The sequence below is a fragment of the Argentina silus genome, assembly GCF_951799395.1.
Source record: "Argentina silus genome assembly, chromosome: 1".
Taxonomy (NCBI): Eukaryota; Metazoa; Chordata; class Actinopteri; order Argentiniformes; family Argentinidae; genus Argentina; species Argentina silus.
Window position 1 is genome coordinate 10,644,092 of NC_139655.1, and position 144,179 is coordinate 10,788,270.

Here is a 144,179-nt window from a genome sequence, read left to right on the forward strand (position 1 = left end):
CAAACACAGTGTTTCCAAAGGAACATCTCCAACGGTCCAGATACTATATGCTGCACTTTAAAGGGGCAACCTGAGATTGGTACACTTCTAAATGCCTCATGAGCTTAGTTCAATTGTGTTACCCCATCAGAACCCAAAATATAAGCTTGTTTCATACCATTGTTTGTAAATAATGCAATTGTAGCTTAAAAACAATGTTAAAACTATCATTCTAATATCATGGATGGTCAGTACTTGCATTGATAGCTCCGTATATGAAGTTGAGAGTGGTTATATCTCTCCAGCCCCATCCCTCAGCTGTTTACCAAAAGAAGTGGCAGGCAGACCACTTTGTTGTTGTTTGACTCGCAAATTGCCCCTTTAATTGTAGCTCCAGGACATTGATAAAGCAGGTCAAGAAGAACAGTATTTATTAATATTTGGTTATGTTATGCTTTGTCTAAAAATCATTCATCAGTCATCAAAATATGAATACCAATTTCCACCACTAGTTACATCACTGTCCTCTATTATCAGGCTTTCATAGAGAAGAAACTCACTCTGAACCTTACACTATCTTTTTACAGAATAACACAAGACTGACATATCACACAAGGTTGTCAGAGACAGTGACAGTGTCTGAGGTGATAGTGATAGGAACGGCAACGCCTGCAAAGATGAAAAACAACAACAATCATGAGCCTCTGGCCCCTGTTTTTCGTCCCACATACAGTAGCACCCCATAACTCACAAGGTCTGACTTGAAAACCTACTTTGCAAGTCAACAAGACGGTAATTGTGTGCGCTAGGCAGGGGTCAGGACAGGGAAATCATTCTGTGGCTATTTGACTCTACGTATTGCTCAGGGGAGGTGTGTGCCACAGAATGCGGAGCGGCCTCTTTTGTTGAGCAGTGAGCGGGGTGAGATGGTAACAGATGCCTGACCTCCCAGAAAGGTTCACATCTAATTTGCTTGGCTGTCTCATCCTCCCCTGGGACAATTTTAGGGCAGAGAAAGGGCTGATTTAATAAGAATCTTACTAAAAAAGATGTCTCTCTATCCTCCATTGGAACTGAATTACTGCTGTGCTCCAAAAATAGAGATGTGCTAGTCATCTCTCTCCCTTATCTGAATGATCTATGGCTGGCTTCGGATTTTGACCGAAAAGAATGGCACTGAAAGACAAAGGTACAAAAGCCCTCTGCACTGAGGAAAATATCCATTTCTGGTTTAAACTAATCTTTTATCTCAAGATTATAAGGAAATGTGCACACTTTTCTTGTGAATGAAGTTTAGTTCAGCCAAGTCAGTAATGCAGCCTATGAACAAGTGTGTGAAATACTAGATGGAAATATGGACATATTATTTCCATCATCATGTAAACTGTACCTCAGTTCCTTTACTAAGGTGTGTTGATGTTTAATCCTGGCAGGAGGAGGAAGTGGGGAACAGTGTTGGTTGTAGTTGAAACATTGGCTGAATCAAGGAAGAGAGCTTCTTTGTCTGTCTCTTCTAGGAGCTGACACACCTCAAATTGAGCCGATGAGTGATGATAAGCGGGAGCACATTCATTCACCTATAGTTATATATATATATAGAATACAGATGAGATTTCTGAGATTTCCAAAACAAAACCAGCTTGGGTTGGTCCTTTTTTACTCGTTGCTTTTGGAAGAAAGTGGGTATGTCTACAATAGTCCTAAGAATTAATGGGAGATGTGGGACAAGGTGACATGTCCACTCGGAGTAGGGCAGTGTATTGAGTATTGAAAAACAATGAGCACTATCCTGGTGTATCATGTACATTTAAGCTGGAGTGCTGTCTGTCCTTTGAGCTGAAAGATTAAATTCAGCTGTTTTGTATCCCTGTCATGCTCACACAAACAAAGTAACCAATACTTTGTGATCATGTTTTTCTACCATGGTATTCTTTATTTCTATGCAGAATCGCATTAAAACAAATATGGGTACATTTAACTGAAATGCCATATAAATTATATGAGATACGAAAGGCCTGCAAACCTTACTGCATTTCAGAGCATAGCACTTTGATGTCTTGTTTATTACAGGAAACCACCAGATTTGACCTTAATACCTAACTGGATGCCTAATTGCCTTCCTGCATGACAGTTTGAAAAAACAGGATCCATCAGAAGGGAGAATTGGCAGAGAAAGTTTGCTTGCCCAAGAAACAATGTCCTCAATTAATGGAGCAGCATCACAAATCCTACAAATCATGGACATGTACAATGACATGAACAGGCATAGGTATCCAATCACAGACGAAATTATAGTGACAGTGGCCATGCAAGAGATGAAGGGAAACTCTCATTATGGGATGGAAAATATGAATTCAATTGAAACACTAATTTATTTGGACAACATGTGCTTTCTTTTCATACATATTCTTTATGCATTTAGATTCATGGAAATACTCCCTTTGAAGTTGCACAGAGCTGGACTCATTTTCATAAATGGGTCCCATTATGGTTGTTCTACATCAGTGACAGAGGACCTGTGGTACAAGATGGGCCCGATACACCCCAGCCTCATTCCTCCATACCCACAGCTCCACACCTGGGGCTGGGAGACAAACCCAGTCTGCACAGAACATTAACCAGGCCTAATGCAGCATGGGCATCAAGCAGAAATAGCCCCATGCTGAACATGACCCATTTTGGAGTCAAGCAAAGCTCAAAATGGATACCCGGGGACTCTTGATGAAGGCTCCTCTCATACTGTAACATAACATGATAACATAAAAACTGTTGTGTTAATGTTTTAGACGATCAACCAGGTAAAGAGCCCCAGTGTAAAATGTAGGAACTGGTAGCCATAAAGTGGGACCACGTAACACAATGACACATACTGTACCTGTAAGTGAGGCAGCTAAAGAGTGTTTTTTTTTCTCCATGGCAAATTGTTCTCAAGTGCTTTCAAATATAGAGGAGATCCGACAGTTTTTCACAGCGATTACTTTAATGTGTCGCTCATTGGATTCTCCAAAGGGAATTGTCCTACACCTCAGCTCTGATGAGATGCACTAATTACCGTGGTAAAAGCTTAATCTCTAGGGATGTCTCTCCTTAAATATTCAGATTTTCCCATCAAGTGGAAAAAGGCACCAGAAATCATATCTTCAACAACGGCAAAAGTGGAGAGAAAATAGAAACTTGAATATTTATAACAAATGGAGGCGGTTTAAATTTGCAGCAAATGTTCTAGAGGGAGTGATAGCTATGAGATTGCATCAGAAAATCTGTAATTATGGTGGCCATCAGGCGGAAACCCTGGGTTTATCTTCATTCCCTGAGACACAGCACCTGTGCCACCTATACCGTGTCAGATTAATCACAGCAGTCTGCCACCCGGACCTGCTCTTTTTCTCTCTCTCTCTCACACTCACACACTCACTCGCACTCGCACTCGCACTCACAGAGGTATGCATGTGCTCACACACACATCTATACATGCTGTTACACAGGCACAGATAGCATATATAATGCATGAAAACACAGCACACCTGAGGTTCCATTTGGAGAGACAGACCTGCTGAGAAGCCCTTCAATATGCAACAGTGAAAAGGTTGTTGTGGTGATGTCATACAGTATTTCTATGAAGTACATTGGTATCGTTGGGTTTATAGGTCACAGCCTATAATGTATAAGGTATTTCAGTAAGTCCCTGTTGTAGAGGTATGTCAGAGAGAAAGCATATCAACTTCATCAAGCTACAGTATAGACATCTTGAGTTGCTCTGGTGAAGTCTTTGACCAAGTCCATGTCATTAATGCAGTAATGCACAATCATCAATATCCATTGAGTGCTTGACATGTTACACCCAGCCTCTTCAAGGAGCAAATCTACCTCTTGGAGTTTTCTGCTGGCCCTGAGGCAGGACCCCATCTATCTATGCCAGTCTCATTAGTGCTCTGGAACACCGCCTCTTCCCCTCTGTCTCTTAAATAATACACAGAGAACAGACACGGCTTGTCACTTTTAGATCAGCTGTGAATCTTCAGCTGCCCTCTCTTTGCCTCTCTGGCCATGAGAGAGGAGTGAGGAGTCCTCCTGGTTGGTGTTAGTTCCTCTCAGACCTCAGCAGCTCAAGTCAAACTCACATACTGTAGTTGAACCCACAGGGATTCAGGTTGACTTCTCATGAAAAAAATACTCCTCATATGCTTGATATGTGTCGTACACATTTAATTTTGTTCAGATAATTAAGTCCAAGTATACTGTATAGTCTTAGATAAGGTGAAAGCATCTCACCCTGAGTTGTCCTCATAGGCCAGTAGTGAAAGTGTCTCCAGTAATATGTTCGCTACCAGCACAGGCTAACAGTTAGCAGCGACCTCTACAATAGACTGGATCCCAATGGACCTTAACATGACAGCATCTGAATTACATTCATCATAGCTGTTGAATTTCATCATAGCTGTTGAAGTTATTCAATGCATTGACTCAACTGTGAATACATAGGTAAATAGGAGATTGAATTGAACTGAAAGAAATGGTATGGTTCTAAATTACAGAGAGGTTGCACAAAGACAGACTCCAGTATTGTGTGTTCCTTTTAAACACAACAGACTAAAAGGCACAATTACGTTGGGTGTAAAGATATCTCGTCAAGTTGCCTTCTAGTGAGGAAAGAAGAAAAGCTGTCTTTTGGAGGGGGTATAATTCCATGGATGATTCACATCTCATTTCTACTCTGTTTATGTGTCCGGATATATTGGGAGGAAACATCAATATTTTACACATTTTTCAAACAAATAGAAGATTCATCGTGTCCAAATGACTGTCCCAGTTGAATTATTCATTCTCTTTGCTTTTGAAACAAAGACACTGCAATTATTAATTTGTCCAGATAATTACTTGAAGAAAACTTTACAACTAACTTTTTTTTCTTTCATGTGATCTCTCTGGATAAGAAACAACATTGTGCAGCCGTTTATATTGCCCTTCTATTACAGAGGTTATCTGCCATTGGTTTGGATCAGTTGGCCTGTAATTGGTTTCAAAATGACCTGCAGGATGGGACTCAATGTCTTTTAGTGGATGGAGTTCAGTGTAGTTTTCTCAAGCAGGCTATACTTGACCTTCAGCAAGGTTTCGATTCTATTCAAAAATCACTTATTGATCTCAAGGTGGTGCTCAATGTTTTTCTATAGATCCCGTAATATTGATTACAATGATCTGCCTATTTGTACCCTGAAAGGAGCCCAAATTTCACAAATCCCACGTTATAAGTACCTGAGCATTTGCATAGGTGATAAATTGTCTTTTAACACATGTTGAATAACTGAATAACTAAGAGTTTGAGTTAAGTTAAATTTGTTTTTTTTCTACATAAATAGGTCCTGTGTGACCTTTGATAATAGGAGGAAGATTTTCCAGGTGATGCTCCTCCCTGTTCTCGATTATGGTGACACAATTTGCATGCATGTGGCGCTCTCAGTTCTCAAACCGTTAGACTTGGTTTATCACTCTGTGGTTCATCTCCATGTACAGTTTCCATCCACCTTTGTATTTTATATTAGTCTTTGGGTTGGGAATCTTTGACTTCAAGAAGGGCTTATCATTGTTTTTTATTTGTATATAAAGCAGTTCTTTTAAAACTCCCATTTTACCTCACATTACTGCTTTTATGACAGACATGCTCTCCAGACCAGGTCCCAAACCAGGTCCCAATCTTGGCTAAACCTCAAAGTTCCACGTGTTTCATCTGAACTAAGTAAATCAGCCTTTATTTTCTGTGCCCAGAGGGCTTGGAACGACCTTCAAAACATACTCAAATTACATTTTCTTGTATCTATCGGTCGATTTAGGACCTTGATAAATGATCTGTCATCTGAGGAATGTACATGTTTTAATTGATTATATTGTGTAAATTGTTGTGGTAATTGTTCGTAATTTTAAATGTACGTTTTTATTGTTCATTTTGTAAGCAGGGCTCCCCTGAAAAAGAGACCTTAGTCTCAGTGGGACACTCTGCATGAACAAAGGATTAATAATATGAATGTTCACAAACAGCTGCTTGGCAGTTATTCCTCTGCTATCCTTTGATAGGTTACTACAATGAAAACAAGATGTTAACCTCAGAGTACCAAGGTTATAGACAAATACAGTCAATGACGTTCTATAACATGTTGATACTGACCTTGAGAGCGGTGAGCACATTCACTAAACTCTCCACTGTAATTGTGTTTGACTTGTTTATCTGAGCTAACACTTCACTCTGGATGAGTCAGATATGTAATGTGACAGATGGGTAACATAGATGAGAGTTGACCGGTGCAGTGACACCCAAACCCTCTTGGCTACAGGTGATTCACAGTGAGCTATGAGATATGAGTGGACAGCAATGGGGTCAAGCCAACGCTTTGGGGTAAAGAACAACAAAGGCAACATGGCTGAAAGCATGCAATATTTCTCATAGTAAGCTTCAATATTGTAATCATATAGTCACAGGGTAGTATTGTAGTCACAGTATAGGATCCACAGTCTCCCTTTCCCATTTACTTAAATGGCCATACTATATAAAGTATTGACACAACATAAACATACTCTTCACTCACACATACTCTTCTATAATACAACACAGGGCAACATTGATAGTGAGAGATTCCCCCTTTTTTCTAGGACAGAAGCCTCTATAAAGTCATTGTGCAATCAGAGGGGGAGACGAGGAGAGCCAGATGTATTACAGATAAGAGGATTACAGCCAGAGCTTCTTCTTACTCCTCATTTGAGATTTCAAAGCTCCTGCAATCCTACCGGGGAGCAGCCGTACCCTGGGTGTTAATCTGGCCCACCAAAGTCAAAGAGCCTGTTTCAAAGGGTTTGCTGCCTTGCCTGGCCCTCTGCCGTCATCATTACCAGGGCTACAGATGGTCCCAGTTTTGCATGGCTACCACAAGGCAGGGGGTTACAAGTGCCGATGGAAGGGAACAGTTGGTTTCAGTGAGAGTGAATGAGGTGAGGGAGAAAGCATGAAAGAAATTAAATGTTCTGCGCCTGGAAAGCTTTTGACCCGCTAGTGTGCATATACCTCTCAGCACTTGTAGAGATGTGGACTCCTAAGGGGTTCCTATGTGGTTCTGATATTGTGGGTCCATGTTTAACATATACAGTACTATCTATACGATCATTTGTTTGTTTTTCTTTAATTTTGTAACTGAGTACTATGTAAAGATTACATTATATCAATACAGTGATGAGTCCACATTGCAGTGTGTTAACTCTATAGACTGTGCATTAGGAATGATATTCAAGAGGACCACTGAACATGAGTAAACATCTTAGCCTTGACTGGGGACCTTCTACAACAGCAAAACAATAAAGCATGGCAAGTATATTCTCTCTAATCTCTGATGATACGATGGCAGTATGTTTTGATGAAAGCCCCTGAGCACGTTCATCAGGGGCAATGAGGTTGCCATGGTGAGCAGTGCGGACACATTAATGGGCTGTGTATCAGCCGATGAACAGACGAGCATCAAGGCCGTCGCCGCTGTCCACGGAGGAGTGATGGCAGTTTTGTTCTGGAGAGATTAGTGCTAAAGCCTGGTGAAAAATGACACACACACAGAAGACATTGTAATTACTCTTTGACAGAAAACGTAATAACCTCAAAGAGTCTCTAAGCTCTTCCAGTCAGCCACCGGATGGCAGGAAAGCAGCCACTAGCTTTCTGAAAAGGAGAGAGAGAGAGAGAGAGAGAGAGAGAGATAGTGTGTGTGTGTGTGTCGGAGGGGGGGGGGTGCGGATGTCACCCACAGCAATCGGTTTCCTGAAAAGCCTTGGACAAAGTAAACAACTTTCAACTCCAGCAGTTCTCTGAATAAGGGTAAGAGTCACAGGCCTAGAACAGACAAAGAAGCAGGAGATAACATTTACAGACTGTTTAGTGCAATTATCTGCAACCTTGTCAAGCGGATATGACATGTAGCCTACTGGAGAAATCTAAAATGTCCCTTTTCATTTTTTTGAAATGTCCCCAACATGTTGAAATATAAAATGGAATGTCCCCAACTTAGAAAAATGTGTCTCTGTGATTTAAATTTACTGTGTATGTCTAGACTACAACTTTGCCAAACACTTTGATGTCTCTAAAGTTGACTCACCATAGCTGGTTAGCTATTTGTATTGCATGAACTTAAGTTGCATGTTTTGAATAAAACATCATATTCCTCAGTAAAGGAAATGGGTCTAACCACAGTAAATATGTGAGCAGGCTCTTAACAATGAACCTGAGTTGAGGAGCATCACTCTACATCATCATCCAGTAGTACAGGCCACTCAGACAGCATGGGCAGAAATACAGTGGTTCTGTCCCAAACTACAGTCTGCAGCCCAGAGCCAAGGCAACTAAGGAAATAGAGTTCTCTTAAAATTGTGATCCTCCAGGTTTCCCAAGGAGGCTTCATATCTCACTGGAATCAAGATATTTATTTTAAGCAAAGGCTTTATAAGCAGGGGGCAAAGGATCATTTTACCCACAGAGAAACACTCACCCCGCAGGGATCAATGGAGTGTGTCGTTGGGATTATTTTTTCGGGGCAGTTGGAAAGAGTCATCACTCATGATTTTAATGTCTCCTCAGGCCAGACAACCCAGTCACTGTGTGAGCGCCTGATTACATGATTAACATTCAGGAACTGAGCAAGTCATCTCCTTTCTTTTAAAGAATGAGTTAGAGAATATGCCACAATTCACTGGGTCCAGTCCCGAGCGATCCGCTCAACGTGCCTCTATCCAACTTTAATATTCAGTTTTATTCCTGACCAGGTCTTTTTGCACCACTTGTCTCTCCATTTTATACTCAGAATTCAGAGAATGTTTTGACCCAAACCTTTTCTTGGTCAAAACCTCTGAATTCGTACTGGTAACCAGCCATCAATTTTGAGCTAGATATTCATGCTTGTCACTGTTATTGGGTCAAATCACTAGGGAATGCCTGCTTAAGATTCTCATTGCAGTCTAATATTCCTCTGGTCCCGTAGGATCCTCCCTCTTATGCATTACAAATATAATACAAAATAAATATTCACATCAGACATCGTGACTTTCAATTCACCAGACACTGAACTGGCAGCATATATTTGCTGTGCAAACACACCATGTCCATTTGCAGGAGTATTTGCATAGCATGCATCATCTGCGTTCATTTCGGAAGTGACAGGGATTCAATGATGGGCTCAATTACCCCTAATCTGGTGCTGTTGCTGTGTACAAATGGAAACGTGCCAGCAATTTGGTCTGTAGATTTTGGTGGCATTAGACACAACTGTAGTGAGAACATTAAGGTAATTTGAGAGAACGCCGCAATTCTTTCATCCAGCTCAACTCCTGATTTCACCCTTATCCCCACCTTCATCGTTCCCTTCTGAGTACCATGTCCACAGTCCTCATATTCCGCCTCCAGAGAGCACAAACAACGCCCCCTCCACACTGCCAGAGGTCCCCAAAATAACTCAGTCAAACAGGATTAGAGTTAAATATAAGGCGAAGATGGAGTTTTTTGGGTGCAGAGAAACATCCAGGGGTTGTTGACAATTTATGTCCAGAGAAGTAGATGCAGCTTGGGTTGATGCTCTGGCTGTGGTGCCACAGAAAATTGTGGTGAATTTGAGGTGGTGATTCATTGCAATCTGCCATAGTAGTGTACTGTTCATGCCCAAGATGAAATATCATCCCAAGTTCCGCCTTGATGAAGCCAATTGGCGGTGGGCCTTATTACTCACTACCCAAATGCCAGGAAACATCTCATATCCCACAGGGGGAATACACCACCTTTTAATTGAGTTGCTATGAATATACAGTCATGTGGCAGGCTTTTTTGATCAACTTCAAGGGGAGATGGCATTTCCAACAAACATTAACCATTCTAATCGACAGTTAGGTGAATCTACAATACATGATAAGCTATTTATTAATGTAAAGGTCAGTGAACATTGTATTCAAAGAGTGAAAATGTGCGCTGTTTGATGGAAGTCGTAATTTTGATGCATATAATGCATTTCTGAGTTCTTCCTATCAATTGTCCAACAATCACCTGAAAAAGTTATCAATTGCCCCCATCCTGCAATTACAGTAATTTTCCTAGAAAGCTTTCAGTTGAGAAGAAGAAAACAAGAGGTCTGTAATCATCTCTACTGTGAATTCAGGAAGGACAACCCTACTTTTGCGATCTGAAATGCTAACAGCACAGTTAACACAACAGATGCATGCAGAGCCAACACCTGGCATTGCTCAAGCATGTAATAGGGAGAATGCCCAACAGTGCCCTTATTGTGGAGGACTGGAAGTGTTTTCAAAGTTGGGAGAAATGACATGTCAGGTGAAGCAGCTATATTATTTTGATGTTCTAGAAACCAAAACAGCGTAACTAAATTGCAATGAATAGATAATGCATATTTAACCTATTGTAGTATAGGTTTAAAATGAATGGAATGATAACATCAATAAGTAATGCTATTTTCAATTAAAATGAACCATTACCTGTGTAAGCCTACTCTAAGTCACTGCGCACATTTGGTTCTGTTTCCTTGACAACCAAGGATGTTCAAAATGATGTGTTTGGGTTGGGGCTAGCACAGTAATTGATGCCAAGAAGTCAATCTAGCATTTTCCAAAAAATCCTGTTGATTACGCCTGTCCTCCATCCATGAAAACTGGTGCCCCAGGTAACAAAGGCAACCCAGGAAAGGACTGAAGTGACAGAAAAGAGAGACTGTGATTATTTTTTGCCTCATCGCCCTCTTTCTCCTCCAGACAGGAACGGCAGGTTTCAGGCAACACTAGCCCAGGAACACCATCGGATTGGAAAGCAATCTGGATCCCAATGAAGTGTGTCCCTGGTTTCTGCTGTAAACGGGGGGAATCGTAAAAAAGGCTTTTGTTGGCGGTAAAACCCTGTGACAGATCAAGGATGAAAGCCTCCTACATGACTGGAACAACAAATCAAGTCCCAGTCGCTTTGTGTTTGCTCAGAGAGTGGACACACTTTATTACAATATTATTCACTATGAGCCAAATGCAGGGGCAGGACCATCTTCCTGGTGCGTGCCATTTGAAATCATGGCTATGCTGTGACGGAAGCGGGAGATTGGGGAGGGTGGTAGATAAACAAACCAAGCCTATCAGAGTCTGACTTCATTGCTCTGGGCGAGATTGAACCTATCTCCCCCACCACCCTATTCTAACCCGCCAGCCACGGGAAGCCAATGGAGGTGATACGCTGTCTCCTGTCAATCACCAGTCAAAAGGCTAATTCACAGTGCCATTCTTAGGCCATATCTGGAAACAAAGCATATGTTTACTCTAGCACAGACTACTGGGAAATGCTAATCATGATAACTGCGTGTTGTGTATTGTATGATTTGCGGGGGAGTCTGAGTCCTGATGCTCGTCTTTGAGGATAATGCAGAAAGACATGACTGTGGGTGGAAGCCATGTTATGCACCCTGCCAATCCTCTTACTCACCATATTCCCTATCTCGTCTGGGTTTTGAGATGGCCGAGTTTAATTATACAACACCGGTGGGAATTCTGCTCTTAACATCAAGTGAGATTCCGAGCAGTAGCTTCAGTGTAGAAATAGTTGCTGTGCAACCTCTGGGTCTGTAACTAATCCTATCAAATGAGGGAAGCAGGATAAATAGAGCTCAATCCCATGTCAAACACAACCAATTAGGCAGCTGATACAGATTCCTCACCTTACCGTAACAGTAGCCGCACGGCGGAGCTGATCTAGATGATAAGGCTTACTGTGTCGGCTGGGGACTGACTGTACTCAGCTCTGTCCTAACAACAATTGTCTCCTCAGGCCTTTCCATTTAATATGCACCATCAATCAATGCGATATGATATCTGGCGGAGGAGATGCTGCATTTAAAGCATATTAAAGAAAAGATGAGGCGTATACGCAAAAGGGAAAAAGTCTTTTCTATCTCCATTTGTGTTAAAGGGACACTTCACCTATTTTTAACATCACATTCATTATCTCCAGCACCATACCAGTGTATACATATGTGAAAATAGCAATTTCTATGTTCTGTAGTAAAACAAAATAAAAACGGCCACAAACACACTGAGAACTCATTGTTTCTGAAAATAACTGATTTAAATATTTTTTTTAGGGATCTTAGAACCTTCTCCCATACAGTATCTCTTAGACTACAGAACATAGAAAAACACATATGTAGACACTGGTATGGTGCCAGATATAATGATTGTGATGTTAACAATGGGTGAAGTATCACTTTAAGATACCATTTTGAAAATAACGCTACTTGCTTTTTATCCACATATATGTATTCACATATATACTCAAGGTCTATGAAGCACATTAATGTACTGTATCTACTGATGAAAGTGATTTGAAAACCACAGAATATTTGTAAATTACAGAATCATAATCATTGATCAAGAAAGCATGACAACTACCTCTGTAACAGGGAATATATCCCACACTTATTGATGATTGTATAGAGTCCAGAGTGTCTCCCTCTTGTGTTATGAGTTAGAGGCACACTCACCCTGATAAGACAAGGGATGAAGTTTGTAAAATAATGCTATCTGCCACGGCCTCTCAAAAAGTACTACCTAAGACCACAAATATTATTGTTCTAACAAATCATTGAAGAGGCCTGTGTGTGCTCAGTCTCTAAAGCTGCCAAGTCAGGCCACTATCTCCGTGGCAACGCTGTATATCTGCACAGGGTGCAGTCATAACAGCGCAGGTCTCTGTCCACAGCACTCTCCGAGTAGTTCATCACCCTGGTCCAGGTTGTAGCCACTGTCTGCTCTGGGCTGTACGCTGCAGTAGGGGACAGATATGACTCCACACCACTATATCAGGCCAGAGATGAAGGAATGGAAGGGTGGACATGCAGGGGACCAAAGAAGGAAATGGACTCTGGACTCCAGTCATGGTCCAATGATAGAGTGCTTTGGTGGGATCTGGGTAGTGACATTCAACTCACCTGTGGTATATGTTGGTTGGACACAAATTAACCCAGTCCTTCACGCCGCATTCAGTACAGTAGAGGACAAACTTTACTTAGACAAACAATGGCAGCTTTAGGAGAGGGCTGGTTTATATAGAGATGCATAGTTGGTATTAGGGGTGCATGAGCTTATACATCTAGGGAAGGGCAAGAAGAATGATGATAGACTGGTACACCTACAGTAGGGACAACAAGAGTGATATGTCATGTAGCGTAGATTGAGAGTCTCTGGGTTTTGAGAGATATGATAAGGTACCCCTTGAAGCAGCCTATGAAACCAGTTTTGTGAGTTTTGCAGATTAAGCCAGGTGGCCTTATGTGAACTCAGGACTGAGGCCTCCATAAGGGAGGCCTACCAAGTGGACTAGGAAGAGCAACAGTCCTCCACCTACCATCCCATAATTACCCTTAATAACAGCCTGTTTATTAGTCAAGTTGTATTGCAATTACCACTTTAATTGCTCCATTACCAACATCAGCATCAGCCCACACAAAAGCCAGTGCTATCATTATGCAAAGTTATCTCAGTAATTAATGACTTCACATCGTTTGGAAAATCGGTTTTAATTATCAAGATGTGTAAATGTCTTATTTCTGGTATAATGATAATGAGACGTCAGAGTGTTGTGTCTTCACCATCATCACTCTTGGTTGAGGGTTAATATCATCTGGGTCCATTACGCCCCTTCTGCCCATTAGACAGTGTGCTTGTACTTTATGGGTATGTTTCAAACTGAACGCCTACAGTAGCTAACTGGAGCTGTGTGCACTGATAGTGCCGTAAAAGCCATCGTGATGGCCGACGCTGTTTTCCTGTTCAATTTCCTGTCCGTATAGGGAGATAATGAGGAGGAGGTTTGATTCATTAGCCTGTAGGAATAAGCGTACCTTTCTCCCAAAGCGGGCGGCCCCACCACTTCAAAGGAAGCATGGGCTCTTTGATCCAGGACTGGGAGTGGGAGGTTGGGAGCGCTAGAGAACATCTGTGATTACGGCTCACTTCACAGCTTCGCCTCTGCCTCTGGACCAGCTCCGGAAGATGGATGGCGATCGTCAGGCACTTTGGAGTGATAATTTGATCCGATTCCGAGAGAATTCGTCCCACAAACCTACTCGACCCCTTCCGTCCAGACTAACTCTTTTGTGGCATATTCAGTGATGTCCAACTGAAGTTTATTACCTATCTCTCTACATCCCCCCCCCCTCTCTCTCTTTCTCTCTCTCTTTCTCTCTCTTTCCACTATCTTTTCTCTTATTTCACAGGGGCACTACTGTATGGTCTGTTTTACAGCTGACTGACCTTGATACTTGTACAGTGTCTTTGTTTAGCCATTGTCTTCCACGCACACAAGCATGCATGCATGCACACACGCAAGCACGCACACACTGATCCCTCTGAAATTCAGGTGTTGGAGGCTGCAGTTCATCTAAGGCACTAATTCTCTTTGATTCAATTACTACACTACCAGTGCTTTGAGGCAAAACAGTAGTACAAGGCCAGTAAAGATCTTCTCAAAGTCTGTTTTTCATCCATTCCATTTAAAATTAGATACTTTTTTTCAGGTGTCCTCTAACATCCACAGAGATGGATGTGCTACTTTGGGTCACAGAGGATCCCAATTAATTTAGAGGTCATTTGTTAAGTCCTCCCCTTCGAATCAATTTTATGCAGGAAGGGGGAAAAATCATTATACAGCTTAAAAGAAACTTAAGTGAATTACTGTAATTATTTAATGCTTGGTCTTGATCAGGCTAAGTGTCTACAGGCCCTTATTTATTTCCTTAATAGCCCCTTCATCTCCCAAGGTCCCTCCGTTTGCACTGATAACAGTATCACTCATGACCAGCGATGGTGGGAGATTAGGCCAGCGGAGAAGAGCAAGTGAGGACTCAGCATTCACACTGTTATACTGTTGTCAGAGGAAGCTGCAGGCCTTGTACCAATAGTATCAAATAATTTTCCTCCCTCATCGACTTTTCTTTGTGACCAATGATCTAAAAAGTACTTGATGGGTGAAAGCTAAATGGTGCAATGCTTCCCTCAGTTGTCCTTTCAGCTATTTGTGGTCATGAAGGAAAGGAGACAAGGAAGGGAAGCTATTAATTCGGATACAGTCGGCTTTAGAACTGTCTGCCACAGCAGCCATGGGTACCGTTGGCACTGCAGGGGTCTGTGGGGAGAATGGGCGGCCAGATAGCAGTCCTGGACTACGGACAGCATTGGGCACACTCTCAAACGAGGCAAAACACAGTGTCTCTGCTTCTTACCACCACCACTGCATACTCTACTTTTGCCTAGTCATGTTGGACACATTTTGATATCTTTCACTGAAGGATATCAGTTCATTTGGTAACAATTAATAATAAGGTGCCTTTATACCTGTGTAGTAAAGCTGTAATTACTCTAATAGCCACAATATAATAACCTGTTTTCACATGTAATTAGGTAATTGCTTGGTCGATTGAGTTGAGCAGTGCTCACATTCAGTCCTTATGGAAAATGTTGTGATGCAACAACAAGTGATTTACTTCTGTAACCACAAGAGAGGTCTGTCCTTCGGTTGTCCTAGAGGAGAGAAAAACTGTGTGTGTGTGTGTGTGTGTGTGTGTGTGTGTGTGTGTGTGTGTGTGTGTGTGTGTGTGTGTGTGTGTGTGTGCGCGGATGCGTGTGTTCAAGCTCAGAAAGGGAGTAAGGGGAGGAGTATGTTACAGTGCAGGAGAAAAACAGACAGAGGGAAATTAAGCTCTTGATCTAAAAATAAAAAGAGGGAAGCTGGGGTAAGTCCAACCACACCATTAATTACACAATTAAACCACACCTTAAATTTGAGTGAAAATCAAAGTGAAAATCGCATTCTGCCATCAGCAGTTCCTTTCGAAACATAGAGGGTTTTTTTGTTTGTATTCCCAGTAGTGCAGGAGTCAAAAGTGGATTGAGGGTACGCTAGAAACCATTCACATTCAGAGGACAAGTAGTTCCGGGAAAGAGCAGAAAATAACTATGGCACCGACCAAACACAAAGGACTGCAACTGTTGTTCTGAACCATGACCTCAATGAGAAGTTAAATTCCTCTAAAATGGTTCTGTTGCTGCCAGAGGGATGTTCGGGAGACTCTGGGGTCTAGGGTTGCTGCAGAGAGCCCAGAATGGGAGGTAAACAGTTCAATCTCAATAATGAAGATGAATCTAGCACTGTAATTGGCTGACCAATTGGAGCTGAACGAAATGCACCTGCTAATTTGTGCCGTTGCACATTCATTCATAGTTGCAGTTAAGGGAACAATTTGTGAGGCGACTAACTTGTTTACAAGTTAAACAATTCCCAATTGAAATCATGTGTTGCAATATATTAAAATATCAATACAGACTGAAAACTGAAGAAAGAAGCATGCTGCTAAATGGTGCATGAGTTTTCATTTTGTCTGGACCCACTAAATTGTGGCTAGTAGAAATTGGACCGATAGAAAGAAACCTATGGGTGTCAATGTGTGATAGCTCATTTCAGAATCTTGCCGTTTTAAGAGGGAATTGTGGATATGCAATATGGCAAACAAGAGGATAAAACCCTGCTCAAACTTTTCCTCTACTGTAATCTCCATTTCACTCTCCTCAGAGGTCACTGTATCTCTGTCTGCCTCCGCTCTGGGAAGGTAAACTTAATTTAATGCTACAGTATATCTCTCTCCGTTAGTGAGATGCACATCCAATACCAAATACCTCCTAAACATAATCAATTATCTGAGCTCAAATGGTGGAGAAAGCGGAATGCTGATAAGGCCTTGTAGACTTTTTTTCTAATGAAGAAAGAAAAGAAGATTTGGTTCAATACCCCTGGGGAGTTTTTTTTTTTCCTGAGAAACGAAAAGAAAATTATTCACTGCTTCCTCTGAGGGAAAAGTCAATTGCTCCCAACTATGTCACCCACCCTCCCTGGTTCTCTTATGCTGAGGACGTTGGTAATGCGGTAAAATCTTGAGTGTTATGTGATGTTATACATATGTATATGTATATGTATATGTATATGTATATGTATATGTATATGTATATGTATATGTATACGTTATATGTTATGTGTGTTATGTGATGTTATACGTATGCGCTTTGCTTGTGTGTTGGCTAACTGAGGAGGGTGTGACTTTGACTAGTTCTGTATTGTACATCACAGGCCTCTGATGTTCATCAGAGTTTATCTTGACGCGGCAGGGCTGTTATATCGGAGACACTGACTCGGCAATGGCCCTAAATCAGCACGGCAACCACTCCTGGCTCACCTCATGCTATCGCCACCCCTCATCCCACAACGTATTTACTCTGGCATCCTGGAAAGTGACCTTGGACAACTTTGCCCTGCTAAAGCAAACTGCACATACTGTACCCTGTACCCTATCCATGTATGCCAACTGTGTGAGTCCCACTGTGATGATCTAGTGTGTGACATCACCCATCATACAGTATGTTAATTTCAGATGTAACCTGTGAATAAACCAGTCAGACAGCTCTATGTTGGGATGTTTCTGTTTTATTTAACCTTGGCAACAAGCATATTTCACTCCAAAGACTGACAGGGTAAAGTTTATGGGATCTGTGCCCCTTAATGCAGTCCATTGATCAATTTTGTTTGATTTGCCTCTTAAATTATGGTGCATAGGGACTGATGAAGAATACGTCTACCCTAAAGCTCAGAGCCATTGATTGTTGGCTGTTTTTTTCTACCCCAATGTGATGACAACCCCAGGCCTGGGGAGATAAATGCTCCACACAAGGCTATGCAAACAAATGGAAACAATGGATTATGCCAAAGCACTGATCACTGTGTTGCTACCATTAAATAAGAGTTATGCCACACTTCCCATTTAATCACTGGCTTTTCAGGGGTCCTACAGCCTCTGCCAGTGAGTCACTGCTTGAGACAATTTGACAGATTACACCTGCAGTTGCACTTATAGATAATGCCATGAGACGCTTAGCAGCTAGAGGAGGAGCAGCTAACAATTCCATTAACTGTTTTTAATGTAACCTTCATCGCAAAGATTTGACATAATCAGCATACTGGTTAGTGCTCATGGGAGCTATTGAATGCAAACTAATGCTTAGATCAAAAGCAGTTATAGGCCAACTGTAGTTATAAATATGTGCTTTAGGTATTATTTTTTTTATTATACACTGTCACACATTTACAGCTGTGAGTTTCCATATGGATAGAACCATATACTGAGGGAAAATAGTTTCATGGTCCACAGGCCTCTGTGTGTGCTGCTCTGCTGGCCAGAATGGATCTGGATTAATCAGGAGAGGAGAGTGACAGAGTGTGGAGCTGATACCTGTTTAACACTTCATCATCAATGTCTGAGACATGGAGAAAGAGCTGCCCACACAGAAAAAAAAAGAGAGGGGCCTGGCAAGGTTGATCACATCTGTGAAATTAGAAATACTATAGGCCTAAATGGCCACAAAGTAGGTTTGCCTTTGTACTTATGTGCAGCTCCACTCCCTGTCTCTATTTCTCTCTTATGGCCCAACTGCAATGGGAGCATAATGCAATATAGATGCACACACATTGCATACATACTGCCTGAAATTCTCAAAGTAAAATTGAATTTTCGGGCCGAATCTCACATCAATGCTTAGTCTAGCAAACTCTATTTCATGCTCGGCTGGACTCAAGGGCATTTTGTGCAATCCTGTTAGATATAGCTTAAACCCAAATTAGGTTAGGTTGCGCTACACAAAACATGGGGTGTGATAATGGCGGTTATCTGGTTTTATCATACTCTCGCACAGCTCCACTGGTTTGATGATGTTGCCGTATGATAAACTGAGGAGCAATAAGAACATCCTCAGTGTCCTCTAACTTGAAGACTTTCCAAGAATCCCTGTCTTTTCATCCTGGTTTGGTTAGAAACTCTGATAAAGGTTTACACCTGTAGATTTATACAGGTGGGGTGAATACATGAGAATTGTATGCTTTTGTGTGCTATATTGTTACACACAAAATGTCCTAGCGCCATACTCTGTTATTTTGTTTGATTAATTATTGGATTTGGATTAACAATTGAATGAGGAAAGGTTTTTTTTAACGAACACCACACAATATCCTTTCCTCTTTCTCTCTGTGCGAAATCCTAACTGGCCCCTGCTTAAGTGAAGCTCATTACGCACAGTTTATTCACATTTTAGTTGTCCGTATCCTAACTCTGACTATACGCAAGTAAATGGGAGTTACCGGCAAAATATCCACATCGTTCCTGGTTTGAAAGGCCAACAACAATGTCTTGTTTTTTGTCAAGCAGATTTTCATGTCTAAAGGGTCAGCTTCGTCTTAAAACCACATGCACCTTTAATTCAACATAGACCTACTCGGCACAATTTATGATGAGAATCAACTGCAGTGACATTCAGCGAAACTGAACTCCAGTAATGGGAGTAATAATTGTCTAGCCCAGTTACAAATTACAACTGTTTGTCAGTTTATATACAAGCCACTTCTTTTTTTTTTTTTTTTTTTTTAATAAACGAGACGTTAGATATTCGGGGAAACATCACATTATGGTTCTTTTTCTTTTTGCAACTGAACACCTTATTGACTGTACGGCGAAACACAAGGTGCTGTCCGTGAGATTGGTGCTGATGATGCAGACAAACCGGCGCTGGAACGTCTGCACGTACCTCGAGCTGCACGAGCCTCATCAATACAATGTCACAATATTCGCAGAGCCTATATTCGAGAGGGTAAAGTGATACAATGTTCCCCGCCTTTCCCTTAACTTTTCTATTCTGGACTTCAATCGCATTATATTTTGGCCAACAAAAAAGGTAGGCTGATATTTATGAACTTTTGCTAATCACAACTGAGCGTTTCTTCTCCCTTTCCCCATTGCAAAAGACGTGTGCAGAAGGCCAACTGTAAAATAAACACAGTTCAGCTTGAATGGTATTGATCATTTATGGGTAATGGAAAGACACATGCCTACTTTCCTCAAGATTATTGTAGGAAGTTAGTTTTCAGGTTACAAATCACAACATTTGGATTTTTCATGTTGCTTTTTCGTGGTGAACGTTGATTACATTACATTACTCAGGCCTATTTACACGAGAAAGGACTGGGAAAATATCGATTTCTGTATAAATTGAAATACATCTATGTTATTATAGCTATGTAGCTGCTTTGCCATGCATTACCTGTAGGGTTGCTAGACATATTCCCAGGGGATATGGCAGACACGCGGCAAAACCTAGTGGCAACTCGTGGTACCGTAATTTTCACTTGTAGTTCTGCCCAAAAAGACAATTCCCAATGCAATTCCAATGGAGGAGTCGGTATTGTTCCTGGCCAAATTATTCCAGGGTGATATATTATATATATAACACTGATTTAAATTAACAGATAGATTGGAGTATTATAGATAACGTTGATTCAAAAGAAAATATTGCAATAGCTTTGTATGGTTTTCACTCAGGTAGGATAATAGGCAATCTGCCATCGGCTATCTGGGTCTAATGTAGAAGGATGAGGGGTTTTGTGTATGAAACGTTGAGAATTTGTGCATCAATTTCTTTCAGTAGTTCAAACTGATCAGTTGTCTGTTAGAATGCCATCTTGTTGTGTTTATAATTGTACTAATCCTACTGGTGTAGGGGGCCCAATTTATTTTCTTCATGAAATATGGGACAAACTAAGCAACACAGCCTATTTATGTATGGCCTGGCTACTTCCACTCACCGAACACTTTATTAGGAACACCTGTACACCTTCTCATGGTGGAGGTGGTGGAATGGTGTGGGGAATGTTTTCTTGGCACACTTTGGGCCCATTAACACCAATCAATCATCGCTTGAATGCCACAGCCTATTTGAGTATTGTTGCTGACCATGTGCATCCCTTTATGGCCACAATTTACCCATCTTCTAATAGCTATGTAGCCCTATGGAAAATTAGGCCTAACTATTAAAAGTTCATTGATTAATAAATAGAAGTATAAATAGAGTAAGTTCATTAATAGAATACATAGGACTTAAAAAGGGTAAAACTATTACTATGTTTGATATTAAATAGAGTTTCATGGGTTAAGTTCAGGTATTGAATTATTTACATGATGTAAAATGTATTTTGTTTTCTGAAATACTATGTTCACAATGCTGGCAAAATTGTAAAGGAATTTACTTTTGATTTCTGTGAGGAAAGATTCAAATGTAAAGTTTGTGCATTTTGTTTATTTTCATGAGCCAATGAAAAAGTGAGTTGAAGGTGAGGTGTCAGGTGGATGAGAAGGGGACGTTAGATTCGGGATGGCGAACGAAGAAAACGCATGGAATGTGCTGCTGTGCTGTCGAGTAAGGTTAATAGTGTGGAAATAGGTAGCCCACTTATTTCTGTGTTTAGAACAAGGTAATAATGCGAGTGCACAACCCGTGAACTTTATAAGTTATTACGTTCGGCGTATGAACTGTTTTGGAACAATTGCTCTGCAGAGGAGTAACCGTTCAGACGTTCAGCCACCTTGCTTAGCCTAGCCTAGCCTAGCTCAACAGTGAGATAGCTAGCTTTTTTCGGAGTGCTTATGGACTGTGTGATCGACCAACACGGGAGCTCAAGACGTCAATAGCAACCGGGAGAGACAGTAGCACACAAGATTCCTGCCGTTCGAGAAAACTGCACCGGTCGCCGAGAGAGGAGCTTCGCGAGGCTGCCTGCTCAAGGAACTGGGAGTTTGGTTTTGTCGTCTAGCTCGTGAGAGTGAAGGAGCCGCCATTTTAGGTGAGCTACAACGCACGCAGGCTACACGCGCCAGGCCCGCAACGCACTGGACTTTGGTATAGTTATCATAGTTATCATTGCCGGCTTTAGAATAGGTTTTATTTCATTTCATTGAGGTTTACAGTGTTTACCATTTGAATTTGGATATTTGAATGTGCCCTTTAAGTGGTATTGTATTTTCATTTCATGCAAGCTATTTTGGGGATTGAAGATCAGTGAAAGAAGACTGATTTGAATACATTTACATAAGACATGGAATTGGAGGGACTGTACTTTATAAAAGTATTGCAACATAGTTATTACTGATACCTGTAGTGAACAGACAAAGTAAGCATACAATAATAGTTAGAGATAACATTTTATTTAAAGAATTCAGGTTAGCCACCCCTATTAATTGCCCAGAACAGCAAAGGGGCGCTACAGCTAATTGCAGCATGAGAATGCACCATGTCACAAAGCAAAAGTCGTCTCAAACTGGTTTCATGAACATGACAATGAGTTCAGTGTCCTTCTCAGTGGCCTTCCCAGTCACCGGATCTGAATCCAGTAGAACACCTTTGGGATGTGGTAGAACGGAGATTCACAGCTTGAAAGTGCACCTGAAAAATATGCAATTGTCATCATGGACCAGAATCTCAAAGGAATGTTTTCAACATCTTGTGGAATCAATGCCACAAAGAATTTAGGGTGTTTTGAGAGCAAAGGGAGGCCCTACCCAGTATTATTATAGTGTTTCTAAAAGTGTTCGGTGAGTGTATAATGCCCATGTAATTCAGCGCGTCATTTTCATGTTGAGGAGCTGTGCTAGCATTAGATAACGTGAGTATTTGTCGTCTTGCATTTCAAATTGTAGGCATAGGCATATTTACTGTACATTAGCCTACACATCGTTGAGTACACCGTAGTTGACGTGAAGATGGGATTGACAATAAATTGGTTGATGCTGAAATAACATGAAATATCGTGGCCATATTGAAACTAATCGCATGGTTTATTTTGAACACCTAGGCAGATTAGGAGCTTTTCAGAAATAATAAAAAAATGTATTTGCACAGAATCGGAATAAATTACACTTCGGCTATCCTTATTTTACAGCGTTCACGCGTGGTTCTCGTATTGGTAACTCAGTGTGCATGCTAGATCGGCAGAGGCCTGCACGTGACTGCACAGGGGTCGCTTTTTGCTCACATTGTTTTCACGTTGTTCTAGACAAGAGCGAATACTGAACATGTTCAGTGGGCGGACAGACCAGAATGACGAGGAAGTACGAATTTCGTTGGTGGATTAGCGACGCGCGCTACTATTATTGAAATTAATTGGGGTGGATTAATAAAGGTGACGTCATACTTCAATGTGTCCATTCATTTACATTCATTGCATATTCCACCTTCTCACATTAACACGTTTGGCGGGAGAAAAGGTGTGAGTTAGGATGCGCTAAAACCAGAGTTAGGATGCCCTGTTTTTGTGCAACTCCACCCCAACCACGCTTCTGACCCAAATTGAATTAAGCACCTGAAGTGAGGAGCATTTGGAGAGAGAAGTGAAGTTAGGATCACTTGGAGAGTGTTGTGCACACATCATGAGATAATGAAGTTGGAATGTTGTATTTCTGCCCCCCTGAGACACATGCACACATGAGAACAGGGCTCCTTAGATATGCCAGCAACCCTCCACTCACCAGCTCACATCTGGCTCCCTCCTGGGGTGGGAATCGAACCAGCAATCTACCAATTGCTGGCTGGCCTCTCCCTCCCTCCCTCCCTTCTCAATTCGGTAGCACTTAAACTTTTTTCATGTGTGAGGAAGGAATTTTTCAGCTCTTGTTTTGGATAGTAAGTGGATTCCATGCATTCGATGCCCTTCCTGGTTTCACTCTCCTATTCAAGGTCAAGGCCCAGACGGAGAGCTGAGTGTTCCATTTAGAGATGGGAATTGGATATTGAATGCATATCTCCTGGCTGTGGGCTTGAGAAGGGAGGAGGGAAGGGAGATAGAGTGAGAGAGGAAAGGGGGAAGAGGGGAAGTGAAGGGGACCCAACAAGCCCTGGCCATGGAGGGATGAGCAGGGGAGGAAAGGGGGGGGGGGAGGGGGGAGGGGATACTTCCTCTGTTAGGGCCACATGGGGTGAGGGATAAAGAATAGCTTTGTGGAACTCTCCCGATAACTGCACAGCCAAGCTTATAGTCTAAAAAAGCATAGTGATCATTTTTAGTCTTTGCTGTGAAGTCTTTATTTCAGCTCACTTTCAAAGAATGGACTGTGGGAATGGTTGAGCCTTGACACCCCCCATGAAATGACTGTGACATACAATATATTTTCCAATTCTCTAGCAGGGCCTCATTGTATCTATGTGCAAATTGACACATTGTGTCTGTCTGCAAATGTTGGTTTGAAGTTTAAGTGTAGCTACTCAGGTCAACAATGTTCCTACACAATAGAAAGATAGCCTTGGGAAATCAATTTGGTTTCAAACACATTTGACACATTTAACTGTCTCTTAATGGAGGTTGCATTTAGGTTTCTACAGTATTCACTACTTGTGTGTGTGTGTGTGTGTGTGTGTGTGTGTGTGTGTGTGTGTGTGTGTACGTGCATTTCAAACAGGGAGGCAGAACCGAGGGCATTATTGAACATTTACCAATTAGAATTCTCTAAGCGCTTCTTAAAGACGATGCTCGATATGGGAAAACAAAATAAATTACTTTTGTGAGATTCCATAGTGTGTTAGTGCACATGGCAGGTTTTGCTTAGTGATTAGGGATCTTGAAAATATTTAGGAAGCCCCTGCTAAATATACAGCCCTGGAGACATTCTCATACCCTACCTAACCAAGTGTGAAATAGCTTTGGCTAAGTTAGGGGGACAACCATTAATATTGATAAAAAAAAGGGGCTAGGTGCTCTCAAGGTGGAATGTGAGTTCTCACTAAGAAAGTGATTTATGTCACCTTCAGCAGAGGTTAAAGAAAAACATTTCTTAGGACCCTCAAAGAGATGGCGACACACACACACACACACATATACACACACATATACACACACACACACACACACACACACACACACACACACACACACACACACACACACACACAAACTGATGTCCAATAAAGCACCTCAAGATGTCATTCCTTTGAGAGTCTCTAATTCTGCTTTAAAGCCAACATTTTAATGCTGTCAGTTGCTGGTTTGTAGGATTTCCCAACTGATCAATTTCCAACTAACCTTCCTGAAGAGCTTTAATGAAACTTTTATTGCATCCAATTTACCATCCAATGCACCAACATACGCCCTAGAGAGAAGGTCATTTAACATTTTAAATGGACATGGCTCATTGTAAACCAATATTGAAATGTATTTATTTGATTTAGGATTACAATTAACAGTTACAGCAACAATTTAAAATACCTCTATGTGTAGGCTATGTAGCAGGTAATGTGGCCCTGATACTATTCAAGCCCCAGAGGAAAAAAAAACATTTCCAAGGTTTGGAAGAGAACATCTGTTTTGCTCTAAGTGCTCAACTGCATGTAACCTTCTCATGGACAGCATAATAAAAATATCAGCAAACTCTTGTAAATGTCTGATTACTCTTTTACAGCATGCAACACATGTCAAATGATGTTCTTCTGGAGCGGAATGGTACAGTATGATATATTTAGTACTGTGTTAATGAGTTGGATTTTTAATCCAAGATTAATGATTACAGGTGCCATGTGCAAAGATTCAACATTGGTTGACCCTAAATGTCAGTCTTTAGTTCAGCAGTCCACTGTAGTCCAGCAATATTCACTTGTGCTTATCAGCCCCCTTATTATTCTGTTTGCAACCACTGTGATCTTCGATGGTTGAGAGCGTCTACTAAAAACATTCAGCGTCTACTGACATCACTGTAAATTATAGTTTGTTCTCACACTTTGACCGACCACTCCTAACCTTTGAACCAGCACATTTTCCGAGACCTACCAAGGAGGGGTCAATAACTAAGCCAGGTATGTCAACAACACATTTAAAGACCAAAGGATAATGGTGTGATACAACACGCAGCTCATTTCTATATGGTATATTCAATGCATTGCTCAGAGGCAAATATTAAGTCTATGCAATTAATGTAGCTGAATAGGGTTGACAGATATTCAATTCTCAGTCAATACAATTGACCTATAGCTGAGTTGTGTTTAAAGCATGCAAAACATAGATTCAATTCCCTAATGAGTATAGAGATAAGCATCATCTTCTACTTGCTTTGTTTCTGCCTGGTCTTCTGTTTGCTTGGCCTCTGCTAGTATGTCTGGTCACTTACTCACTTACTATCCAGCCTAAACAGCCTATGGATCTATACATACATCTAGAGTTTGTCATTTCTGAAGAGAGTCCAGTCACTTCAAGTGACCACATCCCCCATATGAAATACACATGTTTGATACCATTCCCTATTCCATTCTATTTATTACAATGAGCCTATCCTCCAATTTCTACCTCCACCAGCCTTCACTGCCGCCATACAGTATATCTCCAAATAGAAATTATTAATATTTTAGAGCATCAGTCTGCTCCAAATTAAGAAGGGTATGAGTAGAAGGAATTACCTTCAAAAAGGTGGTGCCCTCTTGTGGTAATCAGCAGGTCCTGAGTTTCTGTTAGCATAATAGTTGTATTTGCAGAACACCGACTGTATGGTAAGTCAAAAATGATGGAGAAGTTCAATGTGCGGCAATGTTGCAAGTCCAGAGAGAGAGAGAGAGAGAGAGAGAGAGAGAGAGAGAGAGAGAGAGAGAGAGAGAGAGAGAGAGAGACGTGTGTTCAGGCAGATAAGGCACATCAGAAAGTTGCTCCGCAGTGCTGCACTATGCTAATATGGAGGACATAAATGAATGCACCTGCAGTATGTGCGGTAAGAATGCAGCCTGTACTCAAAGTTATTTACATCCAAAACAATAGACTAGTACGGTACTATATTACACTGTGTTCTCTCCTATCTGTTTTTTCCAGTTCAGTTGGTAGCCTACTCCCCAGCATCATTATCAGAACATGAAGTTTCTGTGGGCCTGCATCGAGGACACGTCCTGCGTTTGTCACCTTCCTAATTGGCTAAATTAACTTGCGGTACATGCCTGTGGATGTGCTTTATTAGCCTAATCAGGTCTCCAGTGGGTAGGCCAAGCATAGGAAGCTTCTCACACAGTTAATAAGGTCCACAGCTGCATTCAGACTGCATGATGCCATAGCAGCAGGCAGGCTATTAGGAATGGGGATGGTTGTGGGTGTATTTGTTATGATGTTTTGTATGTGTGAGTTTGTGTATGTGTGTATTTGAGTGAGAAAGTGAGCGAAGATGGGTAGTGTGTGTGTGTCCTTGTGCATGCACTTCTGTGCTTATGTTTGTATTTAAGTGTGTGGGTGGTATGTGTGGAGTGTTTGGAAATGGATTACACACTGCCAAAGCATTTTGTGTTGCAGGCTGAGCCGAGGTATTGAAGCGCACCATTGTGTGAGGGCTGTCTACTCTACTCAAGGCTGCCCAGACCCTGGACAATAGCCACAGAACAAAGGCCTCCATGATCCACAACCAGGCCAGCACATTTTGTCACAATGTGATTTATGCCTTCACATGTCAGAGCACAAGCAGGCAAGCCGTCCCCTTCCCCCAGGGGAGTAATTTCAGCTAAACCTAGGGTATGGCAAAGGAGGGTCTGGGGGTCCTCTCCAAGGAACATTTGCTGTTCTGTAAGCACATTTTATCCAATTCTACATCGTTTCATTTTCAACAACATTTCTAAGCAACAGTTTGCTTGCTACTGAGCCACAACACTTAAAAAAAACAAAAAACAGCTACTGCATATTTTACTTTGAGAGAGAGAGTCGCTGCAAGTATTGAATTGTTTCAATATGCCTCATTGAGCAAGCATATAGGCACTGTTGCGCACATGAAATGAACGTTGATGTTTTTAGAAGGTATCTTTATTTTCATTCTTTTGCTTTGGCTAACCCAAATTGTTCCAGTGAAGGCTGCATAGGCTATTCCATGCAATATATTATTATAAAAGAAGTAGGCCCCCTAATGGGCCACAGAACCGAGATAAAAAAATGTTTTATCCCTTACACAGTTAGGGTGAATCTAGGCCTATTTTAACCACAGCACACCGATAATCATGCCATGGAAATGTTTTAATTACTTTTAGAATTCTCTACAATCCTTGATCCTGCCATATCTATTTACAGATATAGTAGCCTAAAAGTAGCCTTTAGCAGCGCTGCATGCTGGTAAACTTCACCAGTTGTTAACCATTGCCGCTTAGTGCATGGCATCCCAAATGCAACTATTGCGCTGATTCACTGTGGAGATGCAGACTGCCTGATACACAGATACCTTTGTACATATGTTGAGGTCCTTATTGAGAAAGACCCTCCTACTGAGCCTTCCAAAGGAGGCAGAGGCTTGTTTGATCTGCTTATGAATTTAATTTTGATACTGCAGTAATCCGAGTGGAAGCTGCCCAGGTATTTGAAAGTTGGAACTGTTGTTGATGGTGAAGAGGACGGGTCAGTTGGAGGAGCGGACGTCTATTGACATATCACCTTGGTCTTTATGACGTTCACAGAGAGTCCCATTTCACTATAAACCCATGCTCCGATGTTGTTTTGGTGGCTGCCTGGACCCTCCTGATATTAAAGAGGTTTCCATCCAGTCTAAAATCCACTCTCACACCGTTGCTTTTCTCGATTTCCCTGTGAAGTAGCACTTTGTCGCATAGGAGGAAGATGTTAAAGAGCACTGAAGCGAGAACACACCCGTGTCTCACTCCAGTGCATACTCTAAAAGGCTTCAACTCCTGCCTATTGCACTCGCACCATCATGCCCTCATAAAACTGCTGCAGGATGCTGATAAACTTCCTTGGACAGCCAACGTTGAGGAAGACATCCCAAAGGTGATCTCTGTTGAATCTATCAAAGGCCTTGGATAGATCAACAAAAGCCATGGTATTGGTGTTGTTCCCGGCACTTCTCTTGTAGCTGCTGCACAGTGAACACCATGTCTGCAGTGCTCCTGTCCTTCCTGATGCCACACTGCGACTCAGGCAGCAGGTCTTCAGTGATGTTCTGAACCAGTGTAAGGAGCATCACCCTTGGCCAAGTCTTTGCCAGCAACAGCCAGTAGTGATATGCCACGACTGTTGCTGCAGATGGATTTGTCACCCTTGCCTTTAAACATGGTAACTATATTGGTGTCCCTCGACTGCTGGGGGACAGTTTCATGCTCCCACACCTCCCTGACAACAGATGCAATGCTCTGGTGCAGAGGTAGTATCCCTTCAGCAGGGATGCCATCAGGGCAAAGAGTCTTGTTGTTTTTTAAGGATCTGATTGCAGATTGGTCATCCAGGAAGGTTGGTTCCTGGGACCAAAGATGATTTTCACTTCACATCATAGAAGTGGTGCATATAATTTTTATTGGCATATGATTGTATTTCATGTGCCTTTGCTATCCACCACACATTCTGCAGGGTTTATAAGGTGAACTGTACTTCTTACTTAATGTTCTCCATTTCTTCCTGAGGGTTTCAGATGTGGGATGGTTAAGTATAGCTCTGTGTGCCTTATGCATGTTCTTCAGAAAGGCGGAGATTGAGTTTTCGTCAAACCAGTCCTGGTGCTTCCTGCCTCTTTGTATTTATTTTTCTGCTGAAAGGGGGTGTAGTCAGGTCATGCTCAGCACAAAGACTCAACAATCTAATGCCGTTGGCATTGACCTTTCCGATGCCATGTCCACCTATCAGTCCACTCCACACCTGGTTGTTCTTTCCCACTATAGCATTCTTATAGTCACCTAGCACATGGCAGACATGGCAGAGGGCCTCATCTAGCTCTGATAGAAGCAGTCCTTTGCCTCATTCTCAGATAGAAGTGTAGGTGCATGGGCACTGAGAAGAGTGGCATAACGCATTCTGCCTAGCGAGATGCGGAGAGAAATTAGCATTTTGCTTATGCCAATGGGTGTTTCAGTGAGGTTGATGTAGCCCTATGGAAATTAGGCCTAACTATTAAAAGTTCATTAATAGAATACATAGGACTACAAAGGGTAAAACTATTACTATGTTTGGTATTGGATATTGTGCAAAATGAATAGAGTTTCATGGGTTAAGTTCATGTGTTGAATTATTTACATGATGTGAAATGTATTTTGTTTTATTCTATACTATGTTCACAATGCTGGCAATATTGTAAAAGAATTTACTTTTGATTTCTGTGAGAAAATATTCAAATATAACGTTTGTGCATTTTGTTTATTTTCATAAGCCAATGAAAGGGTGAGTTGAAGGTGAGGTGTCAGGTGGAGGAGAAGGAGACGTTAGTTGGGAGAAGGCGAAGAAAGAGAACGGAGGTAATATACTGCTGGCTGTGAAATCTAATAGTGTGGAAATAGGTAGCCCACTTATTTCTTGTCTAGAACAAGGTAATGCGAGTACACAACCCGTGAACTCTACAAGTTACTACGTTCGGCGTATGACCTGTTTAGGAACACTTTCTCTGTAGAGGAGTAACCGTTCCGACGGTCAACCAACTGGATTAGCCTAGCCTAGCTCAGAAGTGAGATAGCTAGTTTTTCCTTCGGAGGCTTATGGGCTGTGTGTTCGACCAACCAGGGAGTTCCAAATGTCGATAGCCACCGGGAGAGACAGTAGTACCAAAGAGTCCTGCCGTTGGAGAGAACTACCCAGGTTGCCGAGAGAGGAGCTTCGCGAGGCTGCCGGCTTACGGAACTGGGAGTTTGGTGTGTCGTCTAGCTCGTGGGAGTGAAGGAGCCGCCATTTTAGGGTGAGCTACTACGCACTCAAGCTACACGCGCCAGGCCTGCAACGCACTGGACTTGGTATTGTGTCGTAGTTATCTTTGCCGGCTTTAGTATAGGTTTTATTTATTTTAATTGAGGTGTACAGTCTTTACCATTTACATTTTGATATTTGTATGTGTATGTTAAGTGTTGTTGTATTTCATTTCGTGTACTCTATTTTGGGGATTTAATATCAGTAAAAGAGATCTGATTTGAATAAAATAACAAAAGACAAGTTATTGGTGGGACTGTGTTAATATATAATAGACAAAGTAAACACATAATAATAGGTAGAGATACCATTCTATTTAAAGAATTCAGGTTAGCCACCCCTATTAATTGCTCAGACCAGCAAAGGGGCGCTACATTAGTTAGAAGGCTGTTTTTTATTGCAATGTTGTCCTTCTGAGGGGTATTCCTTCCATAATAAGGTTTGGTCTCCGCAGAGCAGCAATGTCAATATTGTGGCATTTCAGTTCAGCTGCAGTGAGTGCAGTCCTTCATTGGGGCCTGTCTGTATCACAGTTTGCATCAAGAACTGTTCTAATGTTCCATGTAGCCAATTGAGGGGGATTATTTTGTTCTTTATTTTTCGACCGCTGAGTGGAGCTCCCCATAGGTACGGTAACCTACCCAGAAAGGGGTTGAGTGGGCAATTTAGGCCACCTTTTCTAGGCCTCTCCCCAGCTGGGGTGAGCAGTGTGACTCCTAAATAGGGCTGCTCAGTCACACAGGGGTTTGCAGAGAGCAGTTATCACTCAAGTCCCAACTGCTGGCAACCATAATAGTCCTGTGCCACTGGCGTGCAGGGGTCTGACTAAGAGCTTCTAGTGTATTCACATCTGCCCCTGTCACTGACGCCCCAACGCGACCAGGCTTTTAGTCTGTGTTCCAGTTGATGGCTTCACCGAGGTCAGAGGTGGATACCTGCCCAAGGAGGTTATTTAGAGTACATTTGGGGCTGCTCCGAGATCCCCTGCTAGTTTGGCCTGGGGTCGCAAGACACCCAGTAACCGTGCGTTGCCGGCATAGTAGGAGTCTTGATGCAGGTGAGGCTCTGTACTGGCAAGGGGAGACTTAATATTGGCAGTATCTGAAAGGCAGATGAAGCATGCAGGCAAGCAGGCAGGCTCCTCAGCTCAATTCACAGCAGTGTACTAGACGCATCCCTGGAGGCAAGCACCCTGACACACACACACACACACACACACACACACACACACACACACACACACACACACACAAACATCCAATCTTGCTCCTGATTCTCATGAAAGCCTGAGCCTGGTCCTTTGATGAATGCCCTCAGAGCCAACAAAATGATTTGAGGTTATTAGCAATCATGCAGGACCCATACTCTCATGACAGTGAACAGCCATATTACAAACATGTCTCCAGGAAGTGCCAAGATAAATACAAAAGGCAGAAGGAACAGCCTCCCAGCTCTTAGTTGAGCTGGCTCTTTTGACATTAAAGTATACAAGGCTAAATATTTATCTAATGGTCGGAGGTGTTCTGTCTCAATGGTGGCTGGATAGTGGATCGAAAGGACGGCGAGGTGCGTTGCTCATGGAGGTGTTAATTGACAGTTTTGTTTAACCGGCATCCCAGTCTCTCTCTCTCTCTGTCTCTCTCCCCCTCTCTCTCTCTATCTCTGTCTCTCTCTCTCTCCCCCCCCCACTCTCTCTCTCTCTCTCTCTGTCTCTCTCCCCCTCTCTCTCTCTATCTCTGTCTCTGTCTCTCTGTCTCTCTCCCCCTCTCTCTCTCTATCTCTGTCTCTGTCTCTCTGTCTCTCTCCCCCCCCTCTCTCTCTCTCTCTCTCTGTCTCTCTGTCTCTCTCCCCCTCCCCCCCCCCCTATCAGGAGATATTTCCCATTTGCTCGTTTTCATTTTCTCACTTCACTGTCTCATATTGATAGAGTGCAATGGAAACTGACACATATCAATATTCCTCACCCCAGTAACGAAGCAGGGAAATGAGCAGCTCTGAGCCAAGGGAAGATACTGCTAAGAGTATCCCGAAAAAAAGGAGCGAAAGGAAAATAATTCTCTTGGTCATTGCAGTATGGATACTCATTGTCTATCATTCATAGTACTGTACAGTAGGTTGCGTCATCAACCTTGTATCTATGGGGATAATGATGAAATACATTCAGTTTTTTCAGATCTCATTGTGCTAGTCAATACACATGCCATCCATCAAATTAATGCAGTCCTGTACTAAGTCCCGCCCTGCTTTATGTCAATCATTAGCCAGCAGAGAGAGAGGGGGGGGGGGGGGGGTAGACACTCTTTTGTGAGGCTCCAGACAACATCCAATTCAAACCATGCTGTTGTGGTCTCTGCTTGCATAAGGTGGAAGTAATATCGACATTCTCTAATTAGAATATCCTCATAATTCAAGCGACACGTCCACAAGGCCAATATACAGCCAATGATGTGGGCTGAGGCACTAACTTATTCGTGCCTCAAGTGTAATTGAATTTAGATTGCAGTCCTTTTGTGTAGAATGAGTCAATATTTCAAGCTATACTCACGCTTCAATAACAGTCATGTTACAGCTGCAAAATTACAGAGCAATCTTAAAGACATATAAACTTGGCAATGTAGAAAGCAATGTAGCATTGTTATCCATGTGATGGGTATTGAGTCATGGTGTGCTGATCGATGGCAGCTGACATAATAAAATAATTTAGCTTGGAGGTGATTACTGTCAAGAAGAGAGCAATCATATCAAAATGTCAGCAATTCCACTGGGATCATTCTCACATGCAATTCAATTTTTGATCACAGAAATCAATCATCTAATGGTGTGACATGGCGGATTGGCAGGCTGTTAGGGTCGATGAGAGCATGAAAGGCATGGAATCCTCTGTGAGCAACTTACCCCTTTTCTGTTTGACTTTTTTCACAAAATGCATTATTTTTCTTCAATAGAAGAAAATAGAAGTTTTATCTATATCTTCTCATGTGTGAGATACCTCATTATTAAAGGCACTATGTAGTAACCAACTTACAAAAATGACAATAAATGTATTGATCTATTATAATCTATTAGTAAAGCATTAATAGGCAGCCAACTGCAGAAATACCACTTTCTGTATTGTAAGAAAGACAACATTGACATAATTGCCCAGTACATCTATAGACTATGATTGCATCATACCAAGCATTTTCCAGAAATGTTTTTTCCAAGCCATACTCTTCATCAGCCGATGACGTGCCATCATGAATGTATTAGATAAAGCCCTCCACAATAATGATGATTGCTTCAGAGAAGCACTACCACCACCAAACACTGCACCCGCAGGAGCCCCAGTGCACTGTGGCAGTAATCAACCTGGCAGTGGGTCAGATAGACAGCAATCAGCCCAGGCCTGTATGTCACCCAGCATGTATCCATTCATCAGAGAAGGCCAGTGTTACCTACAGAGTACCATCTGGTCTGCGTTTCATCTCGGTGCCATTACCTTCTCTGTCGGCTCAGAGGAGACTTAGGGGGATTTCTGGGAAAATAAGCACTGAGGGGTGGGGTGGTAGTTTTTGTTGAAGTGTGGTCTGATTTTGGCGTGAAGGAGCGTTTTCCTGGAAGAGATCATTTTGATAGTGGGTTGTGGTAGAATGGTGAAATACATGTGTCATTCCAAAGAAGGCTTCACATTGAGATATCCTGGAGACCTCCAGGTACTTGCATGGCTTTCAACGCCTTTGATAGGTGCCAAGATGACCTTCACAAAATGGCTGACTTTATGTAGTGTAGAAATTTCTTTCTTGTCAATGTTCTAAAACTGTTCTAAAACTATCGTAGATGGATACAAATCAATGGTGGTACCACCTATGTCACACATGTTGTAACGTCTTGTCCGGTTTCTTAGTTTATGTTTGTCTTTGTTTCATGTGATTCATTTTTTGTTTCCTGTTTGTTTTGTGTTCTTCACCTTGTCTCTCGTTTCAGACACTTCACCACCTGCTCTTGTGTGTTTCCCGCCTGTCTGATTGTCGACCCCGCCCTTCCCTGTGTATTTAGTCTGTGTGTTCCCCTGTCTCTGTGCCAGTTTGTCTTTGTACCTTGTGTCAAGCGTTCCAGCGATTTTTCCTAGTGATAAGTATTCCTGTTTTTTGTATTTTTTTTGTATTGTTTTTGACTTTGCCTTTTTGCCTAGCCCTTTTCGGATTATCTGCCTGCCTTTTTTAACTGCCTGCCTGTGTAACAAACCCTGCTTTGCCTAACCCCCTTCCTGTATTATTCTGCCGCCTACCCATTGACTGCCTACCTGTGTACCGAACCTTTCTGAAAGTAAAGACTTTTCTATTGGATTTAAGTTTTTGTCTCTGAGTTGTGCGTTTGAGTCCTTTGTCTGAGTACTATGGTCGTTACAGTACAAACTGGCCACACTATGGATTCAGCCGACTCAGACTCTGTGCGTGCTGCACTTCAAGCCCAGGGGATTTGGATTTGTCACCATGACAAGCAACTCACCTCAATGTGCCTGGGGGTGAGTGGGCTGTCAGAGTGACATGAGGGCTTCCAAGCTTCCATCAGCGGCCAGGTTTGCCAGCTGGCTGACTAGATCCATCAGCTGATGGTGCGCCTCGATACTCTCGTCTCTTTTTCTCCTGTCCCGACACCAGTCCCGACCCGTGATCCAGTTCCTGTCTCCGCTCTTGATCCAGCCCCAGTTCCTGCTCCCATGCTCACACCGCCAGCACCGACTCCGCACCTCTCCAGACCCGAGCGGTTTTCCGGGGACTCCGGTAACTGTCGGTCATTCCTGGTTCAGTGTGGGCTGCACTTCGAGCTACAGGCGTCTTCATTCCAGACGGAATGTTCCAAGGTGGCCTACGTCATCATTCACCTTACTGGCAGAGCCAAAGCCTGGGCTATGGCCGAGTGGGCCAGGGATTCTCCAGTCTGCAATTCCATGGAGCTTTTCACTGACACTCTCCGCAAGATTTTTGACCATGCAACCCTTGGTCAAGAGGCAGCAAGGCTCATGGGTCTGCGCCAGAGCAAGAGGCAGGTTTCCGACTACGCCATCGAGTTCTGCACCCTGGCAGCAGACAGCGGCTGGAAGTCCCCCTCCCTGTTTGACGCTTTCCTCTATAGGCTTTCCGACCCCATCAAGGACTAGTTGGCTCCTCTAGAGCTTCCCCCTGACCTGGATTCTCTTTTCGCATTGGCCATAAAGATTGACAATCGTCTCCAGGAGAGAGCAAGAGAGATCCAGGGCTGCTGTTACTCCGCCCATCCTGAGGGGACTGTCCACTGCCAATCGCTCCTCTTAGTGGCGTCCTCCCCAACAGCTCTTCCTGGCGGCTGCTTCGAAGGAGCCCATGCAGTTGGGGCGAGCCAGGCTCACTCCCGAAGAGCGCCAGCTCCGTCTACAGGAGGGCAGATGCATCTACTGTTCTCAGCTGGGTCATTTCATGTCTGTCCTGTAAGACCAGGCCCATCAGTGAAGAAGAGGGTGTTGGTGAGCCAAACCATTTCTTCTACCGGTACCTCTCGAATTCTCACTCCTGCACGGCTAATTACTCCATCCCAGACTCTCAATCACCCTGTGCTTCTGGACTCTGGAGCTGATAAGAGTTTTATTGATTGGAGGTTAGCCAAAAGACTTGAACTTAACGTTGTTCCCCTGCCCAAACCATTAGAAGCCAACACTTTAGATGGTTGCCTGTTGTGCAGAGTCACTCACCGTACTCAACCCATTCAACAAATCATCACCAATAACCACACTGAATTCCTGAGCTTTTATCTTTTCAACTCCTCTTTACATCCCCTCATCCTGGGTTATCCCAGGCTCTCCAGACATAACCCCCACATAAACTGGTCCACTGGGGAGGTTACGGGTGTTACGTTCCCACTCCTGCATGTGCGTGTGTCTTTGTTGTGTTTTGTGTTTCCTTCTGTTTCTGTCTATTTGTTATTTGTACGCCATAGGGGTAAGGTGAATAGGTAAGAGACCCATGGGTTTACATTTCCATCATGTAGGTTTACCTCTGTTACAATTCACCAGGTTAGGAGTGGGTGCCTCCCTCTATATGTAGTAGTCTAGTGTAGCATAGCATTTTAGCATAGCCTTGATAGTATAGCCTACTATTGCACTAGTTTAAGAGATCACTTTTGTTTATGATTTATTTGCTTTGGCACCGCTCATAGTTCCCTTTTCCCCTTGGCGTGTGTCTTGTGTTTGTTTGCCCTGAGCAAATAAATACCTGAATATTAGTTGGATTGTGGCCTGTTTAATTCCTACAAGAAGTTCGGTGTACTCCCTTTTGTTGTGACTCCTCTACAGCCCCTAGACGTAGACAAGTTTTCATCTAGAGTCGTAACAACGGGTTCGGGCGACGGATAATCAAATTCTTCAGTCAGTTCCTGCTCCGGTGTCTACTCGACCTCTGGACTCTGCATCTCCTGTGTCTCCTGAGTCTCCAGTGCCTCCTAAGTCTCCTGTCTCCTCACACTTCTAGCTTCGTCGTTTGGCGGTCCGGATGTATTCCAAGTTTTTATGGTCCGTCCAAACCAGGAAAGGGTGCTCCGCTCACTCCAAACAGTGGTGCCACTCCTCCAGGGCCACCTTGATGGCTAACAGCTTTCTGTTTCCCACATAATAATTCCTCTCGGCAGGAGAGCATTTCCAGGAAAGGAAGGTGCAGGGATGGAGCTTGTTGGCCCCTTGAGACCATTGGGAGAGGACAGCCCCAATGCCCACGTCAGAGGTATCCACTTCCACAATAAACTGCTGATGAGAATCCGGGAGATTGAGGACGGGTGCCGAGGTGAAGCTCTCTCTCAACCTCTGGAAAGCCTGATCCGCCTGGGGAGACCACTGAAACTTGATATTAGAGGAGGTGAGGACATGCAGTGGGGAGGCAACAGTGCTAAATTTTCTGATAAAATGTCTGTAGAAGTTTGCAAACCTCAGAAAACACTGAACTAGTTTATGACTAGTAGGCGTGGGCCACTCAGCAACTGCACTGACCATTGCAGGATCCATTTGGATGTTGTCCTAAGAGACTGTGGAGGCATGGAACTCGCATTTCTCCACTTTAATGAAGATTTGGTTATCGAGGAGGCGCTGAAGAACTTGGTGGACATGCTGGACGTGAAACTTCTCATCAGGGGAGAAGATGAGGATATCATCCAGGTAGTCGAAAACAAACCGATTCAGCATGTCTAGGGGAACGTCATTCACCAGAGCCTGGAACACAGCTGGAGCATTGGTAAGACCAAAAGGCATTACGAGATAATCGTAGTGACCACTAGGAGTGTTGAAGGCTGTTTTCCACTCATCCCCCTCCCTTATCCTTACCAAATGATAAGCATTTCTAAGATCTAGTTTGGTAAAGATCTTAACCCCTTGCAAAAGTTCAAATGCTGACGAGATAAGAGGGAGGGGGTACCTGATCTTGATGGTGATGTCATTCAAGCCTCAGTACTTGATGCAGGGACGAAGCATCTTATCTTTCTTGTCGACGAAAAAGAAACCAACCCCAGCAGGAGAAGAGGATGGGCGATTGATACCGGCAGCAAAGGAAGAGTCAATGTACTTCTTCATAGCATCCCTCTCAGGGGCCGACAAGGAATATAGGTGCCCACTGGGAGGTGAAGTTCCTGAGAGCAAGTCTATAGAGCAGTCGTAGGGCCAATGAGGATGCAGATTTAAGTTTTTGTCTCTGAGTCGTGCGTTTGAGTCCTTTGCCTGAGTACTCCAGTCATTACACGTCACAAATGTTCAACGTAAGAACTGAAGGAAGGCAATGATTATCGTGTCAATGAATACCTCAATTTCCCTCAAAATCTCGTAAGAAGAGAAAATATGTAGACATGAAGTTACACATCATTAAAAAATGTACATTTACTTTCCCTGTAAGGTGTTATCTAGCTGGGACATTCTGTTGCCAACAAATTGATTGAATCTGCAACAGCATAACGTTGATGTCATTAACCGTATTTACCCTTTGAAATTTCAAACGACAATCCTGTTCCTTTCATATTCCCCCTCTGAATCCTCACATTAAAGGTATCAAACCAAAGGGAGTTATCCAGCACTAACTTAAAAGGAGGCATCTGCTGACTTTTTTACACAGGAAAAAGTGTCAGTAAAGCACACACGTCACTCGCTCTGTGGGGTGTAAAGGGTTTGGACCCAGAATCACAGTTAATGATCACGTTTACCGATAGAGCACAGACATGGGTGCTCACTCATTAAGGTGTTGCAAATGACCTTTCATGTACATCATGGGTCTTCAGATGTGGTTGCAAAAAATGTATGATGTGAACTACTGGTCATAGTCACAAGCTCAAAACCCTTTGAGCATGATTCTACAGCGTCGATATTCAGAGTAAGAGTTCATTTCAGCAATACTGCTATGTTGATGATAGTACTACAGTACTATAGTACTACAGGTCACGACTACAGTATATTGTTCTCTTACTCATTCACATAGCTGACACAACGGGAAACAACTTTGAAGCATTCGCTAATGATTCCAATCAGTGAATACTGCAACAACTGTGAAATTGGGCATCAAGTACTGTATCAATCCCTCTGTGGTACAGATATTATCCCCTCCACACGTACCTTATACAGTACAGTAGAACGACACACAACAGATGAAGCAGTAACTCAGAGTCAGGTGCTGGCCCTGACACGGGCCCTCTGAGAGTCCTCATGCCATATCTTTACCTTAGGGTGCTACGTTACATTTTAGGGTCTGCTCTGGGGTGAAGATAAATGCTGTAAAACATTCCTTTATGAATGAATAAATTCCCTCCCCCCCCCTGTGCAGACACTGCACCGTGGCCCGCCGTTAATAAACTGATTCATGGCGTAATCCACTCTCTCAAGCGCACACAGCCCTTTTTATGCTTCCTATTTATGTTTGCTGTTATTTCAAAGAGTCAGCTGAAAGGAAACACCGGAGGAAGAAGATAAATCACATTTCCCCGCTTTAATTTATGGAGGTGAGCTAGCGTTACATGAGCAATTTCTATTCCGCCTAACGCAACTGGTGAAGAGCAGCGAAGGGGGACCTAAAAAGAGAACTGCTAGTCAGGCAGAGCATCCTTCTCAATAACCTGGAAGTGGAAAAGTGAGTGAGTACATTACAATCCTCATTGTCCCTAACCATGACAGAAGTGGAAAGTTAGCCCAAAAGCTGAGAATAGATTGCACTCTTGGCCCCTGCAGCAGAATGTCCTCCATCATACTTAAACGCAGCCACAATAAATTATGGCCCTTCCTTTTTTTGTAATTTTTTTGCAAAAATGCTGATACTGTAGAAGCATCACAGTTTTGAGAACCAGCTCCTAAGGAATATTTACAATCGTCCAGAAACATATTCCTCTGTAACAGATTGGTTTTTTTCTTATACCCATAGGGAACGGCTAAAAAGCATGAATGTGACAAGCATGCTTTATCATGAGCGCACAGTACATGCAGGTTGTGCATGTGTTTGCTTATGCGAGTTCCCCAGTAATAGTGTAGATTTGATGCAAAAGACAATGGTGCATTTTGCGTAAAACATCTAGTGTGTAAAAATATCTATCTGGTCAAGTTGAGTGTACATAATAAATACCATAGTAAATACTCTTCACCACACACACACACACGCACAAATACGCGCACACACACACACACACACACACACACACACACACACACACACACACACACTACACAGTCCCCACTCTCCACAGCATCTCATAGATGAGTGATTATGAGGAGAGGCCAGTGCAAAAGTTTTCTGCTCAGAGAGTGATTTCATATGCAAATGTTGGTGACCTGCAGTCCAGGGCTGAGAGAGTGACCATCTGTTAGTTAGCCATGCTATCCTCAGAAGAGCTGGCAGAGAGAGGCCTCCAACAGCAGTCGCCCTGCCACCCGACCCTTCTTTCTCTTCTACCACACGTGTTATTCCTTCACCTCCATATGCTCCTCTCATTGACCAGATACTGGAGGTGAGAATAGAATAGTAATACTGCAATTTTACAAACCAAGACAACCATTTGATCATTGTAAATTACCAGATGGTGGCAAATATAACATATATAACATATAACATTATTTGAGAGAAAGTATAACAAGGAGATGATTACCCCAAGGGGACAAGAATTGTGCTTGTGATGTCTTAAAGCAGGCAGCAGTCTGGAAGAATTAAATCACACATGCAAACTCTTAGGAGTTAACTCTGATGGAAGCTGATGGGGACAGAGACTGGTGGTCATGCTGGGACCACAGCTGAGGACTACAGTAGCAATGGAGTATATCTTGCATTTTAGGGTAGTATGGTCAAAAGGCTAACATTGACACATATTCAGAGCATGTCAAATAGGCCATTGAAGGGAGCAGGACTGTCTGTTGGTGAAGGCAATTGATTGATGTATTTTCACTAAAATGCAAACAGCAGCCTCCACAATTAACTGGCATTGCCTCAATATCAATTAGAAAATATGAAGTTGAAGATGTCAATATTTAATCTACTGCTGTTCTACAGCTGCCTACGGCTGAGATCAGAGCAACATTAAAAATGCAAAAGCATTCAAAGTGAGGCCAGAGTCTTCTGTGCTCTGGGCGAGACAATCCCATACTCTCTTCACTATAGTAAGCTGCCTTATGTAGAAAACAATCAATATTTCAGAGCTTCAGCTATACTGTGGTACTACTGTAACTATCTGAAGCTACACTGGAACGTTGGAATCATATTCATTTCAAAGTCGTAGCTGTGTTTTTCAGTGAAAATGAATTGAGAGACTGGAGAGTTCAGATTATTGAATCTTTTCCATAATTGGGGTCATGTGGGATGTGGTCAAGGATGTGGTTCACTTTTCAAGATGTCAACACAGAAGGATCATCTCAGGGACATTCGCAATGGAGGAAATTATGTTCACGCTAACGCTGTAGCCACAACCGCTCAAAGGTGCTCAACCACTTTACATTACAAAGGAGGGAAACTGCGACAGAAGAATTGGTATTTACCACTCCGCCAGACAATCTAACATAGCAGGTTGTTTTCGTAATTTCTGTCTCTATATTTGATAAGGTACCAAGCACAGTGCTGACTTTTAATAAGGCACGACGCCACTGCTTCTCTGCTCCCCGGGAATCGAGATTGCACTGGAGAGAGAGGGAGAAAAACGCATACCAAATAGGAAATCATTATTTCTGCCCTTCACAACTCAAAAAATAAGGGGCATAAGGTTTTCTTTGCTCATAGGAGAGAGAGATCACATTTGGCTTTATGTTACCTTGTTTTAAAACTCAGAGCTCCCATATCAAGTCGTTATGTCAGACAGCACATCTGCTAGAGTGGGTACAGTCAGAGATAACGTCAAATTCCACTGTGTCTTCTGGAGGTAGACGTCCTATTCTGACCTCAGACTAACTGGAGAAATGACAGGAGTTTACATAAACATGCCATACTTTCCGTAGAAAACAGTGCTTTGAACAGTGCTGTATGAGCTTTACAAACACAAAGGCATTTATAATGGATGTCATTATAATGGCTATTTATAATGGGTTCCACCACATAGCTTACATAAACCCAGTCATGCCAGATCAGCGATAACCCCAAATAAGAGTGGAATGATAGGTTTTCAAAGTATTCAAACACAGCCTTACCCCATGGGCATTTTATACTGTGTCACAGTTCAAACAGTCAAAAACTAACCAAACTGATGTGGTACAACGGTTGTGAGAGTATTGTTTTTGAAAGCTTTTTAAATGTCAAAATGCAAACACTGAAGCTCTGTAGCTTTTGCAAGGTTGGATTGACATTATGTTTTGATGGTTGTTTGTTAGTCACATGTTGGTTTGAATTAATAGTTTATTAGATGTTATTATGTTGTATATTTTATATTTTACAATATTGACTTAAGGTTATCATTTCATGCTCATCATCTAACGTTACTACATGATTGCACATGGGTTGAAAATTAAAGTTTTCTTAACATTTGGCTGTCAGCATCAGACTCATCTCACAGTTTTTATATAGTTTTTTAAAATGTTGCCGATTTACATATATGCAACATTAACAGTCTAATATTGATGTATCCAAATGTATACTTAAGGCAAACAAAAGTTCATAAGTCATTGATATGATGGATCTTTTACAATCAGGAATACATTTTACATTGTATTTCACAGTGCTCACTTGTTGATTCTCACTTGGGATTCAAACATATAACCACTTGTAAGACATTGCATTGCCTTATTTGTGTGCCACCAGGTCAGTGCAGATTGTAAACTACACCCTCATGACTACATTTCGGGAAGACCACACACCTGCACTTTGCTAAAAGTTGGCCTGAGCACTGTTACCTAGTGTTTCAGTTTTTCTATACTAACCATTGATTTAATTGAGTTCTAAAGTGTCAGTATTTTCTAAATAGGCGTCTAAAGTTGGTTAATGTAATTCTGTGCTATTACATACTGAGGATTTCTTAATATTGTAAGTGTTATAATAAAAACATATTATTGTACAATTTCAGAGTCCAGATTCATAGATTATACACCTCCATTAGGTTCATAAATGTTAAGAACATGAAAAAAAAAATGAACAAGATACATAGCCTATATCAAAAATGGGATAATATAACAATGCTAGATACTGCATGCACATGAGGTTAAAAACAGAACTACTGTAGAATGAAAACATAGAATGAGAATTAATATTTATTTCAAAAGAGATCGTAGTAAAAACTAGTCAAATGGAATAGTAAAAGAGGATAAAGTTCAGACCATGCTGAGAAGGCAATTACAACAAAAACTTTTCCTCTTAAGAATGTTTAACATATTTTTGCAACCTTAAAGAAAGTATTTCCCCAAGTTTCTAATTTCTCTGATGCACAATCTGAAACCCTTTATTGCTCTTGTGTTGCATCAGTGGAGCAGTGGCATTATGAACAGAACAATGTACTACAAACCAAAGGGTTGTGTGGTCAAATCCCCAAAAGGACATAAAGAACAGTGTTTATTCAAACCGTAGTGAGTACTCCTATAGCTTATGTTAAGTAAGGCATTCAAGTTCTTGTAACTTCCCATTGATTAGTAATCAATGGGCAATCTTGTTACAATGTTGGATCATGACTGTCAACTGCTGATTTTCAGAAAACCTGTATTTTCAGTCCATGATAAACAATGTAACCACGCTGGATTATGACCATGAAATGACAACCATAAACCAATATGGTATGATGGTGTTACCACATACTATAAATTAAATAAATAAAATGTTAGACATTTAGACATTGCTGCACCATACCGTTTTCCGTCATACCGTTGGATATACAATACAATGATACAACCAAAAAACAATGTTATTAACATAGTTTTTTTTTAAATGCCCATGGAATAGTGCATAGTAGAGGTGGTGTTGAACAGAAGCTCTTCCATATCCAGCCAGTACACTTCCTGTGCAGCTGTTCATATGGAGACAGCATTATCAGGATGGCTCTTCCTCTTGGTAGTATCTCTGATGGCTATGCTTTATTGATGTTTTATCATTGCAGTCCCTTCCGGGGTCTCTTTGTCATACAATAATACTCAAGGCAATTTAATATTTAATACTTTCTAGCCTCTTAGGTAGACTCTACTCTTACTGAATCTGCTCTCAGGGATGCATATGCATGCCTTCCTTTTTTAATAAAGACCACTAATCAAGTATATGTCCCGTTGTGTGCACTCACACATTTCCTCTCTATTTGCTGAATAATGTATGTACGTCTCATCGCGGCTAATTGAAAATCTCAATTACAACAATATCAACATAGGCTTCATATTGGCAATCTGCTCCCGCCACACCACAGCAGGTTTGTCATGGTGTTTGTATCCTTGACGTCTATGGAAACCCAGTAAATTGCACGGCACTGTCTTGTCATCTTGATAGCTTTTGTGCTTGTGCATTTCTCTTTTTCGCCTCCTCTGGCTGAGATTAATTGCTCCTGCGTCTGGCGCTGACAACAACGTTTACGAGAGGGAAGGCCAGGAAAGTGGAATGCCTGTATTTCAGGTACTAGTTCTACTCTCTCTTATTCTCCCCTGGCTGCACTGCTCTCTGCCTAGGAGACACAGAGGGAGGGCTCTGGTATATGGGGCGGAACACAATAGATAGGGAACTATCATATCCTATCAGCCTCTGTTTGCATGGTGAGATCCCACTGTTGGTGCTGTCAAGATGCGTCCACCTCCCTGTTTTACCAGTGGATGGAATCACGTCACATCATCCATAAATCACCCGGGTTTGTAAATGACGTCCCTTCAAGATTATCAAGCCTTGCACACGCAATATTTTTATGTGCCTCTCCGTTTTTATTTGATTAATCTAGGGCCAGGAGTTTTTCCTGATCATATGACAACCGGCTCTGGTGATCTTGTTTTTGGGCCGCATAAGTGCTGCAAACCCCCACAGGTGGAGAGACAGTAGATTGGTTCTCCTCCACCTCCTCCTTCCTCTCTGGCTAGTGGTAAGCATCAGGGTGCTTACCACTAAGGGTGTCCATATCAGCCCTCCCACATCTGTCAACCATAACCACTAATGAAATGAAGCCGTTATGGATAGACATTCAGGCCACAATCCAGATGTTCCCCAATCCCAGCCTACACAGTCCAGATGACAGGCTGTAACACTGACTGAATCCTGTCCTGAATCCTGTCCTGAATCCTCCAGCCTGCGTCTTTGACTTCACCTTTTAGACAGTGGGGACCTGGCTATCCACTTAGAATTCAGATGGGCACAGGCACAATGAGACCCTTGTGGAATTAGACTTTTTTTCAAGGTTATTCATTTATCACTCTCGCCCAGACTTGTGAGTCCATTCTTTCGAGAGGTAATTTTGAAGTGAAGTGACCAGGTTATTTTCCTTTCTCCCTGGGGATTGTGTAAGAACGAATGTAACTTAGAATGCAACTTTAACCCACACACTGGACGAAAAGTAACAAAGGCTCTAAGAAATCAGTGTGCTTTAACACAAAGGTATTGGCATGGCATCCTGACTCAATGTGTTGGTATTGAACAGCATGTCAACAGGTGTCTTGTTAATAGACAGGCCTTGACTCCAGTGACCAGTATTGACAGACAGCTATTGACAAACGTGTCAATACACTGTGTATTGTGTTTTTTAGGTTACTAGAGTTTATGCTCAGACTTGTATAACCATTATATGCGATCATATGTGTAGAGTGTTAGTGTATTACTGTACATGATTGTATGGCTTATTGAAGCTGAATCATTCGTAGATTTACAGTATGAATACTTTAATGTTATATTGATGAATCTCTAGCTGAGTCCCCTGGCGCCACAGGGCCTGATTAAGTGGCATGTTACTCTCTGTTGTATCTGTATTTTCTGTCTCATGCACAAATAAACACATAGTCATTGTATTACCTAACTGATTGTAGGGTTTAATAAGCTGCATCCGTTGGACAATTACTCTGCTCTGATGCTGGATATGGTTCCCTTGTTGCAACTTGATTGTAATAAACCTTTGGATTGATCATACTTACTGTACTGTTGCCCATTCATGCACCTGAGATTAAACGGTAACACACTGAATGACTGTATTCCTATAACTCACAACACTATTAACAAAGCAAAAACTATAAACACTATTAACAAAGCAAAAAAAATAATTCTTGAGAATTATATTTCTCCTTGTGTCCTTTAAATGGGCCAATTACACAATATGTATTGTATTGAGCCCGCCTGCTGTAGAGCATCATTCATACAGTATATTCCTGAAGTAAGAGAGTGGATTACCTGCCATATTTGAGTAGGGTGTTCATCTAAGAGGTACCACCATCTCCGACAAGCATATGATACAATAAACATGTGAGGGCAGTGGTTCCCTCCTACCGGATCATCAAACCATGAGACTAGATGATACTTGTATAGCTTATTGTGTGAATGTAAGAGATCCTGCCAGAGGCCCAGGTTGTCATCCACTATTCACTGACTGTACTCCTTGTATCAGGCACTGTAAGGACAGCTCGGGAGACACCGGAGGTCCCCAGGTCTCTGCATGCTGGGTCATTATGAACAACATGCCCGTAGTGCTGACATTTATCAGACACAAAGAGCGAGATGAGAGCCAATTCCAGGCCTTTGTAGCCGAATGCTGTCTCTCAGGGCTGTAATATTGAGAGATAAGTGTCCCAATCCTCCCAGTGGTATGGGGCCCACCTTGAGAAACATCCGTCACTTTCTATTATACATCCACCAGAGGACACCTATAGCTGTGGTTGACATGGACATCAATCATATCTCCCTGGACACAAAAATAGAGGAGATAAAGCCAGCCTTCACTACTATTATTAATCTAGTTTCCACTGGAGCAGTCACTTGTGATCTTCTATAAAGCAAAATAAATCTGATCCAGTTTCTCTTTGTCGACTTTCTTCAATTATCCTCTCTCTGTGTCACTGATTATTGCCACAAAACAGTTTGAAACATAAAAAACATATTTTACAAATGGAAGTTATTAAAAGCTCAGCAGATATGAATCAAATCGTTTTTCAAAAACAGTTTCAGTCGCATTTGCATTTGATTTTTCAGTCAAACAGATTAGTGTTTTCAACTACTAACAACAGCTCTCATCATGCTTGATAAGAAGATTTACTGACTGCAGATGAAGCCTATTTTGTGATTACAGATTCACAGTCCAATGTAGGAATTCTGGGGGCTGCCATATTAAACCAGTGAGCGCGCTTCTATTTATCTTCCCCCTGCTCGACCTGCTTTGAAGCCCCAGTGGCATTCTTCCACCCAGCTGATGAAAGAGATTGCTCGGGTCTTGCACTAATGAATTGCCATTATTATTAAATGATGTTTGTAAATTATGACCCAGTTTGGGCCCAATGGATGGTGCAGGAATACTAAATACACACAGTCAATTTCAGTTCCTGCTACAGAAGGCATTAGTTGTGGAGTTGTTTCACTGGGGTGTTAGGTGCCTAAGGAGGAGTGAGTTTGGGAAATTCCATGTGTGGCTCACTGATGCTGCCATGTGGTTTAGAAGAGAATTCTCATTTCTGTCAAGTTATATCGGCCCTCTCACCAACAGTATTTATTTTGCTATGTGATACAAACATAAGTTAATATAGACTGCATTTCTGGTGTGAAAGTGTGAGACAAAATGTAAACCTTTTGAAGTGCCAGTAAATCCATGAATGTGCAATAATATTTTAGATCCTACTACTACTGTTATGTGATACTAAATATAAAATGTTGGTAAATATTACAACCATCACAATGGCAGGGTTTGTGAAATATACACACATATAAACCATGTATTTGTAGATCAAAATACATGTCCTCTTTTCAGCCTTTAGACAATTTGTCTTTCACCTTCAGCCACCAGGAGGCAGAAAAGGAGTAATGATACTTACTGTACACTGTGCTTCTCATCCAAATAGAAAAGTATATATTTTTCCTTTGACAGAATTTGAAGACCTGATTTGATTTTCCTTTTTAATGACTTAAGGCATGGACACTTTTCATACAGCCTTCTTTGAAGAAACCTAAAAATAGAATTGAGTAAAACGTAGCATACCATTCAGTCAACAAATGGGTTGCAAACTTGTTTTTCAATAGTTTATTTTTCAACAATTACCTGTTTTTGTTATAACAGTTAATTTCTATGATTAGTTAGCAGTTGAGGCTTCTCTGTATCTGATTTGTACACACTCTATTTGTACTCTAGTAAGATGAAAGAGCCTGTTCATAAATATGCTGTTGATCTGTCTTCTCTTGAAGGTGTAAATCTGTCTGAAAGTCAAGCACAATTATCAACATGGTAACTTGTCTTTGTCAAATCTAAACTTGAAGAATAAAGCACACTGTCTCTTGTCCAGCAGATTTTCAAACAGCACCATTCTGTGGAGTTTAGCAATAGCATAAATTATGTCTTATCTTCTGAACAGTCTACACAGTGACAGCTTGTGTATGCAAGCCAGGGTGAGAGAGTAATGTGGTATGGCCGAACTCAAGATTACAGAAACACAAACAACCCCACATTGCAAAACGTTAAAGTTCATCCAAACCACTATGATAAATCACAATGAAACTCAATGAGATGAGAAAGATGAGATTGTTCTGTATTGTCTTTGTTTTGCATCACATACTGCATCTATGATCCTTCAATGTTATCAACTTCATGATTTGTCTTCATACAGAACTGAATTAAATCATACCATTTACACATACCATTTACACATACAGTGTAGTTTTGCTTTGAAACTATTACTCTTACATGGCGTCCACTCCTAATCTAACCTATCAAATCTAGTGACAATCCTTATCTCTGGACACTGAGGACTAAATGTTTGGAGGACCATGTAATTGAATGTCTGATGTATTACATGTAATTGGGACCAGATGTGCGTCCACTGTAGCAATGGTACAGGCTGGATGTTTTTCTATATAATGAATGACTGAATGGAGAAAAATGTCTGCCACACATCAGCACAAACTAACCATCAGGGATTATGTCAGCTATGAATCAGGACAAGAGTGCTATAGTGAGAACCCACAGGAAAGAATGGAATCCTCCCCTAGCCTCATCCACCTTATTTATATTCCACTGGTGGCTCTTCTTACTTTATCAATATCAGACTGTGTGTCAACAGCAACAGTTAGTGGATTTTAGTGTAGTTGAAAGCCACAGTAATGATTTTTAGCTGTCTACTGTAGAGACATAAAGGGAAAGAACATTGCATTTGCGAGTGAGCCTGCAATTTGGCAAGCTTGGATAGCAGCATATTACTATAAATAGCATTCAGTGAAATTGTGATGGACTACAGTATGGTAATTATAGATGTTTTACTTTGGTTCTTTACACTTGAAACACTTACAATGAGGAATATAATAATAATTTCTCCTCATCTATTGTTTCTGCCTGAGTTTTTTAAGTTAAATTAACATTCCATGAATGTTCCTTGGAGCCGCAGAAGTGTGATTCGCTGACAAACAGGGGTTTATGAACTCTTTCTATTTTGATTAATTTCACAGATTTCTTCCATCCACATGGCAACAGTGGGGGACATTCGAGTACCCCACTCAAGTCAAAAGGAAATGATGTCACCTTCCAGACTGCCATTACTCATCATTCTCAGGAGTTTCATTCAGGTTTTCCCGTCTACCGGTGGTTTTGTGTGTGATCCAGCACCAGGCATTGCCCTACATTTAAAATCTTGGCAGTTGGCAACGCTTTGGCATAACCATTATGGCTCTATGGGAAAAACTCCAATTTCTATTTCATGCATCAAAAACAGGCCTTTCCTCTGTTTCAGGCCCTTGCTGACCAGAGTGCAAACTGGCTTTCCTTCCTTTTGCCCTTTCGCAGTTTATGTTGAGAAACCCAAAGCTTTCACATAAAGGGCATTTTAAAGGACCTTGTAAAAGACACATGCCTATATTTTTGGTTCTTATGATATTTTACTGTCTGCAGCTGCAGAATATGGCACTATTTCGCTATTTCGACATTGGCATGAGGATAGTTCTGACAAGCTTGATGTTCGTCATCCTATATGCCTCACAAGATAGCAATTCCAGATCATTATTACTATTAGTGCTGGCGTTACCAACCCCCAGGGTCCATTTACATGGCTCACACTTCAGAGGGGTGGGCTGTGATATGAAGCATGAGTTTTATGCAGTTATTCCTGACTCCTTTCTCGTGATAACAACTAACGATCTCATTACTTTGGTGATACATTTCCCATACTGTAATTTGATTGGGCAGAAATAGAATTACCCGAAATTAGCCTTGGATTGAATAGTTGAAACATCTGAATGTCCGGCCTGGAAAGATCTCAGTTGAATTATTTGTATGATGTATTGGTTCGAAAAGCTTTAATGAAGGAGAGCTATAACCCAGCAAACACAATAGCCTACGTAACCGCATCCCTGAAGTTAGGCTGTGGTGAGGTTGGTGCCAACGTAACCTTATGACTACCCTTAACGTAACGTGTTGGTGGCCTAAAGGTTGGTGCCATCCTGCTGTCAACACAACAGCATTACAACATGTAATGCCAAATCACACACAAGCTGATACAATCACTCACTAACCAACTCTTGACCCGTCTGCTGTCCATAATTACAGACCGGTATCCCTTCTCTCCTTCTTATCTAAAACCCTTGAATGTGCTGTCTCTAACCAACTGTCTAAGACACTACCTCCTTCAGAACAACCTCCTTGACCCTCACCAATCCAGATTTAAGGCTGGACACTCTACTGAGACTACTCTCCTTGCTGTCACGGAGGCCCACCAATCTGCTCTAGCTTCCTCCCTCTCCTCTGTTCTCATTCTTCTGGACCTGTCCGCTGCATTCGACACAGTAAACCACCTGATCCTTCTCTCCATCCTCTCAGAATTGGGCATCTCTGACTCTGCACTCTCCTGGTTTGCAACCTACCTGGCCGATCGCTCTTACCTAGTGACATGGAGAGGATCGCTGTCCTCTCCACGAGCCCTCAACACTGGGGTCCCCCAGGGCTCTGTCCTAGGGCCCTTACTGTTCTCCCTCTATACCAAATCTCTTGGCTTGGTAATTTCCTCACATGGTTTCTCCTACCACAGCTACACAGATGACACTCTTTCTCTCTTTCCCCCCTTCTGACTCACAGGTGGCAACACATGTCTCTGCGTGTCTTGCAGACATTTCTGCTTCGATGTCAGCCTACCACCTCAAGCTCAACCTTAACAAGACTGAGCTGCTTTTCCTCCCAGGGAAAGCCTGCGCTCTCCAAGACTTCTCCATCACAGTAGAGAACTCTACTGTGACCTCCTCTCATACAGCCAAGAACCTTGGGGTGATCCTTGACACTTATCCTGTGTGGCGAACATTACAGCGACAGAATGCTCTTGTAGATTCTTCCTCTGCAACATCAGAAGGATACGTCCATTCCTCACCAGAGAAGCAGCACAACTTTTGGTCCAAACACTTGTGATCTCTTGCCTTGATTACTGCAACGCACTCTTGGCTGGTCTCCCCGCCTCCACCATCAGACCTCTGCAGCTCATCCAGAACGCTGCCGCCCGTCTGGTGTTCAATCTCCCCAAATTCTCCCATGTCACTCCCCTCCTCCGCATCCTTCACTGGCTCCCGGTAGCAGCTCACATCAGATTCAAGACCCTGGTGCTCGCCTACCGGGCGGCAAAGGGAACAGCCCCTCCCTACTTTCAAGCAATGGTCAGCCCCCAAATCCCTGCCCGATCACTCCGCTCTTCCACCTCGGCTGGCCGCCTGGCACCGCCGCCTCTATGTGGATGCAGCAGCTACTCAGTCACGGCTTTTCACTGTCCTGGCCCTGCTGGTGGAACGAGCTTCCCACTGCTGTCATGACTGCAGAGTCACTACCAATCTTCCACCGTAGATTGAAGACCCATCTCTTCAGGCAACATCTTAACGGTCCCTCCTAAAGACCTCTTCACCTCCACTACCCCCTGTACAAGTTTCTCTCTCTGTGTTAATTAAAAATAAATAAATAAATAAATAATCCTTCTTCTAGCATTGTGACTGCCTATGGCCCCTGGTCTGAGCATTGATTACTTTATATTATGATGACTGATGGATAGATGATTCACTTACTTAAACAAATGTATTTGTTGTAAGTTGCTTTGGATAAAGGCATCTGCTAAATGTAATAAATGTAAATGTAAAATGTTGTGACATGGTAGTCTCCCGAGTTGACTCACGTGGGGCAATTCATTGATGGGTGCAAGTGTCAGATCTCACATAGAATATGAGGGTGCAGGAAAAAGCAATGTAAAAGAACGGCCAGGTCCGAAAAAGCGAATATTTTTCAAATAAAAATGTCTTTTTTTCTTTTAATCTGTAAGGCCTACAAGCAAGTACATTTACCAACATTATATAGATGGCCACTATGCTTATAATAATTTATGTAACCTATTGGCTCTTCTGGGTTTGGTAGCTAAAGACTGCAATTCCCATCTCCATGGAAGCAACTGATCCTACAAACACATTACTATCTTTGGAAGTACATTGACTACCTAATGGCAACTTTGCCCATATCAGTGTGAGTGATTGATGCATATTGATTCAATGACAGACAAAGGTTTTGTGATATGAACCCAGCTCCATTTATGTTTTATATTTGGCTAGACCATTAAATATGTTCTCTTTATAGTCTGCTGTAATATGGCAATGTAGAAGGCAAAACATGCCTATACAAAACGCACATCAAACAATACAACAACAGAGCGTTTGCTACATTGGCTATAAAACAAGGAAGCTTTCTATATTTTTCGCTAACAAAAACCCTCACCATCACATCAAAATGGAACATTTATTTATTTTATTTTTTAAGCGTATTGCCTGCATTTCTACGCAAATTAACAATGGCACCTCTAGTAGGGCATTAAAAGGACAGCAAAACTATATAAAAATAGCATATTACAATAACATTGATAATAGATATGTCGAAAATGTAATAGAGTATTAGCTTTCAAAAGAATACATGCATTTTTAAATCCTAACTATAAAGCATGGTAAATATGGCCTGAGAATGTCCTCTGAAGGTCCCTAAGGTCATTCCATGTCAAATCGGACAAAAAAGGATTTTGACACCGACCATCTCAGTTTGTTCTGAAATGGATTGTACCCAAATTGGCCATCAATCAATCATTATCAGGTAGGGCTTTGGTCCAAATCAGACTTGGGGTTTGAATTCTATTGAATATTATATGAATCTAATTCTAATTCTAATTAGCTTGTTGTTTTGACATGGAATGACCCCCTAAAATGTTCTAAGAAATCTCTTAAAAGGTCCCCAAAATGTACCCATGACCATGTACTGTGTGTCCTTTGTCAAGGTATTGGAATCCTGTAATATTACATCAAACTAAATAATATTCATAGGAAACATACAGTATACGCCCCCAACTGGCGATGTCCAATTTTACAATACCTACAGTAGGCTAGTATGAATAACATGAGGCAGTAAATTCTTATTTTGGCCACCATGGAGATACATTTTGCCTCTACCAGTTGGTTCTGTAGGTCTGCTATTGGCTTTATTTCAGACGGTGTAATTTGCAAGGACAGTCAAGTCACGCACCCTATGCCCACTTATAGTCCTGCAGGATAGTGTAAAAAGTGATATTGCGATATCCCACACGATATCTTATCGATATTGAGTGATATAATAGTGAATTATCAATATTGGTGCCCACTACTAATGATAAGCCATGATTTGTGTGCGTGCATGTGTACTGTGTGCTTTTGACCTTCTGCACCAGACTGCGGCTTTGCTTTCCTGTGAGGCCTTGAGGCCCCTGTGTTTTCCAACTTTATACTGTTATTTTCCCTCTCATTTACTGTGTGTGTGCGTGTGCATATGCGTGTGTGTGTGTGTGTGTGATGACCACCGCTTACTTGAGTGCTCTGGGCTGTGTGCTTTCAAACCCAATCCTGACCTTCAGTGGCTAATTTGAATCTGGCGTCTTATGCTTTGCCTCTTCTGCTTCATGTCTTTTCTTCCATCAAACAACCTGCTGCTACACAAAGTGGTACCTGTCAGATGACTAAGCAATTCACTTCATCACCTGCCAGTAATAACAACATGGAAATAATTGTTTCCCATCAACTGAAATGCTATTTCCAGCTACCAACCATCTACAGTAAATTGATGCAGCAGATATACAAACCAAAAAAGCTTTTCTGAAACAATTTGTCGTAGAAATACAATGTGACTCATTAGCTAAGCTGTGTGGTAAACGCTGAGTTGGAAAGCACATTCTTCCTGAACACAGTAATGACTTAATGGAATGTGAAAGGTTGCCTTCTGATAAAGCACAAGAAGTACCAGGCTGCCAGGAATGCCCCTGCGACTTCACTCCTAAAAACACAGTCTTCTATGCATAGCTGGACCACTGTTGGCAGACACAGTCACTTTATTAGTGGCATCAGTTGAAGGGAAGTTCTGTCTGAAAACTACTGGCCAAAGAAGGAAAAAAAGGCTCTAGGTTTTAATAGCCCACAGCAATTTACAGCTATTTGCTGTTTCTTGTTCTTCTAACGGGGCTGAAGTAGAGGGATTGAAAACTCCTCATGGACTCAGCTCTCTGTCTGAGTCCCTGGCCATATGTCTTGGCTTCTCTGGGCACTGTTCTATCAGTGTTTAGCCTTTCTTCTCATTGTCCAGTGTCTTGTGGTTCCATTCCTGGAATCTCTCTCTCCGGTTGCCATTAGCTCTCCCACTCTGTTTACCAAGCCTGGAAAAAGCTGAGGACGTTCTCTGTGGATCCATCCCCAGCCTGTCTCCAATGGCTGGGGTAAAAATACCAGCTCTGAATGGCACTGAGAGAAGAATGGGGGAAAATACAGGAATAGTCTCGGGGAGAAAAGAAATTGAGCATGTGGTCATTGTCCATCATTAAATCTGACGTTAACAAAACAAGGCATGGCTATTTGCACTTCTCCCAGATTGTAAATTTCCATGCAAATGAACAGAGAGAGACAAAACAAAAAAGGGAGAGGCAGGGCGCCCAAAAGTAAACGACCAGAGCCACAAGACAGAGCCTCAGCTACTGGGTCCAGCATCCACAGTGGCAATATTCTCCGCAGACACGCAATAGAGGCCTTGGAGAAATGGAAAAAAATGACATTGCGGCTTGTCTTTTAATCTGCAGCCAGAGTGTATAGTGTAGAGAGATTAGGGTATGACCGCCAGAGGACACGGCTAGCTTTGTCTTGGGCTGCTGCGGTCACTGATGTGCTGGACCGCTGTTGGACCACTGTTGGACTGCCACTGGTTGCTCGTGGGGTAATTGAGGGCAACAGGTTCACATGGGCAGCCCCAAATATACACACCAGCGCGCCTCTGTGCATGCGATGGGGACTTGAAGAAGTGCTAAGTACAAATCCGACAAGAGCCACGCTACTGGAAGCTTGCAATTATCTCAACCCAAGGGAGGACATGCACTGGGAGAAGCCTCTCCATGGCATGAATGGAATATTCCCATGTCACTGGCCTGAACCCCCTCTGTTGAATCCCTGTCCTTTTCCACATCGGTCCTTTTTTTTTTCCTCTCCTTCTAAATGAATGGAGTTGAGGGAACAGTAACTACTGTCCTAGTTTTCTTCATAGATTATTTAATAGGTATACTAAATATAGCTTACACTTCTGTGATGGCAGGGTGGGTTGTCTGATGTTCTTGGAATACCTGTTTAAATGAGCAGCCTGAGGCACATTCAGACCTGCATGGGCTCTATCACGGTTTACCGTCACGTAATCTTTCATCATGGTATGGAAGAGTTCTACCACTCAGTGATGTTGCTATGTTACCATGTTGCTCACATTAAACAGTCAAATTCCATTGAAAATGCTCAGATACTATACAGTACGTACGCAGTTTTACCAACATACTGTATACCATGGATGCTCCTTGCAGCTAAAACAACCCACCCACACTGTCACTGTTTATGTTGTGGATGTCACACCGCTGTACATAGATATCTTGTATGCCTTGGAATGGTGTTTCTAAACAGCATTTCAACCATATGACCCCCAACGCCATGTTCTCATAAGTTGCAGTGAACCAAGGCAGTGGGTGGGTGGTCATGGCCATTTCTGTGTGTGGATAAACTGAGGCCAGAAGATGATACTGCGCTGTGCCAAACAACACAAACGACTGTGGATCAAAGAGCCTCGGACAGTGAGGGTCAATAAACATGACAGGGACTAAACAGACGGAAGCTAAAACCACTGTCAGTGTGATTTCTCTCCCATCAAATAGCCATCAGACAGACATATCCGTTCAATCTGTGTTTTAATGGACAGCATTTCCACCCTATGATGTGCAGACATTAGACTGGGGTCTTGTTTATGCGCCTGTATCTAACACATCTTGACTGTCTGTCACAGGGGACTTGATTAGGGAGCCTATTATTCACACGTGGCACTCATTCAAATGAGAGCAGATGGGATGATGGGTAATGGACGACCTGGATGTCTCACACAGCGTCCTCCAGCTTCATCCTCCTCCAGTAACATGGTGTTTGGAGTTTAGTCCAGTTGATGAGTTGTATTAGAACAGAGGACCATTGTCCCCCTGTGCTGTATTACAACACGGCTGGCTTGATAGCCTTTATTTATGTATGCTAACCTTCAACTGAAACAACATTGTTTTATTTGGGATATATTTGATGGTTCAGTACGGTTCCCATTATGTCAAAATGGACGTTTGTCCACATTTGTCTTATGAAACCACACAGGGTGTGTGTGTGTGTGTGTGTGTGTGTGTGTGTGTGTAATATATCGAGCAAGCAGACCCCCGTCTGACCATAGTGTGGGTTCCAGTGCTAGCCTCTAGAGCAGACTGTTTGACATATAAACATGGCACAGACATCTTGAACCCACACCGTGAGCCCCCGGGGACCCTCACAGAGGAATCCTGCTGCTCCTCTCATAGTACCCACCCTGGTGTGTGTCTCATGCCTTACTGATCACACACATACACCACATACCCCTATGCCCAGCCCAATGTCAACATCATAAACCACCCACTCTCAATCTCTCGCTCCCATGGTATGTGGGAAGTGCATGTACAGTTACCATTACCCATCATCCCATCTGCTCTCATTTGAATGAGTGCCACGTGTGACTAATAGTGAGGAACCATATTGAATAGTCTGAAAGAAGCAAATAGACCACTCCCTGTACTTTCACGAGCGCTGTGAACAGGGCCCACAATGGCTTTTAAAAGAACCTCATCCTCCTCCCTCTCTTCTCCCTCATTTTTTGTGTTTTCCATAAATCAATAATGTCTGTCTGGGAGTGTGGGGCTGCTGATTGTTTTTACAGAAGAGTTGCTGTGTAATTTGGCTAAATGGTGCTTTCACCAAGTTAACAGTGAGGTGGCACACAGACTTGCTGGTGGAAAAGAAGCGTGCTGATAAATAGGGCAACAAAGCGTACAATCAGCTATAATTGCTGTTTGGGGCTGTGGATACAGAACATTTCTAACCTGGAAAATAGTCATGAGGGTTTGTGATTATATGCATTATTGTCTTAAAGATATGGGACACATCTATGTTTAACTCATTCAGTGTCCAAATGCAGTTTGGCTCATTAACTGTGGCTGACCCATTATGGTTTGTCCACATAATGCAAAACGTGTCCATGTATCATTTTAGATAAAGAGCCGTTTCTACCAAGACTGCAATGTACACTGTAGATGTGTATGTACACCACAGCTCACTTTGCAGTTCCCTCTGCCAGACCACCCCATAAACCTAAATTAAAGTATTTTATGAGGTGTTAGCTTAGCTACTGTAACCCAGGTGTCACAACCTATTAAAACCAACAAAAGTCAAACACTCTATTTACCACACACCATATGTAGTGCTAAGACACTCCAGGGCACTCCACCATGTCAAAGGTCATCCGTCATATCTCTTACCTGAAAAGGTAAGGCACCGCAGTGCCTCATACCATAGCATCCTAGTCATTCTGAGAATGTGGGCTCTTAAGAACGAAGACAAAGGTCTCATAGATTCATACACTCGCAAGAGGTCTCCTCTTGAGTCAAACTTTCCTTAATTAAAATCTCAGCATCTCAAATCTCAGAGACTTACTGCAAGTGCCAAGTAAATTGAATTTAACTTATTCATATTCATGAAGAGCCTTTTTGAAGAGCCTTGATACTGCCTTCATGTCTCCACAGAAACATATTCACACATACAGTAAACACACACACACACACACACACACACACACACACACACACACACACACACACTGTACATGCACTTACACATAAAGTATATCATACAGTATATTCTTACATTAATTGAAGGACATACATTGAATGTCTCTTCAGTGTTCTTGTCCTCTTTCATTCACTCCAGTACTTTTCCACTGGCTAGAAAAAAGGGCTGATTCACTGACTCACTCTGCTAGAGCTATGAATATCTCCCCATCTGCCTGTGGTGAGCAACATTAACATTTCTCTATGATTTCTAATTAAAATGACTATTTCATTCACAAAAATCGAGGACAGTACAGCCCACACTAGAGTTCCATCTCAGAGATGTCACAAAAGGCCTGTTTACTGTACATGTAATCTCCTACATCTGACCTCACCATATCCACAGGGAAACATTACACACTACAAGATGGAATTCATCCGCTTTCCTTTCAATGATTTAAGTCAAACCAGACACAGTGAATGCCAAACCATCTCAATAAAATGTCTTCATTGCATCTGTAGAGAAGCATAGCAGGAACAATGGATATGCATGTATTTTGACATTCACAAAAACAACATTCAACAAAGAAATAGCATCTAAAACAAAAGGCACAAAATGAGTGAATGTCTGGTTGGTTAGTGAATGAATGTCTATGTACCCATCTTTGTTTATTTCTGGAAACAGGATGAGCACTGTCACAACCTCAGCGGTCTGTGTGCCCCATGTGTGTGCCAAGCTTGCGGCAGATGCCAGGTCAGAAGGCTGGCAGTCTGGCACCACGGATGTGCCCTCATTCCCTTTCATCCTCCCCAGTGGTAAACAGGAATACTGTGCCTCAGTGGCACAGTAAACAGGGTGGGCACCGCCCAATAGTGGGCGCCCCGCGCCCTGTCTCCTTCCACCTCTGGGCCCCACATGTGCCCACACTCTGTTGGTCTCAAGCCTCAGGCTTACATGGCGATGTAAACACCCAGGGGGCAGAGTCAATTGTGTGGTCGGGACAAGAGTGTATGCCACATTCAGTGTAATCACTATCTGTCACTGGGCACCCTGCACTTAGGGGTACACTTAGGTTTACTTAACCATGGGATTACGTTTCACATCTTTCTGCCTTGGCAACAACGCTTCCCAGCCTTTGACCCTAAATGTTACTACTTGGTGTGTTAAATGTACAAGGAGTTAGTGGCCTCCTGCTGTGTCCATCTTGAGCTCTACAAACCTGTAATTATGCACAGCATCCTCTTCTAATTTAAAGTGGAGAAAAAAATGATAGCTTAATGGCCAGATCTGAATTTATATGCCCAATTGTAGTGAACCTTCCCTAACTTATACAATAACAGAGCAAACTTGGAAATATATTTTTTCTTTCACTCTCCTTTTGATAAGTTGTCCTGTAAGAATCTGTGAGCTTATTAGGCATGCAGGTTTGCTGCGTTCCTGGCGAGGATCAATGTCACCTTTCAGAGGGTCCGGACCCTGGGCAGACCAGGGGAAAAGCCTCCCACAAAGGACTCTTTCACCAGGAGGGAGCTGCACACCCATGGCTGACCTAAATCCCCCCTTCTCTGCCGCTTCACAGCGCCTCCTCAAACATTCAGCCTCTACAGGAAGCAGGGACAACGTGAGCCCAGTCAGGGACTCCTTCTCTCCAGCCCACTGGAGAGAGAACATGTGCCCCAGAGGCAGAACACAGGTCTCCAGAGGCAGAACACAGGTCTCCAGCCCACTGGAGAGAGAACATGTGCCCCAGAGGCAGAACACAGGTCTCCAGAGGCACTGTGAGCTGAATCTGATGAGAATATGGTGTTGGTGTAGGGTGAACTTCCAACTAAATGCAGATGTGAGGTTAAGATTGCATTTTATTTCGAAATGGTTACTGTAGCTTTGGGACTAGAGTAGGATTAGTTTGCCAGTGTAGTTTGCCAGTCTGAAGACACAATGGCTGTTTAGTAAATATGTTTAGTCAAGTCAGGGATTAATGTGCTTCATTGTGCTGAGGGTTCAGCTAGGGGTCAGTTTGATTCATGAGGAGGATGATCTCATCCATGTTAGTCATGAAATGGCAGTTGGGTGAGATAAATAAACATGGACACCCCCCCTGCAGTGTAACAGTCTGTCTCTAACCCCCTGCTGCCACCCCTCCCCCCCCCCCAACTCCCAAACTTCTCCTCCCACTCTTACATTCATCTTATTTCCCCCTAGCATGCAGCATGTGGTTAACATGCGTGTGTGCACACTAATATCCTGTGTAAACTGAACTACACACGCACGCATGTACAGTCCATCAACACGGAGAAGCCCACCCCTCCTTGAAGCAGAGCATCACTTCCCAGCCAAACTTGGGTAATTTCTGGAGTGCCAGTGATTGATTCACCGGGTGTGGGTGTGTGGGTGTGTGGGTGTGTGGGTGTGTGGGGGAGGAGATCGTTTTTGTGGTGGTGAGTATTACTGATGAGTGACTTAAAAATTCCATTCCTTGCAATAATTCCCTTGAAGCAATGCAGAACAAATTATAATTTCCTGGTGATGACGGACAACTTCAAACAAATATAAGTTGTGCTTGCAATGGAGAACTCTGTTGACAGCCATTACTTTAAAGTCTGTACTCTGCTGTCTGGTAACAACCTGAAACGATGATTAAGTCTCAAAAGCAAATGCAGTGAAATGGTGGTTGAAAAACCATTGTTCCCATTTTTTATATCTTTTTTATTACATTTCCATCAATTTCACAATAACTTAAGCATTTGAACTGACTGAGGTTTAAAGATTCACAAACAACAACTTTCAGAGAAAGTAAACATCTCTAAATTTTTTCAGTTCAGAAACTAAATGCTGTCGGCGGCATATTTTCCTGTGATAAAAAACATTTAAAATAAAACATTTGACAATTTTAAACTTCATTCAACAAGAATTCATATCAAATTCTGCTGCCATTTTTTTCTGGTGTGCAAAGTTACAAAAATAGATCTCACTTTCATGGGCATGCAGTGACTCTGGTTCTTTGTGACATCATCAGGGAAAAAAACAATGATTTTACAATGATGTCATACCGAAACGTAAATCATACAAAATAACCATTAATACCTTGCGCTTAGAATCAGGAATGTTCACTAGCAGGTCAATCCTTCAGCAATTCTTTTCATTATGGGTGGGATTACCGACTTATTCATGAATATGATATGGCATGAACAGTAAAATGAAGAATGAAGATTCTATAAAGTTTTACCTGAAACGCTCATCGTAAATGACTGGGAATCTAAGTCATTTCCTTTAAAGCCACTACACTCTGTTTGACAGAGAGTTTTAAAGTCAAGGAGGGCATCTGTGAAGCACAGTGACACGGGAATGACATAATTCCCACAATTCAATGGACAGTAAAATGCATCAGTAAAATGTCTAAGGCACAGCACCAAAACACCAAACATGGAACAAATGAACGATACAACAAAACAAAAACCAAACAAACCACATGGAACGCACAAAACCTGATGAAATCCTAGAGTAGAAAGTTCAAGGGTCAATGAAGGACACTGCAATGTAGCGGGTGCCATTGGTTGTGGGTAGTCCTTCGTGGAGATGGGTAAGTCTGCCTGGGTGCATGAAGGTCCACCCTTTCCTGGGAGAAGCTAAAGAGCAGTTATACCTGTGGAAACGACAGCCTCCTCCCTGAGAGAGAGAGAGAGAGAGAGAGAGAGAGAATGTAAGTATATCTTTGTCATTTCTATTTGATCAAATCCATGTACAGTATTGTCATGAGATTAGTAAATTGTATTTACAGAATGCTTTGTGATGCAGTAATGATGCCTTACCAGGTAGTCTGTGCCTTTGCTATTGAGTGCGACATTGATGGTGAATGTAGAGGAGTCATGGTGAGGCCTCAGGTATGACTGTCGTCCAGGTGTGTATTTCACCACAAAATTCATAATAGCATATCCCTATGGTGAAAAAAACAGAGAAAAAAACATGCGTCTTTGATGGAGTGGCAGGTTGACATGACATGATATGCTTTTCACTATGTGTCCATTCGCCATCAGTTAACCATTGTACAAAGGATCCCATTTCTTCAAGGAATGGATACTTGTTCATGCACGTACAGCACTATCCTGCACAAGGAATATGATGTTAAGCTTTTGGTTTTAGTACCACTACAGTAGTCCTGTTTCTTAGCTTGGTGCTAACCTTAGTAGTGTAGCCAGAGAAGGCTTTTAGAGTAACAGGTGATATGAACTCTCTGATGAAGTGTAGCCACTCCTTATCATAGCCTATCTGCTTCATGTGGATGTCATCTGTAGGCACCGTCTCATAACCTCCGGTGATGCGAGTGTCCTGAGGGCAAGAACAGGAGAAAAAAAAGTTATGGATTTTTACCCAGAAGCTCCCTCTGTGTGTGCATACTGTCTCTGCGGTGATGGATGATGACGGTGTGTATGTGTGTGTGTGTGTGTGTGTGTGTGTGTGTGTGTGTGTTTAAACCACAGAATGTCCTGTACAGTGTACAGTAATGTCCTGTTTGAAGATTAATGAGCCTTTAGGCCAAGCCCAAACTCCGTTACTCAGAGTCTATGGATGAGCCAGAGGTCACATAATTTCATGAACATTAGTTACCAATCTAGCACTACATAAAAGAAGCCACATGAATTAAACAGAGATCACAGCTCTTTAATTTCAAGCTATTTTGAAGGTCTGTGTGGGCCATATTAATAACATTATGCGGATGAAATGAGTTGGACTTGTAGGAGTTGGACTGACCTCATGTCTTCCTCCTGACCATGAGCCGTAGTGTTCCATCTCTTCCACGATCTCATCACATGCCGTGTCTGTGAACACGGGAAACCAGAACACATCTGGACATGGCTGCAAGACACAGACAGACAGACACACTGAGTCACTGCACAGCTTTGATTGAATAATATTCAGGAATTTAGCATAATACTCATGAACTTCTGATGCTACTGTACTCTGATGCTACAGTACTGCATACAGAGGAAGCATTGAGAAAAATAAAACAATGGACAATTAATCCTCTAAACAGCTGCGGTAAACTGTATTCCCTTAGTGACACCCGAGCTGTGGACACACACCTCTTCCAGGAAGTTCTCTGTAAAGATGCGTGTGTAGTTGGGGTGGATGTACTTCTCCTTCCAGTCCTGGGAGAGTGAGCATAGGATTAGTGGCCTATTTGGCCATTCTCTGACTTGCATACCAAACAGAGCTAATCCTCTTTGTTCTCAACATACAAGCCCTGACACAACTTACATGTCTTCATTACTGCAAAAAATACAAACAGATGGCTGTCATAATTCATGATTCTCACTATTAAAAAGGTGTCCTGAAACTGGATCAAAGTAAACAAGATTATGATCACTTACCACAGGGTTTTCAAATATTTGCCACAAATCACTGTTATAATGCGATGTGTTAAAGTTTGCTGTGGAAATAAGTCTTCCAAACTCTTGTCGATTTGTAATGTACATGAACATTCCCTACAGCAGAGAAAGAAAGTCAAGTTAGGTCCCATACAACACCTAGCATAAACATAATGTACTGCGAAGTATGTCAACAACTGTACTGTAGGCCTATGATGCATTTGCATTTTATCATAACAACATAATATAATCAGAATATCAAATGTAATTTACAACAATTTTACACAAGGATACACAAGGAAACAAATGATAAAAATGTTGAGACTGAACAGTGAAAACCACAGATCAATAAATAATCAGAGATTATTTTTGGAAGGGAGAGATTTGGTAGTTGTGGGGAGTTGGACAGGGAAGGGGAGGGGAGTGGGAACAGGGAAATGCTGGGAAGCTTGGGACAGAGCAACTCCAGGAATTATGTATTCCTTCTATAATGAAGCAGGTATAGGGCGACTGGCGGTTTAGGTGTGGGAGGGTGGACACATTTTCAGACTAGGCCTTTTTCTTTGACAAATTACAGCTGGGATATTTCGATTGTTTTGCAATTTCCACATCTGTTTCTTTTCTGAAAATTAATGAATTACGTATCCAAATAACAATTTAGAAATATAAATCATGTGTTTTTGGAGGGAGCTGGATGGGATTGATGTGGTAAGTGAAGGTATTAATGGAGCCTAGTCTGAGATCGGTCAGTGCATTTGGGGGAGGAAGCTTGTTACATGTGTGCTGTGAGGTTTGGCTCTTGGGGGTAAAGCATCAGGATTGCTGCAGGGAACTTGCTGATGGACATTATCACAGACTAATCGTTATCCTTCTTCTTCCTTCTCCTCATGGGAGGGACTACTAAAGCATTTTATGGATTGACGATAAAATGTCGAACCAAAAACAGGTGCTTCCTCTCTACTGTTAAGATCTATCCTCATATCTTGACTCATCACAGGCAGCAGGTCAACATCAATTTCCAAAGGGTTTGGCAGACTTCATGAATGCCTCTATTATGAGAAAGTCATACTCCAGATTGCCTGAGATGGTTTTCTTATTATGTTTTCCCTGGTGATGCTACAAAAGTTTACCCGTATGATAGCTTTACAATGGTAATGCTGTTCCAGGACATGCCAAGGGATGTTCATATGCTACGTTTTCCTAAGTAGGTTGGCTAATCATTCCTAAGTTTTATACGGTTGGCTGATATGGTGATATCGAATTGTTAGAAAGGCACAGTGATTTGTATCTATAGTATTGTATGTAAATGCATAATCACAAAGAGAAGAGACAATATTGTACATGGAGATTGGCTCTACATTGCTAACTCGTTGGAAATTGATATTGATACAATATAGAATAATCAAAACAAAATAAACCTTTGGGGGTCTGAGCATATGGAATTTTTCCGGAGAAGGGGAGTCTTTTTCTCTTTGATTGGTCTAAAATGAAGGAAAAGCACCATGTAAACAGTGTAACATTACGTTTTGCAGAGAGAGAGCGATAGGTAAGATGTGTGTCATATCACTTATAGTACATAGAAACTCTGAAGGAGAGAAAATGTGCCTGCACGCAAAAGAGCAAGATTCCCTCTGAAGTTGATGTTTTCTGTTCTAATCTGTGATCTTGGAAATAGAGCATGCTTGGATGGGAGGGGGGGGAAGCGAAGCAGTGCAAAGTTATGAATGGAGCTTAGAAGAAGAGTAGTATTTGTAGAGTTAGCATGGGTGACACATGAACTGCATAGAGCACAGCTGGATATATAGTTCACAGGTCAAACGTTTTAAAGGAACAGGGGAAAACAAAACAACATTTGGAAGCCAGCAAGACATTCCCATTCTCATTGGTTGGAAATGGTCACATGACAGCAAGGACAAGAGGAAGGTGGAGCATGATGAGATGTGGAGGAGAAAACCTTGAATGCACCACAGAGGCTGTGGTACACAGAGGGAGATCATGCCTTGAGGACAGACAGCACAGTTGGACTGTGTATGTACTGTATACTTGCCAGTCTCTCCTCTTTGGTCTCAGTGGAGCTGCAGGCTTTTTTAGGCATTAAAATATATATAATTCATAAACTACATGTAACAGTCTGGGTTATTTGTTTATAGGCAGTTGACTCTACAAAGGAAGAGATCAAGGCAGTAGGCCCTCTAACCGTCTCAATATTAACCGTCCTCATACTCTCTCTAAAATCAAATAGACATACATGCTTTATAGTAGACCATGCTGGTTCATATAGACATGTCTTACCAGTTCTCTGGCATTTCTGCAGAGAGCCATATCAGGGTCCAGTTTCTCCAAAACAAAATAGTTCCTCTCTTTCAGTTCATTTCTCAAGGCCTCACCCTTTATGAGATATATATGTGCCATATAAGGAATGTTCCACACACCCCTGAGAGAGAGAAGAGAAAGAGTAAGAGGCAGAGTTTTATGCTATAATTCATATTGTTGTACGACTACTCTTCATTATATTCAACATGTCATCCGTGACCATAGGGGACTGGTTTCAGAAGACTGGTTTCAGAAGGCGGTATGTCGGAAGCAGAAAACACATGTTATCCATTGAGACTCTTTTGTCTGCGGTGATATTCAATGAGATAATCACCAATTATCGTCTTCCTGGTTTCTTTTTACGCACTACTATTCACGCACATAAACAGTAAATCTGACAGTTTGTGCCAAATAGGAGCTTTCATGGTTGAATGGTTTATTACTTTGACACTGCAGCTTTGTATAACATTGGGCCTCATGCAGCAACATATAATCAAACTAAATTTGATTATATGATATTCATGCATTTTTTTATGTTCCTCAAATTTGTTTCCTTGCGTTGGACAAACAATTTGTGGACTGTGAAAACGAGATGTTTTTTTCTTATCTTGGTAAGAGTGCTCTCGACCACTCGTAAAGTTTTCTCTTACCTAAGAGAAGCGCAAAAATAAGAAAACATTGGTGAATTCCAGAAATCAATGGGTACTAACAAAATAAGAACAAATCATGGATACAAACAAAAATAAGAGGACGTTTGTTTCTATATCGCTTCCTGCATGAGGCCCATTGATCAGTAAGTGAGTAATACTTGTAAACTTAAAAAAAATCCAAATACTGTATACTGTATGCTGAGAGATATATATGACATATGCAGAATCCAACCCTCAGGGGTTGATGACTGGTGACTTACACACGTTTCCCCTGCACAATGTCAACGTAGTCTTCAGAACGGGCGTAATAACCATCCAGACTCAAGGCTCCCCAGAAGTTGGACCACAGTTTACCATGACGAGTGACCAGGGGAGCAATTATTTTTCTGTAGGGAAAAGAGTAGAGTAGAGTAGAAAGAGTATGATTCTGTCAAAGTGGATAAAATGAAGTGACATTTCATAGCAGCCAGCCACCAAATATACAGGGTGTCTTAGTGGTCAAACAAACATCCTGCAACTAAAAACTCAACCCCACAGAGTGCTGAGACGAGTGCTGCCAAGTGGGTAATGCTAGACCAGATCTCCAAGCATCATATTACCTAAACCAGCCACATACAGTCAAAGATACTAGGCTGGAATCACACAGACATTCTGTTGGCCGAATACACAGTGGCCCACACAAAAGTTCTCAAGCGTGAGTTGGCGTGTGAATTTGCGTGTGACATACTCTAGTCTCATATCCACTACTGAACCTCCAGCTCTACATTTCTAGACCACAAATATCATTAAAAAATGCAACTACCGTGAGGAAAACAGGGCCTTGAAAATATATTACCAGGAATTACAGTGTTCAACTCCAGTTCAAGGAAGGAACAACAATGAAATGCAAACATTTTCAGGGTTAAGATTAACATATTTTCCCCACAACCTCTGGGCCAGGAGAGAATTCCCATGGAGTCTTTAAATATCCCCGAAGGACTTTCTCCAGGGTCTCAAGTGCTCGACAGTGTCACATGGCTTGTGCCAAGGCCACAAAGACATCTGGTTTATAGGACGCTTAAGAAATTGGGGAGGGAAAAAAAAGGCGTACGTGTTTGTTTTTCGTATAATGCAAAGTGGCATTTCATGCTCAGGCGATAGAGCCTCACAGTGTTTCCATGCGCCCAAGCAAAACAGGAAGCCAACCATGCTTATTTTTAAACTGTGAGGGATTTTCTTTCACTCGACTGTAATGTTCCTGCGGTTTTGCCACTTGAGAAATACCAGTCGGTCTCTTTGGACAAAACAACTACTGTGAGAGATTACACAGTGCCTGGATGGTCTGCATTGGAGTTACAATAAGCATACCTGTTCTGCTCAATGAGGATCTTCAGGGTCTGTCTGTTGGTCAGCATTACATCTGGGTCCATACTGAGGTAGAAGTCACAGCCTGCATCCTTACGACATAGGTCCCTGGGCCATGGAAAATCCACAGCGAAAGGAATTTGATTAATTTAATCAATATTTGACCTTTGCTCAGTAAGGGTTGATGGGCAATCAAATGCATTATTTGAAATGCATTCTTTGTTCTCATAGTGCATGTTGCTATTTATTAGATCCTAAGTATATGCTGCCATTCTCTACTACAGGGGTTGAATTCACAATGACTAGGTCTGAGGCGCCAGAGGATAATATATTCAAATGAAGATTACAGACTGATGATAAACCTTACAGCACATCATTATGGTCTATCATGTCCTGGCCAAGGATCTTAGGCATGCTTTCTCTTTGATAGGATCCCAGTCATGAGGCCTAGCATGTCTGCCTATTACCATGACAACAGACAACATTCCTCAACACTGGGGATCTCAGGATAGGGGCCCTCACCTCCTAGGAGAGGGTTGCACCTGGAGCCCTGTGCAACTGACCCTGTCTAGTGTATATATTAGAGGCTTGATTATGCATGGCATAACCCAGAGAAGACATGTGGTAACATACAGAATGCCTGCATGCTACAAGCTGTAGATCTAGGTGTCTTAAGAACAAGAATATGCTAGGTATACAGTATGGTTCTATGTGGGTGCATGAGGACCCCTGTATATGCAGGTTTTTATCCAGACATTTACTGTCTTGTTCACCTTTATGTTTGTCTCATGTTCAATAGACATTCAAATGTTGATCAAATCACAAGCCTTAGAATAGAATAAAATTAAATGTAGAAGAGAAGCGTACATTCCCATGTTCCTCGCCTCTCCTTGGCTCATGTTCTCCTCCGGTCCCACAACCTTGAAGCTGTTGAACATGTTCTTGTTCTCCTCCCAAAACTTCTGGATGTGCCTCTCATGGTAAACTTCCTGAACAGACAGAAGAAGAAACCAGGGATGATGGATTAAGAGCTGAGAGAGAAAGAGAAAGAAAGAGAGAGAGGGAGGGAGGGAGAGAGAGAGAGAGAGAGAGAGAGAGAGAGAGAGAGACAGAGAGAGAGAGAGAAACTAATAAGGGTGCAGCTGCATATACTCACATTGTTATGAACAAAAATGTTGAGTTTATCTTTAGGGTAATCCAGGGTCAGAAGTCGTTGGAAGAAGTTGGATAGGAAAGGAGTCGGCTGTTCGATGAAGACTCCAACCATCACACGTGGATAATTCTGTTTAGGAAAATACATTAGTTTGACTGAACTAAAATCAAACTACATGTCCTAGTAAAGGAAAGTTGTTTATGTCATTGTAAACACGTTACAGCTACAGCAATAAACAACACATCATATTATTCTTAAAATAATAATTCCTGGCCACATGTACAGAAAACGCCACAAAAAAAGGTCAAATAGACCACATACTGTATGTCTGGACAAAATGGAGGGCTATAAGAGCTGGTCTCTCCCTGAGGAGACAGTAGAGAGAGAATAGAGTATTTTCCCATGACACTCATACTAGCCCACACCACTCAATCAGGCCGCCTTTTCCTCTTCTTGACCAGTCTACAGCAAAGGTCTGGGCCAGGGATGAAAAAGGACCCGAGTGAAACCATCTAATTTGCAAGTTCCGCAACGACTCTGCGTTCCTGGGATGGAGGGGGCACCTAGGGATCTAGCCAGTAGGCCCATTAAATTGTTACCGCAAGGGAGCAGAAAGAAAGAAAGAAAGAAAGAAAAAGGAAAAAGAGTAAACAAGAGAGAGAGAAAGGATGTCATTGAGTCTTAGCGTCCCAGAGACAGGCCGGACCGCCGCCTAGCCCTTCAAACACTGAAGGATAGTAACAACATGTGCCGGTGCTAAGACCTAGGCCCACTCCCAAAACCACAGAGTGTACACAGCAATGGGCAGGGCAGCCGCTAACCTGGTCTTACCCCCTCTCCCTCTCACAAGGCTTGGACACAGCAGGCCCATTGTTCTAGAAAAACCCACTCTGCTGGAGTCCTCCAACCCCTGGGCCAGAGAGTCTGCCTCTGAATAACACAACAGTGCAAAATGTCTATGCTCACCCCAATCTTTCAATGCCCTGCCCATTATAAAGGAGCAGAGATGCAGGTTTTTGATGATTAATTTGTTATTTTTGTATTCAGTCGTAGAAGAGGGGTCATGTGAGAATAGCACCCCCCTTAACATTTAATGTCATCCAAGAGAGAAGGAAGAAGAAAACTTTATTAGCTACACCTGTTCAACTGCTTGTTAACGCAAATATCTAATGGTGTGGGGGATATTTTCTTGCAACACTTTGGGCCCATTAGTACCAATTGAGCATCGTTTAAACGCCACAGCCTACCTGAGTATTGTTGCTGACCATGTCCATCCCTTTATGACCACAGTGTACCCATCTTCTGATGGCTACTTCCAGCAGGATAACGCGCCATGTCATAAAGCTCACATCATCTCAAACTGGTTTCTTGAACATGACAATGAGTTCACTGTACTCCAGTGGCCTCCACAGTCACCAGATCTCAATTCGCATCATGGATGTGCAGCCGACAAATCTGCAGCAATGATGCTATCATGTCAATATGGACCAAAATCTCGGAGGAATGTTTCCTGCACCTTGTTGAATCTATGCCACAAAGAATTAAGGCAGTTCTGAAAGCAAAAGGGGGTCCAACCCGGTACTAGCAAGGTGTACCTAATAAAGTGGCCGGTGAGTGTATGTTTGATGTCTGGTGCGCATTATCTGTGAGATATAAATATAGAATTGATCCTTTATTCCACACAATTACCAACTGGGGAATTCAGTAAAAATACATTCAGCTTCCAGCCAGGTCCCATGTGATTGTTCCTATTCTGGCACGAGGTGACAGATAACGAGGGAGAGAAAGACAGAAAACACACAACATTCTGACAGATACAACCAGAAACGGTTCCTACTGCAGTGTCTATAGGTCGCCAGCCTTGGCTGAACCCTGTGACAAATTTCCAGAGCAACCGCTGTAACTTACCCTAGTGGATAAAACCCATACTGAGAAGCCCACTAAAAAGCAGGCTGGTCGACAGTGACACCCCTTTAAGTGAACCCTTGTAAAAACCCCAAAGCCATATCCTGCACCACAGCAGTGCACTGCTTCCTCTTCCTAGAGTGGCTCTCCGAGCACTTATGCTCTTTTAATAAGGGTCTGTAGGGACCATGGGCACATGACCTGTTATTGTTGGATAGGGAGTATTCAGAGCACTAGGGAGCTGGCTTATCTCATCAGTTAAAAAAGCACAAGCTGTACTCTACTGTCTGGGACATCCACTGGTTGATACAGAAGATGGGAAATGTTAGAAAGTGGCATGTGTTTGTTAGGAAATGTCTACACAGAAAGGGTTTTGAGAACATTTCCAAACAAATCACCAATTTCCGGGGAAGAAAAGGAAAGTGGAGTGGAGGAAATGTGGTGTGGTGTGGTTCACTCACTTTGAGCTGAGACATGTCCACCATGTTATGGTCGCAGATGCCACAGCCATGCTCATAGTTCCAGGCATTGGGGACGTAGTTGCCCAAATAGTTCAAGTAAATCTGAAAAAAAAAAGAAGAAAAGAAAATATTGAGATGGGAGGCATTCATCACACAGAGAACAAAGAAACTACAAGTAATTATTTTTGAATCATGATTTTGAATTATCATTGTATGCAATAATGGTTGATATAAAAGGATTACATTACACATGAACTATTCCATGTTGGCTTTTGGCCTTAGTTATGGAGTTATAGAGTTGTGATTTACAGTAGGCATGTGGGGTGGCCAGTCTTAAGTTAGAGACCACATACAGGTCAGACTGAAGGCCAACACATCATAAACGTTTTCCTCTGTCAAATATACACTGACTAATTAGATTAGATTATAATGAAATTATAATAACTATCATAAATTTCAACATAGTGCACAGATAAATCATGAGTAGGGCAAGCATAGTTGCACTGTATTCAGGAAGCAAGATCAAGATTCAAGATTCTTTATTTGTCACATGCATACAAGTATGCAGTGAAATGCAAAAGTGACAGTGCCACAGATGAGTGCAACAATACATTTAAAATAAATGTATTGTTTTAAATGTATTGGTGTGTAGGTCCTTGGTTGTTGTGCTCTCCTGAAGTCCACAATCAGCTCTTTTGTCTTGGAGACATTCAGGAAGAGGCTATTCTCCTGACACCAGAGTGACAGGTCCGCCACCTCGTCCTATTATAATTCATAATACAGTATACTGGACACATTTGCCAATGCCTACATGTATTCTCCTACTTATTAGGTGTAGATGTTAAATAAAATACAAAAGGGTTAGGGTTAGGGTTAGACCAGTTTTCACTGTGCAGTAGCTCAACTCAACTCAGCATAACAAAAACATAAGTGACTCAATCGTAGAAATTCCAGTACCATTTCAGTAAGAGTATCCATAGCTGAGCTGCTGAAAGCTCCACAGCAAACACAGACACAGACACAGACACAGACACAGACACAGACACACACACACACACACACACACACACACACACACACACACACACACACACACACATTCTAGTATTTAACTACTAGCTTTTGGTTCCATGTCTTGGATGAACAGCAGTGGTTCTGGCAACTAATGTGACAGGGCTCTTGGATGTACATCCAACCTAGACGCTTGAGCACACTGAACCAAACTGTTCCTGATTACTGGAAGTTAACTGTAGGGGGGGAATCCTCATCCAGTCGGATGACATTCACCACATTACAGATGGTTTCCAGATGCAACACACCCAACATGTATATCCAGGTAAGCCTATTAAACTGTTATCGTAATCCCAGATTTAAAGCAGCCTCATGCAGTAATCCTCGTGTTTACCCATTTTCACAGTCGCTCACAGCTGAGGTGTGTAAAAGGTAAAGGGCGTAAAACGTTGACAAAGTGACATCCCTGCTACTGCCCATCCTCCCCCATAGAGAGAAAGCAGACAAGCCAGGTGGCTGTCTTCATCCTGTGGTAATAATTCACTGACTCTTCTTCATGGTCACTTGTACATTTACAAGGCTTTGTGCGAATGCGGGTTTACAGGCTGATAAAACATCAGACCCCTAAAGAATCCTGAAAAGGGAGGCGGGCGGTTTGCCCGTGCTGGGCTGCAAGTCCACAAGCTTTAACGATATCCAGCCTGCCTTTCGGGAAGGAAGCCATGGGAGCTAAAGTAGTGATTGGTCATTCTGAGCTAGCGTGGCAGATGTTGAGGGTTCTGAGGAGAATGACTCAACTCTGTGGTGGGTTTGGTTCATTACCCATGGAGACCAGAAATGGGTGCTGATATACGGTGTTGCTGATACAGAGAAAAATGTGTGTGAAGAAAAAGACCAGACTAGAACTCCTGGAGAATGATTACTGTATCTTACAGACATCCTGGTTTGGACTCACTGACTCCCTCGCTCCAGCAAAAAATGGAGAGTGGGATGGGGGGATGGATGGTGGGAGGCTGAGGCAATGGAGCCCAATGTTGGCCGGATCAACATTCTCCACTAAATTTCCAGCTGGGTCCCTTCCCTTCCCCTCCCACAGAAATGCAGAATTAAATACCCCCAGATCTGTGACACAACTTCCATAATAGGGAAGGCATGCATGTAACACAACACTGTGATGATTTACAGACTGTTGAAAATGAAGGTTTTAGAGACATATTTCCTGGATGATGAATCTCAGTTAGGCCAAAACAACACTCCTCAAGAGCTATAGGAATGTAACTTTGGATTGGTTTAATCACTGAAACAGAGAGAAACATTGATGCATTCAAACAGGTTTGCTGCCAGCCCAGGAAGAATGCTTGTATGCAGGGTGTTTGAGGGGATGATGTCTTACTTACTTTGGTGTTTCCATTGCCATGGATAACAACTGGCAGAGTGTCGTAGACTGTGTTCCTCACTCGTACTCTCTTGGTTCCAAACTTGAGGAGAACCTCGTCTGCCAAAACAGCAACAAGTCTCTGATTTTATGATTACATTACTTCCAAGGAATCTAAACAGAAGAAAGAGTCAAGATGTGTCATAAACCAGGAACTACTGTTACACTGGGAGCCAGTTAAATGAAATTCCATTTCAAATCTGTCTCCCAGTGCGGCATTAGTTCCAAGGTTTATGATTTATCTGACCCTTCCTTCTTTTAAATTGACTATTACATGGTACCAAACCCCAGAAGCTCTAACAAAAAGCAATATTTCTGAGTGTAGGATAATGCAAAAGTTGTTTTAGTTATCATATATTGCTCCAAAATAAAAACATTTCCTCAGTCGCATTTTCTCCAGAGATTGTCAGAACCAATATTTGAGTTGAATGATTCATTATCAGAATATTTTAGTTCAAGAGTAGGTAACATGATAAACAAAGATAAAGACAATGGAAATGTGAGAACTCTTTTCTGTGTTCACTCACCAATTGCTCCATTTAAGTTCTGAAAGATCTGACACTTGTGATCCAAAGACATGTTCAAAGTAGCCTGATAAACATAAGAAAACAGAAAAAAATAATTTTGTCCAGGCTGGGTATTTTGTTTGTTTGTTTTCTAGGGTGTGATGTGTTTTCAACCATTTTATGAGTAGCCTACATGTAGTTACATAACAAGTTTGGTTTAACTGTCATTCTGCACTGTCCTATCCTTATCCTTTTCATAAGCACTTACTCTTTGTAAGGGATCCAGGTATATTTTCGTATAGAAAAGTTGATCGTCGTCATTATCGTGGAGGTTCCATTGCTTGACAATCTTGTTCACATTCGGGGCGTAGCCAATTATGCCTGCAAGTCAAATCAGATCAGGTTAACACATTTGGCACTATAAAAGAAAGTATAGGGTGTAGTGAGGTGATTTTGCTGGGGTATACAAAACATGGTGGACCCTATGTGTCAATTATGTCTGCAAGGGAAAACGTTTGAGTCTCCAGTCTAAGGTCTCACCCTGGCAATGGTCCAAGGACCTTTTACAAAGTGAGACTTCTGGCAGAAAGTTCAGATAAACAAGCATAGGGCGGGGAAGCTCTCTAGACCACAGACCACAGATAGAGGGGAGAGGAACAGTGGGTGCCAGTGGAGAGCTGTAACCTATAAAAGTGGGTAAAAGAGCTAGCTGCTATTAGGCCTCAATGTATATGCTAGCTTTTCCTGTAGCCATGGCGACCTATGTCCCTTTTTTTCCTATCTCCTCTTTTCCTTCTCTTCCTCAAGCACATTGACCACAGCTGAAAATTGTAGGGTTTGGCTATGTCGTTGGTCTGAGCAGTTTTTGGGTCCCACCATTAAGCAACCCTCAGACACTATAAACACAAGCTGAAGGACAAATATGACAAAGACAAATGGAATGACAGAAAAAAAGCTGAAAGGAGAATATATTTAAAAAAAAAAAAAATCACTTGTGAAAAATATTCACAAGGATGATGTTATAGTATATAATAAGTGGTTCAGCAAGGAAAAAGGCACAACATTGACCCAAGCAATGTCAGTAGACAGATTAGGGTGAACTTTGTATGGCATATAGTTGATAGCATTATCATCCATCATAGAGGGGAAGATTGCCATTATAAAAGCTACCAAATAAAAGACACCATTATAACAACTACCAAAAAAATATCTGTATTGCTCTCATATCCAGTTGAGTGTATTATAGGGTGGGGTGTGGAGGGTTGTGTTTGTCTGTGTTTGTGTTTGTGATTGTTTGGTTGTGTTTTTGTGTTTGTTTGGGTGTGTGGAAAATCTGGCTCTGCTGGAATCTTTGAATTTGGTCTCAAAATCATTCATCAAAAAAGTATATTTAACTTTCCAGAATGTGCAGTTCATCTGATCAACATAGTTAAGAAAACACGTTTTCAGGAACTTACAATTATTCACAAAAAAATGTTGTTGACCATATCAAAGTAGATTACATGACATTGAAAAGCACGAGATGATGTTAATTGTTCTAATTGCGCGAGCTCGCAATAACACAATAATGTCACTGTTTTACTCACTGGGAAGGTTTTCTTGGAACGGAAAGCAATAATGATTGACATGAGTAACGTGACAAAGCAGTGGAAGACCGTGCTCTCAGTCAACACAGTGTTCTCTAGCTTTACAAGCGTCTGTTCAGATTTGCTTGGTTTTTATTTCATTTCCAAGCTATGAGCTAAAACCTCCTTCTGGGTGCCTCAAGCCAGAAGCTAGACACAGATGTAAGTAGATTAGTTCATATGGTTCTAATTCAGAGGCTTTCATTTATCCTAAATGGCTTTTTCTTTCCACTTTTCCCTGGAAGTCACCTCTGAGTGTTTTAGTGAGGTCAACACACACAAACTCATTCCTTTCACCCCTCTCCTGACTCCAATCCCCAAACACTGAGGTGAACTGTCCTCTCTGTGACATACCAACATGCGTCCAAATGAAACAGTTCCCTTGGCAATTCAGCCGGCCGTCTCAGGGTCCCAAACAAAACCTGCAATTTTATGCAAAGTATGGAACACCGGGACCAAGACAAATAAACATGTCATGTTAATGATACCAACTGCTAAATAGAAGTTAGGAGTTAGCCAGACTTTAGGTCCGATATGGGAGGCCAGACTGATGACCGCAGGGAGGCAGTAATTCAACCATTCAAAATAGCTGACAGGATAATGATTGTGCCATTTGAACACCAAATACCAATCAAACTGCTGTTTGATGCATGCTGCAGGCCCTGATGTGATTGGCCCCATGTTGATCTATGAGGGAGAGCAGGAGAAATGCAGTTTGGGCAGGGGGAGTTAGAAAATGAATGCACCATTCACCTAATGCTCATTGCTTGGACATGAATGGGCCATTATTGTCTAGTGTCCACCAGGAAATACCACAGTGGCCATTCAATGCCAGCCAGTTTACAGAGAAAACACTTTCTCTATCTTTTTTTAGAAGCTGAGATAAAATTCCTCTGTTTTTGCACTCGCTATATAAACACAAAGCCTACATATTTGCATTCCTCTATGACCAACATTATTTACACAGTGGCATCCAGAACCAATGATTTAAGGGTCATTTCTTCTTTAAAGAACTGCAGCTTCGACCTCTGAGTTCACAAAGCTCTGGAGTATGGTGAAATGTCACCCTTATTTATACTTTTATTGGATGGACAACGACATGTTGGCCATACCTTCGCCTTTGGACAAATGGTAACACTTGAACCCTCTGCCATAAGTCGAACATAGAAATGTTATGCACATGGCATTGAAGGTATCAAAGCTTATGACGTATGACACATCACAAAGGTTAATTAAGCTTGATTTCCACCTTTATTTAGCATTGCAAACTAGCTTAAAACACCATGCCAAGAGTTTCCATGAAATAGAATCATCTGTAATCACTGTTAATGTCATCAACTATGTCATGTGTTTAACAATATCACACAGGTGTTATGACAGAAGGTTCCATTAAAGCCAATCCAAACATATAAACACCATCTCCCATGATTCCGCAGTAGTGTGACAGTGTTACCCACCTCCTGAGTTGAGGAAGCGCTTCCCACTGCGGACCGAGGGGTATTTGTCTGCTAGGCGCTTATCAGGCCAGATCAGCCCCTCAGCAGCAAAAAGCACTTTCTGATTGGCCTGCTGGAACTTCTTGAGAGTCTCCTCAGGTCCCCCGGCGAAGATAAGATCATAGCTGACAGCAGAGAGAAGAAAAACAACATTTATAAAAACATTTATAAAAACAGTATTTTCAGACCTCTTTTTCTAACCTCTATGAGTAGCCTTAGACCCTCTCCTCCTAATGCACATGTCTTATCTAACATCTGATGTCCACACCAAGCGACTGGGCCCTTACTTGCTAAAGGTGGAAGGAAATATTAATGTAAACATCAGACATTCTTTACACTAAAAGCACTTTCAGCACACATTCATGAACTGTGTTCAATGAGGGTTCGGAAAGAATGTAGCTTGAGACACACACTCCCACAGACACTCCAACACACACACACACACACACACACACACACATTGTGTTTACACACTCGATACCATCAGTTCTTAAACAAAACCAGAGCAACAAAAACATATGAGAATCTCCTGTCTCTTCCTCAACTCCCTGACTGCTTAGGAGAAGCTGGCAGGCAGCTTGCAGGTGTTTAAGGCTAACATTACAGGCACTTTTAATATCCCTCTGCTAGGCCGCCACTGGAAATGTCATGCTTAACTGTTTATATTCACATCTGGCCAACACATGTAAAATACACACAAGTCAACCTCTGTTCCTGCCTCACAACTCATCCATCATGGCTGCTCAGCTGCTATACATGGATGTGCCACCCCAGAGAAGTGATTAATAACCACGCACATCATGATGATATACTGGTCCTGTTTAAGGCCAGGGTGTGCAGGCACCAGGGAATAGTGGACAATGACAATGAATTTACTTTGCTAAATTCTCACATTGGGGTTCATTGAAATAATATACTTGGACACTAACATGTAAACAACATTATGTTAAGTAAACAATTTCTGCTTTCTCCTTTGCAGGTGCAAGAAGCATAATATAGGCCTATAGTGATCATATTTAGAGGGTTATGGGTTAAGAATAATATACGTATGTTTCTCCCGTAGTCAATTTTGAATATTCATGATCAGCGTGTGCTGTGATTACATTCCCAAAACAGGGCAAAAAGGGTCTATTTCCCCTCTGGTAAGCACATGCCCTTTGCAACGTTTCAAGTAATATACCGTTATTATTCTAAACCACTCACTCAACTCACTGAACCTTTCCATTGGCCCCAGGAACTCAAAATTCAGGTACTGTACCTGCCTTTGAAATGAATATTCTCATGGCTTCAGAGAGCTCTTTAATAAGGACTTTCCAAAAATGAAGGGAAGGTGTTCCAATGCTGCGTAAACAGAAACACCTCTCATTCAGCAGGCATGGCGCTTAGCTCTGAAAACACCTATTAGGTGCTGTACTGTAATTATAGGAATGAACACTAGTTTCTATTTCACAGATCTGCTCAACTAAAGGAGGTGTTTTGAATTACACTTTCATTATAATAGACATCCTGCAATTTTATACTGAGTAACTGCCCTAAATGGGAGACCCTTTATTATGGTGTATTAACTAAATCGACCAAAACACTAACATTTGGGTGAAAGGCAATCTGTTAAAAAGCAGTCAGAAATATCGGGGGCAGGCATCTATGAAAAATGTTAAATATCATTACATTGCTTGAGCATACTTACCATAGCGTAAAATGTGCAAACTGTCATGCATTTGATGCTGTTGCCAATTATATGCATTAGCACATTGCTAATGTTTATTATCATTATTAGAAAACGTACAGAAGACCTTTGTTCCCATTTAATGAGGTCTAGAGTAATCAACTGTAAACGGTAAACCTTACAGTAACAATCTTCAGGTAACTGAATCTTAGTTAAGTTTTTTGGCTAATTGCAGTAGGGTTTGTTTAAGGGATATCTGGGTCCGATATGGAGAAATGAGACTGAAATGGAAATCACTAAATGACGCTCATAGTAATGCTCTAACTCATTTTGTATTGTAATTCTTGACTTTCAAAAGGGTACGTTTTATATCTAAGTTGTCTCTGAAATCATAATCCTCGAAGATGTTAATGCTTCGAAGTGCTATTTTATAGCATTGTAAATAGCTGTGACTTCTGACATCACGAATTGCAACAGTTGCACTCCAATCATGGTAAGGCACTGGTGAAGTGTGCCCATCTCGACTATAAACAAAGTTGCAGGCCCAGCCATGTAGACAGTGGAGTTCAACAGCTAGCTAAGCTAATACCTAGCGAAAGTTAGCATACACTTAATCTCCCTGCTGCTCGAACCTGGGCTGTCTGTTAACCACCAAAGATACATGCCTAGTCAGTCCTGTACGCCTAAGCAGTTTGAGCAGACGAAAATCTATAAATTAAAGCTGATTTAATAAACTTTACTTTGAAAATGAACTTTGAAACATGAGTTTGTGACATTGTTGTTATTCTGAAATAACAAAAGCACAAAAACAATCATTTCAGTCAGACTTTTTCCCCTCTCTGACCTGAAACACAGACATCCCTAGGGAATATGTGTACTAAATATTAAAATACTAATTGAATACTCATACATGTTGGCCTACATTAGATAACATAAAAACATGGTACACTTTCTATTACGTGCCCTATACCTGTTTAGTAACACTGTAATTATAATAGTAACAACATATTGTTGCATAATATTTTAGTAATTGCATGAAGTTGAGCAGTTTGCGTTATTGCCCAAGTGGAATAAGGAACAATCCTTATTCCACTTATAGAATAACAGAAATTGCTCGACTCCATGCAATTAAAATACAGGTATAGGACAACTTCATGTAAATTGTGAAAAATGTTCTGCATGGAGTGGGGTTAGAGATATTTGATGATAACTCCTAATACAATAGCCGACTACATTAGACTAATTTCAATCTGTTTCAATTTAACTTTAATAATAGCTATATAAAACAGCTGCCTCTGTGGTGTATTATCTTAGGCCAGCCTACCTGTCCACAGACAGAACCACTAGATCTTCCTGGTCAGCCAGACCCTCCATGGCCTCCTTCAGAAGTCTCACTTTCTGCCCTCCACCAATAGAACGGCCCACGTCCCCGCCCTTCCAATCCTCCCCCATCCCCAGCACCTGTGTGACAAGGGACATGCGTATGAGGGGAAGAGGTCAGAGCCACCACTGATATAAGCATTGAGCCATTACCACAATGCAGGAACACAAGGACAGATTTACTGAGTTCCACAGTTGTTAAGTAAGTTCATTAAGGGTACAGTAAAATATAAAGAAACATCAATCAGGAAAATTTGCTTGTTATTTATTATTATTTGTTTGTTAAATGATGGCTCCCAGTGTCAGTCATTTTAAAACATTGATGAATTCAACACAGTTTTCTTACATATTTTGCATTAATATTGATATCCAAAAATAGACAAAATGCATGTCCTTACCTTTACAGAGTAGTTAAAATAGTTTGCTGACTGCATGAAACGGAGGAAGCCATCTGTCTCTCGTGTGGCAACAGTCAGGACAAGCAATTTGTCTGAAATAAAAAGGATATTACATATACAAGTAAATCAAGATACCCCAGTCAGCAGACAATTGTGGGCCAGATCTGGTCTTGTGGTGCCACATATGGCTGAGTGCCGGCAAGTATATGCGTCAAACCTTGGGGGCTAGTCCTGGCTGAGAGTTGGCAATTTGCTGTAGTCTAGCTCTGGTATGCGGAATGTCTCCCTGATATGTTCCTGTACCTACTGGACCATCTTTGGTCTGAGTGTGGTTGGGACCTGGGCCATTTGTTTTCATGACAAATATGAAGGCTCAGGAATGGCAGCCAAAGCCGGCCCACTTCTGGCCCGGGGAACAAAGTTTTACCTTGGCCACATCCGGATGCAGGTAGAAAACAGACGTGGGCCAGATCTGGAGCATCATTACTCTGCTGACAAGGACACTACTGATAGACATTCACCAGTTTCAGTGTTTCATTCACTGTGCATTGATGGCTTAGAGAAGTCCTGTGCTCTCACCATGGAGACATGTTTAAATTTGTGAATATAGTGTAGAGGAATTTTATTGCCCAAATCCTGGCTTCCATTTAAACAACTCAAAATATGTATGTTGTTATATGCCTGTAAAGTAGTGGGTATCCCATTTCTACAAACCAAATCCCCACTAAACCTCAAACCTATGTCAACACATCGATGACTGCTTGATTTAGCAGTGCAAGAAAACATCTTAATGTAAGGAACAGCTAAATATAGAAGATACATTTGAATATAAAAGCATATTTCTCGTGAAGGATTTAAAGATAAACTGTAGTGTTTCATTTTGGAGGGAAAGGAACTCAAGTTCTTAGACCTCCACTACATTCCCGCTGGCCATGAGGGCTGAGGCAAGGAAGGCCGAGACCAAAGAGAAATCAGAGCTACAGCCTCATATAAAAACAAATCTGAAACTGGGGGAGAGAGGTTAGTCTGCAATGATCGTCAATCATCTTTGGGGTTTGGAGAACAGCCCCAGAGAAATCTTAGGAAAACAGAACCTGGGTGTATCGAGGGTGCATTCATCATCACAAATACTGTATTAATACTTTGCACTTCTAGAATAAAAAGGGGGAAATACCAAATCCAACCTACTAAATTGAATCTTCTTAAGCAAGTATGTTCCAAAACCTGCAACAACACAAGTTTAAATACAATGGGTAACTACTGTATAATCACTGATTATAAAGGAAACAATGTAGCAACTTTGGCTGAAAAAAGCAAGTCTGTTTAACTTCAAAATTCTGTCATGTCGATTTAAGTTAATGAGGAGAAGTAATATGTTCCCTTCAAACTTCCCAGCAAGTCCCTGCCAACTCAAGCATCATATCCAACTGTACTGTTAGCTTTCCTCGCCTGTACAGTATGAGAACTGACAGGCAGAGCAAAACAACAAAACAAAACACTTGTAAAGTGTTTAGTAAAGTGACCTAACAGTCTGATAAAAGTCCCTTGGTCTTAAGGCTGAAGTGCTCTGCTATTTCAACATAAGCCTAGGAACCACCCATACCACATTAACCCTATATCAAATCCAACAGCGCACAGTTGGGAGTTCAGTTAGTGTTACAGTTCATGGGAAGTCAAATTGTATTGAATAAAGTTCTTCAGACTCAAAGTCTACTGTATGCTTTCAAATATGTCATGACAATCTAACACCCATACACACCCACATCTCCATCACAGTACGAGCCTCATTGCCATTCATTTCCTTCCATTTCCTGTCTGAGTTACTTAGCCATTCTCTCACCCCAGTCTAGCCTGTGGGGCTGTCATCGTTCAGATGGCTATTCCAGCACTCCTCTGACACACGCAGGTCTATAATGGGGTGTAAATGGATCGCTGTCTGCCCAGAACCCAGGGGCGTCAGGTGACAGCCAGCAGAGAGCTGGACAGACTTCACAACCCAGCGGCCCTGAGTCACACAGAGCACAGGAGAAAGGGGGCACCTCCAAAAAGCTAAGAGTTGTCCTGTGCCTGCTCATGCTTTGGCTAGGAGTAAGGTGGAGGGAGGGAGGGAAGGGAGGGATGTGGGTCTCCCACATCTGGAAATCTTATTTGCAATCAGTGCTACAGAACAGCTGCTTCACTGTAACAGAAGTCTTACTGTACTTGCTTTTTTTCAACATTATCATAAAGGTTTAAACCCAGGTCATGCTAAGGCTGTTATTTACTCTATATCCAACATGGTAATACACTACAGCCTCTTCGTCTTTTCAGAGGAAGAGCAATAAATCACACAAATGTGCTTTCCCTTTTTTGCCCAATAGTACATCTGGAGGTAAGCCATGGGAATCACACTCAAAACACCTCCATCTTTCAAGACCCCAGTTTTTTTTTTTCTACCAGCCATGTGTTATGTCTACACACTGTATGTGATGATGCTATCATTTGAGAAGTTGGGAAAAAGCAAATGGCAAGCTGAAGGAACATTTACTCACTGTAATCAACAAATAATGACTACAGACCCTTGATCCAGACTGGCGTGTCTTGTGAAGAAGACAGACAAAGAGAACTATTTTCTTCACTACTTCCTATTTCCTTATGAGCCCCTGGTGTAGGTATCCCACTGCCCCGTCATGGCTGCAGAGGCACTTCTAAGTCCTGCTTACTGTTAAAGTAGTAAGATGATATCATCCTCTCTGTGAAGGAATCCCTGGATAATACCAGTCTGGACATTCCAGCCCAGTTAAATAATGGTCTGGTGAGTCTGCTAGGGGTGGTGCCCCCACCCCCCCTCCATAGTAAAAAAAACAAGAGTTTTAAGCACAACACAAATTACTATGACCTTTGGCTGACCTCCCCTAACCCTACCCTTTCCCTCGCCATAAACACGCAGGCCACAGAGTGCATCCCGACAAGCAAGCAGCTGGGTAAGTATACCCCAAGCATGCAAACCACCTCTATTCAATTGAGATTAGAGAGACACTCCAGTGTGATTCACAGACTGGTGAGGTAGTTTGATTATGTTGCTGCCAGGTTTCCCAGCCTTCCAAGTAAACACGCACCAACCTCACACGAATCACAGCTGGAAAATCTCAATAAGCGGCGGTACACTGCTTAACAACTGGGAGAGAGGGGGAGGAAGTGAATCAGTGACTGGCGATAGGATTGGGTTGGACCGGGCTGGCTGAGGAGAAAATGCATTAAAAAGCCTCTGGGACAGATTGCAGTTAATTTGCCATATCAGTAGCTTTGCCATGTTAGGAAACTCTGGAAATTCTGCAGATGTGTGTGTGCCTGCTCCCTCAATGTAATGTGTATGGTAATAATACTTAATAATACTTAATAAAAAATAATTTGAGTCATAGTGTACACCATACCGAAAAAACAGTCTTTCTGAACTGTCTCTATGAAATGTTAAAGGCCAGTCGATCACTATGAATAGGATTCATGGAGATTTTCAAAGGACTCAAACTAAAGGCATCAAACTGAATGTTCCTTTGATCAAATATGAATGACTCACTTCAGTGGTACATGATGCCTTTTCCATGTTCCGCACACTGTGTACAGTATGCAAATACATCTCTAACATAGCAGACTGCAAGCTGTCTGTTCATTACGAGGCCATGTTTCCCATAGGAATTGCCCTCTATGTGTTAATGAAAACCACAGACTGGGTTATTAATGCAGTATCCTACCAGACATATTCAGAAACATCTTTATCTCTACAACTGCCATTTTGACATCGGATTAGAGTTGAATTTTACAATCTTTAACAATGTTCTTCACTTTCGCATGGGTGCTGAAAGACCATAATCATGGTAGTGAAGAGGCATAGCAGTAGAGGTATACAGTAAAAGCAGATGGCAGCACTCTAGAGAGGGAGGATGTTAGACAACAGCAATTTTGGAGGATGAGTGTCTAGTCGGAGCAAATACAGGATAGTTTGTTTGACAGTTCTCTATGAACAGCCCACAGAAGGAGAGGAATGTGGCCCAGACAGCAATGCTGTATCTCTTCCCTAAGAAGGGCTCGGAAGCCAAATCTTTTTCTGTACCACACGGGCCAGGGACGTCTAGGTAAACTTTCACACTTCAATGAGTGAGGGCTTTGACTCACTGGCTAGTCTTCTGCTTAAGTAAGCACTTCTTGTTGTAGAGAAAAAAGAAGTCGTCTCTTGCTCAGAGAATGTGCACTGGCCTTGGAAATCAAAATGACATTAGGATCCTCGGTCTTTGATAAGGTATTCTTGGCAAACTGACACAGACTCCTGTAACATGAGGCATTTTGGTATCAGCAGAGTCAACAGGCTTTGTCCCAACAGGGTCACCAAATTCCCCAAAAGAGAGTGTGTTGGCCAAGAAAAACACAGCTGCTATCAAATCAACACAACTTTTCTCAAGCCATCCATCTGTTAGGCTGAGATAATACAGGTGGACTAACAGTCTGATTTACATCTGTTCTTTCAGGTTGATACGAGGAGATATAGGCATCACAGAGAGAAGAAGATTAATCTCTAGCTTGAGTTTCTCTTGGGAATGTGATATGTTAGATGATTTGTACCTAATAGATTGTAGGAAAGGTTAATTTAGAATACTGTACTGTATTTTCACTGAACTGTTGAAATGCTGTAATTTTCCATTATATGCGGAGGCGTGCTGAATGCAAGAGTTGTGTGCAAAAGATGGTCTTTGAAGTGCTTACTTTCCGACTGTAAGCACTCAAGGTCTCCTTAATTAATATTTGGAGACTGTCCAACTAAAACAAGATACTGTCCCACCAGATATGTTTGATCATAAACTGCTGCCGTTAAGGGCCGTGTGGTGCTAGGACCATTTGAACTGTTTTGCATATCCTGTTGTATCTCTGTATGAGCAGAACTAACTATTAAAGAGGCCTGCCACTGATGTTCGGGGGGTCATTTGGGGCATGCTTACTTAGCGTGTTTTAACTGTGCTCTCTGCTGCAGCATTAAAATAAAGCTTATAGAAGTTTGAAATCATTTGTCAGTACTCTCTTTATTGATAAGTAATAGATTTCCACGACAAATGTAAACTTTAAAACGACTAATTTCTCACAGCAATTAGTTGGTGTCTGTGCTGTCCTTTTTTTTTTTTAATCAAACTAACAAATAGTACTCGCTTACTTTTAAGTTATTGTCTGTTTGGCTACAATATACCCTTATTCATTGCAGGTCTAAAACCTTTTTTGTGAGGTCCTCAAGGTGCCTTGGTCTTAATTCACTTACTCATCCACACGCACAATGCCAACCCAACCTTAGAGCCCTCACACAGACACACACAAAGACACACCAGACCGCTGCCCACCCTACCATTACATTCAGAAAAAAAGTTTCACAGCTTTAAATTTGAAGAATTTTAATGTAACCACAAGCAGCTTTGGTGCACAAGTAACAGTAATGATACCTGGAAGCCAGTAGACGTGCAGACATTCCTTTTCACCTAACAAACTCCCCAGTCTCTACCTAGGTGTGTGCTCCATGTGTTTTTAGTAAGCCCCAGTAACCTAATTTGAGGGCTGGGCACGGAACAGACCGGGGAAACCGGTTGCTGGGAGATCGTTAGTCAGACATTATTTCAGCTGTCCGCAACTAAAATAGAAACTTCCATGATCTGTAAAACACAACAGTACCATAATTCAGGGGCCTTGTAGCGCATCCATGGCCAGGGCTGTGTTTTCGACCCAAGCCATAAAAACCTCAACCTTAGAATGCGGAATGACATCATCGGCATCTGCCCAGCCTATAACTTTTAGTCCCTCCGCAACAGTCAGGCTAGACCAAGAGCAAACTAGTCTCTCTTATTTATTTTTCCGATAGTGGAAAAACAATTACGAGGTGGAAAAAATGAAGAAACGTCCAACTGGTCTATGTCATGCAGTATTCTTGCCAAGGGTAATGACGACAATTATGGTCGTCATTTCCTGTGTCGGTCAAAGACCTGTGTTACCATCATGCTAAAAGTTGTTAACAGTTCAGGGAAATTCCTTGGTAAGACAAGAACAAAATAACAATTTGGTGGTTCGAATTCTCCATAAAACATGCAATTCTTTGTGTAACAATTATAATCCTGCTGAGATTATAATTATAGAGAACATAAATAAAGTGGTGAAGTATGTTATTTAATTAGTGATGGAACCCAACTATGGCTAGTAATCAACTCACATAACCAAAATAGATAATTTGGTCTCCACCTCATCAAGTCCACAGAGATGTATCAATGAGGGATGGACAGCGCATTGGCAACCTTGCCCAAAGTGTACGGTTTCCATCATTATTACCATCAACTCATGATAAAAGACTTCACTGGCTTTATCAATGACTAGCGATCTAGAGCCTCCCACCAACCAAATATAGTGTCTTTGCTCCTCAAAGTGTCATACTTGGTAGATCCGTTCTGTCACGAATACTGTAAAGGAAGCCATGTAGAGGTGCTACACTGGGTCATTTCTGTTAAGAGGAACACACATGTAGAAATTGCCTTCTGAGGCTGTTAGCCACATCAAATAAAAGAGCCAGCCAATAAATATACAGTAATGATCCTTACTGCCAAAGCTCAACAGCTGCTCTGCCATTGCTCAGACTCAATCCTCTTAGAGACAAGGGACTAGAGATATGAGCAGGAGAGATGGAGATGGAACATTTTCAGCGGGAAAACACATGGCCTTGACAACACCACTGAATTGCCATCTGTCCATTTTGGCAGCTTAGTTTGTGACTTTTGGCTTCGGTGACATGGGAATGACCAGATCGTTATTGCGCCATTCATATGTGAATGTTGACAGAAAATACCACAAACAGCAAAACAAAAACAGAAGCCCAACACACATGTTTACAGAGAAGGAGCAATTGAATTAAGGTTGCGGTGATATGTGACAATGTTCCAAAAGGCCAATTGAAGGTTTGTCCTGCCAACTACAGTAGGTTTCTTAGCACTATAGACAGGGTTACGAGTTAGAGTCATTATACAGTTTAGAATGCATGGGTGATTTAAGGTGGAGTTTCCTTTTCTCTGTATGTGAAATGTTCCCAGGATCATTTTAATGGTGACACTGAGGGACAAAGTCTGACTAGTTGCCTTCCTATGTGACTGTTGAGGAGACAGGCATCCACTGAGAGATGTGTTCCAGCCATTGACTAAAATTGTATTCAAGCAATCTTAGTAACTGACAATGTCTGTGACATCCCTTTTTTCTTTAAAAGTTAACATAATGAGGATTCCACATCCATTGTGTCCTATAAAGGCCAATGGGCAAGAAGCTCACCAAGACTATTGTCTTGTGGAATGAAACTGGTTGGTTTCAGAATTAAATCAACCCCCCTTCCCCCATCAGCTCCGGCCACCCCCCGTCTGTGAACCACCCACTCCACCCATTTAAAGAAAGGAAAGAATTTCAATAACAAATCATTGTCATTTCCGACTGTAAGCACTCAAGGTCTCCTTAATTCATATTTGGAGACTGTCCAACCAAAACAAGATACTGTCCCACCAGATATGTTTGATCATAAACTGCTGCCGTTAAGGGCCGTGTGGTGCTAGGACCATTTGAACTGTTTTGCATATCCTGTTGTATCTCTGTATGAGCAGAACTAACTAATAAAGAGGCCTGCCACTGATGTTCGGGGGGTCATTTGGGGCATGCTTACTTAGCGTGTTTTAACTGTGCTCTCTGCTGCAGCATTAAAATAAAGCTTATAGAAGTTTGAAGTCATTTGTCAGTACTCTCTTTATTGATAAGTAATGCTCCCCACCTGAGGTATTATTGATAAATCTATGATGTGCATTTCACATAAAATGTTAGCCACTAGTTAATTCCATCCATTGGATCATTTGCCTCCAAACCCAATATCCTGGCAAAAGTCTAACATTACGTTAAGGGACAGCAGGATTTCATTGAAATACAAAACAATAAATAACAAAGGCCCTTTGTGGATGACCATTTGCAAAATAAACCATTCAGCTTTGTCATCAAATGAACACCAAGTGTATAGAGCCTCATAAAGTTTTAATACCATCGTAAACCAATCTTTAAATAGTGACAGTGTGGAGATCTAAGCCAAACTTCAAGGAAAGACATAAATAAGTGTCTCTGGCATGCAGTAGTTGCATTTCATCATTTTTTGTGTTTCCAGTAGCAATCTTTAATGAACTCATAATCTAGTTTGTAGAGCTGTTTATGTTTAAATTGCCAAATAAATCATTTGTTCAATCTAATAGTGTGTACTTGCATACAATTTCAGAATAATCACTGTTATATGCAGTTTTAATCCATTCATTACCAGATTAAACTTGAGATAAAGGTATATTCATTTCAGTTCAAGCCCTAGGCTATGTGTTTGACTAAAAACTGTGGTTATTTCATGTCTACAGTAATAAGAATATTTCCAAATAAGAAAGATGTATTCTTTCATAGACATGTAATCAAACAAGAACCATCATAGAGGAATTCAAAACCTAATGCATATGTATAATGCATTGCCATGAGGGATAGGAGTCGTGGGATAGGACAGGCCAGGGTGGAGCCCAGAGAGAAGGCATATGGGATGAAAAACTTGAGGGGAAAAAGTGCCTACCAAAAATGAAGAAAAATAATTCTCAACAAAATAGGGTTAATCAAAATGGTGAAATTAAACAAAAAATAAACTTTACTCGCGTAGAAATGGCACACAAAATATGTTCTATTCTATTCCAAATCGGATCAACCTAACCAAACACCATCACCTAGTCCTCTCAATCCTGGATTTCTTCAGCCTGCCCACAAAAGAGTGTTAGAGCCAATAGCCCACAAATGTTCAGCTGACCACATAGGTGATACGTTTAGGAGTCTAGGTGGAGCTGCCCATATAGGTGATAAGCTTAGGAGTGTTGGTGGGAGTCAGTGAGGGGGGGAGGGTGGTAAATTGGCTTCTGAGAGTTGTAGTTTCTCAATCTATACTGTAGTAGCTGTCAGAGCAGCAATTCTATGAATTGCCTCCCAGGGTATACATTTAGGCACAATTGCATACATTTAGGCACAGTTGAAGGTCCCCACTAAAACAAACAGGAGTCATGAGTCATGATGCAAAGATCATGCATTTAACGGTTTTGGCTACAGGTTTTATTAGAAGCCCTATGATTCTAAGAAGCTGTGTTTTACTGAAATTATTCTAGAGTAATTAAGAAAACAATTTAGTGGCACTTGCTTGTTTACTGAGGAAGGATTTTTCAGACAAGTCCATAAAGTTCTAACCCTTCTTTAAGATTCTGGGGAGATTTACCCTCCTCCTAAATATATCCCTGAGTGTGCCCTGTACGGCTGAGCTCCCAGCTGCTTTAGTAGGTTCTACTTGGCCTGGGTCCATAGTCTCAATTAACAGGTTTACTGGTTTACTGTTGGGACACTTAGCACACACTGGTATGATGCTACTGTATTGAATAAAATGATTGGTTAAGTGCATGACCACTTTTCATTGTGACATATTGCAGATTTGAAGCTCTAAACATGAGTATTCGTTCCAAACTATAGTTGATTGCAGTTCATGTAATATATGCAATAAAATAAAAAATAAAAAAGTAATTTAAAACACCAAAAATACAAATCTAGGCAAATTTAACTTCTTTTTTTTTTTTTTTTCTTTTTTTTTTTTTACCTGTAAACTAAACAGAGACTACTTAATTGAAATCAAAAATTTTTACCCTGTAGACTTTTAACTTGTCATATAATTCTTATAGAGTTTGATCCAATATAACATTTCCATGTGTGAGATAAAGGGCATAGCCATATAAATTCAGTTAGTGCGTCACCCCACACTGAACAGTAAATAAGACTGAATTGTGTGAAATCGCAGACGTTCTTTTTCTTCATTGAAAAAAAGTTTTAGCGCTATCCTGCCATTTTGCCATCACCACGCAGAATACATATTTTTGTATTCATCTAATTTTCCCACACACTGAGTGCTGCAGGCAGGATGAACCTGCGCTTCCTCACGTAACGTCATGTAGTTGCCGAATACAGAACATAGATTATTCCAGAGGACCATTCTCAGAAGTTGACAGGTCATTCACAACAGCAGAGCAGACAGTGCCATAAAATTTCTGGTAAAATAACTTCAAAATCCCAAGATACATTTTTGAAAATAACTAAAATTTCTATTAACAATATGTTACGTAGCCCACATTTGCCACCCATGCCCAAAATAAATAAATTTCTGTGTCATGTAAACTGGTGAAGAAAAGAGTTATAATAAGCTTACCTGTTGGAATATGGTTTTGATTTATGTTGGAAGAATGGGCATCTTCAACAAACTGTGTCGAGGAAAAAAATAAGAAATAGAACAACTTCAGATACTCCATCGCTGCTTTGGATGAGAGAAGTCCCGTGTTTCAGGGCAGGATGAAGGGACTGGACCGTTGCTTTTCTAGGTTGCGCTAGTGGTCAGGACCCCTGTTTTGGGGTCGCCTGCTCTCGCGATGATAAAATAATAAAATAAAAAATCGGCCACCAACTCTCAGTCTGAGTTTGCTGAAGTGAGAGAGAGTGAGGCAACTTCAGCCAGTTAGTTGCCTGAGGGAATGGTATAAATACTGTGCTTTAGGGAGAACAGAGAGCGAAAGGCGTGGTTCCTTAATTGCAACTGTAGTCATTTACTGCTTCCAGCATCGTGACTGAAAGAGCGAAAAAATAACGGTGTTCTCTCTTCACCGGGTGGCGAAGCCCGATGCGAATGTGTGATTGAACATGTACAGCTGTGTTTGACAAACGCCCTACCGCCCAGAGTAGCCCACCCTGCTCCCCTCCCCCAAATGTGGCTTACATGCCCGTGTGGTCAACAGCGCTTTCTTTCTCTCCCAAACTTTCATAATCTATTTACGCAGATATGCAAATCAGCCTATACATTGATTGAATTGTCTATGTTTAACAGGTATTTTTCTTAGGTCCATTCCATCGACCAAAATAACAATAAAGCAATTAATCAAGTTCACCTTCTTGCAAAATGTGTTTTAATATGTAGTTGATCAATTTAAATGTCAGATTTGGAGTTAGGGTTAGGGTCATGTGCTGATGTAGGAACAGAACAACATAGTGGTTTATCCAGGTATTAACAATGTCCTACATGAAACCTTTTTGTTGACAACAAGCTTGGGAACTACTGTATTCTCAAATGACCTTCAAAACGAGATGTCTGAAGGTACTGTAGGACAGACCAAACTGACCTAATTTGGCAGCACATCAATTAAGTCAAGACATACAGAACTGTCATTACTGATGGTTCCAGATAACCCCTATCGCCTGATTTATTGTCCTTAATCACTACATGGTAACTGTCTTGACCCTGGAAAGTATATGATGCTGAAGATGTCAATAATGTATCAGTGTCCAGACTGCAGGCTTACAGGTGGAGGATAATAGAAGTCAGACAGTAAATGTAGTCCCTTAGAGAAGAAGAAATTACAGTATTACAGTATAATTGTTTCAATGGAACAATCAACCCCTGAATCATGAGTTTCCCATATGTGCTTTTTCGTATTTGTAGTGTATTAGACCACAGTATGTCCCTGAGGCTTTAGTCCAATGTCTGGGTATCATTAACTTGAATGGCAGTCGAGATGACTGTTAGTGATTTTTCAAGCTTTCCTCTATGACATCACCTACCTCCCTCTCTAAAGGTACAGTAGACAGAGGAGAGTATGAACACTTTATGAGTGTAATGATTTAGGTGCAGAGGTGCTTACAAAAACCAGAGAAAGCAATGCAAAGTGCAATGCCATGAAAACCATATGTTTGACTTGAACTATGACCATAACATTTTATGCATTTTATACAAGCGTCTGAAAGTCCTACGTAAGCTATTGTTTTCTCAGTCGGCCAATTGTATGATTTAATGAAATCCATGCATGCTCAATTACATTACTCAAACACACAGACAGATAGACAGTCATGTTATGTAGACTTTACATTTTTAGAACCCTAGATACCCTATTTACCAATATTTAGATACCCTAGAGGCCAATGATAAGGTTTTGACAAGTTTTGTTGCTTAACTGGAGGAGAAAGATACTGTACCAGTTTGGCATAAAAGTACATTACATGTGAGCTGAATACAAATCTGAGAAACATGTCATTGGAATGTCCTGCAACAGCGAGCTTGTGTCACCCAGTAGGGCTGGGATTGGTTCAGCACGGTCTGCGGCTAGAATATAAAAGTGATTGTGGTCAAGCAGCTCATGCTGCATCTGGTGTCAGGGCTGAATAAGACAATGAGAAACAAACCCCTCTGGCTTTTTTTAATTCACAAGCACAAGTCTCTGCCCAGCACACAAGTCCTGAGGTCTGTGGATGCTCCCTGACTGTTTGCAAAAGGCAGCTAGATTATTTTTCTGCATATAATTGTATCAATTTGTGTTGGTCTTGAAAGCCCAATGCTTTGTGTAATGCCCTGAGAGTAGTCCCAGAGCAGTATATTTCTGTGATATATAATAGATTATTGGCATATCCCATATTGAGCACATTGGACTCATTGTCTGTGGGTGACACATGTCACCTCTTGCTTTGAACTGACATTACGAATGGTGTACAGTTAACACAAGTAACAGGCTGCAGTCTATTTTGCGTATTGTTGTGGATACAGAGGTTTTATAGGGCTTTAAAAAAAAACTTTCTATTGAAGTTTAATGAAGCTTTGGGCTTGGCTGTCATAATGGGCACACGATAATGCATTCTCCATGATAGTATGTTCATTAGAAAGACATTTAACATTAAACAAAACAGATGCCCAACATAAAATATAATACCAGACATTTCCCCCCCAAATCCAGTCAAAGCTAGACAAACAAGGGAAAGTTGTGGGCTGTCATATACTTACTGTACTGTAATAGAGCACGATATACAGTATAGAATATGATCAAATAAAATAGAATGGATTTTGTATTGCGTATATTACAGATTATCCATGGCATTATTATGTCTATCATCTATTTTCCATGTAACTTATATATATAAATATCTGTCATCTATTTATGAATACAGTATGTAATTTTCCTACAGCAAGAGATGGGCAAAGATACATCAAAATGTATCATGTTACAAAACACAAAATACCCTAAAGACCAATGTATCAACATGAACACAAACATACAATATACTGGTGGAAAAACAATGATTTAATTAAAATACATGTATTTAGTATTTTCAAAATACAGAAAATGCATTTGCAAGCAAGGCAAACGAGTGGACATGCAGAGAGAGCAAATTTCTTTAGGAAGACGCACGGAGACATAGCTTGTGTTCCTCACATTTTTCAATACTTTTTAATATCAATGTTAATTAAACTTAATACCAATATCACAGTGAAAGATTACCAGAAATGTTCAACAAATGTGGTACAGTAGGCCTATGTTTTGTGTGTTCTCTTGTAATGAACAGAATTGAATAAGATTCATCCTTATATTTGTTTTATGTAACTAGTTGAGTTTCAACCAGGACTTGCCACAGACCGCTATAACAAGGAGAAATCCTCATGATACAAGAGATACATCTGGGCTCAGAAGTCGCAGGCAGGGCTATATTATAATGAGAGAATGATTCCAAATCACCTCTGCCACATTTATACCATTTAAAAACCCACTTACATACATAGCATTTTGTTCTGGTGGGTCAAATACAAATGACAAAACACTCAAAAGTATTTGAAATACATATTTCAAATACTGCTCATCTCTGCCTATACAATATGTCATTGGTCAAGACCTGGTTCAAAAAGAGAAAAGGTCCTTTTCATTCACCAAATTGAGGATCCAAATGGCGCCAAGTCAAATAACAATACAAGATCTCCAGGAATAACGGCACACCTAGGCGTTTCTGGTGCTCTTTGCAAACTCTATATTTGACATGGTGACATGGTGCCTCTGCCTATACAATATGTCATTGGTCAAGACCTGGTTCAAAAAGAGAAAAGGTCCTTTTCATTCACCAAATTGAGGATCCAAATGGCGCCAAGTCAAATAACAATACAAGATCTCCAGGAATAACGGCACACCTAGGCGTTCCTGGTGCTCTTTGCAAACTCTATATTTGACATGGTGCCTCTGGTAAAATACGCAGACATGACATTTGGTTTTTCAATTACAATGGTGAGTCATCTCTCCTAGACATTCGGTTTCCTCAACCCTGATTGAGCCTTGGCCATAATTGCCTCATAGCTTTATTTTTTTTTATTTGAAATGGTCTCCTTTGATCAGACTACTGCTAGTTTAACTACTAGTTCAGATCAATGGAAAGCAAAGCACTCCTTTCTGTCTGCCAGCTTGCCTTCCTGTCAATTCATCTTTCCGACATCTCTGACCAATGTTTGTCAACATAGGTGCCCCTTCTGAGGCCACAGGCCATCCATTTGGTGTAGGGTGGGGTCCTAAATCACGTTGGGAGTGGAGAAGAGACGTAATTGAAGGGGCTCTCCTGACAGACTAGGGTTGTGTTTAAGGTGAGACCACAGCACTCTTAATTACCACAGGAAGTACACTTTTCATGGTATTGTCATGCTATGACAATCAGAGTCCACATGTGAGGACAAAAGCATCACATACTCTGGTACTGTGGTATAATCCATGCCTTTGCCACTGGTCATTGGTTATGTCATCATGACAACTCAATTGTTTCAATTTTTTTAATCTTCCAAGTGGGGAAACACTCGGGAAAACATATCCAAACGCATCATAGGAGTTGACATACATACTGTAATCACCAAAGATGATTGAAAACATGGAGCATAACACAATTGGTTTACAGATCATCTCTTGGAACAGCAAATTGGGTGGATTCATCTTTTGTATAGGCTAGGAGATAAACCAAGCTGAATGAGCAAGTTATACAGTAAGATTTATCGTTGCTCTTGGCCACACAATTTTAGGAGCTTAAAGGTGGATTTGTACTGGACAGTTTGAGATGGCCTCATGGGAGACTCCCTTAGCCCTTCAAATTACACAGGAGGAGCTCTACAACCGGCCTCTCATCAGCGTAATACCGAATGTCATCATTAGGGAGGCCAGGCTAGAATCAGAGGCTCATAAAAAGTATCTATTTATGTCCATGTTACCATTTTCTATTGCCCATCATGCCTACGTGGAATGTGCATTGTAAGTTGGATAATAATATCTAGTTGCATACTCTGTTAGTGGTATGTGCGGTCCATAGATACAAAGATGTCAAATGAAAGGAAGAAAAAACAACATGAAAAGATTTTTCCATCGTTCTCATAAAGTTTGAAAAGTCACTTATCCTGGTGTTTCTTACCAGTGTAGGAAAAACCTACACTACAAACACAGAGAACCACAAAGGCCCACGCTGCAACCCCCTTTTCACTACCAGCATCTGTCCTCCATGACCCCTCTGATTGTGGAACTTCAGTATAGTGTTTTCTTAGGCTTGCGTTTGCACAGATGTTGTTGGATCCTTTGTTTAAAGCAATGGACTTAACACATAGATACAGGAAATTCCAGACATGCTGTTTCCAGGGAACCAAGGCAACCATTCCTTTATCTCACTAATTACATTGTTTCTTTTCACTCTTGCAGGACTCACAGTCAGTGATAGTCAGTTAGTTACTATCTCAATTCACAGAACAACCCAAAATGTACATACTGTACGGTCTCCATCGTGCCTAAGGTGTCAATAGAGAATAGCTACAGTATACTGTAGCATAGACCTCACTGACCTCATAGCATGTGTTCAGACTTAATTCAAGGCATTGCAACAGGCTTGAAGTGTGTACTTTCCTTCAACCCATCAATCTTATGAAATATGCACAATGAGAAAGCCCAAGCCCCAGCATGCAAAGCGTCAGTAGTGTAAACTCACCACATCATAGGGCCATTGGTTGTCTCTACTTAAATGGCTGTTTTAGAAAGTCTGGGAGGCAAAACACATTAAAGCCATTGTTTGTGTTTTGCATGCTCATGATGACCTCCTGACCCTGAAGTCATTTGTCTCTAATTGTATGTCAAAGAGGTGCAACAAAAATATCTCAAAAGGTTTACAGGTTATAAAGCTTTTATAAAGCTTAGATTATAAGGCTGAGAATAGCCCATAGATGTGTGGTTGTTTTACATTAAAAAAAACATCCCACATACAGACTATTTAAACAGGGACAAAGCATATTCTACTCTGGGATTTCTCTGGGATTTCTCTGGGATTTCTCTGTTCAATCTGTAAACCAACATTGTGATGGGAATGCTGGTGTGGGAGTAGAAAACAGCATATTATGCACAGCTGCGAGCTGTACTAACTCTACAGGTCATATTCTGCATTTCTTTAGAACATTAAGTAGGATGCCAAAAATCCCAAGACCGAGGGGAAATGAGAAACAAGATCTGTTTTGGAGCTAATACAAATGTGAGTGCTGGTAAACAATAACGGCTTGGCAAATTGGGAACAAGCCAGTTAAAATGAGAACCTAAAATATTAATGCAAGGGGCCTGAGGCTAAGAAAGATTAACCCTGACTAACCGCTTTTCTTTACTGACCTAAAATGACTTCTTTAGGGGAGAAAATTATCAGTGGGGCTGTAAAGGTTAGTTGAAATTACAATGTCACAAATAGGTCGAATGGTCACAGATTTCAGCTCAGTTAGTAAAATGGTAGGGAAAATTCTCCTCTCCTAAACACACAACAATATAAACCAACAGATTCAAAACATAGGCTGGTCATAGTTACTATGGTCAAATCAAGGAAAACATTTTAACTTCAGCTGATTATACACAGCTTGTTTACAAATTCCTGGAGACGTGAATGAAGTCATTAGATCCACTACCAATCCATCATCTCCCCACTGAGATTGGCCGAGGACTGTAACTGTTAGTTTAACAGCTGCACTGTGCATAAACCTTTCCACCATTCACAGCTTTATCAAGGACTTGACTTACCAATGTGCCATACAATGAGAGTATAGCAATCAAGTATTCACAAAAAGAGGAATAATGCATTGATCATGAGAAACAGAGAGATGAAACTACAGTTTAGGAATTAAGTGTTAACCACTCACTACTTTGCCAAGAGTCAGGCATATACTCATTGAATTAACTCTAATCCATGTGAGAAACACCTATGCATCATTAAGGCCTATTGCAAGAAAACAGCCTGAAGTAGTTGAATCCTGGCAGAGAGCTAATAAGCAAAATGTTTCCTCATTTTCCTGTGACTCTCCTGTGACTCTCCTGTGACTCTCCTGTGTCTCTCTCAATGTGGACTGTACACAGACGTACATTTACCAGTAGCCAGCCTCATCAACACCCACCCACTGTCACCCACTGTCTCAAATTATTACAAATCACACCAGCCAGATATGGAAATGCAGACAGAAAACAGCAGACTAATGGCCTGCAAATAGACCAGGCTTTGTCTAAAGTGTTGTGGAGCCAAGAGCACATTTTGAGCAGTGTCATGCTGTGCCTGCTCCTTAATTAGTGCCAATAAGGCTCTTTGAATTATGATGAGAAATACATTGTTAAAACTACACAATAAAGGGCAGTGTCAAAAAAAAGCTCTTTTGGTTATACCCATGCTGGCTTACTTCAAAGGAGAGAAAGTAAAATCAGTCAGTTATCATTGATGACAGTTCCAAGTGACCCTACATAAGGCCACATGCTTTCTTTTTCTATCGACATATTTGCCCTTGTTTGACGCAGTCAGCTCCTTATATTACCATTACATTGCACCTCAGCCCTTTGGCAAAACTAAAATGTCAAACATAAATGACTGTTAAATGACTGCTTTTGGAATTTGGTAATACACCTGTCAAAACTCTTTCCATAAGGACTACATAAGCAATTCACTGCATAAACATTTATGAATGTTGATATGGATTGATATATCACTGTATACTTGTTGTCAACATGTGTATGCATGTCCAACCTGTTGATGTTGTTGTTGTTGTTGTTGTTGATATAAGTAGATTGCCATACAGATATATGTATTATTCATTAAGGTGTTATTAATTACCTATGAACTTGGTATAAAGTCCCTAATTAATAAGAAAAATAGATATGGACATCCTTACATTTGATCGTAGTTCACACTTCTATTAGTAGCCTACACATCAGGTGTAGCACTGGTAAGGGAGATGGGTAAAGAGATGAGGCAAGGGTGAGATCATCCCTCAGTAATCAAATTCAGTTGTGCCCAGCGAGGGTAGAAGAACACAAATAAAATCAAAGATTAAACAACTCTTATCATGTCATTACTCATAACTGTTTATTAACATCTGCATTTCCATTAGTCAATGGTCTCCATTTTGTAATCATAGCTTTGTAGTTCACAGGGCATGTTTGCATCATCGTGTGACTAACCGCTTTTCATTACTTGACAGAAGGCTCTGTTTTACAGGGGAACATTTAATTGCTTCTTCACACACTTGAACATACTGGCACTGTGCACCAGACCAGCTGAATTCCCGTAGCCACTTCTGAGGGATACCACTGAAATAGGTTTCCAGCAAACCTGTGTGCCTCAAAAGAGCTGCCATAGGACATCTTTGGCTGTAGTTACGGGAATTCAGCAAATCAAATGTTATGCCTTAGTCATTGTACTGTTGGAATGGATGTTATTGATGTTCCAAACCTTTTTGATTGCACAAATATCTGACCATATGACGCAGTCATGAAAACCACTTGTACAATACATCATCCACCTGAGCGATGCTATTCCCCTACAGTACAGTATGTTTATTCACTAATTCAGTACCAAAAGTAAACATACAAAGTGTCAATATAGTATACTCTACTCAGGTAAAAATATGTTTTTAATAAACAACAAAAACATAAATAAACAGAGCATTTTACATTCAGTGTATCAACACTTAAAACAGGTGTGTAGTAAATGTTATTAATAATCTTTACTTGTTTCGCATTTCAGTAGCATGCATTCAGCAACCTGGGTCAATAAGCAAATACACCATCTCAAGACCCTCATATGATTCATATATAATATATCTTCTATACTGTGAGCAGAAAGGTCCAAATAAACTGTCAACACTTTTAAAATGAATATATACCTCCCTCTAGTGGAGGAGAATAGGAAGAAGAATAAAATGGCATTTGTCAAATGTCGGTATGGTCTCAGTGTGACAACCTGCATAAATAGCACAAATATTCCCATATAGACAATAAAAAAGAGCACAGAACAAAACCTAGATAAACAATGAGTAGGTCAATACATAAATAAATAAATAAATAAATAAATAAATAAATAATGTAAACATCAAACATCTACAAACAATATGTATAAATGTCACTACCGTAGGTTTGACCTCATAAAAACAAATAATAATAATAATAATAATAATAATAATAATAATAATAATTAATATGCATTAATTGACATAGGAAAATTAACAACGGCTATTTGTTTATATTTAACACACATGGAACTGATGATTTACCAAAAAATAGACTGTTACCACATCCTCACTTCAATATCTTGCATAAATTGTTCAGATCAAGTGTTGATTATATGTGTTGTGTTGCAAATGGGTGGTACTAGTCACCTTGGACTGAGGGTTCTAGGCCCTGATGGGCAACACAACCACACTGTAAACACACAAATAAAGACCTCATACTTTATCTAAATAAAGTGAAAACACACAATCCTGGCCAGCCTTATTTAGCAGCAATGTGTAAACCAGTGAGGGGCTGAGACAAAAACTAGTCAGCTACACATAACATTCACCTGTATACCATTGTTCCTACCAAATCCTCAGCGTTAGGTACTTATTGGTGCTTAAACCACATCAAGACATGTCACAAATAGTACTGTAGTACTGTAGCACGTCTGAGAACTTGGCCTTGACCACCTGGACTGTATTGCCTTTCTCCTGGGGTTTTGAGACACTTGCTGTAGATCTCTCCACAGCTCCTAGTTGTTAGTCTCAAAGAACATGAAATCCTGCAAACGAACAGAGGGAAACATTCAATGATCATCACGTTTTCTAAGAGAGTAATTTGCTGACTTACAAGTACAATGAGCTAACATCCGCTGTTAAGACTTATACTGCTTATGCAGTATGTATCAGTACTGTTAAGTAAAGTTACCCATTCATTAAGGTAATAATGGCAATGAGGGACACATCTCCAATATTGGTGAATGCCAAACTTACAATGAGGAAGCAAGCTCCAATCATCACAGCCTTCATTTTCACATCCAGATCCATGGGGAACTGGATTCCAAAGTTGTCTGAATCTGTGAACACCTCCCGGAGAAGCCCCGTCCACTGCTTACTGATCTTCCCAATTGTGATTGGGACTTCATCCATGGTCAAAATCTGTAGACAATAGTGCAGAGTACATGAAGGGGGGAACCCAGTAAATTACCTTTTCTATTGTTACATTGTTTGTCTGCAGTATGTCCAGAACTGTGCAGCAAGGGTACTCAAATGCACACTAAATCCTGGGAGCACATCACCCCCACTCTGCATCACTTTCACTGGCTCCTCATCACATGCTGCATCACCTTCAAACTACTACTCCTACCACAAACGACTAAGTCCCTCCATGGCCTAGCCCTGGCATACCTCTCTACACTCTTAAACACCTAGACCCCCCTCTCCCAGACTCTCCTCAGATACTGGAAACCTCACCACTCCTCAAACCAGGTTGCAGCCGATGGGAGACTGAATCTTGCCCAATGCAAAATAACTTTCCCTGCAAATGTTTGTGTTTCTTCTGTCATTATTTGAAACCAATTTCTGAGGAATTTCCAAGGCAATATTTTGCTTCAGCTAGCCCCCCTCCAATGAGGGGAAAGTTCTATATCTTTGACCCAAATTGCCCTTCACGGCTAAGTCTAATAAAAACAGATGAAGCATGTAACAATGGCCACACTGTACCACACAAACGCATGCCCTCCAAGATGGCTTCATCCACCCGCAACCCTCTGATTAGAAACACATTTCTGCATTCAGAGTGGAACGGGAGGATCCCTTATAAAAACAACCAAGGGCCCGGAACATTTCTCGTGTCATATTCTGTTTTCACAAATTTCATTATGTCGTGTGTTTAGATAAACCTACGTCAAAATCAACATCTGGTAGGCAGCTCCAGCCACAGAATGGCCCTTTGAGCCTGAGGACAGGTTCCCTGTGTTCGTTCTGGATTATGAACTTGGGGGAGAAGGGGTGCCACTGCTGGACGACATAGCCCACTGTGTTCCCTGGGGGGGCTTGAACCTCCAGCTGAGTGGGGGATTGTGGGAAAACAGAAAGGATTGGTTGATGGTGGACGGGGTCCGGCGAGGGTGGGGTTGGTGTTTGACAGTGGAGTAGTAAAGAGGAAAGAGGTAAGGGACATGAAACAAAGGGGTGAGAAAAAACAAAAATGAGTTGTGTTGCTCTCGTCTCTGTGATCATCTATATGAATCAAGGTGGTAGTCACATCAAGTGTTTATACCGTATTAACTTTATATATCAACAGACAAAGAGAGGGTAACCCAACTACAGTAAGTCATGGAAGGAGTAATAGAGCAATATTGCAGTAATAACAAGGATGAGGTGATAGAGGTCAGATCACCTCTTGTAGACAGCAGGGGAAGAAGCAGGACATGCACTTGAGGGGCCTGGTGACGGTGATGACTTCCTGTCCAAAGTTGTCGAGGACGCGGATGGTAAAGGAACGTAGGGGACCGCAGCACTGGCGACTCATACAGTCGTTCTCCTCCACTGCATAGAACACATTCTGGCCCATCGCATTCCGTACATCATACTTGTTGTTGCTCTCGAAGCCAGCCAGGGCTACAAGGATGCACAATACACACAGAAAACAAGCACACATACACATGCACACATGCACACACACGCACACACACACACACACACACACACACACACACACACACACACACACACACACACACAGTGTGAATTGACACAAGGTAGAATAATAATGAATTATAATCCAATGGTGGCTAATTTTTTACATACCTTCAATAAGCTCAACTTTCTGTTTAATGAGTAGCTGATCAACCTTATTGCATAATTGGGAGGAGAAGAGATAGATACATAAAATATAAGTATGTCTACCTTGTTTTTCCAATAATTATTATCAATCATGTAGTACAGTTGAATAACTCACCTGTGTAAGATATTCCAATCCAGGTGGGCAGCCTGGCATGCCAGGGTTGGGCACTGCATACATATTCATTTCTCCTCTGATCGAATCAAGTGTTATAACCTGTAGATTAATTATCATAACGTTATTACATGGAATTGACCCAAGATAAATAGGTCTGAGATCTGGCGCCATCTTCTGCTGGAGATGGACACCCTCAAATCAGGCGCACATGAATGTGATACGATGTAAGTGTTTCATGTAGCAAGCAATCTCTCCTACTATTTTTACAATCAATAGTCGGGGGTCTGTGGTGAATTGAAGTGCCTGTTTTGTCTATTTTACAATTTATTAAGTTCTAAGAAATAACAAGCCATACAAAATATACTAAACACGGCTATGTCATATCTAGGCCAACAATAAAGCCTATATAGTTCCCAGTCAAGTCATCGTAAGTATTGGCATTGAAAGGGTGTGGTGTCGGCAAGCAAACAACAAAAGACAATCCTCTTAGTAAGCCACTGTAGTCCATTGGCACACGTTTGCCCATGCTTTTAAAATCTCAAGGCTTCACGATTGTAATCAAATGAGATTCTAGGCTACTATTGTGATTGCTATCGCATCACGATTTAGACATAATCACTTCAAATTTAGAATTCCACGTTTATATTCATTGTAAAGCTTTGTGCGCCAAGCAGTAGTAGGGTCCTCATTCATCGTTTTCATCTATCACATACTATATCGATATAACAGAATATTGAAATGACTTCACAAAAGCATATTCACATTATGTTACCGGCAAACAGTGAATGAATTGCCCTTAAAACGTACCAATATCCAATTGTAGAAATATAACAGACCACTTCTTCAATCGCCCCGTATTAACTCTATAATGTCATTGGAAGACGTCATCGTGTTTCCCACCCATATCAGCCAGTGGTAAGGCGAGCCTATGAATACCAGGAAGTATTTTGTGTTCCGTTTTCTGGACTTTACGGCGCATGCCCGTCACGCCTTAGCTTTCATTGCCGAAAAGTCGCTGATATTATAGTATTATCATGTTTTTTGTCTTCCCTGGCGGTTATATCAATCTCTTTAGAAAAAGCTACCATATACATTTGAGAACTAATTAAAGAATGAATTGGGAAGTACATAGATTGTCAATAACAATTTAACCAATGTTAATTTATTGAAAGGTAAATCACACTTTCATCTTAATCTTATCTGTCCACAATGTGTGCTTGTTTAGGGTAGGACCCAGTCACAGAGATGGTAACATGAAATGCTGATTCAACCCTAAATTGGTCACTTTACTCGAGAATAACACAGGAAGAACCAAGATAGTAACCCCCCCCCCCCCTCCCCCCACAGAGTCAGGACACATATGTAAAAGGAACCGGGTTTTAATGAAGGGAATGGGGGAAAAGGAATGGCAGGGTAGAATGGCAAGCAGGTCAGGGTGGCAGGGCAGGCAGGCAGGCAGAAACCTGGAAGTGGCACTATAGAACAGAGAGAGCGCTGTTAGTCAAATACTAGACATAGAAAGTAAAGACAACAAACGATCTGGCGATGAGTGGACAGGAAGCCAGGGTTTAAATACTGCATGGATGATGGGATGATGAACCTCAGGTGTGTCGACAGATCAGGTGGAGTGGATAATGTGAACTGGATAGCTGGAGCCTGGGGCCACTCCCACACACATACACACACACAGACAGAGAGAGACAGACAGGGGAGAGAGAGACTGGCGCAGGCTAGGTGGAGGTGGAGGGTGTGACAGATTTACCAGAAACACCTGTCAAGCCAATTGTCCCATTACTTTTGGGTACCCTAAAATAGGGGGACTATGCATAAAAACTGTTGTAATTTCTGAATGATGAAACCAACATGTAAACAAATACCATCAAATAAAAGTTGAAAATCTCTACTTTATTAATATTTGTAATTGTTTGATTTAAAATCAAAACTTTTGGAGTGTAGACAATGTCTACAGGGCACTGCGTGAGTTATCCTCATAGGCCAGTAGTGAAAGCTGCTCCGTTCTCCACTTTGCTATCACAGCAAAGGCTAACAGTTAGCAGCGCCCTCTCCGATAGACAGGATTCCAATGGCACTTAACACTAGAAGCCCCAGGCCCTCATTACTAACCAAAGTACCCAGAGTGAGGTCCTGAGATGTCCATTTGTTGACGTTAGTGTAACAATGTAATCATTGAATTAGATCAATACCATGCAGTCAAATGTGAAGTGCCATCACTTGATAACAACTAAAAAATAACACAAATCTGAAGCAATAATGACATGTAATGAAATATGATTATACATATTGTATATGCAAGAAGGTCTACACACCCGGGTCATTTGCAAAAGTAAAAAAAATAACTGTGACTATGCACCTTTGCGGAAATGTGTCAGTAAAGTCGACAGACAAATCCACCGGCTCTTATGCTCCACCATGCAAACCACATTCAAAACAAATCATCAGAGGTTTCTGTGTGCAAGACACACAGACAAGTCGGATACACATTCTACAAATGTCTCTTGTTTTGTTCTGTGAGCATTTGCCCAACTGGCATTGTCTCTTTGCGTGCATGATTTGCATCTCCAACTTGTTCACCCACTGGTGGAGATGCATTAAACTTGTCAGGCTTGTTAGCCATGAACCGTTTAAAGGGGCACCAAGCTTTTGTTGGAAACAATTTCTCATCAACAGTGATGTTGTCTCCTGGCTTGTAAAAAGCAATCGAGTTACACACAAAAGTGTACCAAATGTCTGTAATCAGGGCAAATTTGATCTTGCTTCTAGCAGTACGATAAACGGTATCAAAAGGATGCTCATTGAAAACAAGGTCTAAATAGACTGAGAGCAAAACTATGTTGTGGCTTGAGTAAAACAAATGTAAAACAATAAGCCTGCATTTCAACATACAGGTGTGAATAAGAGTGTGTCTGTTCTTTGCAGGGTGGATGCTGCTCAGACTTCTATTCACATGTAATAGCACATTGATCATGCAAATAACTGTAATTGTCTGACTGTCTATGTTGCTAATAGCCATTACGGTCGAAATGGGTAAGCCATTCATAACTGTAAGGTCAGTTTCAATTCACCATGATGAGGGTAACCTACAATGAGGCTAACACTGACTAGTGGTAAGTTAGCATTGTTGAAATTACATGCCAAAAGTTTAGTGGCAAGTTACACTTGACATGATTTTTTGATGTGCATACTATTGAAAATAAAACAATTACAGTCTCTATAATCGATTTGCTCAGAACTGGAACTATTTCCTCTTCATAGACTCACACAGCCTCTTAGTTTCAGTTTCACCAGCCAAGTTCTCCCCTTGCAGTGCAGGCACTCGACCACGGAGTGAGTACTAGCTGTGAACAAAAAGTAGCCTGTATCCTAAATGGAATCTAGGAAGTATATGACGATTGAACATTACACATTATTGCAAAACTATGTTGATGTGATTACAATAAAAGCATGTACAGGTTCATCTGGTATATAGCCATTACTAAACTTTGTTTTAAGTTTCTCTGAGGAGATTTTGGCATGTCATTTCAACAACTTAAGTGCTGTTGGAATCCTATTGGAGAGGGCACTGCTAACTGTTAGCATTTGCTGCAGAAGCAAAGTGAAGAACGGAGAACCGGACAAGCTTTCACAACTGGCCTATGAGGATAACTCAGGATAATGATACAGTATTTCACCTAAAGATGAAAATAGGCTGAACCATCCCTTTAATCAGAGCATCCACTGCTCTGTAAGAAATAAATATTGAACATGCAGACTGTGTTATTTAATATCCAGACAAAGAAAACTGCATTTAGCTCAGAAGTCTGACTTTACACCCTAGTCATGGAGCAGTGGCCAGGTACAGTGAAGTTACAGAGAAACGTTGTTATACAGGTTGATCAAATCTAGGGCGGTTTCCTCATTTAGGACAACAGAGCAAACTGTAGGTAAGTGTAGCCTGATCTTCACCACAGGAGTGCAGTGTTGAGCTATTCTTCAGCAAATGCAGTGTGAGAGGACTCTCGCATATATAACGTCACTGTAAGTTACAGAGACATTCTACTGTTTCAACATAGACTGGAATTCCTATTAATATTGATTAAATTAAAAGCTGTGAATAACACACACACACACACAAACAAATGGGGAATGAGGTGGGAATATTATCTTATGAAGAGTGTGAAGTGGTATACACGTTTTAAATCAATTACTGCATGGCCTCAACATAATTGTTAATTTCACAGGCTCACTAATGAGAACAAAGTATGATTCTTAAATCAGCTGACACCTCAGGTAGATACTGTGTTTAATTTATTAATGAATGACACAATTATACAGGCTGTTGGTCTAATATATTAGATATTTCTCAATGCTTAGCTTTTTTAAGTCTCTGTAATGAAGAAAAATAAACACATTTTGCACAAAGCTGAAAACATTGCACACCTAACTGAAGGGTTGCACTGTATTTCTATACTACAGTGTTTGCACAAACAGGAACACTTTGCTTGACTGAAATGCCCTAAATCTAAATGAGATCTTATGCTCACAGCAACACACATAACTGCTATAGACAACATCAAGGAATGATTCCTGACTGCACAAGAGGTTAAAACTGATCTTTTTCATCTCTAAGATCAAACAATGTGATGCCATAACTTTAAAATAGTGGCATTCTCCAACACCATCTGAACAAACAGACAGAACTGTGAGGGGTCTTTGAAACCCAGTCAGATTGTCTCCATGATCTTAGTTCCCCCCATCGGGTGACCAGGAGTGTGTGTGTGTGTGTGTGTGTGTGTGTGTGTGTGTGTGTGTGTGTGTGTGTGTGTGTTTTATCCTGTGTGTAAGAGCTTAAGAGTCTTTATACTGTATGTTTGCTTATTTATGCCTGTATATCAAGGTGTGTGAGTGGGTTTGTCTATTTGTGCTTCTACATGAAGGTGCTGCTCTTTACTCACATGGGTAATCTTTTGTGCACTCCTAATGAGGTTGTCATATTCAGTGCATAATGAGGAGCCCAAAGATTAATGTAAAAATGCCTCCATTACCCCGCTTTCATCCTCCTGTTCATTAGCTTAGCATAAGGTTACAATACATTACTCCACTCCCATACCCAGTCTCTGTGAAGGGCTGTATGTTACCTTGCTGCACTAATGTTCACACACACTGTCACACACACACACACACACACACACACACACACACACATACACACACACACACACACACACACACACACACATACACATGCACACATACACACACAGACGGATGCACGCACACACACATTCTCTCTCTCTCTATCTATCTCTCTCTCTCTCTATCTATCTCTCTCTCTAACTATCTATGTATTTCTCTCTCTCTTTCTCTCTCTCTCTCTCTCACACACACATACATACACTCACATAAACACACATACTGTATACAAGCAGTTACAGTATGCACATCTACTAAATGCAGTATGGAAATGAACAGCAAGATCATTTTCTCTAAACCTGACTTTTGCAACACACTTTCTTTCATTTCTCCCCCTCTCTCTCTCTCTCTTTATATTTCTCTATTTATGCACCCCAGTCATGCGCTTTGTTTGGTGTGACTTTCCATGTGGTTATCTGAGCGGAGACAGTATGCTTCACCCTGGCGCAGGGCCTCAGTTTCCACGGCAACTTTATAATTGTTTTGGACACGATCCAGACGCCACTGGATACCAGGGCATTATTGATGTCAAAAGAAACATGTATGAAATGAGGAGATGTGGATGCGGCCATATGGTTCCATACACAGCCTCATTCAAAGCCATTTAATAGTTTTCAATGAGACTTTTTGTGATATTGGTGAATAGATCCCACATGTGACGGATGATATTTCATAATTTTGATCTTTCTATATCACAAAGGGATAATGGCAAGAAATACCCTCAATACAAGCCGAGTTGTGCATTATTCTATGCCATTCATGTCATTAAGTCATTGTCACAGTATGCACTGCTGGGTATGGGATGGTAGACCATTTGAATGCCCACCCAAACATATATTTTTTCATAATTTGAATTGTGACATCTGAATGAGATATCAGTTATGCAGATAGCTGAAAAAAAATCTGTAGTGCAGGAAATGAGAATGTTCTTGGTTAGGGTTAGGTTGGTGATTGTGTCGGAATCTGAAAAATACAAACACAGTATTGTACAAACCCTTTTACCTTGACATATGTTTGCCATGAAGTGGAGCAGTCCTTGTTTTGACATGGGAGGCGGAATGAGTTATCCAAGTACCCATCACGGCCACCATCTTGTGTCTCACCACCTCGCTCCCCCCTCCCAGCCTCTCAGAGCCCTGAACTATGGCCACATTAACCACTGTGCCAGCGACACTCATTAAAATAACATATAGCATCAACAGCAGTGTGGCCCCATGTGAATAAACCCAAAACGCTTTATCGTGGAAAATATCCTCCATGTTACCTTCATGTCTGGGGTAAACCCTGCATTCGCGCCCGTTCTGTTCGTTACCACGCGGCACAAAGCGTTGACTCCTTCGACATTGTGTTATAATGGAATAAGTGCTAATATGAACTGAAAATTAGGTTCTGACTGATCTTTTTCTCTCACCTCGGTCTCCCCTCCCTCTGCTTAATTTATGACCTGTGAGGAGGGACCCTGGGAGTGAGAAGTGAGTGAGACTGGTGTGAAAGCCCTGAATAGAGCCGGGGCAACAGGCCCTCCAAAAACACAAAAGAGGCACCCCAGCTGTTTGGAGGCAAGACAAGCTTCCACAAGGCACCATCTTACACACAGAGAGCTAAGATTGACATTCATGCTGATTTTGTGAGAAGTGATTTGCTACAAATAATATATATGTGCATGTCATCAAAATGAAAAATTCGATCTCATGTTACGGTCCCTGTCTTTTGGAAATGAAATGGGTAAAATTATATAACACTCAAATGTTTTGCATATAAATAGTTAGTTATATACTACATACTGTAATAAAATAAACAGTACAATATATTGGGCGTTTACAGCAAAGAGCCCACGTAATTTTTGTCTGATGTGATGCAAGCAACCAAAAATGTAGAAAGAGAAAGAACAAGTAGTAATGGACAAATGATCAAAACCCCCTATTCCTTGGTGACTGCCGAGGAGAGGAAAGAAAAACAGGACAACAGCCGATCACCTTTGCAGAGTGCTGGATCATTTGAGGGGACCTGCTGAGCCACAGGAAAGTGTCACAAGGCATCAGGAGCTCGCTGTCAAGCGCTGGTTACTGACTGTCAACTGCGGCTAAAAATGATTTCAGAATCCGGGGTTAGAAGTTCAGCACACTGTTTTCTTCCCCCAGACGGAGGGAAAAATGCTGTCACCATCGCTGGGCCAATAATGATTTATTCTCTCCTGTACAAACTCTGTGGGATCCCCATTCCGTGGTCTGCTTCTTAGTTTTCCACTCACGCCCATTAGCTGGCTACATGCACGACACGTGTGAGCTTTATGAAGGGTGGCGGCTCTCAATATAATCTAACTTAATCGCTGCCCATATGCAATATTCATTATGGCTTTTGCTAATATGAAAGGCCAAATGAACGCATTAGGGTGTTTGAATGTAATCAGCGAAGTGGTCGTGTGGAGCACAAAACGTATGGTTCATGGAGACCATGTTCCTTTGCCTTACAATGTCTAACAGAACATTACTATTACTGTCTCTATTAGCACTTGAAATATAATACTTTTAAACGTGTGTTGTATTATCTAAAACATCATAAAATGCAATTTTCTACCTGAATTAGGTCTAAGTCATTTGTTTTATTTTTGTTTTATTAATGTACATGTTTGTTATGTATTTGCAGTGTTGTGAGATATCTGCGTGTGTATTCTCAATCTCTGGTCACACCAACCATGTCATCGATGCTTGTAATCTGTCCTTCGGAAGAAAGTGTATCCAAGGCAGTTATTGTCACTGAGCTGTAAAATGGCCCTGTGTTTGAGGCGGACAGTTGGAGAGATCTACTCTTTATGAACGATGGTGACTGAGGATGATCCTTGGCACAAGTTCAAAGGTCTCTCTGTCTCTCTGTCTCTCTGTCTTTCTCTCTCTCTCTCTCTCTCTCTCTCTCTCTTTCTATCTCTCTCACTCTCTCATTCCCTGTCTCTCTCAATCCCTCTCTTTTTCTCTCCATCTGTATTTAGCGAGGGGCTGCATTGGGAGCCATCTGCAGACCACGCTCCATCCCAAAATGCTGGAGATCACAAAGGTGTTATTTTTCAAAGCAAGCCCTGTCCACCTCCTGCCGGGGGTGTGCAGCCGTGGTTCAAGGGAAGGTGGGAAACTTCTGAGGCCCTGTCCCCCCCTGTCCCTCCTCCCCTTCGCCTGCCTCCTCAGGGGAAGCCCTTTGAGGGTGTCATAACTGTGGCCTGTATAACATGGGTTACTGCTGATGGAGGTTGGTCACAGTAGATGAAGCCTTTAAAGAAGCCTCCCTTTTATGATTTCTGTTAAAATTCTGGAGAGCCGGGACAAGGCCTGGCTCCCAGACGATTACAGAGATGGGGGTGGGGGGGGGGATTTGCGGGGCAACCAATATGCAGTTCACAGAGCGGTGGGTAGAGGGCGCTGCAAGTCCAAGTTTGAGAGAAATATCCGTCTGTGTGCCCCAACTACCCACCCCTCCTCTTCCCAAAAATGAAATCCCTTCTCCATTTTAGTTTGGGCCTCTGCGGCAGAGAGTGGGCTTTGGCTGCTGCTACACAAAATGAATCCTCCATGTTTTCCACCCATATGTACAAGGCGGTTGAATTTCACATGAGCTCTGTGAAACACATTGGACAATGGACAAAGCCACACATACTGTAACATGCAGCTGTTACCATGCCATCCACTGTCCTGCCTGTAGTTTGGGATGGTTGTGTGGGGTAAAATAGGACAGTAAGCCGTGACGGCTTGGTGGTAATAACATGAGAGGTTTGCAGCACCTGGGACTCACCTCTCTCTCCAGAGGGTCCCTCTGGACTCGGCATCCCGCCGCTACGCCATAAAACTTGATTGTGGAAAACACCATCATGCTGAGACTTTTAAAAGAAAAGACAAAAAAGGAGAAAATATTACTTTTCACAACGGGGCTTTACAGGATTATAGAGCCATTATAGAGAAAATTGTTAAGGATAGAGAAGAAAACTCTCAGTCAACAATAATTCGACAGCAAATCATGTTTCAATTTGTTTTTATTTTGATCCACATTTTAACGTTTTTGGAAATGCATTCTATAGAGCATATTTGTTCTATAATGCAGCAGGTACATGAAAACATTTGTTATGCCCATTGCTGTATTATTGTTTGATAATTCATATACATATACTTTATATTTTCAAGAAATCAATACTTACTCTATATTCTAGATATTATAATTTGGTATTATCAAAAGCACCATTCAGAGTCCTATAATGTTGAATTATAAAAATGTCAAAAGAAAATACCATTTGTTTGGAAAAAAAAGATTTAGAATTGTAATACCGTAATTTAAAAGAAAAATGCTTTATGTGTTTTGAATTTGTCATTGTTAAATGGGAAAGTTAAGAAGCTAAATACATAAATTACAGGAGTTCCTGTAAAAAAACATGAGATCAGGTTTACAATTATTGTTTTAATAGCTTTATGTTCAATTAGAAGTATCAAAGACAATAAAAAGAAAATAATAATGTTTTAATTGGTAAAGTATACATAATGGTATTTAGAGTTTTGAGGACAATAAAAATGCATGTTTGCTATAATACAAATACAATTGATTACCAGTATATTTTCTTAATTTGTATAATCTTAACGTGTATAGAAGCAATGACAGAAACAACTAACTATACAGTCCCTTATAAAATGAGGTTTAAAAAGCACCCTCAATGGAATCATTAGAAAGATACAGTAAGTGAGAGGAGGCAATGTAGAATAAATGGAGCAACATTTTACAAAATACCACTACAGAAAACAATAAAAATAACCATTCCCAAGATTTCCCAATTCAGTTCTTCGTTTCCCAACATTTATTTTGCTGTCCAAAAATCTGATTTTAAGGAAAAGTTAATAAAAACATAAAGACATTATGAAGTACGTGTAACTGACAATTGAAATTAAAAGCTTTAAAGTAGAAAATATACAAATCTCTTTTATAATGAACAAATGGCTTATAATCCAGATCCCACTCAGCACTAACATGTGCAGAACACCTCGGGCTCCGAAGTGAAGATGCTGAACCACGAGTGGCCAGAGAGATACAGTAAGGCTACAACCTGGCCCTGTGTGTGTCTATGTCAGAGCAAAGGGCACTGTGGTTTGGGGCTTCCCCTCAGGGCATGCTACGTGAGCGAGTGCATGTCCACCCTGTGCTTAGAGTGTGGACCAGGAACACTGGGAGAGAGAGACAGAAAGAGAGAGAGAGAGAGAGAGAGAGAGAAAGCAGGGTCTAGAACAATGCTCTTCTGTCCGCAGTGTTGTACTTCTCTCTCACACACACACTGAAGAGTCCTCTCCACACAGTTGGAGAGACAGGGGTCACTGACTGGACACTCCCAGCTGAGTAGTTCAGAGCAGCTCTCCTCCTAAACACACTGACACACACACACACGCACACACACACACACACACACACACACACACACACACACACACACACACACACACACACACACACACAGTGTTAATGTCTTTTTCCACTCTGGCGCCCACTACAAAGCCTTCAATAGTGTTGTGGTTTCTTTCCCTCTCAAACAGGTCTAGCAGAGGCCTATATGCAGTGACTAAGTTGTTAAATAGAGTCTGATGATGAGGATGAGGATGATGATGGTAATATTATGATGATGAGCTAGGGCTGTTCAATAAAATGCACCTTGTAGGGACAACATTCTGTAACTTTGGGGAAGCAAAACTTGCTGAAAAAGAGTTGTTGGGAGAATTTGCCTAATAATTCAGTAACCACAAAGAAAGTTATGGCAGTAAACATCCCATAATCTGGGTCCCTGCCAAACTTTGATGGACAGTCCATTAGTATTGTCCGTGGTTGATTCTATCGACACACTCTCAATATATCTGCTGCAGTTGTTTCCATCATAATGCTGCAATATTGATCCAAAACACAAATAATTCTGGAGCTGTTCATCATTTGTGTCAAAGGGAAAGAAACATGAGCCAGTCCTGCAGCGGAGGGAGGACAGAGGAAGCGGAACGCATGAGGAACGAGAGGTTGATCCTTCAGCCGCTTGACGTCAGGCATCCATCTACCAGTGTTATTCCTTAATCCCATTCACTTGGCCGCACCACGGACCGCCGTTGCCTGTTGGAAAGGTTTCATGTGTGTGATGGATGCTATTGTCAGAAATGCCAAGGTCAATATGCGACGCAGCAGCAAAAAAAGAGTACTTACTTATTTCAAAAGCGCCTCCCATGTATCATCATTCCTGCAATCTGACCTTGCCTCTCTCTGTAATAACATTCAGAGAGAGGACAACTGCTGGGTTCATACTCGCAGGCTGGCGTCGATCTTTAAAATGGGTAACGGCGCCATAGAAAAGAGTCTGTGTCACTCATGACAGTATGCAGACATATTACTTACACTAAAACAGATCGGGATACTGTATGATGCACAGAGCCGGGTGTGTGCAGGGAGACCATTTTGTTTGGATTTGATTTTAGCATGTAAACTAAAGGCCCACCATAGTACAGTACAAGTGCCCTACGTAACACATTTATTAGCAATGCATAACACACTAATAAGCATTTCAAACAAGCTTTGTAATCCTTGACATAAGGCCATGACATACGAATCATGGATTGTTGACATACACATGTTTATGCTCGTTTTGCAGTGCATTTAAAGGAGTTATGCAATGCTTGTAAATACTGGATGTTATAGTTCTTTTATGAGGCCCTTGTTATTAATATTCAGCTCTGTGTCAGTTTAACACACACACGTGCAGTATGGGAGACTTGTCACTTGAAATCATCACATATGATGATAGCAGACTTGCCGCTCAGCATGGGCTGAGTTCCAGCCAAGAAAGATCCCAAAAGAGACCAACAGTTTATCAGTTTGACCGACATCGTCACATACTTACTTTTGCTTTACATTACACAGTTCGGCATGCCATATTACTGTTAAAACTCCATTTCATTGCCAGAAGTTTCATCTGATGAGCATTATGGTGCAACACTCACACGCAACATGATATTCCTATGAAAATGCAGCCTGATGCACTTTTCACACTCTGATGAAGGGATTTTGAGTGCTGAAATGTTGCTTTGTGTGATGATTCCATCTGCTCAAATTAAGCATAGTTACATTATTGCAATTATATTCCAATCATATCACAGTTACCCATGCTGTATAATTTCTCTACATACTGTACAGCTTGGTGAATATTCTATTTTTAAAAGGAGTAATACTGTATCTACAGGTACTGTACGTTTCTGTCTGTGACATGGTGAATTTAAACAAGATAGCAGTTGGAAAGCAGCCAACCTTAAAGCTCTTGTCTGGGCGGGATATTGTACTGCTCTGTCCCCCTGTATGACTTGAGGAAGTTGATTGTGACCTGAGCGATATTCCCCCACTGTGTCCCCGTCCCTTACTGTCCACTGGACCGTGACTCCAACAGGGAGTGTATGTGTGTGTGTGTGTGTGTGTGTGTGTGTGTGTGTGTGTGTGTGTGACCTCCTCAGCCACCTGGGGGAACACCAGCACAGACAATTAAACAAAGTCACATAGAGAATCCAGGAAAAAGCTTGTCATTAACATTCAACACCAGACCCCTTGCCTACACACCCAAGACTTCCTCTAGGACCAAGGAAAAAGAAATACCCCAAGTCTTAGAAAATGACTTCAATTAACCATAATGTTAATCACTATTGCTCGGAACAAAAGTCAAGCTGAGAAATCCCTTGATGGAAATTGTTATAATTGCCCTAACTACAGGGATGAATATTTCTTCCTGCTTAATTACATGTGACTTAATATTTAAATATACCATTTGTGGGTTTTAAAGTATCTTAATCATGGCCATTAATTTTTAATATCTAGCATTTGGAGTTGCGGGGGAGCAGACAAACACCTTTTACAGTGTGACTGGTTATATGCTGCAGGTAACAGTAACAGAATGTCAGGTATGTATTATGCATGAGGAGCCGCTGACAGAACCTGTATGCTTCGACAGGAAAAGGTAATTGTGCTTTCCTCATAGGAGGGAAGGAACAATCAGTTACATACAAGCTGAAATTCTGACATCAAGCCGGGACTCATGCAGGCCTGCTCCAATCGAAACAATGGTGGCAACTACTTTGCCATTTTTTTTTGTACAGAAATGATGCATGAACCAAGATTGAAGCTGGATAGAAACTACTATGACAAACTGTATAAGACTGACATTGACTCACTCGTACATACAGTATGCTGTATTTCATGTCTATACTGAATACAGCTTTAGAGCCTAGTAACATATACAAATTAGTGGGATAGTGAGATAGTGAGCTGGTCACCAAATGTTTGCCCCCTGTCTCCTTTCCCTGTGGTCATTAAGGATCCAACGGCACGGCTTGCAGAGGATCAGGGGTGGTAACCCCAGTGTCCTGGCCAGCAGCCAATGGTGGCTCTCCCAATCTGGCCATCTAAATCACCTCTCCGTCTAATTGGCTGAATCACCCGCTGCTCCTGGAGCCCAGCTGATGCATGTTGAAGGCCTACTAAGCCAACAGAGGATGTTTGGAAACTGCTAATTTAATGTTTTTGTAAGGTTCTCAAAAGGTTCTAACAGACTGCAATATTATGATATGTTTCAAAAACACAATAGTAGTGAAAGTAGGCTCATACTTACACATATAGCCCACACTGTACTTTAACTTCACTTTTTGATGACGTGAAATATGACATAAAGTGACTCCAATGTGAGAACTATTATTGCCATTTAAACCATGGTGCATGATTCTACTTGGTTGTCGTTTTACCTGGCTTATCTAGTGAGTTGACAGTTAGCCGAGCTGCTGCTGGGTTCAGGACAGTTTCTACCTTTCTATCTCTCATATATCACACACACAGACACACACACACAGACACACAGACACACAGACACACAGACACACACACAGACACGCCCGCACACACACACACACGCACGCACACACACACACACACAAACACACACACACACACACACACACACACACACACACACACAAATACAGTGTTAAGCAGGCCTGTGGGTCACGCAGTGTGAGCAAGAGGCAGAGAGTGGGAGTGTGCGAGCAGCTGCAAGAGCCGTGGGGTAGACCTGACGGCGAGCAGCGAGGGGCTGAGGGGCTGAGGGGCTGAGGGGGCTGGGGAAGGCTGAGGGGAGACCCAGAGCCAGGGGCCGCCTGTTTAATTGGAGCTCATTTACACAGCAGTGGAGCAGGAGACACCTGAAGGGCCTTCCCGCCTTATCAGCTAAATGGCCTCTCCATTCCTTGTCTGCTTATCTCCGTTCTCTCATTCCTTCCTCTCCTCTCTTTCCTTTCCGTGTGTGTGTGTGTGTGTGTGTGTGTGTGTGTGTGTGTGTGTGTGTGCTCTACTGTCTTTGCCTGTCTCTGACACTCTTTTTCATCTCCTTTATTCCTCTACAATTTCTTTCCTTTTGTCCTAACCTTAACTTTCCTCCTCTCTCCTCCCTTTCCTTACCTCTCTCACCCTTTTGCTTGGAAAGACAGACCCGAGAGGACTGTAAGACCTAGCTCCGATGCCCTCAACACAACTTATGTGATTGTTGTGGGGCTGTGTTGGAGGTAGAGGAGGAGGAGGACAAAGGGAGGAGGAGGAGGAGAAGGAACATCTTGCTGTAATCACAGTTAGTGAGATTCAGAGTTTGGTGCTCCTGTTCAATCAGACACCTGCTATTAAGTTGATAAATACACTTTTCCCAGTGTGAGTCTGGATACACTGAGTACCCTCAGGCACTGTTCTGCCTTTTAAAACCCACTCCACCAGATTTCTTTGCTCAACAACCGTCCTCCCATTATCTCACATTTCACTCAGTTTCAGATGATCTCCAAAAGCCCATCCCCTGTATAGGACACAGTATCAGTGGCCGTACACAATCGCCAAGAGTGGGACTGGGAGCAGTTTTGGTGAGTGCTTTTGCTGGTTATTGGGGGTGGAGGATGGGGGGAGTGGGGGTAGATTTTGTCCATTAGTATGTACTAGGTCCTTCTTTTTGCCTCTCATTCGTGGTAATAATGTAAAATGGGAGAGCTCTTTATTGGGAGAGAGTAGGGGGAGGTGGAGGCACACAGACGCGGCTTCTTGCCTCCTTAATCTCTCGTCTCGCCTTTTCAGCTCCCGCCGTTGCCCACATGCTGGTGGCGGGGCCAAGAGGATGCCCCCCGTGGGGAATCTTACTCAGTGCGGTGTCATGGCCGCCGTGGCGCCTGATAAACACTAAGTACAGACTGTCACAGGAAAGGTTTTTTTTTACACCCATCTCTGTGTAAAGTGCCTCAAATTCAGCCTTGGTGTAAAATGCCATTGTGGGGACTGATAATGGAGACTTGGGCATTAGTTGGCTTGTAATGTGTTCTCCTTGCCATGTCACTTTTACCCTGGGCTGGGGAGCGTAAGGAGTGTCTGCTGTGGTGATGTTTCTCTAACCCTGGATCTCATATCTACAGTACTGTAGCCATCCTCACACCTCTGGCCCCAGCAATGACCTCGCACTGAACACCCTCCACCAACACAGACCTATTGGTGCTTATCATACACCCCAACAGATGGCGCTTTAGCATGATGACTGTGCATGGCGATGTGTTGGGATGCAGTTGTTTACAGGCCTTATCAGATGACTGAGAGTAGCGTACAGCTGCCTCCTCAAACACAACCAGCATCAGGAATGAAACCCTCCTCTGTTAGTAATGTGATTAGGCACGTACAGTACGAGGTCCACTGATAGCACTACATATTCAGAAAGCACAGAGGATTTTATTTTCAGGTCGTAGTCCATGTTGTTTAAAAATGACTCAGGAAAGAAAAGTGAAGTGATTCATGGTCTTCGGAAAATACCTTACTAGAGTCATTTGAAAAAAAAAGACTTGTATGTAGGTTTGTATAATTTGTTTGTATAACTGGTAATGTACAAGAATCATAGAATGGTGAATAAACATCCCGTTTAGACTAGGAATGAGTGGAGGAATTGTAGGACACATACTGTAGCATGTCAACTCCACTATGATTTTGAGTTTGAGAAGGTTCTCTAATGTGAGAATCCAATGTTAATCCAATGTGTCAATATTGTTTCAGCATGTTCTCAGAAACAACCAAAACAAACTTTGGGAAACAGCATGGTTAAAAGCTTCTCCCCTCAGTGTTATTAAAAACATAAACCTGCTTTGAAACATGAATATCCTGTGTCTGTATCTCTCAAAGATATTTCCCATAGTTCCTCTGTGTTCAGAAAGAAAACTCATAACTTTGCGGTGAAGGTTCAAAGCTGTCCTCTAGAATGTTGTTGAAAAAAAAACATAACATGCAATTCCTCTCTTAAAATCCCACATGTCCCTGATTGAGTTGCAAACAGGCTTGGATGAGATGCGTCTGGAGGCTTCAGAGGGGGTCTCTCCATCTCTCTCTTCCTCTCCTCCTCTTTCTCTCTCCGTCTCTCCCTCCCTCTCTCTGTCTCTCTGTCTATCGGCTGAGTGGAATTCATCATCTGTTGCGAGGGCACAGCTCATGATAAGCACGTCGCAGCCGAGCCTCATCACTATATCACTTGGAATGAATGAGCGACCCGACTCTGACCCCACCAGGGGAGGAAAACACATGTTCTGCTGGTCTGGGCAGGCCGGCTACCTGCAGAGAGGGTTGGGAAGGAGGAGGAGGAGGAGAGCCTGGCTCCATGTGTCTGTGAGCCTGCCATTAGTTGAGAGTAGACACTGACGTGCTGTCCATTTCTTTGACATGACCGTTGTTGTGTTCCTACATAGCCAAAATTGATATTTGCTGTAAAGAAGGGAATTTGGGTGAGGAGGGCAGGGGGTGGGAAGAGGGTGAGGGTAGGGGTGCATAATATGTAATGAGTTCACGTTTGGTAAACGTGGCAGATAATGCAGAACTTTAACAAGAATTTTCAATTTGGTATGAGAGCAGCTACAGTAAGCTGTACTATTTGTGTGATTTTCAGATTGTTGGTGGAACAAGATGTAAGCCCAGGAACAAACTCTCACGAGAGAGAGTTAATATGATATTATAAAGTTGCTTGGCTGTCTCACCTTGCAAATCATGTGTTTCCTGTTCTGCGCCCAGCGAGGTCCTTTGCTACCCATTGTTTTTTTATTGTCCGTAAAATTTTAGCCACCTTCCAAACCTGTGGGGGAACTTGAGTGCTTTTGTCCAGCAACTCCCTTTATTTCAGAATCGGTTATAGATTTTCCCCCGCCCATATCCCTGGGAAACACAGCTCTGGATTTTATTAGCAGCATATGTGTGTGTATGTGTCTGTGTGTGTATCTGGGTGTGTGTCTGTGTGCGTGTGTGTGTGTGTGTCTATGTTTTTATGTATAATGTACATAAGGAGATAGTATTGTATAAACCCCAACCTGAGCCCATACTGTGCCACATGGATGAGTGGATATAAGGTTGAGGGAGGAGGTTGAGAGGGGAGAGGGGGAACCATAGCCTTGTGTCAAAACATGGGGCTGAAGGGGAGAGAAAGTGGAAATGCTTGGATGAGGAGGGGGACGGGTGACTATGTGAGGGCATGGTCACAGGGCATAGACAGGATGAGCCCCGTGACTCGACTATGGGACGAGGGGGGTTTGGGGGCGGTCGACTTCGCCCCTTTATTTACTTTGACCCCAGGTCCACAGGAGGCCTAAGGAGGGCACATGCCAAACTCCCCAGGCGGGCAGAGCTGCCCTGCCCTCTCCCTCACCTCTCCGCCCGCCCCACTGTCTACACAGAGATATATGTGTGTTTGGAGCTGGGCTGCTTGAGCTCAGATGATACTCCCTCTCTGTGTCTGGGCTGGAACAACGGACCTAGTTTAGAAGATGTTTCCACACTTGTGCTCTACTTCCTCACCACTATAGACATCAGTGAAAATGTCAAATCTACTGTTTGCACATCATGGAGTAGTCTTGGTTCTATTCTATTGTGATGTTATGAGGTTCTATTCTGTTATATATAACATTACTATAATGTTATGTATAACATGATGTACAGTATCACTGTTGATGTTGATAAAATAATTGTCTGCCTCCCAATATACCATCATAACAGCACCACACTTCATCCACTGTAGTGTATTCTCCTCTCTGTTAGCCAGTTTGACTCCATTTACTGCTCCTCTCAACTCCATGGTTTTAGATCTGGGCACTGTTACTGTTTCAGCTCATTATTGAGACATGTGCAACACTGTGTCTTCATTGCGCTGAGTGTGAGCATGTAGGTGATGTAACCCACACTCCTCTCTTCTCCACTGTGCCTCGCTCAACTGAATTAAATGTGAATTTGAACCTCAGGCACAATAGCTGGGGGACACAGTTAGGCAAATCAATTTCAGCAAACAATCTTGGGCATGGCAAGACACATTAACATTTAATCCTAAATAAATGTAACATTTGTAATTTGATGAGACAATTTCATAAACGCTTGTAGGACTAACTAATAAATTATGCATGGCCTCAACTTCAGTTCATAAATAAACTTGCAATTAAATGCAGCATTGGAGGATGGGTGGAGAAAAAAAAGCATGTTTTTTAAGATGTTAATTATTCAAATAAGCTGAACTGTACCTGCCCATAGTTGATGTCACCACTGTGATTAATACAGCTCTATTACCATGGTAATTCTATCGCTATGGTGAAGCAAGAGTATGATTTATTTATTTTGGACAATTATGCAGCGTGATTAGAAATGCAAACATAATTGCATTTTTAAGGCCCATACACTTGTAATGACTGTGACGATAAGTCACGGCACCCACTTCACACTGACGTGTAACAGAGTTTAACCTTTGGTAACGACGTCTCGGGACTGACGTGGGTTTGGTAGCAAGGGACTCAGGATCAGGAGGTCTTGTTTAGTGAAAGAGGGTTAATTGATTGTATGATGGTGTCAGGGTGTCAGAGATTGTCAGCTGCAGAGCGTTACGGAGATGACTCCGGGGCAAATGTGTCCTCGGGAACACGGTGCCCTCTCGACCGACAAGCTCAGTGGAGTCAGTAGCAGCACAGTGGCAGTGCTGAAAATGTCACCGCCAGTTGACAATCATATCCCACTGCAGTTAGCAGTCAATGTCACCACGCAGCGCAAATTACAGCGTTTCAGTGGACCAGAAAGAATTATGTCATGTGAAAATAAATGTACATTGTTATGAGCTTATTTATAAAAAAAATGTAACATTTCTCTCTTCATTCATGTGGTGATCATTAATTTTCTTATATGAAGGCTATGGATTAGTCACAGGACAGAGTATGAACAATACCCCATTGAGAATAAACATGTTTTACTTTTGAATTGAGAATAGCGTGCTGTGACATATTGAACAACCAATTGGGTTGGGAAACAGTAAACCCTTTTGCCATTGCATGCTCAAGCCAATGACAAAATCTATCCAATTCCAGTGGTCGTAAGTGCAGAACATGTTTTGGACTTCTATGTGGGTGCGAATGAAGCTGTTGGGCATCCAGTGAATTTCGGCCCCATCTTGGTCCTCTCCGGAAAGCTCTGGCGCAGTCCCGTGGTTGCCAGGCGCCTCCTGAGGTGACTCTATCAGAGCCAGTCAAGCCTGAAATCAATCACTCACACCCATCAAAGGCTGCCCTGCACTGCCATTGTGACTGAGCCATCTGGGCCTCAGCACACTGTCTACATTTATCTCTATGTGTGTGTGTGTGTGTGTGTGTGTGTGTGTGTGTGTGTGAGTGTGTGTGTGAGTGTGAGTGTCTGTGTATGTGTGTGTGTGTGTGTGTGTGTGTGTGTGTGTGTGTGTGTGTGTGTGTGTGTGTGTGTGTGTGTGTGTGTGTGTGCAAGGCTGTACGTTTTTGGCTATGTGAAAGCTTTTGAAAGCATGTGTGCGAAAATACTGTATGTTTTGTGTGCTAGTTTATATCTATAGTGTCAGTGTCTGGACTGAGAATGCAGCGTGCAGTATGCAAGTACACAGCTGTACATCTGTTCCTACATCACATGAGTCACCAGCATGGTATCATCTGTTTTAATCAGTTCTCTCATTTTGAGGCCTCTCTCCTTTGACCCTGTTTTGGCCAGTCCAGTCCAGTCCAGTCTCCAGTCTGTAAACCCAATGCTGTGTTCTAACTGCCCATGGCAGACAGACGGAGCGGAACGGCACTGTGTGCGCTGCAGTCACCATCGGAGGGCAGTAGAACACAGTGCATCCATCTCCATCACAGCGGACATCCCGCCCCAGAGGCTCCCCCAGAGCAGAGCAGTACTTAGAGGGATGTTCACAGCACACAGACAGGCTGGGGAAGCTGTGGACAGGTCAGGCTGCTGGGTCTAGGTTCAGCTCTGGCCAAGACTGGACTCCAGTGTGATAGAGGCCTGGTTGTAAGCAGGTAGGGTGTAGCATGTTTGATTTGGATAGTAGCCCGGTTTGTTCCATGAACTCACATGTATGGAGATACATGCTATATAGAGATATATGGACACACAGACAGACAGACAGACAGACAGACAGACAGACAGACAGACACACACACACACACACACACACACACACACACACACACACACACACACACACACACTTAAAGAGGAAATATGCCCTGGATATCACACTACTTTGAGTTATATTCTACTTGCCATAACATTGGTAAAAAGAAACTCTAATAAATGTCTGGATACCCAGAGGTTGCAGTAAAACAACTTTTTTCCAGATTTAGATTTAGTTGGTGGTTTGATTAATGTAAAGCAGTAATCGAGTTATTCCCAAGTCCAAAATATGCTGGTCAAATATAATAACCCCAAGTGTGATTGAGTTCTGATTGTAAAATGTTAATCTTATTTCCTGCAGAAAAAATGCCAATTATTGCACACTTATTATAGTGTATGGAGTAATTATATTTCAATGGACTGAAGTATCATACATGCGTAGAAAGGTCTATGAAATCAAACTGCAGCAATTTAAACACAATGAAGGAGTTATTGGATTATGAATTAATGTCATTAATATGGAATCCCTCAATATGTTATTCAACTGTATCCGTTGCAATTTTATTGCAGTACAAAAAAAACCTCAACAGCATAGGGACAGTAACCGTTCAACCATGACCAGCCAGAGCACCTCAAGGCAGCCATTTATAAAAAAAAAATGTGAAAAGAATAGAAATACTATGCCCCTGCTCGTCCGGACATACCAGTCCTAATCCTTTATTCAATAACGGTTCAATATTATATAAGGATACCTGACAATATCCATCAGACACACTGCTATACTGATTCTGTAAATCCCTTCCTGTATTGGGCCAATAATCTATCATAATTCAAAATGAGCCTTAAACCCTGTTTTATCCCCAGTCAAAATGTATTACTGCACAGACACTGCTACACATCTGATCATCATTCACATTCCACTTCCTGATTGAATGTCATTTTCATATGATAATCTTATCTTAAATCTACTCTGTTTGAAAATGTATAGAAATGGGGAAGGAGAGTTATGATCTTTAAAATCATAAATGTTACTTGAAAGATGATCATCAGTATGTTAATGCAATATGATGTACTTGATAAAGGTTATAGTGATAGTGAAAGAGTTGGTTTTTTTGTGTGCAAATTCATTGTTTTGATTTAAAAAGTTGATTGTGGCTATTACCAAATTATTTGGATAATTGTAAAGCTGTTGTAAACTATTTATAAATGCATTGCAATATGTAAATCATTTGAAAATCTGAATTTGGTATTGTGATCAAACTGTTAGAGTTACTCAAGTACACCATACTTTATGGTAATTCATTGCTGTGCTTAATTAGTTAGTTTACCAAAGATTATGTGGTAAAACATAATACAGTGATTTATTTCTACTTTATCGGTACAAGTTTTTACTTGCATCTATATACTGTATCAATGTTGAATGGAGTAATTTTAATGCAATAATTCTCTTTTCAAAGAAAGTAGATATAATGCATTACATCTATTTTACTGTTCTCTCATACTGTATCTGCAATAGATACATCACATAGATACAGCAATGATATCAATAAATTAATGTATTTCCACATACTTTATCTAAACCTGTTTACAACCGTATCTTGAAATCCGTAACAGTGTTGACTGTTAATTACAAATACCTCCACAATATCTACACAATTTTACTGAAAGAAAAACAACATCAAAGTTATCAACAAGAGGCAAGAAACATACAAAAACACACCTACCCGTTTTCTACTACAACTACTGACAATACACATATTAATGTCTATGCTTAAACTAAAACAAACCAGCCTGCAAACTTTCATTCCAGGAAGCAATGTCCCTTTTTTTCTTGTTGTACATTAACGTCCGTGTTTTCTCCACTCCATTTAGACAGTGAACTGGGATGCCCCAGTCCCGAGTGCAATGTCCCAGACCTAGGCCTGCTCTTTTATGTACACAGAAACGCCTTGCTGTGAAGGGGTCCCATAGTTAAGAATTCCACTTAGAGAGCACGTTGAACTACGCCGGGACGAGAGACTCATGTACATGCTCTGCACTTTAGAGCTACTCCATGTTGCCCCAATGCCCATTTGGGGAAGCATGTGCAAACATTTTCTGCAAGAAGTCAAGAAGTTGTTTGTTTTGTACTATTATATTTATTTGTGGCCATATTTAAAGTATCAGTATCTTATGTGAGGACCTATCTTGAAAGATGTTTCCTGAAATTTGTGTAGCTGGACATTTACATTCTCAGAGCCAACAGATGCAGTGCATGGTACAGTATGAGTGCATGACCAAACCAATTGTTCTTGTGCAATCATTGTGTTAAGAAGATATTCTACTTTTGTAACACATTCTTGTTTTGTATACGAGTAAAATATACTGCCAATCAATGGATTGAAAGTCAAGTACATACAAAGTACTGTCTATGGGCCTACTTGTTCTATTTGAGAGGGAAATTCTTTTTTTTAATATATTTATTTCTCCAGAACAATGTTTTCTATATATTATAAATGTATACATATTGCAAAGCAAATATGAATATGTGTTTTGTATGTCAGCCACAGTACATGAGAATGGCTCCTTGTAGCGCCTTTCATCCTTTTAGAGTCTTTTGTCGTTATTGTTGTTGTTGTTTTCACTGTGCAGCTCTGTTGAGTCTTTGTTTGTTTGTCGGAAAACATGGTTGTCGTTAGGGATGCCAGATACAGCAGGACACAGAACTTGTGCATGACGACGGCAGCATTTTCCAAACACAGTTACCATGTTTACAAGTGCCAGAGGGCGAATCAGGACCTTTTATTTCCCTCCTGCTAATTGTTTGATTTCCTGTTGCCGCTGGAGAGCCAGACATGGGGGAAGAGAGAAGGCCCAGGTTGGCGGAGAAGCTAACACACTCTCCCCTTCATTTGTCTCAAACGCAGTGATTGCTCGAGGCTAACCTCTCTCTGGAGCTTTGTAGAAAATACCAAACGGTGACATCCAACGTTGCCTGTCTCTGTCGCATTTATTTATTTTTTAATCATTTTTTTTCACTCTCATTTCAAGTAGTTACAAACACCCTTGCTGGCGCTGTTGGTGTTTATTCTGCAGTACCCTCTTAGCTAACAGTGGCAGAATTATAACACTTACAGGTAAGTATGAAGGTTTACCGGAAGTTCCTATCATTGGGTGAAGGTTATTATGGGAAATCATATCATAAATCTTTGGTTTTAGAGAACAGGTTCTGGAGTGAAGTGAGGTCTCTGCTCTGGTTGGGGTTCTAGTTTATACCCTGTGCTATTCTTGTGAGTATCTGGGAGCTGTCATCGGTTGGTTTTGGTGGAGATATGACCCTCTCATCCCATACTGATCCTAGCCCTCATTCCAGCAGGTGGTGGGCTTTAAAACTTCTTGTTTGTAAGCTACCGTGGGAGAGATGACACATTTACGATGATCAGTGCGGGCCAAACAGGCTGGATACAGGGAGGCAGGGAAGAGTCCTCCGAGCTTGTGGCACACAGTGCAGTGCATTGTGGGCCTCCTTCTGAGGGGCCAGCGCACCACATAGAGTGTCGGACTCACCTACCGCTGTTTTATCACCCTGGGCTATTCTCATGTAAATGTATGTTAATCAGGAGACAAGGAGATTGTTTTAATCGGATTGCTGGTTTTTGTTTTGTTTTCCTTTGCCTTCAGAACTTGGGAATGCGTCAGGAACAAAAAGTGCTGTTGTCAGGCGGCAGTAAGCCAGTAATTCCTCTCCCAGCTTTTTGACGTTAGCACAATCCTACAGACAGACAGACTCGCTGCAGGGACCTCCGTGGAGATTGGCTCCCAGTGAGACTTCGCACCAAAACCTGTGCGCTGTCTTTTTAAATTAGCTTAAAGGGAGACTTCTTAAAGCCAATCAGTGTGCCACTGGCCCCCACCTCTGAATCTGAGCCTTGACAGGGCCGGCACTGAGATAAAAGTAATCGTATTCCATGACCAAACTTCATGAGACAACTCCCCAAAACACACTTATGGAACATTGTCTTCCAACAATATACATCTTTAATATTCTCAACTGCTGTAAATAGTGCAATTTGCTTGAAATTGAGGTGTATATAACATTTCATCTTGTATTGAATAAAACAACCACTTTTTTCTCCCCCAAAAAGAAACCAAAAATAACTGGAGCTTCGAGGGCAGTTTTGCTAGTTTTGTTTGATATAATACCACTAGACAATGCAGGTGAGCCGAGCGACTATAACACATTTGCTTACCAATTTAAAAAAAGGTAATGTCTTACAGCGCTGCCATGACAACCATGCAATACGCTGGGCATACTGTATCAGGTGGCTGTTTATGTACTGTAAAAAAAAAACTAAAAAAAAACTACTCTACCCAAAAACAAATAAAACAACGTGTACAAAAACAAAATGTAATTCCAACACAAAATCAAATTATGTTGTGAATACTAGCCCTACTGTATGATAATAAAACATACATTTTATTGAAAGACATGGAAAATTGCTTGTATTTGAACAATGACATACCAATGCCACTCTACCAAAATGTAAAACAAATAGATATGAATATATATATGACATCATCCAAAAGCTAACAGCTCTCTTGAGTGGCTGTGATGTACAGGAAGACAGCAGCAGCCGAGTGAGTGACTTGTGCCACATCGCCTTGGGTCCTGTGTGACGGATGCCCCTGCCAGTGCCAGTGCGTTTCTGCCTGCCAGCAGGCCCCTAATCCCTCCTAATGGGGGTTGTCATCTCACCGCTAATTTAAACCCTCCAACCACGAGGCTCCCCCACCTGGCTAAGATAATCCCAGTGCGAAGGGCTCCCTCCCCACAGTTCCTCTCCTCGTTCTGGAGCCCAGGGGCCTGGGGGCCCCACCACCCTCCACCACAACAACAGCATCTTTCAATCATCCCTGCCTGATTGTATTAATCTTATCTGTGTTTAATTACATTTTTTAAGACTCTTGCCGTATGCCATCTTTTCACACTGTGGGGGCCGCGAAAGGGTCCTCATTTCAGATGCATTTTCATTTGGGCACAAATCCCCATCAACGAAAAACAGACGGAAAATTTAAGGGAACAATTTAGTTTTTGCAGGGATGAGAAAGTTTGGAAACTTATTTGCATGTTAACATGGAATTACATAGCCTGAAGTGGATCATTGTGGCATGTACATATTCCCTTTAATTCAAAAAGATATAAACTGGATATCCTGGGTTTAGGTTTCAAGGTATTTTGGCAAAGGACATGGTACTCTATCACCTATTCTGAATCTCAAAGCAACCCTCTATTTTTACTCACTATGCGGTTTGGCGATTTATGAGAAATAATGTGGCTTACTTCCTGAATGTTAGAGCTAGCGAGTGTAGGAGAAAGTAAGCTACATTTTGTGGTTTTCTTATATTTTGTCAATTGAAGGGTGAGAATGGGGAAAGGCTGCTGCAGGTGCATTTAATTAGGCAGAGGCTAATTTTGGTGCATTAGAATGCTGCATACACAGACCTATTTTTGACATGTTGGAGAGATGGGTACGGAACGTGTTCCAGATTAACGTGAACACAGTAACAGGTGTCTTCATGGCTTCTTCATGATTTACATCCCTGCCTAATGAACCCATTCTGGTTGGAAGTGATTGCGTTGCAATCAGAAAATACACTTTTTCATACAAATAAACATTCAGCCATCTGGTCAGATGGAGAGAAGTTGAGTGATTGCAAACTCTTTCTGGAAATATCTGTAGATTTTTCTTGGCAGAGTTACATCCAAACTTTATAAAAAGATGTATTCTCAGTGTGGATTCAATTTCCTGAAAGCTGGAGGAGCAAAACAGTCTTGAACTATTCATTTTGGGTGTGGCACAGTAGATACTCTCTCCTATCAGACAAATATTATGAATATGATTTAATTTCCATAGTCAATTTATGCAAGAATTAGAAGGAAACATCCCTAAATTCAAATCTATAGAGAGAGACAGGAAAATATTACAGCATCTGTATGTACTATACTGTAAGTTGAACACTTAGTCATTTATTGCTTATTTTGTGAAAGCAAAATGTGCCATATCAAATATGAAGGCGTCAGAAATTGTGTGCCCAAATATTTACATAGCTATCGACTCCATTCGAGACCCAACATACACATTTATATTGGTGTTAGAGTGTGACACCAAGACTTGTAGCTACCAGCGGGAACCTATGTTCCTCTTTAATTTGTGATGGAGGATGGCGCAGGGCACCCATGGAGCTTGTCAATGCTATTTTCTTTGCATATTTGGGGCAGATCTGAAGTTGAAACACCCTGTTTCCATCCTCGGGTGCGAGTTAAATGCTTCCATAACTACTGTCAGACATGGGCCCTGGAGGGCGTCTGTCTAGTGGCTCCCAGCAGTACCTGGGATGAGAGTTTGCCGCCTGATGTGGGAGCGAATCTGATTATCAAAGCCTTAAAAAAGCACACATTTGATGTTCAGAGGTGTTCCACCTAAAAAAGGAGAAAGCCGTCTGCAAATACATCACACAAGATTTCATGCACATGTTATTTTGAACGCTTCAAGTGGCGCTGTAAAATGAATGTGTTGGCCAGCTCGGCTCATTTGAATAATTTCTAGAGTGAGAACAGCGATATGGGTTGGATGAGAGGGAGAGAGAGGGGGTAGCGCTCAGAAGAGGGACAAAGGAATAGGGAGAGGGGACTTGGCAGCACATGACGATCCTTGTTTGACTTCACTTCAATTGTCCCCTCTTGATCAGAGTGGAGTAATTTATGGTTTTATGGTTTCAAACTTCAATGGCTCATTTTATAGCCTGCTTTATTTTGACTTGCTTCTAAATCATTGTACCTGATGGATGAAAAGACACTCTCAAAGCAGTGATTTACCACATTTCTTTATCAATTACTAGCAGGAATCACAAAATAAATAAATAAACAAACTCAAGACATTGTTTGATTCATCTCATTAATATTCAATCTAAATAGTCTTTGATCTCTGAACGCCAGAGTAGGTACAAAATGGGATAATGTTCACAGTGCACTAACACACTGTTTGTCTCAGTTCTCCCACTATAAGCTGTGTGCCAGAACCTCCATTATCACCCGCTCAGCCGTCGAGAAGAAGAGCTTCAATCCGAGTGACAATACAAGAGGAGCCCTGTAATGACCCCCTTCAACTGAGGATCACTGACAAAAGGAGTTAACTAATTCAATTAACAGAGAAAGTACTTTATAACTGTTAATTATGTGGTTCCCCTGGCTGCTGTAGGCCACTAGCGCCCTTTGTTTGGAGAGCAGCTCGTCTGTCCAAATTGACCTCTGGGGAGCTTTTGGAGAGGGGGGTGGTAGAGGGGATGCCTTACGTAATCCAACAGCCAGTATAAACAAACTGACAATTCACTTTGGTGTAGAGTGACACACTCTGTGGAACCAAGGACACAAGCCTAAATGACCTTCAATGTGTCACCAGAGAATGGTGCCTCTATGGATTTTCCTCCACTGAGGCCCTGTCTCTTTTAGTATGGAGGGGATCTGTGTCTTAGGAGCTCCAACCAGATAGAACACATATTTGTGTTTGGAGGTTCTATGACTTGTTAGATGATATGAGCATGAAGAAAGAGAGTAGTCCAATCTGACGGTAAGCCAGCCTAGAAATGTCCTTCTTTCCCTATACTCAGCTGCCATTAGGACAGTTTTAATCAGTAATGAATATAAAGTGATACAGACATGTAAGTAATGTGAGCCATATGGTTTTTTATGGATCAAAACTGTAGCTAGAAATGAAATGGGGCAGTATGCTATTTTGCAGCATGGGCTTGGTGTGGCTAAGAGGGGTCTGTGCGGTTTTAAGTTGAACCATGGAGGGTGTAAGTGTATGTCCCTGCCCTCTCACCCCTCCATATCTCCACAGGGAGGTGGAGGGAGGGGGAGGGAGGGGCGTCTCTTTGGTTCCAGACAGTGTCACTCCCAACGCGTGGCCAATCACGTTATTAATCGCTCTGGCTCCAATGAATAGGCTGATGTGTGACCTCGTTCTCCATCCATCCCCAGCCAGCCTGCTCCCGCTTTTCCCAGTCATTCTTTAACCCCTTCTCCTCTGCCGATAGGCCTGGCCACCAAAATCCTAATGACCTCCTTGACAAGCGATCCATCAGTTGGCAATTACAACATCTGTCGCCATGACAAAGCCGCCCATAAAGATGGCCCCGACGCTCTCTTTGGGCTGCTCTTTCTGCTGCATCCCCCTCGATTATGTCTGGGGTTCAGGGGGGTTTGTGGCAGTGGGGATGGGAGGGATGGGAGGGATGGGGGGGCAGGGGGTTAGCCACTTTGTGTGGTAAAAGGGGCCGCCCCACAACACAGACAGACATGTTGACAGCAAACACAAACATAGCAAAACAAATGGTTCACGCCTACCTCTTTAGATTTCCATTCAAATGCACTCCACAACTCTGTGAAAGTCCTCTGTCTTCTATAGAGAGAAGAACCTACCAGCTGCCATCGTCTCTCTCTTCACCATAAAGAGGACCTTTCACTTGGGAACAATGAGAGGGACTCTCTTTTCTCTTCGCCAAAGGTTCTGCTTCACCATATTTAATTTGAATAGCATAGATCAACACAGGACAACACTTCAGAAGTGATGGCCTATTTGAATTGGTGAACAAGACTTTTGTTTGGTTTTGAACTAACATCAGTAAATATGCATGTTGACACACTGACTCAACAGTAAGCATACATGGCTTTTCTGATGGTTGTATCATATTTATCCCAGTGTGTGTGTGTGTGTGTGTGTTGTATTTTACACACCTACACACTCTCGTGAGGACGTGGCTCCTATTCCGTGGAGGTGTGAGAGGGATATATCCTTTTTCAGGTGGATACATTTGCAGATGATGCTTTTCATGCTGTCCTTTCTGTGGCCCAGTGGGAGGACGGTGTGGGACTGCCTTCCTTTTCACTCGCCCCTTTAAGTGGAGCACCGGATAGATGGCATGACATCACGGGCTGAGCCAGCAGCACAATGCAAAGGTCAGGCGGCCCATTGATCTGGGGGGCCCCTGGTAGAAACCCTAGTATTATGGCTCCACGCACGCGGGGTCTTACACACACTGAGCCATAGAAACACACCACAAATGGAGCCTTGTTGTCTCCCCATTCAGCGCCGGCAATCAACGGATTTACACTTTGATGTGGAGCTGAGGAATAAAGCCCTTTGGAGCAGTGACCTTTATCGATGGATGGATTAAATCCATTGCGGCTTTCTCAAATACATATCTAAGTTACAGTCCAGACAGCTTGCCTTGATGCCAAGCATTTCAAAAGCCAGAGCCCTTTTCTTTGATTCTCTTCTTTAGCTTTTTCCCTTTTTTTGTTGTGAGCTGTTAATGTCAGGAAACTGGGGTTGAAGGTTTCTTGGATTGGACGCTTTAGTTTGACAGAGATTGGAGGGTAATGAGCTCAGCCACAGCTACTGCTTCAGTCTCAGCCAGGATGCAAAGAAGAAACACAGGTCACAGAAGTATAGATATATACAAACAATGTCAATGTTAATAAGAAATCTGCTGAGAAAAATCCAATACATATTAACATACCTCTCAAATGTCCCTTACTTTACCATTTTCTGGAATCTAGAACAAACTAAAATATATACTGTACTGTGACCACACATACAGTATAAAGCCCATATTTGTGTGGCTGTAAAAATGTTATTGTGCTCTCTCTCTCTCTCAACTGAAGCCTTACGTATTTGGAGTCTGAAATAGTAAAGGATAGATAAAATAACTGAGTTATCTCTTAAGAGGACAATACATGAACAGGAAAGCTTTAGCCTCCTATTTACGCTCTGTGGTGCTTTGCCTCCCGTCTATTGCTTTTTAAACCCTCCCCGATGCCTAGTTGGGCATTTCTCCGCCTGCTATTTTCCCAGCGGTGCCTGCTTTATTCCAACCATCGGTACAGAATCCATCTCTCTTTGGCCCTCTACCACTGAGGCCCACCGGTTTTGATGGCTCCTTTCTGCTTTGTCAGAAACATGTCGAAAAATGTTGGGATCCGCGAAAGAACACTTACAGTGCATTTGGAAAGTATTCAGACTCCTTCACTTTTTCCACATTTTGTTATGTTACAGATAAAAAATAAAAAAAACTCATCAATCTATACACAATACCCCATAATGACAAAGCGAAAACAGGTTTTTAGAAATTAGAATAGAAAAAGCTAATTTATTAAAAATAAAAAGCTGAAATATCACATTGACATAAGTGTTCAGACCCTTTGCTATGACACTCGAAATTGAGCTCAGGTGCATCCTGTTTCCATTGATCATCTGTGAGATGTTTCTACAGCTTGATTGGAGTCCACCTGTGGTAAATTCAATTGATTGGACATGATTTGGAAGGGCACACACCTGTCTATATAGGGTCCCACAGTTGACAGTGCATGTCAGAACAAAAATCAGGCCATGAGGTCGAAGGAATTGTCCGTAGACCTCCAAGACAGGATTGTGTCGATGCACAGATCTGGGGATGGGTACAAAAAAATGTCTGCAGTATTGAAGGTCCCCAAGAACACAGTAGCCTCCATCATTCTTAAATGGAAGAAGTTTGGAACCACTAAGACTCGCCCGGCCAAACTGAGCTATAGGGGAAGAAGGGCCATCATCAGGGAGGTGACCAAGAACCCAATGGTCACTCTGACAGAGCTCCAGAGTTCCTCAGTAAAAAGCACATGACAGCATGCATAGGAGTTTGCCTAAAGGACAAGATTCTCCGGTCTGATGAAACCGAGATTGAACTCTTTGGCCTGAATGCCAAGCGTCACGTTTGGAGGAAACCAGGCACCGCTCATCACCTGCCCAATACCATCCCTACGGTGAAGCATGGTGGTGGCAGCATGGTGGTGGCAGCAGGGACTGGGAGACTAGTCAGGATCGAGGGAAAGATGAATGGAGCAAAGTACAGAGAGATCCTTGATGAAAACCTGCTCCAGAGTGCTCAGGACCTCAGACAGGGGCAAAGGTTCACCTTCCAACAGGACAATGACCCTAAGCACACAGCCAAGACAACGCAGGAGTGGCTTCGGGACAAGTCTCTGAATGTTCTTGAGTGGCCCAGCCAGTGCCCAGACTTGAACCCGATCGAATGTCTCTGGAGAGACCTGAAAATAGCTGTACACCAACGCTCTCTATTCAGCCTGACAGAGCTTGAGAGGATCTGCAGAGAAGAATGGGAGAAACTCCCCAAATACAGGTGTGCCAAGCTTGTAGCGTCATACCCAAGAAGATTTGAGGCTGTAATCGCTGCCAAAGGTGCTTCAACAAAGTACTGAGTAAAGGGTCTGAATACTTATGTTAATGTGATATTTACGCTTTTTTATTTTTAATAAATTAGCAACAATTTCTAAAAACCTGTTTTCGCTTTGTCATTATTCGGTATTGTGTGTAGATTGATGAGGGAAAAAATTAATTTAATCCATTTTAGAATAAGGCTGTAACATAACATGATGCGGAAAAAGTGAAGGGGTCTGAATACTTTCCGAATGCACTGTACAACAGAGTAATGTCACGGTACGCCAGCAGTCTCTGGGCTGTGACACACTTTAAAAACCTTGCAGCCATACCCACTTAATTCAGCTAGTACCTTGGGAGAGCCCACCTGAGAATTGTGGGACTGCCTGTGGAGAGTCAGCCATCAGCATTAGAGGGCATTACCACGATACAACAAAAAAACACTCAGGCCATTTCCCCCCTGAAAACACAGGCCCTTCCCAATGCTCTCTCTAAGTGCACAACCGAGAATTTGAGTCACTTAAACGCAAACATTAAAGACCCACTATGGCAGTTTGACCCTTGATAAACAAGTCATATTCATGCAATTACTGTTTTGTTGCTGTGAGCTTTTGTTAGTGAGTCATTTATGGTGTCGTAACAATGATGGTTTAAACAGCATAGTATAGGTTTTAAAGTCATGGTTGTCAAATATAGGTCTACGTTAAGCACAAACAATTGTCCTGGTCTAAAACAATCAGATTAGTGGAGGACACAATTGTTGGTTTTCAACAATGACAAAAGAATTGTTCCCTCAGGCAGAAAACACTTTATGGCGGAAAGATGTTGAGTGAGGTATTTTTTTCTGGTTGATGAACATAAGGTACAAGGCCATTCAGACAAATGGGGGGAGAAACAAGATGTTACATGGAGAGGATGCCGGAACAAAAAACAGTTCTATGAAATATTAATGGGATATTTACTTACAGGCAACTATCTGCTAACAGTCTTAGTCAAAGAGAGCTCGCACTTGACGGATGCCAGACACACACACACACACACACACACACACACACACACACACACACACACACACACACACACACACACACACACACACACACACACACACACACACACACACACACACAAATGTTTGACACACTTGGCGGCCAGGCCAGGACCTCTCTATGGAGTTATTCCACCTGACTAGGAAGGCGAGGACAGCCCCCTCTCATACCTCCAGAGGACACTGGGAAGCTTCTCTGTGTGTATGTCACAAAACTCTGAAATATGTCTGTGGGTGTCTGTGTGCAAGCACATTTACCCTGGTTTTGCATATGTGACTGCACTTTATTGCATGAATATGTCTCAGCAATTATATGATATTGTTAATGTTATAATTGTTTCAGCCGTTTTAGTCATATACAAGAAAAGCTATAATGCAATTTCTCTCTCTCTCTCTCTCTCTCTCTCTCTCTCTCTCTCTCTCTCTCTCTTTCTCTCTCTCTCTCACCAAAACCTTGCTTACCTCATTTCTACAGCATATTTATTTGCCACAGGAGGTGGTTATGACAAATTAGAAGTCTACAAATGTTCTGATGGTGTAAAGGCTCCAGCTGTCACCAGGGAGATGGTGATCAGGTTTCCAAGCTGCGTGGTCTCTTGGCGCCACAAAGAGTTCCATATGGTCATCCAAATGCTGCACCTAAATCTGCTCCCAATCTCCTCCCTGGAGCTGCACTTCCACTGAATTAGCCCTGTGCTTTTCACACCTACTAGAGGATTCATCACAAAACGATGAATGTTAAGTTTAAGGGAAATGTGTTCAATGTACTGACTAGAAGACTGACTAGAAACAACTAGAGGCTCTAGTTGTACAGTATGGTCAGGGAATTGGTCAATATTTCTGCAAACATACCTTCTTTATACAATGGTTATCAGAATACTATAGTTGATAGCAGTTCTCTGGTCTGCGACCCTTAATTGCATGATTTTAAATGCTGCCTCTTGCATTGTGTGTCATCTTGGGAGTTCACATGCAAACGATGGCTACTGTAATTGCTGGCGTGTCTCCCTTTCAGCACGAAGGGTAATAATGGACGATGCAGGGTAATTATGGGCCTGCGGTAGCCTTGAGCACTGTCTGGCCCTCCATGGCCTGTTTGAGGGGATTAGGACCATCAGCACACACACACACACACACACACACCACCATGACTCAACCACAGAGGGTTTACCAAGGACACTCAAATAAAATTAAAACGTCAAAAATTACATCAAATTACCAAAATCACAGACGTAGTAAGACGTAGTGGTTAAGCAGTAGTATTTATGTTGTTATCTATTTTGAGTTTTTATCTCTTTTGAGTAGTAATTTAAATGTAAGGGGTGGAGGTGGTTGTGGTAGCATCAGTCTCTAGATATTTTTTGCAGGAAAAAATCCGACGATAAACTTGCAAGAGGCATACCTATTCTGTGTAGAAAAAACAAAAACAAAACATCTGTTTTTTACAACTTCAAAGGAATAGAAACTGAGACCTGCATGAATATTGTTGTTTTGTCTTGCCCCAGCACACTGTATACCAGTTTTGATTGAATAGTATCCCTAGTCTCATGTTAACATGGCTGTGTACAACAGGGCTGGGTATTGGTGGTCTATAATTAACCGTGGGTCCGTGCTGATGTCATTGACACAGCGTGGAGGTGGAGACGCGCCATGCCAAGGCACCTGTTGTTGTGGAGCGTGGCATCTGATATCATTACCCACCCAGCCGGACCGCCAACGTCCCCGCTGGGTCGCGAACTGTCCAAACCCCAACCTCGCCCAGTGCTCACACACGCTCCAAAACAATCATGGCCAACAGAACACAACCCCATGCCCTTCTTTACATAACCGACCCCCATGCCCCGACACCAAGGGGGCAGAGATACACAGCAAGTAACACTTATGTTGATGGTAGCTACTGTAGTTATCTTAATGAGAGCAGAGAGCAAACTCTTTATATGATAAGTACTGTAACATCTGAGGTAAATTACTGTAAATGGTCCTCAGATTCAGCACACAACTGAATGAATCCTTGGTTGGGGAAGAAAGGCTTTGGTTAAACATCATAGAAAGTATACATATTTCCAGAGACAGTACTGTAAGGAAACGTGACAGTTCCACGTTAAAGGCATTTGTTACTTTAGCTGCTTTCCCAAGCACATCAGAATGCCTAAGCCTTGGGCACTGACAGGGATTTCACAGCCCAAACTGATTTGCTAGCTGGCGGGGTTCTGTTCATGGGTTAAACCAGACAACATGTGTTTACCAGGCCAGGTCATAGAGTGTCTAGAACATGTACATCAGATATTAAACCAGATCTGCTAGGAGGGATAGGCACAGGTGTGTGTGTGTGTGTGTGTCTCTCTGTGTGTGTGTGTGTGTGTGTGTGTGTGTGTGTGTGTGTGTGTGTGTGTGTGTGTGTGTGTGTGTGTGTGTGTGTGTGTGTGTGTGTGTGTGTGTGTAGTATGAATGTGTGAGTGTATGTGATAGTAACATTGTACATGTACTATCAGTGGGGGGATCGCAAAATGCCTGATGTAACTTCAGTTTGAAAAGATCAGAAAGAGGGAAACATGTCCTGTTGGTCGTTTGATGTTGAAAACTTGTATTCTGACAGGGGGAGAAGAAGTTTGCTATCGTAGTTTGCCACATAGCCAAGAGAACTGGTGTTGCCCAGGCTTTGATCATTACAGTATGCAGATGGGAAAGTTTGATACCCAAAATATCAGAGGGTTTATAATCCTGTGGTTTGGATGTGATTACTCTTATTAACAGTGTGTTTACAAACTATTTAATTCTAATTGTTTTGAATTGATTGTTACATTACTGATCATTATTTCACAGCATCATTAATACTTTGAATATACTTAATTTCAATATAATTTCAAAGGTTATGATGATAGACTTTTCTCATGTCAAATATGTAAACCGTAATTAAACAATTGACCTAATATGATTAGAAAATGCAGCAGTATTTCCCTAGAGTCCCCCAATAAAAAACACAGCAATACTTTATTAATTTGGCTCAATTCAATCTTAAACAACTCTACAGTGTCTTTACTCATTCAAAACGGCGGCGCTCCTTTTCTAACAGACTTGTTTAAACAATCATGTAACAAGTGTCATATCTCTAATTTCACATCAATAACTGAAGTTGTTGTTGTTTCTCCCTCCACTCCTAACAGGTCCCGAGGGAGCAGTTTTCTAATGAGAGGAGAGGCGTTTCTCCTCTTAGTGGCAGTGGCTTGTAGCTAATTTGAAATCACTTAGACTATTACATCTGTCAGGAAGCATTACTTCATCTCTCATGTAGACCCCCCAACCCCCAACACATCCATATCTCTCACTGGGTCAATCTGCTATCTTTAAGCCTGCCATATTCAATCATTGATGATATTTTCCCTGGCTGCAACATCCACGGCTTGAAAGGCATTAGTTTTCTTACAGGAATCCATCAATGTAAACAAACTAGTCATTAACGTGACAGTGGCAGAAACTCTTCTTCAGCCTTGTCTAATGGCAGTGGAGTAGGGAAGTGGATGCGAGCACACTTTCACCTTTGAGAGGTCTGTCTCAGTGCCAAATCAAAGACACAAAATATGAACAATATGTTTGTAGTGAAGGTAGTTTCATTCCAGAGTACGAAAGTTGATAGTTCCTAAATAGTTTGTTAAACTTTGTTGACGTATTAGACCCTGGACACTCTCCCTGAGCCACTATGTTGTGCAGTAATGGTGGCATTTCTGCTGGGACTTGGTTGCTTGTTCCTTAATGTTCCTTAGAGCTCTGTGGTCAGAGCAGAAGTCCACTGGGACTGCTTCCCCTGGTCAAAGGCTAAAGCATGTTGTTGCCTGACAAGGTTAAAGGATTTGAGCAAGTTTTACTGCTATAATGGAAATATCCAAAACTCCTGAGACAAACAGACAGGGGGCTGTGGGAAATATCATAATCTGCTTTCAGCTCCTGCGCTGACCCTGTGGTGAAAACTGGCACACTCCCATGCCCTTCGTGTAGACACACACACACACACACACACACACACACACACACACACACACACACACACACATCTGGATTGTGTTGAGGTGACCAAAGGCCCCTGAGTGTGCGGCCCCAGTGGCAGTGCGTGGGTGAGAGCCAGGGTCCGGTGCACCATGGTGAGGGCTCTCCATCACTCCGGCTCCTGGCTTGACAGGCCTGGCTCTGGGGCCCTTCAAGGTCTTACTGAGCGCACTCCAACTGCGCACTGCTGAGAAAGGGATTCTGTATCAGTCTAATGGATTACTCACCCACATCACCTGTCTGAGTGTATTTTCCTGACCGACAGACACAGACACACACACACACACACACACATACACACACACACACACACACACACACACACAAACACCAAGACACACACACATTTTTAAAGACTGTATAGCATGTGTGAAATGTAGGATATAATAGGGTGGACTAAGCTAGCCCACCATACCCTTTTTTAATATACAGTTAAACTATGTACAGAATCACAGTGCTGTAGTAAAAAATCTGATGAACTTCAGTTGGACTTTGTTTGTTGAAACTCACGTTCAAGCTAAGAAAACAGACATTCCTCATCGTGTCAGAAGGAAAACAGTGCACTCAGCATGCCTTAAGCATCAGCCTTCCCTGTGACTGCATGGCTTGTAAAGTCATTTTCTGTTCCATCTAAAAAGGTCACGTCTTTTCCCTCATCATTTACTCCTAATTCGGACAGACCATTCAGAGGGTCCAGTGTGTTGCGCTGCTGGACACCCACGGACCCCGGTCAGAGTCCTGTTCTTAATCAGCCTCATACATAAGTGTCACATGAAATGACCCATTTGCTCTCTGAATAATAAAGGTCACTCAGAGATATACTATGTCCCCCAGGTCCCTGCTAATGGGGAACCAGGCTCCAAAACCCAGGGAACAGGACTGACTAGCTAGGCTAGGTATGTAAAGAACATAATTATGAAATCCTTGAGGTTTCTTTGTCCTCGGGATGTTACGGCCAACCAAACACTCGCACTGGGTTTCAATGTGTTTTAGTTGGAGACAGGTCATTCTAAAGAGGAGTTGAGTCATTGTTCCTTCCTTGTAAATAATGATCGGAGGGGTCATCTATTGATTCAGTGTTGAAGAGGACCTTTGGGGCATCTTTAGTGGGTTTATTATTGCCAGTCAATGAAGTCATTATGGACATGGACTTGACAGGACATGCTGGTGGGCCTGCTAAGATTGTAAACGCCTCTTGTAATTAAGTAAGTCATCAGAGCCAAAGTAGTACCTCTGAAAGAATGCTACATAGCCAGAGAAGTGCATCCTGTACATTATTTCTGAGTGGATAATTCCTTGATTAATATGTGTTCTTTTGTAAAGTTCACAGCTATTTTCATTCTAAATGTCTTTCCAGCCTAACCAGACATACATTCACATAAGTCCTGTACAATTGCACTGGGACATGGTCTTCTATCACTACAACTGAGGAATGCACAGAGGCTTGGGAGGACATTGTGCACAAGTTATATTGAGATAACCTTTACACAAGAGCAGATATTTCAACTGACTTAAGATTACCCCTAGAGTAACCTGCTTGTTATTTATCTCTAAGCCTCTTCCATCAAAGTGCTTCTGTGGATCTGAAAACAACATTGGTCAAAAGCATCCTCTATGCAACTAAATGGGACACAAGTACATATCTATCTAAATATAACCTTTGCAGCATTGATATTCATGACAAAGACCATTAGGTTATTGTGAGTTGCTTGGGCAAGGGGTTTAAGGCTAACAACAAAGATGAACCGCAATTCAGTGTTTTACCTGTATGTCTGTGTCATTAGTCTGGGACACACCACAGCCACTAGTGGTCATGTCCTGGTGAGTCTCAGAAAGATGATGTCACAGCTCTGCCTGACCAATTTCTGATGACTAATGGTGCGTTCGGCAGCTGTAGGAAACTCAGAGATGGGAAATAACTACCAGAACAACCCTCCAAGTGAAGTTCCTAGTGGGTATGATGATACCCGAGTTTATGAGTTGCGATGTATCCACCGTAACCTTACCTTCTTGTCAGAAAAGAGATGCTGATTTCTACAGTAAATGATAAAAATGTCAACAGTATTTATCTTTCTGTACAATTTCAACATATTTAATTATTAACAATCACATGTGTATGTATAATGTACGTTTGTAGTTTGTTCATAATGAATTGCAAACGAAATCTTATTGATTGAAGAGTTGTTCCCACTTCAAAAACACAAATTTATGACTTCACCAACAGGGAGCTAAGAGTTCCTGAGAACCAAAGGAACATACCACGACTCCTAACCATGACAGGAAACCTAAACAAAAAGCTACAGAGTGACAACGTTCAATCACCCCCCCCCCCCCCCCCCTCTCTCTCTCTCAAAATCAGGAAAGAATGTTGAACAAAATACAGTACATGATAATGATTGACTGCCTCCAACCTCACCATTTGTTTTTGGAGTAATATAAGAAACTGAATCAACACGCTTGCCTTCTAGTACTGACACATCTGCCCCACTGGGACTTCTCTTTCTCTGTCCCTCTGTCTCTCTGTCTCTCTCTTTCTCTCTTTCTCTGTCTCTCTGTCTCTCTCTTTCTCTGTCTCTGTCTCTCTCTCTCTCTCTCTCTCTCTCTCTCTCTGTCTCTCTCTCTCTCTCTCTCTCTCTCTCTCTCTCTCTCTCTCTGTGAAAGGTCTACAGGTCTGCGATTCACCACGGGTGGTGAGGAGTTGAGAGATTAGTTGACTTTGGTGACTGTGACTCTGTTCCACTCATCACTGAGAGCTCACTAAAAAGCTCTAGACTCACCTTGCTTTGCTGGAGGACTTTCTATAAGTAACTACAGTGTTAGAAGGTGAGAGGGGCTTTCAGGGTCTGATATTTAACACATACACATATCACACACACACACACACACACACACACACACACACACACACACACACACACACACACACACATGTCCTCACTTGACAGACAAACAAACAGACATAGAAAGTTTTGTCTCTGAAGTACATTGAGGTGTAGACATCTCGGGGTTCAGGAAAATCACAAATCATAGTAAGATAAGAATATAGTATGATTATACCACTGAGTATGAGTACCTCCATCTATTGTAAAATAAGTCTGCATGTATCATTTGATTATAGCGTGACATTCAGACAGTTTGTTTACTGGGCTGAATTCTACAATCAAACCTGTGGATATGTTATGCCTTCAATTTCCTCTCACATTGAGTTCTAAATTTAATACTGTTTATCAAATTCCTTTACAAAGCTAATCCAAAATTAATTAGCTTTAAAACGTTATTTCACTTTATTCATGAAGATCTTTTATTTATTTATTTGTTTTGCAATTGCACTGAATCAAATTGCAATGGGTTGATTTCAGGAAATAAATGTAGTGTGAATCAAATAAACGTATATACACATAAAAGGAATGTGTAGCCTTTATTGTGAATTCCGGAGAGTTAAGTGAATCTATAACCAATATGTGTGAACAACAGGAGACACAATAAAAACAACATGTCAATTACATCATTGGAGCAGCGGGAGGCTTAATGTGTCATTTCTAAATTTCATGATTGTCCTTCAAAAGGACAAATATATGAATGTCAATATTACTGTCCATTTTAGATCATAAAAGGACATTCTATTCCATTGCAGGGCCTTTCTAGTCAAACAGAGCTTTAGATAATTGTCCTGATTTGGGAAAATGTAATTCTAATTTATAATTTTTCTGCCCAAGGCATAACTCTCTCAAGCCTGGAGCGGTTTCAAAAGCAGTCGGACACAAAGAAGGACCCTGGGAACTTTGCCCATGTAGTCAATCAGTCAGACGCCCCAGAGTGCCCCAACGCCATAAGCTTGTTTTTCTCTGTGGATATCAAACAACTTCTCTTCCCCCGGTAGATAATAAAAGCATGTAAATAGGAGCTAGTCCTCTCTTTCTCTGTCTTTCTACTTGAGGTGGTTGGTGTCTGTGTGGTCAGGGGCAGGGGTGCACACTGGACATCAAAGGCTAGAGGAGGTTTGTGACAGTGAATG

General features: G+C 41.8%; 2 protein-coding genes across 3 annotated transcripts; both read right to left on the bottom strand.

Moving 5' to 3' along the window:
• Positions 1-60,999: 60,999 nt before the first annotated feature.
• Positions 61,000-91,629, bottom strand: plod2 (procollagen-lysine, 2-oxoglutarate 5-dioxygenase 2). Of its 2 annotated transcripts, XM_083668930.1 has the most exons (20): positions 91,300-91,629; positions 81,015-81,106; positions 80,561-80,697; positions 77,532-77,695; positions 74,718-74,830; positions 74,471-74,534; positions 73,906-74,003; positions 71,498-71,599; positions 69,135-69,260; positions 68,846-68,967; positions 67,982-68,086; positions 66,895-67,020; positions 65,964-66,105; positions 65,090-65,152; positions 63,675-63,788; positions 63,387-63,452; positions 63,055-63,159; positions 62,485-62,631; positions 62,115-62,240; positions 61,000-61,971 (listed from the first exon to the last, which is right to left on the bottom strand). In XM_083668930.1, the coding sequence occupies exons 1-20, from the start codon at positions 91,397-91,399 to the stop codon at positions 61,816-61,818; spliced, it is 2,268 nt and encodes a 755-aa protein (XP_083525056.1). In that variant the 5' UTR covers positions 91,400-91,629; the 3' UTR covers positions 61,000-61,815. The 2 variants fall into 2 exon arrangements, with proteins under 2 accessions (XP_083525056.1, XP_083525057.1); XM_083668931.1 differs by lacking the exon at positions 65,090-65,152.
• Positions 91,630-100,949: 9,320 nt separating this feature from the next.
• Positions 100,950-103,228, bottom strand: LOC310801042 (phospholipid scramblase 1; the record flags this gene model as incomplete). The annotated part of the gene is made up of 6 exons (XM_083664989.1): positions 100,950-100,979; positions 101,191-101,355; positions 102,103-102,264; positions 102,599-102,819; positions 103,009-103,051; positions 103,160-103,228. The coding sequence occupies 6 exons, from the start codon at positions 103,226-103,228 to the stop codon at positions 100,950-100,952; spliced, it is 690 nt and encodes a 229-aa protein (XP_083521115.1).
• Positions 103,229-144,179: the final 40,951 nt, after the last annotated feature.

What these genes read in the sequence shown, in the direction of transcription:
- plod2 (XM_083668930.1), bottom strand. Translation starts at nt 91,399, where the DNA reads ATGGAGTATCTGAAGTTGTTCTATTTCTTATTTTTTTCCTCGACACAG. An exon ending in ACATTTTTGTTCATAACAAT is followed by an intron (nt 68,968 to 69,134) that starts GTGAGTATATGC and finishes CTGTCTGTTCAG; the next exon opens with GAAGTTTACCATGAGAGGCA. An exon ending in GAGGCGAGGAACATGGGAAT is followed by an intron (nt 68,087 to 68,845) that starts GTACGCTTCTCT and finishes TCCATGGCCCAG; the next exon opens with GGACCTATGTCGTAAGGATG.